The 140,617-nt window shown below is 49.6% G+C and overlaps 4 protein-coding genes and 1 long non-coding RNA gene across 19 annotated transcripts; 1 reads left to right on the top strand and 4 right to left on the bottom strand.

The window, feature by feature from the left end:
• Window positions 1–32,181: 32,181 nt before the first annotated feature.
• LOC141961400 (uncharacterized) lies at window positions 32,182–35,385 on the top strand. Its single transcript, XR_012633764.1, has 2 exons — window positions 32,182–33,403; window positions 35,156–35,385. It is a non-coding gene; the product is annotated as an uncharacterized LOC141961400 (long non-coding RNA).
• Window positions 35,386–46,441: 11,056 nt separating this feature from the next.
• Window positions 46,442–53,212, bottom strand: GLUL (glutamate-ammonia ligase). The gene is made up of 7 exons (XM_074906926.1): window positions 53,082–53,212; window positions 51,753–51,943; window positions 50,371–50,532; window positions 49,941–50,087; window positions 49,345–49,472; window positions 48,994–49,193; window positions 46,442–48,145 (listed from the first exon to the last, which is right to left on the bottom strand). Exons 2-7 carry the CDS (start codon window positions 51,916–51,918, stop codon window positions 47,827–47,829), a joined length of 1,122 nt encoding a protein of 373 aa, XP_074763027.1. The 5' UTR covers window positions 51,919–51,943; window positions 53,082–53,212; the 3' UTR covers window positions 46,442–47,826.
• Window positions 53,213–82,508: 29,296 nt separating this feature from the next.
• RNASEL (ribonuclease L) lies at window positions 82,509–91,127 on the bottom strand. Of its 6 annotated transcripts, XM_074906925.1 has the most exons (9): window positions 91,075–91,127; window positions 89,653–89,777; window positions 88,017–89,356; window positions 87,731–87,911; window positions 87,260–87,348; window positions 86,651–86,841; window positions 86,430–86,547; window positions 85,535–85,650; window positions 82,509–84,663 (listed from the first exon to the last, which is right to left on the bottom strand). In XM_074906925.1, exons 3-9 carry the CDS (start codon window positions 89,178–89,180, stop codon window positions 84,528–84,530), a joined length of 1,995 nt encoding a protein of 664 aa, XP_074763026.1. In that variant the 5' UTR covers window positions 89,181–89,356; window positions 89,653–89,777; window positions 91,075–91,127; the 3' UTR covers window positions 82,509–84,527. The 6 variants fall into 6 exon arrangements, with proteins under 6 accessions (XP_074763026.1, XP_074763020.1, XP_074763025.1 ...); XM_074906919.1 differs by having other exon boundaries at window positions 87,731–89,356; XM_074906924.1 differs by having other exon boundaries at window positions 86,430–86,544; window positions 87,731–89,356.
• An 8,108-nt stretch (window positions 91,128–99,235) lies between these two features.
• RGS16 (regulator of G protein signaling 16) lies at window positions 99,236–110,240 on the bottom strand. 4 transcript variants are annotated; one of them, XM_074906915.1, is made up of 6 exons: window positions 104,376–104,512; window positions 102,982–103,083; window positions 102,459–102,608; window positions 102,228–102,289; window positions 100,739–100,905; window positions 99,236–100,461 (listed from the first exon to the last, which is right to left on the bottom strand). In XM_074906915.1, the coding sequence occupies exons 1-6, from the start codon at window positions 104,453–104,455 to the stop codon at window positions 100,261–100,263; spliced, it is 762 nt and encodes a 253-aa protein (XP_074763016.1). In that variant the 5' UTR covers window positions 104,456–104,512; the 3' UTR covers window positions 99,236–100,260. The 4 variants fall into 4 exon arrangements, with proteins under 4 accessions (XP_074763016.1, XP_074763017.1, XP_074763018.1 ...); XM_074906916.1 differs by lacking the exons at window positions 102,459–102,608; window positions 104,376–104,512 and adding an exon at window positions 109,618–110,240; XM_074906917.1 differs by lacking the exon at window positions 102,459–102,608.
• Window positions 110,241–114,236: 3,996 nt separating this feature from the next.
• RGS8 (regulator of G protein signaling 8) lies at window positions 114,237–140,139 on the bottom strand. 7 transcript variants are annotated; one of them, XM_074906912.1, is made up of 7 exons: window positions 134,107–134,125; window positions 133,312–133,370; window positions 131,295–131,833; window positions 129,266–129,367; window positions 128,265–128,329; window positions 119,609–119,775; window positions 114,237–117,864 (listed from the first exon to the last, which is right to left on the bottom strand). In XM_074906912.1, the coding sequence occupies exons 3-7, from the start codon at window positions 131,318–131,320 to the stop codon at window positions 117,682–117,684; spliced, it is 543 nt and encodes a 180-aa protein (XP_074763013.1). In that variant the 5' UTR covers window positions 131,321–131,833; window positions 133,312–133,370; window positions 134,107–134,125; the 3' UTR covers window positions 114,237–117,681. The 7 variants fall into 7 exon arrangements, with proteins under 7 accessions (XP_074763013.1, XP_074763012.1, XP_074763009.1 ...); XM_074906911.1 differs by lacking the exon at window positions 134,107–134,125 and adding an exon at window positions 133,629–133,763; XM_074906908.1 differs by lacking the exons at window positions 131,295–131,833; window positions 134,107–134,125 and adding an exon at window positions 140,010–140,139.
• Between the last annotated feature and the right edge of the window lie 478 nt (window positions 140,140–140,617).

Here is a 140,617-nt window from a genome sequence, read left to right as displayed (position 1 = left end):
AAAAAAAAGAAGAAAAAAGAGATTTCATAGCTGCTCAAGGAAGCCTTGTTTTTAATCACAGGCAGATCAGCTTTTTTTTTAGGGGTGGGACAAAGGAGGAAGGAGCAGGGCAGAGCAAGGAAAGCAAGGCTTCACCCTCCCTGGGTCCAACCAGATCTTTTCAGGCTTTCCTGCCTGCTCCAAGGGTTGTGGTTTTTTTCCCCTCCTCTTTGCTGTTTTTCCTCATCTCTGACTGTGCTTGCAGCAGCTGCTGTGTTTGCAGAGCAGGAGGCTGGGCTGGTGTGAATCCAGCGGTCCTGGGGCACTGGGGTGTGATTTACAGCGGCTGCTAGTTGGGCACCAGCCTGCTGCCCTCCAAAACTCCACAGGAAGCACCTGGGCTAGGTGCAGGGATGAAAACACCGAATATTCTGGGTTTTGGGAGATTTAACTGCCTTTCAGGGGAGCTGATAATTCCTGTGCCTCCTCTGTGCATCAGGGCTTCTTGAAGGTCTCTTGGGCACAAAATAATAAAAACATTTTGGTCTTTTCTGGCATGTTTGTGGGGCAACACCTCAGGATGAGCTTGCCAAGGTGTGAGCTGTGCTTGGGGACATCAGTGACCATCCCTGATGTAAGGGTTGAGTGTTTGGACCCAGGACCGGCGGGGCAGGTGGAATAACATGTCCCATGTTGCCTGCTTGGATGCACGGTTGTGCTGAGATGCAGCAATGCCCGATGAGAGGCCGAGGCCAGCTCGTGGCTACTCTTCTGCAAAGTCGGAGGAGCTCTGCTGAGTTTAATGGCAGTGATATTCTGCTGATTTGCATCCTGCTGAAGCTTTGGCCCAGGAAGGTGCGTCGTGGCTCAATGCAACCAAATCCTTATGGGATCTCAGTAAGTTGAGGACTTGAAGGTAGTGGCCTTGTTGCAAAGGGTGGAAAGGCAAGCACGCATCTTATATGTCTTGTGGGGAAATTGCTGCTAGCAATACTACCAGACAGATGGGATTGTCCTGACACCCAAACGTTTTGCAGCCACCTCCAGAGTGGAGTGTCATGCTCCACTGGTCATTACGGGTGTCATGACACAACATCGTCTGAAGGGATGATGGGACAAACATCCTCCTGGCTCCAGCAGCCCTAAATGACTGGGAAGAAAACTGACTGCTGCAAGCCAGTGCCCTAAGCTTCAAGTGAAGAGCAGGCAGGCTGGATCCTGCAAGCACTGTGCGCAGTGCTTGGGTAGACTGCAGGAACGGAGCTTGGACTGCAAACATCCCAGGGAATGGCAGGCAAAACTGTGCCAATCTTTGGGGGGTGGCTGGGAGAGGCTGGCGAGGGCAGCATGTCCCTGTGCATGCTGGTGGTGCTCCACCCCAGGGAGAGGCTGAGCCCAGGGCTTCTTGCACAAACTGTTTTTGTAGGGTGAGGAAAGCTGGGGCCTGGGGGCACAGAGCAGCTTGGGACGTCTCATGGCAGCTCTCCTGCACCAGCTGCCAGAGCTGGGCAAGGACCACGCTGAAACTGCCCACAGGAAACACCACAGGAAACTGCCCACAGGAAACACCACAGGAAACTGCCCACAGGAAACACACTGAATTACAGCTCCCGGGAATGAGGGCATTGCAGAGCAAGCAGGACCAGCTAAGCTGTGTGGGATCTGCCCTCCACAGGGATGGGACAGGCAACACCAGCAAGGTCTGTGTCAATAAGTAGGAGATATTTCTTAGAAAGGTCTTTTTCTCCCATGCCCTCCTTTCCTCATCATCTGCCCTTCTCATTGACTCCAGTGAATTATATCAGGACACAGAGCATCTGGCCTGAAAAGCACACATCTTGCATGGATAACCAGCACCACCATTGCTTCCTGGCTCTGCACACCTCCAGCACACAGCCAGAGGAGGAGCACTGAAAGATTCAAAGCCCCAAGCTTTAACCCTTACAGCCCTTCTGAATTACACCTCTGGACACAATCCCCACAAGGTAACAGAAGAGCAGCCAGAGCCCTGCCAGCAAGGACAGGTTTGTAAAGGAGAGCTGGGAGGATGACTGGTGGGTTTGGTTTTTTTTTTTAGAATCGTCTAGGTTGGAAAAGACCTTGAAGATCATCCAGTCCAACCATTTACCTAACATTGACAGTTCCCAACTACACCAGATCCCTCAGTGCTATGTTGACCCTACTCTTAAACATCTCCAGGGATGGGGACTCCACCACCTCCCTGGGCAGCCCATTCCAATGCCTAACAACCCCTTCTGTAAAGAAATACTTCCTGACATCTAGTTTAAACCTTCCCTGGTGCAATTTGAGGCCATTCCCTCTTGTCCTATTGCTTATTACTTGATTAAAGAGGCTCATCCCCAGCTCTCTGCACCCTCCTTTCAGGTGGCTGTAGAGGGCGATGAGGTCTCCCCTCAGCCTCCTCATCTCCAGACTAAACACCCCCAGTTCCCTCAGCTGCTCCTCGTACGACCTGTGCTCCAGACCCTGCACCAGCTTCGTTGCCCTTCTCTGGACAGGCTCAAGTCATTCAATGTCCTTTTTGTCATGAGGGGCCCAAAACTGAACACAGGAATCGAGGTGCAGCCTCACCAGTGCCAAGTACAGGGGTAAGATCCCTTCCCTGTCCCTTCTGGCCACACTATTGCTGACACAAGCCAGGATGCCATTGGCCTTCTTGGCCCCCTGGGCATACTACTGGCTCATGTTCAGCCAGCTGTCAATCAACACATCCAGGTGTCTCTCTGACTGGCAGTTCTCCAGCCGCTCCTCCCCAAGCCTGTAGCGCTGCTGGGGGTTGTTGTGGCTGAAGTGCAGAACCCGGCATTTGGCCTTACTGAAACTCATATATCATATCGTATTGAAACGGATTGTAAACAGGATAGAGGTTCATCCAACAAACTCACTGCTCTGTTCACCCATGGGTGCAGAGCCAGGGAGAGGGCAGGTACTGATTGCCTCTGGGATGGTTATGGTATTCACTGGGCAAACTGGTCCTCCTCAGGCTCAGTGAGAAGTAGGATGCAGGCACAATATATAGGATATCCTGTATGATATCACAGTATAGGGTACACGTTCTACAGCTTGCTGTAGAAAACATCAGCCAAATTAACAGCTCGAGAGCTGTATTTCTTATTGGATGTTGCAAGAGCAGCAGTGGTAGGAAATAGGCTAGTTTTGTCAAAGTCCAGAGAAAAGAGGGGGGGTTTTCATTCCATCCCCAACTCAGTTTCAGGCTAGGGATATGGGCGGGCTTAGCAGTAAGACAGGGGTCCCTCCTTACAGGGCAGACCCGTGTCCATGAGGCAACCAGGGTAGGGGCTGGCTGGGCTCCAGCTCACCCTTTTATGCCAGGAGGATGGGAAAGGGCTGGCAGGAAGTGGGCAAGGGGGAACACTCAGCTTTGCATCAGGGTTATGGGAGGGAAAACATGCTCAGGAGACTGTTAGCTGCAACATGGCCCTCCAGTTATGGTAATTCCGCCCACTGCTGGTGATTTGAGCTGCCTACTGTGGGGCAGTGACCTTGGGGCCAGGCACGCCACACGGGTCTGGAGCATCAAGGGCGACCTTCCCATTGGTTTTCAAATCTCAGAGGAGATTTCCCTGGTGGAGTGACTCAGTTTTCTTTGGAGTAAAGATAATCCTCCCCTCCTCCCCCCCGGCTGAATACTCTGGCATAGCACCAAATAGCGAAGTCAACATGAAATACACCCTCATTTCCTGGGCCTCCTCTTCCCAGCCGTCCTCCAGCAAAGAGTGATATGGCATCTGCTTTTTCTAGCTGCAGACCTATTCCAGGGACAAGTCTTTGTGGCTTTTCAAGGGTGGTGCCAAGAGCTTTGAAATCTGTTCAAGGCATAAAGCAAGGCAGCAGCAAGGAGTGAGCAGCAGGAGCAGCGCTGCCTGTATTGCACTCTGCCTGCTGCCAGCAGCACCCCAGATGCCTGCTTCGAAGGGCCTCCAGTTTGCTCAGGCTTTTAAGGGGCATCAGTGAGCCCACCACTGTGCCATGGTGTTGCACAACCTCCCCATTCTGTGCATGTGAGGAAGGGAGCCTCTTGCATCTCTTTCTAATGCAGGCACAAAGAAAGGTCAGCATAAGGATGTTGGCTCTGTCCCATTGACCTGGAAACTGCTGTCCACAGCTATGACATCAAGTCTAATTTATGAGCTAAGCAGGATCGGGAGAAGTTGATTAGCAGAGGGTGATCCCATCAGGGTCTGCCAGACCATATGCCTCCAGAAACTGGAAGCAAGATGGGATCAAAGGTTCATCTGGTATCCACTGTGCCTTCATTGCACCAGCTTCTCATCTCCATCCCAGTTCCCTTGCAAAGCAACTCAGAAGCCAGACAAGCAGCTCTCCCCATCTCCATCCCCTTGCTTTGCTGCAGTGACCTTCCTGGGACATTGCTCCCTGCTCCTCCTTGGCTAATGGTGTGATGGACCCACCAGGATGACCCTGGGAGCAGCTCCCATACATTTGCTGTGGACTGTGGAGGACACAGAGGGATGGACCCACCTTCCACACAAGAGCGTCTGGTTTGGGGATGATGAAGAAAGTGGAGGATTTATTAAATCCTTTGGAAGAAGGATTTAGAGACTGCAGGACATGCCTAGTCAGAAGGAAATTATTTATCTGTAGGCTGGTATTTTTTCCAGCTTCAGTATTTTGTGCTGCGTATTCCTTTGCACTTCATTAAGCTGCCCTTCCAGCCACCCTCTCGCACTCAGAACCACTGCAGTATGAGGTATAAATTACTGCTATCAGCCCTGTGATTCCTATGCCCTCCTGATTGCCATCTTTTGCCCTGGACACTTGGACAGGAGCCATCCTGGGCAGGACAGGAGGATCAAAAAGAAATAAGATTAACAGGAGGGTGAAGTCTGGGAATGACATGTTGGACAGGATGCAGGTGGGGCCACTGGTAATGGAGCAGAATATATCCCAGAGGTCAGATACGATATCTGGCTGTCAAAGTGGGAAGAGGTGTTAAGGTTGGCATGTGGATGTGCATGCAAACATATTTATTGCCTCTTCAGGGCTGCCTTACGTTCAAAATACATGGTACAGCAAGCATTTCCAGCAACATTTCCAGGATCTGTCACTTGTTTCCAGGACTGCAAAGATGACTCTGGCAAATGGCATGAAGAGTTTCTCCCCAGCCCTTGCGCCATTCTGCCTGGGATGAGGGTTTCCTCTGGTCTGTCCACTCCTCCCTGCTGCTCCCATCCTTCCTGCTTTTTTTCCCACATTCTGCAGAGCCAGCCGGGCAATGCACTCTAATATTTTCTTCCGAATGAAGTTTCGTACAGTAGTAAAAAAGGGAAAATGTGGTTTGTGCTGCAACTGAGAAATGTGTATGCCTTATGACTCCACCCCACACACTCCTCTTTGCTGGAAGTGTGCAGTTACCTATGCAGGTAGGTCTGGCAAAGCCTATGAGTCCCCCTGCTCCCCATTCATTCCTAGTTGTGCCCAGACCCCTTGCCAATGGGCAATGCCTAGGGGGAGGCTGGGGAGCACCCTGCAACATGGAGCCCTGCTGACAACCTCCATTTCAGTCTTCTCCAGCCACTGGAGAAGCAGATGACACCCTCCCCCTGATTCCTCACCAACATCAGCTCCAAAGAGATGGTCCTGTGATCCTCACTGCAATGCATGCATGGGAGCCCAACTCCACTTCAACTCTTCTTTGCTGATCTCCACTCTCAGACCCACCAAAGGAAGACTCAAAGCTCCCAAATAGTCAATGCCATTCAGAGCATGGGCTTTCAAGCACTGGTGCTCAGGCTCACCTGCCTGTGCTTGCACACCAAGGCAGCCTGGATACTCAGTCTTCGTAGGACAGACTCCTTGCAGTTGCTGTTCAGTGCAATTCCTCATCAAGTCTGAGTCTCTGATGGAAAAATCAAAGCAAGGCAGTAGTGGCCATTGCCGGTTCCTGCCTGGTGACACTGACAAGGGTGGGCAATAAGGGGCAGAAAGTTGAGCTATAAAGGGAGGAGGGAGCCATGGGCAGAACAGGCATCTCCTACACTCTAAATCAGTTTGCTCCACGTCAGTTTTATGGGGCTGGGGGGTCTTAGGGTCTGTCATTCCATCTCAGATGAAGACTGACATCTCACAATCTGCCAAAGCCTCAGTACCAACTATTCTAGAGAAAGGGGCAAGTAGGTATTTTAAGAGGGAGATAAAGGACAAAGTGACAATTCTGTCTGGAAAACAGCTGCTGCTAGAGGTACTTCTGCTGCTTCACTCTTCCTGTGACTATGAGACTCCTGTTTCTTGCAGAAAAAGAAGGAGGTTTTGAAACATCTGTTAGCAACCCCTTTGTCCTCTTGGTGTCATCTGATCACTGGTGTAGGAATCTGTGCTTAGGCAGGTTATATAAAAGGAAGAAATGGCTTCTCAGGGTAAAACCCACAGGATAGGTGGATTGTGCCAGGGAGGCACCAGCTGAGCATTTAGTGCAGTTCCCAGGCAGCTCATGAGCCTTTGAATGGTACATGGCAGGGCACAGTGGCTTCAGAGAGAGATCAATCTCCAATGACTGCCACACACAGAGGATGCTTCTAACAGCTATGGAGCAACTTCTGCACCACAACGTGGGAGCTGACTCCATGCCCAAAGGACGCATAGCAAATTCCTCATGAACCTCTCTAGGAACTGGACCGTTGCATGGACATATGCCCCCTTCAGTGATGCAAAACTGTTCATTCTCAGTGTGTTTTCACATCAGTGGAAAGCTGGCTGGCATTCCTCCTCGCCCACTGTATCCAAGTTGGCACCAGCCAGAGACTCCTCCTGGGGTCCCTACAACTCGGTCAGCTAATCTGCTGGATTACAGTCATTATATTTAACTGAATTAGACGACTGTTACTGCAGTTACTGTTACTGTTTTGCACTGGTCATATTTACAGGGCTGCAGAATCAGGTTACAACTTTAAGGTCTGCAGCCCTGGACCCTGTAGGTCAAAGTAGCCCTGGATAAAGCGGCACTGGTCCTGCTGAGCATCACCCATCAATACCAACACTTCCAGGGGTGCTTGGTGGCTCCTTGCTGCAGGGCAGTGCTTGGCATGGCAAATAGAAACCCCACCTCCCCGCACGTCAAATTGTATTAGATACCGGTGTAGTGTACTGAAATCTTCTGATTTGAGGGAATGGTGCTGGGGATAAGATCTTAAACCCTTTTGCCTGAAGAGGGGGCAGTTCACATGGCTGTCAATCCCTGGGGAAAAAAAAAAAAAAAAAAAAAATCTTTAATCCACTTTATAACATCTTGGTTGTCTTTGCGGCTGGAGCCCTGTGGGTTCAGTGACGGGGATGCTGTTTGTTACATCCTGGAATGCTGTCCCTGTTAGATACCTGCACCACCAGGCTTTCCACTCATCCAGCAAAGTGGGCACTCTGCACTTTTGGCAATGCTGGGGCACTTCAGTGCCACCCAGAGCACGTATCACAAGGAAAGCCTCCTTCAAGAGCTGAGACAAGCTTTGCCACATGTCCTGAGTTTGCATAAACAGGTGCAAAAACCCCCTATGCACACCCCAGCCCCACTTCAAGCAGAGCTCCCTGCCCCAGCACCCTGAGGGCATCCTGCTAGCCTCCCCAAAGCCAGATCTTCACCTTCCCCACTTCAGGCTCTGCCCATCGGGGTCCCTGTGCCCCCCAGGAGCCTGTCAGGCAGGAGGGGTGCTGCCTCTGTGGGAAGCTGCCAGCTGTTCAGCTGTTGTTATTATGACAGCAGTAAACACCTTCCTGCAGCTGGCCAAAGTCCAGCACCAGTGTCAGCCCCATGCCTGTGACACAGCCTGTGTCCTAGGGCCACCCCACAGATGCCAGGTACCAGCCTCTCCACCCATGGAGGGAGCGAGGCAACCCCTCTGCTTATCATGATCCAGCTTCACTGTATTTGTGTGGACCCAGAGAATAACCTCCCTGTGATGCTGGTTCAGCCACAGCGAGCAGCACTGAGTATGGACCAACACCCGACTGAATGTCAACCTCCACTTTGCACAGGTCTTGCTTATCAAGACACTATCTTCTTCGAGTCTGTCTTCTTTGGGTCCGGAGGATGGCTCTGAGGTTGCACACAAAAAGCTCCTTGTTAAGATGGAATAATGAATATTGAGAAGTGTTAAGAAATTGAGCTCCTCCACCAGGATCTCCTTAACTGCAGCCGACCTAGGCTGTGCAACCACACTGTAGGTTCAGACAAAATGACCAGCGCTCCCATGAAAAGGCTGTGGTGGAGCTGTGTGTGGAACAATGCAGTTACGAGCTGCTGCTGCTGGTTGTTAGGTGTTAGTGCATGACCTGTGCTTGGCAGCCCTTATCCAAAGGATGAATCTTTTCAAAAGAAACCTGCCTGGAGGCAAAGGTGGGGCAAAATGATATTCCTGCAGGCTGAAGCTGTTCAATGGTCAAGGCAAAGACCCTGGTCCCACAAGCATGTGGAGTTTCTTGCCATTCCCTTGGGCTTTTGGCTACTCACCTCCTTACAACACTGCACTCCTGTGTCCAGCCTGTGTACCATGGCGCCAGTCTGACCTGGTGCTTACTGCTGGAGGGGAGAAAAACCCATGAGTCCATCAGCAGCCATCCTATCTCAACGTCCCAGCTGAAACACCAGAGCTGCAGCTGCCCCCTGAGTGCCAGGGAGGTACATTGTCTGGCAGAGCCTAAAGCTGGATCTGGGGTGATGCTGGGGACTTTTGCTGTGGGCAATGCAAAGGAAAAAAACAGCTCTTTCTCTGGTTGCTTATGGATGGCAGAATGATGACATTCAGAAGAGTAAAGGCACCTCCATTGCTGGGAGATGCTGGATGTCCTCCAGCCCTGCTGCATGGCAGGGTCTAGCCCACCTTGCAAGGCCACAACTGACCCTCCAGCACTGGGACAAGGAGTCCCAAATAAGCTCTTTGGAAGTAATGAGGAACTACAGCACATGCACTAAAAATAAGGAAACAGCAGGCGAAAAATAAATCACTTGCAGGAACTCCCAGCCAGGATGTTGAGTCGGGAGCCTCACTTGCGCCCAGGCTGACTGAGCCCTGATTTGTGGTCTGACCTTGGCTGCACTCATTGAACTTCTCAGGCCCTGGCTTGCCTGGCTGGAAAACCAAGTAGCATAAAAAGCAGGACATCAAGGCTGAGCTTAGCTTTTCCTTCTGCAGATGAATCACCAGGAGATGAAGAAATTGGCTGTGTTTGTTTGCAACAGCTCACTTGCAGCATGCCAAGCCTGCCTGAACACAGCGGCTGTGCTGGGCAGGTTGCATAGCCAAGGTGGGAGAATGAGCAAAGCCCCTGCGCTGTCCTTGGCCTGGTAGGAAGGTGGTGGAGAGTTAGCCCAAAGAGTCAGTCTGCATCAGTGTGGGGGTACCTGGGAAGAGGGAGCGGGGCATAAACCAGCAATGTGCAAAGGTAAGAGTGGAGAGACCTTCCACCTTCTGCCTGTGCATTATTTGCACCATGTTGTTGGTGCCTTGGGGGCACCAACATTCTCCATCACCACACAGTTACTACCTGTCTCCAAGGGAACTACATAAATCACCTAAAAAGAAAAAAATGCAAGGGTTTCTTTTTCCTCAAGAATGTTGGAATATTCCAATTGCTGGTGCAAGAAGTGTTGGGTTTTTTTTCCTTTCCATGCAAGAAATCTTTTACTTTGTGCTCCAGCACATTGTGCCATCCCAATCTATGTTTTGGGGGAATGAGGTTGGTGTCCAACAGCCTTGACAATGCTCCCAGGCTGTCTGGAGTCTAGTGCTCTGTGTAAGGGCAAATATTGCTTGCTTTCCACCCAGCTTCTTCTCCAGCTGATGGGAAGTTGGGAAGGGTGACATATTTTAGCTGGTGAAGTAAACCAGCTGAAGAAGCAGGCTGAGCTCATGGATATTCAGATCACAGCAAATGTCTGCAAGTGTTTTCCACAGCAAAAGAGTTTGTCTAGAGGCACCTTTGCCATTTGGCACCTGTTACACTTGATTTAGGGTATCTCAGTTACTGTTTAACAGAAAAAGCTCAAGGGGACAGAGTAGTAACTGCACCCCACGCATCCCCACTCTTTTGCAGCTCCTGGCAGCCAGAGCAGAGTTTACTGTAGCTTCTGTTCCCATCTATTCTGGAACCAAAGCCATAAAAACAAACGGAGGATGATTACACCACGCACTTGCAAGCCCTGAGGAATGGTGCGGATGTGAGAAGCAGAAGAAAAACTTGCTCATTTAGTGTTTTTCTGACTGCCTGCCAGAGCTGCATCTGCTCTTCAGCCGATGCATTGCAAGACTGCTAGCTGGCTATTAGATAAGAAGAATTAAAATAATTTTTGTCATGTGGAGGAAGAGGGAGCAGAGATGCTGAAATGCTGGGGTTTCAACCCCAAGCCCCAAATTAAGGTTGGCATGTGGGTGATTCCCACAGCCCTTCACAAAGGGGGGGTGAGTTTACCTTTAGGCTTCCCTCCAGGGGCCGGCTTTGCAGGGAGAGCCATTAGGTAAATGAGCCCCAGGTGTCTCATTAAGTATACAAGGGTCAGGTGTCCCACTTAGGGATAAAAGCTGGGACCACCTGCAGGAAGGGCAGTGTCTGTCTGTGAGGTGGATGCACTTTGCAGAGTTTCCTGTTGGGGAAGGTCCTCCTGCCTCCCTGGAACTGGGCTCCAGTCAGGTCTCGCTTCTGTAAACGTGGGCTGTGTAGAGATTCAGTATGTGGTTTCCTTGGTCTGATGTATTTGGTTTGTTGACTTGGTTGTCTCCTGTCCCTTCTATGGGAAACTGCATTTCACCATTTATTTTGCCCATTGTTGGTTGTGTGGTGTTGTTGTTGGGGTCAGTGGGATTGATGTCGATTATGTATAATCTGACTTGTTTGTACCCCCAGCACAAGTACCCATGTACTGATCCTTTTGTATCAAATACAATTTGGTTATTGGTTTATCTTTATGCTGGCTGTGTCCTTTATGCTAGGCCTAATAACTGGCAAAACAAAATTGGCAACAAGGATGGCCCCATCTGAAGTTCCTGGTTGGGAAGATCCTGTGTATAGTTTGCTGGCCCTTGAATGGATTGAATTTGGGGGACTATGTGAACAGTGGGAGAAGCAGTTGGTGGAGGCTGAACTGCAGGATGTATTAGAAAATATTCAAAAATTTTCCAGTAAGGCACAGGATGCTGTAACCTTTGGGAGACAGGGGTGGATCCTGTTAACAGCATATAAGAAACAGCACCAGCAAAAAAGATCACTTACTGGCTGAATGTTCCCATGTGTAAACTCAGATTATGACATTAGAATCTGTAAACAAGCTCCTTACTGATAAACTAGACACTTCTCAAACTGTACCTGAGAAGGATATAGTACAAGTTGCCCAGTGTAAATGTCGGAAGAGATGGGGACAATGTAGTCACAAGAAGGTCCACTCAGAGGTTATACAGGTGGATGTACACTGTAACCCTGATGACTCAGATGATGATATCTGGTACCCTGTGGAGTCTCATGAGGCTGGTGCCTCAGATGACTCTGCAGATGTGAGAACAGTCATCAGGAGGAAGGTGGAATTTTCTGAGGGTGAACCATCAGTAAACAGACCTACAATGGAAGATTTCACACAGCAAGAAAGCAGTGATATTCTTGCACAGTTCAGTCAGACCAGGAGAGCCCCTTCTTGCTTGGGTGGTACGTTTATGTGATCAGGGAGCATCAGGGGTTAGCCTGGATAATTTTGACTGCAGAAAGTTTGTAACTCTGAGTTCAGACCCTCTGGTGCAGGAAGTGTTTTGGGCTAATGATGACAGTACTAATCTTTTGGCTTTAGCTGCTGGGGGGTGCAAGGCAAAATACCCCCTAGAGAATTCCTGGCCAGGTTTGGACCGACCATGGTATACTTTATGGGATGGTATACAGCGATTGAAGGCAGAAGGAATGAAACTGGCCATTCATGTAGGCCGTGTTGATGCAACTTCAGTTGTCTGTACCTATGAGAAATGCAATCATTAGAACTGCTCCACCAGCTTATAAGAATGTTCTTGTGATTCCCTTACTGAGTGAAACAGGAAATCCCATTAGAGATGTACTTGAGAAAATGCATCAGCTAGGTGACCTTGGAGAATGGACTCCCCGGGAGTGTCAGGGCTATCGAGAATTCCGACGTCAACAGGGCCCCTGGGAGTATACACAGAACTGAGACACCCGACGCAGTAAAAATACTGGACGTCAGCTGCCTTAAGGACAATTGTTTAAAGCTTTATTGAAAGATGGTGTACCTCTTGCTAAAATTGATGGTCTTATCACCAGTGAATTATGGAGGTTGTACAAACAGAGAGGGTTACAGAAACCCTGTAGAAAAGTGCAGAATTATCAAGCACGCTGGTCAGAAACTGTTCAGCCTACAGCACCCCCTGTGGATCCTCAACAGGATCCCGCCTTTGCTCACAGTGGGCCCTCCGGGAGCAGTTCGGTTGTTCTGGGGAAGAACCACGAATGGCAGCAGTATTCTGACCTGTACCCCTCAAGAGACGGTAGGTACTGTAATGCATATTGAAATATTGGCCAAGCTCCGGTACATTGGGTGCAGGAGGACTGACAACCCCATGTGGAGAACTGTACTGGGCAGATGACATCAGCTTCAGATCCGCAGTCTCACTGATCTTCCAATGAAAAAGACCACAACAGTGAAGAATATGAAGAAACAGCTGAGATGACTGTGGCAGTGTCTGTAGCCAAATACAAGATAAAGATGTCACACTTAGAGATCGTGTGAGGGCTGTGGTCCACCCATATGTCAAGGGGCCAAGTGAAATGCTGGGGTTTCAACCCCAAGCCCCAAATTAAGGTTGACATATGGGTGATTCCCACAGCCCTTCACAAAGGGGGGGTGAGTTTACCTTTAGGCTTCCCTCCAGGGTGCAGCCGGCCCTGCAGGGAGAGCCGTTGGGTAAATGAGCCCCAGGTGTCTGCGTTAAGTAAACAAGGGTCAGGTGTCCCACTTGGGGATAAAAGCTGGGACCACCTGCAGGAAGGGCAGTGTCTGTCTGTGAGGTGGATGCACTTTGCAGAGTTTCCTGTTGGGGAAGGTCCTCCTGCCTCCCTGGAACTGGGCTCCAGTCAGGTCTCGCTTCCGTAAACATGGGCTGTGTAGAGATTCAGTATGTGGCTTCCTTGGTCTTATGTATTTGGCTTGTTGACTTGGTTGTCTCCTGTCCCTTCTATGGGAAACTGCATTTCACCATTTATTCTGCCCATTGTTGGTTGTGTGGTGTTGTTGGGGTCAGTGGGATTGATGTCGATTATGTATAATCTGACTTGTTTGTACCCCCAGCACAAGTACCCATGTACTGATCCTTTCGTATCAAATACAATTTGGTTATTGGTTCATCTTTATGCTGGCTGTGTCCTTTATGCTGGGCCTAATAATTGGCAAAACAGACCCATCCTGACAGCCTTTCTGAGCTGAAAACTGATGCTCATGTCCATCAACTGCTATGCAAAAGATACCAATGTGTGGATTTTTTTTTAAGAGAAGCACTTTCTAACTTCGATAATTTGGGAAGTTAACCAGCATGACTAAAATGCAAGCAAGCACCAAAGGCAGGCAGGTAGTGTCATGAGGTGAGCTTTTGTCCTTGATCTCATGCTTCTTCAGTAAACCTCTGCAAACATGACCACTTTGCTTTTTTACGGACAAAACACGCATGGACCAAACAGTCTATTGCCAAGTGTTCAGGCAGGCAGGAAAACACAAAGCTGTGTAAAAAAAACCCCTACTATTTAACCCCTACTCTATGCAGGTATATATATGGCTATGCACTTTCCTGATGGCTTCTTCACTGTCAAAAGCTAAGCTCAAAAAGACTGTGGGGCTGTGCACAAGACACTGATAAAAGCCTTTTAGAAGCCTGCAATCCTGTGTTGAGCAGATACTGAAATCCTACTCCTGGTGTCCCACAGCACCATTGCCCAGATAAATCAAATCCCCCCACTTCTCTCTCACACACCCCGAGTCCCATTATTCCCGGCTTATGGATCAAGCAACCTACCAAATGAAATATTCTGAGTACTGGGCCTCATGAAAGTAAAAAATATTCAGTAAAACCAGACCTGGTAAAATCAAATAAAGCAAGAAAACCATAGGAAAAGCTACAGCACAGCTGCCATTGCTGGTGTGAGACTTTGTCCAGTCCCACATCCCTGACCTCAGCAGACTGGTGTTTTTTTGTGGAGATGGGAAGGAGGGAAGAGCATGAGCAGACACAGTCCCTGGAGCATCTTGGAGGAACCTGAATTGATGGTGAAACTGGTCAGGAGGCTCTCAGCACCATCCAGGCACCAGACTGGGAAAGACTTCTGCTGCCCTTTTCCCATCATTTCTTCCAGCCTCTCAGGACTACCTCTTCAGAGAGCTGGGACCAGCTTAAACCCATTTATTGGGGAGAGAGGAAGGAGGAGAAATATGATTACTGGGTCAAAAATTTATCTCCCGCAAGGTGCCCAGCATGCAGCACATCTGCTGAAACAAAAATTACCATTTGTCTAGCCCTGATAATTTCATAAAGAGCTCCAGATCCAGGGATGAAATATGGCCATTCCCAAGGGGGTGCCTACATTTTGACAGGTGCTGCAGATGGCTGTTTTGTCTGGGATGAGCAGGGCTCTGCTCTGCCCAGTGCCGCAGGAGGGATCCCAGCAGCTCATGATGCACCCCAAAATGGGCCCTTTCATTATCCCCATCCCAGGCGATGGCATGGGGGAGGGGGAACGGAAGACACAGAGTGAGCCTGGTGGCAGTTGTCCCTCAGGCTCGCTGCTGAGTCTGTAATCCTACGGGACACACTGAGTGTGTTTGGAGGCTGGGAGGCAGAAAGACATGGGTCAATGTGCTGAGCTGTGTCTTTATGTCATGTGTTTTACATTGCATTTAAAAATGAGATGTGGGGGAAAAAAAAAAAAGGCATTTAATTAGGAGGTTCCCAAGGCCTGCTGTGCTCTGGATTGACCTGGAGTAGGGAAGAGACCTGAGAGTTGAAAGAGAAATATAACAAGCAGTAAAACATAATCCTGGGATTACAGGTAGCAATTAGCACCACGGGTATGATCATGTCACCCCATGCTCCCTGCCTGTGAGCTTTGGGGTGCAATATGGGGACTGGAGTGTGTCTCCTACCCAAGCTCAGCCCATGCCTCAGTCCATGGGTTTGGGTTAAAGCAGGATTAGTCCCATGAGCTTGCACCATACTGTGGTTCCTGCAACATGCTGGCATCACAATTTCTTAGGAAAGTTATCACTGGCAGAGCCTGAAGGACTCCAAGGAGTACTGGCCTGGACCTGCAAGCGGGGGAGAGCTGTTGGCAGCAGCAGAAGGAGGAGAGATGTTCTGGGGCAGCAGTATGGAAAGAGAAGCTGCAGCCAAGGCCACACTGGGCAAGGATGAGCTTCCTGAGTGCCAGCATGTGCCAGGCACCCTGTGCCCACCTGCATGGCTCAGCCCATGCTGAGTGGGAGCAGGCAGGACCAGGCATGTCCCAGACTGCTTTCCAGACCTGTGAATTACAGCTGCAGTGGGTGCCTCCTCCTCAGAGCAAGTCACATCCACCCTGGCTTGCCAAATAACCCCCTCAGCATGACAGAGAGGCTGGGGGCTGCTGGCTGGGCTTGCAAGCAGCCAGGCTTTGCCACAGCCTTGCTCTGCTTTGCACAGGCTGTCCCCTCCAAGATGGAAAGCGCAGCTGGAAGTTTACAACACACCAGACTGTGGCCATTCATTCCTGTTCTGGAAAATGGTGCCCATGAGAAAAGTGGGAAATGCAGGGAGCCACTGGAGTCCCAGAAGGCATGCGGAGGCACCAAGCAGTGTGCCTTTCCCTGTCCCAGCTAATGTTTCCCATTAATGATCCCAGCCCAAACTTTCACAGCCATTTCAGTACACACAGCACATGGATTTAAAGCCAACTTAGGCACATTGTTTGCATTATTTATAGGTTACACCAGCAGCCATCAAAAAATAAATGGCTGAGCCATAGGGTCAAAGCTTGGTGGGACAGCAGCCACTTTCCTGTGGCTCCCTGCACCACCATGCCAGCAGCACTCACTCCTCCATGGGCAGCCAGGGTGGAAAACACCCCCAGTCTGGTCCTGGAGGTCTGTCCCTGGCTCAGTGACACCAGAGGGGTTATGCTGATTCGGTTGGTACTATCCTTTCCCCGTGGCTGTGTCCCACAACCACAGGATCTCATCCCCACTGTGGTTCCCACTGAGCAGCTTGTGGGGCTTCGCTCGCTCTCAGGGCTTCCCTGTGCTTCAGTCCTGGTTTGCAGACAACATTCCTGCATTTCCTTCTTGTTTTTCCAAGGAGTGTGGCTCACATCCTAAATCCACTCCGAGATGCCACCATCCTCCCCAGTCCCTCCAGCCCAGCAGGCCTGTGTGAGCTGCACTGCTCAAACAGCTAATCCTGCATTTCTTGGGGGGGGGACACAGTTCAAAATTCAGGAACTTTCCCAAAGGGGGCTGGCTGCCAGCGAGCCGGTGTCCAGGAGAGGGCAGGGTTAGCCACCACACACTGTGACACAGCACTGACATTTTGGGGCACAGGGGCATGGCTGCTGCCATTATTTCCAGCCCAGAGAGAGCTTTACCTTATTCACAACCATTCCTTTTTTTGCGAGCTTAGACCCTGCTTACAGCTGTGTGGTTTGTGCTTTTTCTGGCCCCTTCTAGTCCCAGGCTGTCCCCACAGAGCCGGGGGCCCGCAGGCACCTTATTCACATGGTGTTCCTGGTGCTGAGCCATCACGGCTGCTCTTTTGAGAGGCACCGTGTACCGCGGCAGGGTGGAGAAAATACCTTACAATAATCAAGGGATCGGTTGCAAGGTGTGTTGCCATTCCAGGAAAAATGGGCAGCTGTGGTCACCCTTCAGCCACCATGAGCCCCAGGGGCTGTGGAGAGCAGGGTTTGCAATGGGCTCTGCCCCATCAAAAGGATACTGGAGTGGTCTAAGGGAGGTAGCAGGGCCAGAGGTAAAGCTGGCATCACCCTGAGAGGCTTAGCACACACCCCCGCAGCATCTCCTTGGCCAAGTCAGCCTTAGGCAGTGAGTGAAATACACTGTCCACGGAGCAATGTGCTGAGCTGCTCAGCAAGCCTCTGCTTAACCAAAACAAGAGATGGAGAAAACAGATGGGGAGCTGAGGAGGATGATAGAGGAAGTTTTTCCATGAGCAGGAATGGAGGAGCAGCCAGATGGGAGAGAGTCACTGAACAGCATGGAGGAGGGCACTTTCTTAGCATTGCTTTCTCCAGAAATAACATCCTTCCTTGAGTCACTCCTGAGACTCATCTGGCCTTGCACTGGCCCGACTTGCTAATGTTTAACCCACCGGACAGGGACAGCATGTCAGAGCAGCACGCAGGAGGTGGTGTCAGCATGTGGGGACGGCAGCGGCACAGGCGACGTCCCCACCCCGCACCCATGGGACCCGCATCACCCGGTGTCGTCAGCAGCGCCTGCCTCCTGCGCTGCTCCCATAAGCCCAGGGACTTAGTCGGGGTGAAGCAGCTTTGCTGGGGTAATGCCAGTTCACTTGGAAAAGGGCCTGCTGGGGCTGTGTGACCCAGGATACCTCAGCACCAAATTCAGGGGACTAGGTGAAAGGCGGGGGCTTCAGCCCCCTCTTGAAACATAAATCCTGGCAGGCAGAGCTGTGGAGTGATGCACAGAATGAACCCACTGTGTTTGCACACGTAAAACTCCTTTTGCTCCAAGGACGTTGTCCTCGGCAGCCCAAGCAGGCCCAGGGCTTCCAGGGGTGGCTGGTGCTGTGTTTTAGGGTGAGCTCTGGTTTGTCTAATGAGCGAAAAAAATACAGTTTCCTTGTAAGCAAACAAAGCTTGACTTTATTGCCTTTAAAGTGCAACTAGCACAAACAGTGGCAAAAGTGCAAACACTGATAATGCCCGGAACATTTTGAGCTGTGCAAACAAGCCAGAGGTGGAGGGGTGTGTTGAAATGAAGGGGTGAGGAGGGCTGGGGGAGGAGAGCTCCCAGCCCCAGCAGCCCTGCAGCTCCCCCAGAGCTGCTGGAGGCAGCAATGTTGAGCCTGGGTTGGCGGGGTGGAGGCAGCCTCTTGGTGAGCAGGGCTGAATGGGAGCCCTGTGGAGCACAAAATTTCCACCGAGGTGGGATGAAGATGTTATTACAACATCTTTAGCCCCAGCCTGAGGGTATGCCCTACCCAAGCAACAGAAGAGCTCCACAGCAGAGCCACCAGGACAAGGCAGAGCCCTTTATCCTTTGCCCAGTCACTGCCCACATGGAGCATCCCACTGGTGTCTCAGATGCCATGTGGCAGACAGCATGCTGCTCCTGCCTTCATTTTGCCCCTTTTTCTCCTACTCTACCTCCTTTTTCTAGGTGCACACGCCCTTCCTGCACCTTGTTTAGCATTTTCTGTCCCATCAAGCCTTCTCCGGGTAATGATCCACAGGTGGCTGTTACATATCCCAGCCCTGCCCCACTGGCTCTTTGTCTGGTGACCACAAAACCTAGTTCTCCACCACCCCACACCCCTCAGAGCACGTTTTGCCCTGGATAGGGGAGGGTAGTGCACAGGGGGTTCAGTCCTTGCAGACATGTGACGGCTTACAGAGAGCCAGAGCACCAGCACTGTAGGTAGGGATTAAGGTCCAGCTCCTCCAGAGACATTTAGGCATCTGCCTCATATTAACTAGGATTACCAAGCAGGTTGGGAAAAGTATGCCACTGCAAACTGGGTCAAAAGAAGAAAGAGAGAGACCTCAGATGGATCACCAGAGAATCAGGCAGGATGCAGGGAGCTCAGCCTTTATCTCAGCTCCATCCCTCCAGATCCTAATGCACCAGAGGGTCTTTCCAGGCTGTCTCTGCTACCAGGCTGGGAGGGGAAAGAGATACCTGGAGTCAGGGCAGCCCCATACTGCATGCACCCCCTGGGCTCTCAGCACAGCCCTCCTCACCCTGGCACGAAGGGATTTTCAAGTTCTGTGTCTGGCTGACAAACTCTTCCCTAATCCAGCCTTGGCGGGGGAAAAGCTTTTCTTATTAAATCCATCGCCTGGCCCCATCCTGCACAGAGCATCCTGGATCACTCCCTTTCACTCCAGGCTGCTACATGCCGACTTGGACACCTCCCCAGCTGCCTGATGCTCCAGCTGACGAGGTCACTGCCATCCAGGATTTTTTGGGAAATGAGGGACCCAACAAGCCTTTTCCCTCTCTGCAAGAGATCAGCCCAGTCTCCAGCACCAGCACCTATTTTCACACAGCCAGAAAGACCTAAATATTGGGGAGGAATTAATGTCTTTGCCAGACCCACCTGAAATCAGCCAGTTCAGCATGTTAGTAAGGGAAGGGACAGGCAAACAGAATGATGACACATTCACTTTTGTAAGGCTTGAGAAAACAGTCTGAAGTCCAGTATATGAAATAACAAAAAATATACATACTGGGCTAAGTACAGTTGCTTTGGGACAAAAAATTATGTATTCTTTTATTTTTTTAAAGCCAAAACTTCATTTACTTTTGCTTCTAATTCTGTCAAGTCTCTTCTGAGTGAGGATTTTGGGGATTTTCCCATCTGGAGTCCATTTTCTGGTAGGAGAGGCCAGGGCAGGAGCCCCCACCAAGCCCAGACTCAGAGCAGAGAGGCAATCCATGTTGGACCTGGGGAAGTTTTGGCCCAGTGTGGCTTGTTGATATAACTGAGGCCAGAGGCAATCAGGCATTAGAGTAAAATGGCATGGGTAAGCAAGCAAGGGGGTTTTCTCAGCAGTGTCTTTGCTGGGTGATGCTCTCACAAGAGCTGCAGTGCTGGAGTGCACCCGGGTGTGCAGATGTGCAGCAACAGAGCCCAGGACAGGCGCCCATCATGGACATGCTGTCCCATGGTGGTACCCACAACGTTCAAGAAAGAAACCAGACAAAATGGGTGCTTGCTGCTGTTGGGATTTTGGAGCAAGCTCTTATTCCTAAATGGGCTCTTTCTTCCTTGCTTCTCACCCCAAACACTCACTTTCCTTCCAAAAATCATGATGACCATCATGTGAGCTTGTGAGCCCCATAAGCCCCATTTTCCCCCAGCCCTGCCCCATGGCAGGCTCCTCCACGATAAGCAGCTGTACCTCGCCCATGGGGTGCTGGAAGCTGTCAGTCCTAAAAATTCACAGCTCCCTGGGGAGCGGGAAAGCTATTTTAGAAGCTTCAAAATTGCAGCAGCCCAATTTATTTCCTGGAACCTGCATTAAGTTATTCAGGCATCTGGCTGTGCAGGTATAAAGCAGCTCCCTCATAAAAATGCTACTCCCTGATATTTTTCTTGCATTTTCCCACAGCCGTGTTTTTTCTCTGTGCTCCAGAGACATGGGGAAATGAATAAGTTTCTTCTAGTGAGTTTGCTCAGGATAGGACAGGAGGATATTTTTGTGTGTGCGCATGCTCACAGTATCTGCATGCCCATCCTTGGCTTGGAGCCTGCCACCATCTTGTCCACAGTGGTGGCTGCATTCCCCTGACTTTGGGCAGAAAAAGTCCTGTAAGAAGTAAAATTTACCCAGGCATGGCTAGCAAGGTAGATGGGGTTTGGGGTGAGCCCTGAAAAGAAAAGCCATCATGTCCCTGGAGCACTGAGCCCATCACAAGCATGCTCGGGTTTCCTCTGCGGGGCCCCAGGGAGGAGAAGCCGGGTCTGTGCTTTTGGCACTGGGCAGCCCGTGTCCCAGCCTTACGCTGGGGTCAGGCGCCTGCATCACGCGCTGAAGCATCGCCACCAACTGGCACTTCACATCTGCTTTGAGGTGCTGCCAGGGACTGCAGGTCGCGACTGCCAACAAATCAGAGCCATTGTGCTCCATAGCCCCCCCCTCTTTCTCCCCATTAATAGCCCCTTTCTGTACCAAGGGAACGTGATTCTGCATCATTCCATCCCTCTGCAAACCCCAGCTCTGCTCCAGGCTGGCTGCCTGTGCCCACCATAGACGATGTCCCAGCAGGGGCTCTCGGTGCTGGCCCTGCAGGAGGTGGGTGCATATCCAGCCCTACAGCTACCCCCTCCCCCAAAAAAAGTGCTTTGATTTTTGTGCTAGGGTGTTTGTATTGGGTTGGTGCATTCAGAAAAATGTCTGCCGCTGCAGTAGCCATAAGCCCTTGCACGGAAAGTGTGTCTTGTTCTCTGATGGTTGCAAAAGCATCTCCCCCCCTTCACCCCATGGCTGGTGCTTGGTACCCAGAGCAGCGCACAACAGTGGGTGCCCCAATGCCAGGGCTGGAGCAGGCAGGTTGTTTGGAGACTCTCCGGGAACACGAGCCACCTAGCCAAGCTGTTGTTCTCATTTGTCATTCAGTGTTAAGGAAATCTGCACCATTCTCCCGTCAGCCTCCCCATCCCGGAGGATAATTGATGCTAACGTCATTTCATTTTGGTCCAGCTGCTGGGCTCAGGAACAGATGTTTCATTGTTCAAACTGAACACACAAAACCAAATAAAAAAACCCAACAAGCAACAAAACACAACTAATTTGTGTTTGTGGTGAGGTTAGCCACAGCTTCCTCTCCCCAGAAATGCAAGGAGACAGAGCAGCAGCCCCAGGGAAGAATCAGGCCTCTGGGAAAGCCAAGATTTATACATCCAGCTAAGTGTCAACCTCCAACGTATGATGCAACATACCCCCCCCCAAAAAAGCCTGCCATGTCCAACAGGCAGACTACTCCCAGCAGAGAGGCATTTCCCTTGACACTGTAACAGCCTTCCCGTCCTCCCAGGAGAAGAGATCCACCTTAGTATTTGCAAAGAGGAGCACAGCACTTACATACAAGCAAGGATACATTGCTCCTCCAAGGAGCAGACAAAAACAGGTGCAAGAACGTGCCAGTGACACGTGCATCTCCTGTGCATGGGCAAATGAGCTCACCCTCTTTTCCAGCTCATTGAAAGCAGCCTGCGCATTTGATGCTTCAGCGCGAGTGCACTGTGGCTTGCAGCCATAGGGAAGTGCTGGGTACCACACAGATACACATTTCTTCAAGAGATGAAGGGAGGAGATCCATCACTTGCTCTGCAGCAGGTTCAGGACAATATCTGGAAGTCATAGGCTGGTCCAGCCCTGGTCCAACCAAGCACTTCACTGCATCCTTAAGTGTTCCCATAAAGCTAGTGTTCCCAGGCAAGCTGTGTAACAAGTGGGAAACACTTCCCTGGCTGCCAAAAAAAAAAAAAATAAATCTGCTCCAATAAAAAAAAATAGCTTGCTAAATAGCTGAAAAAGAACTCCTAAAACCATGCAGGTTAATAGATGTTTAATATTGATTTTCCTTCTAGCACTAATAACCCCATAGATAAGAACAACACTCCTCCCATGCAGAACTGTGAAACACTGGTATCTCTTACACAAATTGGGGAGCAGATACCAGGAGGAGGGGCATAGCTGTTCTTGCTTGGCCTGCAGAGGCACTTTTGCTGTAGGTGAGGCCTGGCCCTAGAAATAAAGGGCTCTGAAACACCCACAACAAATTGCTTGGGTAATTTTCCCTACATGGTCAATGCAGGGCTGCCTGTGAGGCCAATGTGAGCATCTTTTGACACCTCCTGGTGTGTGCCACATGCTTGGCATTATTTCTGGCAGCATATTGTGTTTGTTCCCTCTTCCACAACCGGGGGGGTGGTAGGGAGCCAATCCTAAGGGATCCAATTCTATATGTTGTGGCATGAAATGCCATGGTCCCTCTCTGCAGACTGTGCTGGGCCTGGGAACCAGCACATGGTTTGAAAAGCCCTGGGAGGAGAATGACCACAGCATCTCCTCTTAGCAAACCAACAGTGGGGAAAAGCCACCGACTTTTTGTGGTTGCAAATAAAACAGACTTCAACCACGAAGAGCCTTGGGCTCTGAAGTACCTGCGTTGTAAAGCCAGCTGCTGAGACCTGCCGGCACTAGCACCACATGTGACTGTCCCCTTGAGAAGAGTGATGTCGGGGGGAGGAGTCTGTAAGGGCAGCAAGAGCAGTAGGAGGCTGGAGGTGGGAAGTAGCTGTTGGATCATCCACCCCTTTTCATTCAGCAGCAAGGATACGGAAGCAGTAAGTGTCCCCCTCCTTTGCCTGGTGACAGGTTGCTCCCAGTTCAAAACAACCTCCCTGCATCCCACCTCTGGCCTATGGGTGTTTTGTGCCTGCTCTAAGGCTGCTGCCTCCAGCACCCCAGCTGGCTTGGCAGCAGCCCAGAACCACAAGCGTATGATAGCTGCAAGCAGGCGAGGGGAGTTGTTGGAGAAACCATTACAACAAGCCAGCAGCATTCAGTGTCTACAGGGAGCAGCACTGGCCCACAAGCCACCTCGTTTGCCAGCAGAGTTCCAGAGGGGGGTCCAGAAAGGTCACTGAAACCTTCAGGAGGTAACATTGCATGGGGACATGTAGGGAAGCAAGGAGAGGGCAGAACCCAGCCCCGTTCCCTGCACCAGCGGAGCTCAGGCAGGCTGGCTGCAAACCCGGAGCCGGGTCAGCTATAGGTACAGAGCCCAAAAGATGTCACGGAAAATATTTACTCCATGAGGTCAGTGCACCCTTGGCTTCTCTTTGGAGGGGACTTTGAACACAGGAGGGCAGACGTTTCCCACATGCTTCTGCAGGGGAAAAGCAGGCGCTTCCCTCAGCTGGAAAGAGGAAAAGCACAAGTGGAAAGTTTTGTGCATAAGTCAAAGCAACTGAGCCTTCAGCTGCTGGCGCCTGGGTGTTTGCTATTAGGGGAAACAGCCTGTTTTGGAAGAAGGGGGATCAATCTTTGAGAACAAGGCCTGAGAGAAAAAAAGGGAGGGGATGCCCCAGAGCAGAGTCATAGACTGGCAGTATGGCACCCGGGAAGTGCAGGCAGGCACTGGGTTGTGTATTAGAGGGAAAAAACTCACCCCAAAACTGTACTGCACTGGAGGCGAGGTATGGGCACAGGGTGGAGGGGAGCCCTTGCTCTCAGGCAGAAAGGACTCGACATGCCCATGGGACACCCCCTGCCCACTCTACTGCCCTGCAGAGCCAGCCATCCTCTCCCTATCCCATCATCCTGTGCCACCACACCAGGGAAGGATGGCTCAGAAAAAGAGATTCTAGTCCCCAAGTCTGAGATCAAAGGCGGGGGGGCGGGGGGACAGGCAGGGTACTGAAATGACAGGCCATGCACAAGAGGCTTCCCTGATGCAAACCCACAGAGTGGCCCCCTGCATATGTGATCACCACTGGGTGCTCAGGCCACCTGAAGCAGGTGATGCCAAGCATTTGGGTAGCTCAAGCATGGAAAACCATCTCCTAGGAGATCATGAGAAAAAGCAGAGGAAGATGCTTCACACCTCAGGAGGAGCAGCTCTCAAACAACTCTCACCACTTTCTGGTTGGGTCAGCACCCCAGGGGACAGTTTCTCTCTTTATTTCAGGTTTAGCTCATACGGTGATGATTTTCCTCTGCAACCACCCCATGGGGATTGTGACTCCATCACCCCTTGCAAGTGAAAAGTGGACAGGGGGAGCTCCCATCCCTGAGGCTGCGTCTGGCAGCGCTGCCAGCAGTGATTCACGAGGTGGGACTCCCACCCACCTGAGTCACTCGCTGTTGAGCCCAGGCTCTAGCGAGATGCTTTACTTGCATCACTTGTTACTCGAGATTATGAAGAGACCCGAGGCGTGGTCTCAAGGATGTAATGTGCTATTTTAAGCCCCCCCCACATTCCCATTTGCTAGATTCCCCCCCTCTGCCCCCACCTCAGCTTTTGACTCACCACATTGCCAACTCATCACTCCATTGAGAAAGCATGAGACACCCTGGCCTCCTCCTTGACATATTCAAGCTCCCCATCCCTCCCCAGTTTGTCCAGCTGCATCATGCCCATGGCCCCAGCTCCCTCTGGGCAGGGGTGCCAATCGTCCTACCACACAAATCCCCCACTGAGATCACTTGCACAGAGAGCCCTCAGGCACCCTGTGACACCCCAGGACTGATTCTCCAGCACAGCACAGCCAGACCCTCACTCCCTGGGGGCTTTTCTAGGAGTGATAACAGCAAGAGGACTGTTCTCTGCCCACTACCTTGCTGGTCCCCAGCTTTTCCACCCAGAGCTCTGGCACCCACCCACCTACCAGCTGCCCCTCGCCTCAGCCGAGCACCACTGCAGCCAGGAGGACACTTGAGCCCCAGCTCAGCTGTTGACTCCAGCCTGTCCCAGAGGAGTGGGACAGGGATGGGGAGCCACTCCGGGGTGGAATTTCACTCACTTCACTGACCTTGTGCCTGCAGCATGCTCTAAAAATACAAATAAACTGGCGGGCGGCATGAAACCCATCCCATTTCATGCAGAGGGCTGCTTAGCCAGGCCCTGCCTCTCCTGGTTATGTCCTGCTTTGTGAAAGAAATTAAGCTGAGGGCCAAAAAAAAAAAAAAAGTCAGATCTTGTTCTCCCCCAGTCTCAGCTGAAGAATATATTTAGAAATTGATTTGGGCCAATTTGCTGAAGACCTGGGGTTGGGAGGGGGCAGGCTCTGTGGCCCCCTCATGCTCCCTGATTTGCTAAACCAGACTAGCAAAGCATTTCCTGTCTCCCTTAGGCTCTTCCATCCCTCTGACTGCCCCATCAACCCTCTCATCCAAATCCATCTGCTGCAGGCAGGCCAGGCTGGGCACAGGGTGCATAGCGGTCCTCTGTGCCATGGGAAGCCCCACCCACCGAGAACATCCCTCATGGTGTCCTTGCCCCCAGACATCTTCTCCTCTGCCTCTTCGGACAAGCCCCAAAGCAGCAGCAATCCATCCTCACCTGCATGGCTTTATGCTCTGTATTAACTAATTTCACCCCCATTCCTACCTCCCCAGGTCTCACACTTGGTCTCATCAATACTCAGTCCCTGTGTCGAGGTTGTTAGCAGAAACTATCTGTAAGCCTGAGACCGGTCTAATTAATATAACTTGTTGTGATTGTGAAATCCTCTTCCCACCTCCCTCCTCTTGCATCCGGGGACAGGGTGAAATCAGGAGTCAGGCGCTGTGCCCTGCCTTTGCCCCCGCACAGCAGCGGGTGTCCCTTTGCCTGTCCCCCGCCAGCACACGGCCGCTCCCCGGGGAGCTGAAGGGGACAGCAGGCAGCGGAGGTCATAGTTACCCTGTGCCCAACAATAAACAAGCTCTCCCAAGCAGGAGGGGAGGGGGAGAGGGAGGGGGAGAGGGAGGGAGGGAGGGAGCAAAAAGCCCAAGCAAGATGTATTTTTGCGAGCAGGCAGATTAGGAGGCGCCTGAGGTGAGCTGGCAGCCAATATAGGAGAGCCGGTGTTATCTGTGAATGGGTGCAGGCTCTCACCCGCAGGTCCCGCCGCCAGCAGGACAGGGAGATGGGGAAGGGAAGGTCAGGGTGTATGTTTGCTCCTCAGCCAAGTGTCTATTTCTGACCGGGAACCCGTGGCTGAGGCCAGAGAGGGATTGTGAGCAGCAGCTGGACCCGGGCTGCACCTAAGGAATATCCACACTCCCAGGGCTGGAGAAGCTGCCCTGTCCCCAGACCCTTGGTGCAAGCTTCCCCCACCCTCCTCATCACTCCTGACCCCCCCTCCTGGCAATGCTTCATGCCCTGGGACACATCGTTCCATGCCCTGACACCCCAAGAAGCCATCAGGCAAGTGAGGTCCCCAGGAAGGGAGCAGCTAATGCAGGGAGTCGATGGAGTTACAAGCCAAAAGTTGTATCATGTTTACCAGCTCCCCGCCACATATCCTGTGCTGGGAGGATTCCTGGAACCGGGAGCTGATTTTGCACTCCCTCCCTGCACCACACAAACATGCAAGCTATGCCAAAAGCAGATCTCTGCACGTGACTGCTGCTGATATTACCCAAGCAGCTGGCAGGGAGCAGCCACCCCGTTCCTCACTCTCCTCCTCCTCTGGCTGCATGCCTCCCGTCTCCAGCACAGGGCTGGCCCCCATCTCTTTTTTTTTTTTTTTTATTCGTCTTCCCCCACCTCTTAACTCTGTTTAACTTTTCCTGTTTCTTAATTTAAAGCAGAGGTGGTGGGCTTGCCAGAGATGCTGGTGGTCCCCAAACCTCTGATGGGATGGTTAAATCCTGGGTTTCCTCTGTCCTGTGCCATCTGGCTGCTTGGGTGACATCAGAGCCCCAGCCAGCCACTCTGAGATGAATAAAGTCCTGGAGCCCAGTGATGTATGAATCCTTCACCTGTGCAGGGAAACAGGGTGGGAGTCAGTTGAAACCCTGAGTATCACTTGCAAAGCCAGGCTCTAGGACAGCAGTATCCAGACCCAGGACACTGGGCTGTGTATGACAGAGGACGCTGCAAGACCATATGGCAGACAGAAGTGGAGGAAGAGACAGAGCAGGAAGATTTTCCCCCCGCCCCTGGGCCATACATGGACACGCTGCGTACCTCTGATGCTGCATTCTTCTACCCAGAAACCCAGCCTGAAAATCATTGCCCTGCAGCACCTAAAGGCATCCTCTTGGATAGAGTTCAGGCTGTTTCTGCAGCTCTACCAACACATCTTCTCCCTGCCAGCAGATTTTGGGGTGGCAGTTGCTGGGTCAGTAGGTGCCACCTCTGATTTTCTTTCATATCTGGGCCAGCCGACCCGGTGAGATGGCAGGGTGCCTCGGGCTGCTACATGCCTCTTGGCAATAACACTTTGTTGAGGATCTTCTTTTTGCTGGGGATCTTGTTCTCGCTGGCATCCCAGCTGGGCAGAAGAGCTGAGAGTGGGCAGATACATCACTTCTGGGGAGTCTGGGAAAAGCAGCCACTTGGATTTCCCCCAGACAGCTTCTTGTACACCCCTGTTAACATCCCAGCGACACCCCTGAGAAACGGGAATGGTTGGCCCATCCGCGTTTTAGGATCCACCTGCTTCAGCCACGGTGCTCACAAGCACTCAGAGGACATGGCTCACCACTGCTTGGCTTGCATGGCCCCTTCCCTGAGCTCCTCCCTGCCTCTGATCCCAGCAGCACAGGGCAGAGGGAGGTGACTGCCTGCATATGCCCATTCAAAGTGCTCTGCAGATGTGAGCCCTTCTGGACAGGGACTGCATATCCAGCATCAAGTAATAAGCAGCTCCACAGTCAGGAGGACAGTCTTGGCTTTATGATCCCATATAAAATATCTGTTCTCCCTCCCTTTTTGGAACAGCATCGCCCTCAGCTAGGCTTTACCTGGTGCCCCACCTGAATTACCCTCATTCATGTAACATCTTCCAGCATGAGATTTCAGATGCCCAGCACCTCCATAGAGCTCTTGTTATTACTTGTTCTCTGATTTGCTTTAAATACATCCCTTCTTAAGACAGATTGTTTATGTCTTTCAGAGGGTTTTGTGTGTTTAAATCTTTATATTTTTATTCAAGATTTCTTTTTGAGATAGGCTGGAACCTAGCCTGAGTTGCCACCAGGGCAAAGGTTTCTCTCGGAAATATTTACCCATTCAGGAAGACAAACTACAAGATCTAATCTTGCAAAGACTTATGCACGTGTTTGACTTGAGACACCTGCACTATTTCTTCATGGCAAATGAAACAACTTCAAGCTGCAAGTTAATCTACACCAACTGTGGTTTTTTTTTTTCTGGTGTGCATTTTTCCCTTGTAAACAAGGAGCCAAACAAAGCACCTTTGCTACCCAGTGGAAAATTCAATTTGGGAAGAAAAACTGTGGAAATAAATGGTTGGATTTGTAAAAGGTCAGCATAGCATTCACCCCAATTGGGTGAGCTCTGGGAACACGGGTGGTGAGTACAGCTACATAAAAAGGGAGAAGGGGAGAAGGGGAGAAGGGGAGAAGGGGAGAAGGGGAGAAGGGGAGAAGGGGAGAAGGGGAGAAGGGGAGAAGGGGAGAAGGGGAGAAGGGGAGAAGGGGAGAAGGGGAGAAGGGGAGAAGGGGAGAAGGGGAGAAGGGGAGAAGGGGAGAAGGGGAGAAGGGGAGAAGGGGAGAAGGGGAGAAGGGGAGAAGGGGAGAAGGGGAGAAGGGGAGAAGGGGAGAAGGGGAGAAGGGGAGAAGGGGAGAAGGGGAGAAGGGGAGAAGGGGAGAAGGGGAGAAGGGGAGAAGGGGAGAAGGGGAGAAGGGGAGAAGGGGAGGGAACCTCTGCAGGACTGCAGAGAAATGCCATGAGCACCCCCAAATTTAAGGTGACCTCTCCCAGTGCTCAGCACTGTTGCCACATGAGGATGGATCAGCTCTGACACTGTGCAGGGTCTGGATCCCCATCCCACACACAAGAACACTCTGTCGTCAGCCTCCCTGGTGTACTGATGACATGATAGGGAATCCGTGCTTATGCCATGGATAGGAGTAATTTCAACATTGACTTTTAGTGTAAGCATCCCTTCCTGCGACCTCCTCGGAGAGCCCCAGCTCTTCTGCAAGCTTGGTTTCTCCCATCACATCTGTGTGATTTTGTCTCCTTCCTCCACCAAACCCTGCTTCCACTTTCCTTTAATTACATATATAATGTAAACCCAGGCAAAAACCCAATGAGCAGCCAGAGTCCTGTCAGCACCTATTATCTCTCTGCGTTAGCTGCGTCCTTAGTGAACTGCTTAAAAATAACGGCAGAAGGATTTTGCCCATGGGCAGGAATTTTCCACCCAGTAGATATGGCCAAAGCAGGTCACACGATGTGGTGCCCTGGCTTGCATCACCCACTGGCACTGTGAGAGGCAGCTGTGCCCATGGGCAGCCCCTTCCTGCACTGCCTGAATCCCTCTGCCTTGGGTATTGCCCAAAAAAGGCACCTTTCATGGGCTAGTTGAACCCAAAACACCCCTGACCTCATCCTATGGGGCCAGGTTCCAAACTCCAAATTCATTCTGCAGTGCCAGTGGCTCACTTGGGACTGACCTTGGCACAAGGTTTCATGCATGAGGTGGTTTCCTGTCGACCTCTGTCCTTAAGATGTGAGGACTGAGCAGAGGGATGGGCTTCTCAGTGATGGGTCTCTCTGTCCCATCAAGTTGCCTGCAGTAGGTTTAATAGAGTCCAGCCCCAGTGGTGGTCAGGAGGAGAAGATGGGGACCAAGAGCTCTTTAAGGATGAAGACACATCTGGGAAGGAAGGCATCCTCACCTTTGCTGGAGGGGCACCTCTTTGCTGCAGCACACAAGTGGCCTGCTCAAGCTCTTGAAAACCAGCTGAATAGCTGGCAGGGCAGCCCAAACCGCTTCCCCAGGCCATGAGCAGCGAGATCCAGGGGGTTTTCAGGGGAAAACTCCACTGCCTGCTCCCCAGCCCACTTCCTGGCCAGAAATGGGCTGCCTCTGGCTCTCTGCCACTCCACATCTGGAAGGAAAGCATCATGAAGAGACATGCTGGGCACTTCCCTCCTGCACATCTGGGAATTGAGAGCACTGCTTCATTGTGCTGGGGCAGGGAGGGTTTCACTGGTGTTATTATTCCAAGCTGGCCCGGAGTCCTAGGAAAACAAAAGCCTCTTCCTTGCCAAAGGAAGGGCTGGCTAGAGGCAGCCACTGGAGACCAGGGCTGGGCTATTCTCTGGCCTTCTAAACATTACATTTTGGTGCTTAAATTTAGCCCTAGATTGAAATTTTGCAGACAAGAGCCCTTCTGGTGAGCCAGCAGCCTGGCCAGCATCAACACTAGCTTTTGCCCTGCAGTGCACCATGCAAGCACCCTTCCTTCTCCGCAAGCTCAGCCCCCGAGCCTGCAGCCCTAGCAGCGATGTGCTTTGTGGGGCAGACCCCTGGCTGCCCGTCCACAGAGAAACCACCCAGACACACTTTGGAGAGCAGCGATGGCTGGACAAGGCAGTCTGGTTGGAATAACAAGGGGGTTTGGCCATCTGGTCAGCACTCAGAAGGAAAGATGTTTGCAAATTTTTCTATCCTCTTTAGGCTGATGACCAGCTTGACCAAAGAGGACTTTCCAGAAGCAATGGAGATGCCAGGTGTGGAGAGCTTTAGCCATACCCTGTGTCACCTGCTTTTTTCCTGGGGCACAGAAAGTCACTACACCTTTTGGCTGCTTGTAACTCCAGCCCTTAAGTTTTAGGATGCCAGCTCTTGCCTGGGAAGGGAGCCAAGATCCACACTTCTATTTTACCACTGTTATTGCTATCCATTTTCCCTACCTTACTCCAGAACATGGTAAGTGGCTTCAAGGAAAAAAAGCCTTGTTCACAGCAGGTCTCTCCTCTACATTTAGACCCCCAGATGCAACAGGCACTCTTCCCCCCTCCCCCCCCAAATACATATTTTAAAGACTCCAGCCAGAAGTTGTTTCCATAGTGTTTGATCATACCACCTGGGAAGCTGGGCACAGTCCAATACTTGCCAAAGGCTGTCACCCCCTACTGCTGAGCTCTGTGGCCTCTGCTTGATTTGGCCATTGGAATTAAAGCAGACAAAAAAGGAATCAGGAGGAATGCTGTTTATTTGCTGGAGTTCTGCAAACAATTAATACGGCCTTGTCCTTTGGATGAACCTGGTTTGATAAGGATCCTATTCATAATCCAATGATGCTTTAAGAGCAGAAAGTTGAACACAAATGAGCAATGTCTGCTCTATGTCTGCAAGGGAAACACACCTGCAGGCTTATACCTGGGGAAAAGAGAGATGCCCCAAGCCTTCAAGGTTTTTCTGCACTAATCCAGTGGCACATGAGAAGTACCTTGTAAATGAGCTGGAAGGGATAGGGAAGGGTGGGGAAATCACTCCTACATAACACAATACAAGGTCATTTCATACAGCGGCTCTCCTGCAACTGCTTTCCCAAAAAAGCTGTACAGCCCCAAATCCAGACCTCTGAATTTGTTCAGAGCTGTGGGATGTGACCACTGACTGACTGATAAGCACTGGGGTAGGATGTGGCTGAAGAGACAACCTTACTTTCAAAGGACACCTTAGAAATATCACAATATATCTTCTTTAAGATGAATGGACTAAAAATTTCATTTTTTTTTATATACCAATTAGAGTACTAGAATAATGCTAATACTCGATTTTGTGGCTTATTAAAATCCAGGGGAATTTGATCCTCTCTTCACACAGCTCCCTAGGGATGAACAGTGTTTCATTGCTCTGTGGCAGGGTTCAAATGCTACAGGGATGCACAGAAAGCTTTCGAGCACAGTAAGTCTCCAGAAAACACGAAGGTAGCTGCCTTCTTTTTTCTTAAATATTGACTTGAAGATAGATACCTAACACACATGGAAATAAGTGCTCCTCTCTAGGAAAGGAACTGTAAACTCACACTGCCATGCACAAACTGGGAAGAGCAGAAACACAGCCAGCTTCACGTTGAAAAAATTTTCTCCGTGACAAAGAGAACCTGGTGCCAGCATAAGGAGAATTAAGTGGATTCAGTGAGTTGCTTAAGCATATGTTTTGCTAAACTTGTGGCTCATCAAGGAAGAAGGATCGAAGGAAGATGATGCCTGTTGCATGAGAGAACCATAACATAGATGTAATCAAACTTAGCTGCTCTGCTGAAGCTTTAAGTCATCCTGAAGATCTGGGAATACAGATAAGCTCTATTTAAATCAAGACCCCCATCTTTTCCCAAGCATGTACTTTTAACCACTTTTAGTACTTTGTGTCCCTGATCACTCATTGCCTTGACAGATTCAGCACTGTCAGAAATGCTCACATCTTCAGATTAAAATGCAATTCTACTCCAAAAAGTGGCTACAGAAGTGTGGTGGGTGATTTGATCTCAGTGATCTGCGGAAACTGAGCGCACAGCTGCATCAGGTCTACAGTGCCACCAAAGCAAGAGGTTGTTGCTCAGAAAACCCAAGGGGAGCACATCCAAATTTAGTCGGGTCTTTTCCCCAAAGAGATTGCATGATGTTTCTCCAGGATGGGCTGTGCTTGGAGATGAACTTGATGGCTGAACCACACTAATAAATCCAAATGGAGATTTAGCAAGCTACAGGCATAACAAGAACATTTTGCGGTTTTTATTGCCCAGAGTCATGTCTTTGCTTTTGGTTTGTAGGAATCCCTGATATTTTTGCAAAGGCTTATTTGACCTTGGTCAAAGGAAAGTATTGCTGGACTGAAGCTCCTTTGGGCTAAACTCTGTTCTGCAGCTGCGAAGTGCCACTCCCTCTTACTTCTACATGGTTATACAAATATATACAACAATTCTGTGGGTTTTTACCACCCTATTAATTTCTAGGCAGGTCTTCATGAGAACAGCCTTTCCTGGATGCCATCTGATTTCACAAGTGCCAAGAAGTTTTTAAACAACTGATAGGAACCAGGCAAAACACACTTGAAATGAGAAAAGGCAATCAGCTGCAGAAAAAACACTACCACATGCCTCAAGCTCATCCCGTGGATGAGGTGAAGGGGAGGCAGAAAGCCAACACCGGCCTCAATGCTGACACGTCCCATCGGTGAGTATGCCGGTTGGGAGGGAAGCCCAAGCACAGTCTGCCGCCTCCAATCACGCCGCTGGCAGCTCCTGTTGCTATGGCCTTCAGGTCTGAACCTTCAGAAATTAGGTAAAAGGTCTGAACATGAAACTTTTTTTCTCCTCCCCCTACGCAGTGGTGCCCCTGGCCTAGCACAATCCCTCTTCCTGCTGAGCTCTAGGAGGAAAGCAGCTGGGATGAAGAATTAACTCTAACAGTCCCAGGGGCTTTCCAAAACAGGAGCAGCAATGTGTGACATGAACAACATTGTAGGGGATGGGGAATGTATGAGCAGATCTTGCTTCCCACCTGCCCTGTGATGATGAACCAGAGAAAAGACACTTGTATGAGGATGGATGCATCCTCTCCTATCCTGAAAAAGGGGATGGATTTTAAATGTCTTTCATGCTGGTGGAACAAACTGCTTGGAGGTCCCAAGGGATGGGATTTTTCCATTCCCTGGGTAGAATTTGGCATTTCTAATGGTGCATCCTAGACCTGGAGGGACTCATCTCCTCCCCTTTCAGATGAAAGGATACATTCCTGACACCTGTGCATGTGGGTCCCCGAACACTCCCTTCATCTTAGTGAGAGGGTGGCTCTGCTCAGCAGAGGTTGGTTTGACACAGGCTGGACCAAGGGCATCTCTGGCCAAGGTCTGAGCACTGGCAATTAGAGGCAGCGCCGAGCTGCCCACATGCCCACCCACCGCAGACCCATGCATTGATGCTCACCCCGTTCCTGGAGGCAGCCTGCCTGCTCCCACTCGCTCTGCACTAGACACCTGTCTACCTTGCACAGATGTACCTTGAGAGGACACCCATCCTTCTGTAAACCTCTCTGCCACATCGAGGGAAGGTGCCTAGCCCCATCAGCAGTTTCAGGGGTTACCCCATCTGACCCCCATTACGTTGCTGCCAGGAGGGAGGCTTTATCTCCAGGTGAGAGCACAGCTACCCTAAATCTCAGCACTACGAAGCTCTTAGCTGCTCAGCCAGCCTCCCCCAAACCTCTCGCCTTGGTAGTGAGCCAGGCATCTCACTGGCACAGAGCCAGGCAGCTCTACATGGCAGGGGAGCTGTGACAAAGGCATCTTTGTTTCCCCTCCCGGCTTGCTGCTTCACCCCAGCCCTGGTGTGACACCTACGAGGTGGAGTCATCTTGCCACAGAAAACCTTCAGCAGCATTTCCCAGATGCTGTGTGACCGCAGGAGTATCAGGTTCATCATCCCCTTTTCTCCAGACATCACCCCAGGAGCAGAGCTGGGGAGCCAGGAGCAATTGAGGCAGGATTCAGCCTCTTATGTGCTCAAGCAGGTGTTTGTGTTAATCCTTCCTGGAGCAGACGCCCATCCCCATCTTGCCTGTCTCCTCAAGAGCCAGGCTCACCTCCCACCTGGTATGCGCTTCCCCAGCACCATGGGGTGGGAAGCTATGAGGAGTACCATATGCATTTTATCTTCTGTCTTTCAGCCTCGTTTACATAGAAAAATTAAGACAGATAAACTACAGGTGTCAAGTCCTTAAAGTTTGTAGGGAAAGGAATTATCTTCTAGTGAGACAGCTAGGAAAACCCCAGAGAGATGCTGGCCCAAATCCACTTTAGGTCTGAGATGGAGCAAGAAGTCTTCAAACCAAGGACAGCCCAGGAGCAGAGCTAGCTCATGTACCTAGTTTGAAGCTGGCCACATCTCTGCTTACACATTTCTTGTTTTCTTCCCCTTGTGCCAGCAGGTCATCTGTTTTTCTTCCAGCCATCCAGTGAATCTAACAGAAGTATTACCTCTCCTGACAAATGCTGTCTTGCCCATCGCCTGAAACCAGCCCAGCAGCCACAACTAAACTACTACTGCTCAGAAGGCATGGTCCATCTTCCTGTGGATGATCTCATTGAGAAATAAATCTTCATTTGGCACAACAGCTAGATTTAGCTACAGGAAAATATAACTACTTTTAGAATATCATCATGTTCTTTGTTCTTTGCAAATCTCTGCTTAGAAAAAGCCCACCTGAAAAAAAAAAAAAATACCCTTGGGTATTAAACATCTGAAGCTCCTATAAAACATCCACTGGGGGCATTGAAAAGGTAGGTAGATGCCCATCATTGGGGGGGTTTTCTGCCCGAGTCTTGCTTGGCTGCTCTCAGCACTGTTAGGCAGTTTGTGAGCTGGGCTAGGATGGAAGCTCATGCCTCTCCCACCAGAATGAGCTCCAGAGGCAGCCCGGGTCCTGGCCGTCCCCATCGCTGTCCTGTGCTGAGGACAGCAGTGGAAGCCAAGCTGGGACCCAGCAGGGTCATGCACCGTGTGGCTGTTCAGATCCCAGCTTGCACTGGCACCCTGTGAGATAGCAATAGCCATCATTTTCCTTGAAAACTGCTTTTGATCTCAATATATTTGGGATGCTAAAAACATGCATACTATGCCTTGCTTTTGCTTTTAAATACAGAGCTGCTTTGCAGAGCAGTGTTCTGTTACACCACCTGCAAAATAGCACCGAGCACAAAAAAACCCAAAAGAACAAAACCAAAGTAAAATCCCAAAGGGCATGGCTTTGCTAGGGCACAGTTTACCCTGTGAAGGCTGATTTCTGGAACTGCAACTGGTGGCAGGAGTGGTGCCTGGGGCTCAGCCCATCTTACACACAGCTGGGTGCAAGGAGGTGAGGGTTGGTACTGCCTTGGAGATGTGTGGTTAGGAGGAGCTGAAGCAAGGGTTGAATGCTGTGTGCCGGCATGGGTTAAACTACAGCATACAGCCAGTTGCTCACAAGCGCTCGCTCCAGCAGCGAGCGAGAGACTTTTTCCAGACAGCGTGTCTCTGACCTCTCCATCAAGTTAATAATTTCATTGCTCCCACTGACGACAGACTGCACAAGAGAGCGCACTCTTCCCCTGGCCTTGTTACTCAGAGGTTTCTGGTTCTCCTCGTCTGGGAACCTCCCTCCACCCAGTCACCCCTGCAAGGACCCCCAGCCTGCATGAGCATCCCGCACACTACAGAGACCAAGGCAAGCAGGAGCTCAAAATGGGAGCCTTCCCAGGAGGCTGGTTAGATCAGTCTGGTGGCCCTGCCCTAGCAAAGGCAGAACCAGGAGCCAGGGCTCACTGTGACCAACATCAGGGACTCAGCTGCTCAGGGCAGTAATCCAGGCAGCACAGAGGAATGCAGCTTGTCTGAATCCTTCTCCGCTTCTATCAGAGCAGCAGCCTTAACACAAGTGAGGATGCAGTTCAGGAAGCACTGTCCTGCCTGAAGTGCAATTCAGTGACAGCCAAGCACAGCATCCTTTAGCCCCTGAATCCAACAGCCATGCTACATAGTGGTAGGCAATTAAATAGCATCTCATTTCCCCCTCAAGCAAGAAAAACAATATTCCTCCCTGTCTATGAAAGAAGAAAGAGATGGGAAGGATGCAGGGTGGAGTAAAAATTAATGAGGTGTTTTCCCCTCCTTCCATTCTCTCTTACCACACAGGGTTTAATGGTTGGAAAGCAATCTGAGATCAGCAGATGTCAACAGCACTGCAAAAAGCTCACCCATGCAAATGAGTCATGAGCCCAGCACACGCAACCAAACCTAGGGACAGAGCAGAAATGTGCAGCTCCTAGTAAAGAGAAGCCAAGTCAGGCAGAAAAAGCCATCCATGGGCGTGATTTATTCCGTGCCTTCCTCTCACACCCCCTGCTCCCATCACTGATGTTTCCACTTGCTGCTGTGTTGACGGCACATTCACGTTTCTCTGGAGGAGCCACCTTGGTCCCTGTGGACATGGCAAGCTGGAACCAGCCAGCACAGGTACTGGAAATAGCACGGCTATGAGAGAGGCATGTGTTTATTCAATGAGGAGCAGAGGGAGGTGCAAAGCAGAGGAAAATCTCTGATAGTAATAGGATGATGGACACAGCACCTCTGAGAGCAAAGGTCCCCTCAGTTCCTCAGGACTAAGAACCAAATCTGGGGGTGTGGGGCAGTATATCTAGGTTTTCTTAAAGTTAGGTTGCATGTTTCCTCACGACTAGAATATAATAAATGGCCCAAAGGGAGGGGAAAAAAAAAAAAAAAAAGGAAAACAAAAAACCTCTCATCTGAGCACGTTCCTTCCTATCCAGCTCCTCCCAGTCTTCTCCAGTCTGACACATCCTCCTCATCCCACTCCTGTGCTGAGCTACCCATTATTGGACAGACAGAGCAGAATGATGGGAGGGTTGAGCTGAGCATCAAAAGGAGACAATATTTTAGTTAATCCAGCACACAGAGGAGCTTTGCTGCCCAAGACCTTCTGTGCAAAGGACAGGGGTCTAGCTGAGAGCATGGTGGGTGTCCAGCAGCACAGGGGCAGGTGACTGCACAGGCAGCAGTGCCAGAGGGATGGGCCAGCGGTGCCCACAGGCACATCTGCTCCTGCTTTCTCTGCTTTCCATGCTACTGACATTCAAAACAAGCTGTTCCCAAACCCAGAGGAAGGGCTGGCGCCTGCCCCGTGGTACTTGAAATAGGGAGGCACAGCGTATCCTGCAGGACAAGCACACAGCGCTGCAGACGTTTCCCAGAAGGGCTGGATATTTTGGCAGAGCTGGTGCTCTGGTCTTGCAGCATGCACAGGCAGAGTGTGGCAATAAACACACACACAGTTCCAGGTGCCCTGGACACAGAAGAGTCTCATACTCTTTTTGCATGCTTGAGAAGAAGACTATCCAACAGCAAGTGCTCGGAGCCCTCTCTGCACAACCAAAATCCTGTCCAGCAGCATCTGCTGCCTGACTGCACAGATGAGCTCCTCACCCTCCTGCTCCAACAGACACCATTAACAGCATGCATGACTATTTCACCTCTACAAAGAGCCCTTCTCCTCCACCTCAAAAATCCCCCAAACCCCCAGTCTGGGAGCCTAGTTGAAAGTTGGTATAAAGCAGCTCAGCACTGAGGTCAACCAGAATTACACCAATTTCCACCAGCCATAGATCTGGCCCGACTTTGCTAAGAACACTTGATCTCCTCCCAAAGCGCTGCCAGCTGGTTGAAATACAGCTGCTGCTTCAATAGCGCATGCAGAAAAAAAGCTTGACATTATTCACAACAAAAAGACAAGTATTGCAGCCTTCGCTTTGGATTTCATGTGAGCAGTTTCCACGGATTGGATGGGGGGGAAGGCGAGCAGGGGGGAAGGCGCTAGGCATCAGAGAGCTCTTTGGGCTAAGCTGTCACTATCTCCCACCCAAGACGCTGGGGTCACACACTGTTTTCACAGGCACCTTGGGAGTGATACAGCTCAGCTATGGCCTGTTAGAAGACCATTCACCCTGGTCTTGCAGGTGCTCTGCAGAGCCCACACTCATCACTGCCTTCCCTCCACCCCAACCTTTGCATAGAGATTTCTTTTACTGAGACCAGACCAGAAGAAGCTCCCATCTTACAAGCTGCATGAGATTCTCCAGTACAAGGTCCCCAGCAAGCCCAAGCTGCCTCTTTGCAAGACACGACATGGAGAAGGTCTGTCTTTTGTTTCAAGAGGAACCATGTAGACTTGTGCCTACCCACGTGCAGGCTCAAATGCATGGGCAACTCCTTCCCAGGGGCTTTGGAGCTGCCGTGGGTGGCTCATAGGAGTGACTCAGAGCTCTTCTGCTCCTGCCATGCCAAAGCCTGGCTTCCTGTACACAGGGGTGTTGCAGTACCATCATTTGGGCTGTACTCAACCCCTACTGCTCTCTGTCTGTATAAGCCAAGCAGACACCTTCTGTAGGGTCCTTCATACGGTCCTTTGTCCTGTAATGTTTCTAAGCTAGTTTACCCTGCACAGAGAGGTGTGGGTAGAATTTGCCATGCATGAGCTCTAAAACTCAAGCTTTGAGAGCAAGATAGCACTGTTGCCAACTCCCTCTTCCCTCCCCATGAAAACAGAGACCCAAGGACCCAGATGAAACACCTCACTCTGACCAGGACATTCCCATGACACAGACCGCTAGCGTGCCACAAATCTTTATGATGCTGTTTGGTGCCAAACCACCATCCATGGTCTGTCCTTGGCTCCTGGTATCCAGAGCACACACCCAGCTCTGTGCACAGCTCCAGAAATGGTGCAGAGGACAGCCCTGCCAGAGAGCACCTCCTTCCCCAGCCAGCTTCATGGGCAACTTTATTCATACTAAAGAGATTACAGACATAAAACTTCTATGACAAAGCAATCTCTTCTCTTAATGAAATGCTTCCTCATAGGTCCACAGCCCACAGTGACAGTGTCACCTGCTAATCATTGGCACAGTTATTTGCCAGAAGGGAAGGCATCCATGTTACAGTAAAAGCATTTTTTGAGAGCGGATGGAGATCTTGCCAGGAGAGCCAGCCACAAGGAGACGTGGAAAAAATCGGAGCCAGTTAGTCACCCTGCATGTGTTATCTGTCTGTGTGGAAAATAGTCTGAAAATATCTTGTATTTCAGAGCAAGCACATAGTTTTTGGTGATTCAGACGTCCGAAGCCCTGGCCTCCAAGTTTCAGAGACAGGCTAAGCCCATATCTAAGCCCAGCAGTTCCCGGGCAGCATTCTAAGTGGAAGTGGCATCCAGACAAAATAGCCCTGGGCAGGGTTATTCTCACTTCAAACTTGGTGGCTTGCTCAGGATCCCCTAAACACAGAGAGGCATTGAGCAGATATTGCCTTCTGTGGTTGAAGCAAATGTTGACCCTAACATTTTACCAAATACTTGCTGCCCAGTGTCCTTTCCAGAATCCTACAGCTTCAGCTCAGTAGGGGGGGGGAGATCCTATTCACTTGCTTTCCCAGTATTTTAGGCATTTTGGCCAAGCTCTGGCTCAAGACAGAAGCAGCTGGGCAATTTAGTCAGCTGCTCAGCATCTCCATGAGCCATACGGATGGGCCTGAGCCACCCAACTTTGGGATGAGAAAAACCAGCCCAAACCTGGATCTGATTAATAATTCTCATTTTAACAACATGCTTGGCACTGGGGAAAGCTGCCAGCAAAAACTGTGGAGTCTAGTGCCTCATCCACCCACAGGATGTGAAAACACACAGCAAGGCATTGCTGCTGTCAGCTTAATCTAAAACCTAAGTGGAGGAAGAGGACCTTTCCTTCTGAACCTGCATGGCCTGTACCCAGCCAAACGGGGTCTTGAAGATCATCAGTCCCAAGCTCAGCGGCTTGAGGCAGTGGGCTCAGAATGCTGGGGAGCCAACAAACACTCTGCCAGGTGCCCACTGCTGTCCTCCACCCTACACCCAGCCAGGCTGGTGCCACAGAATCCCTGAGTGCAGGATCCCCAGGGCTCCCCCAGATCCTTGGTGGGACAAAAGTAACGTCCTACAGATGTGGGACCCTGGGAGAGCAGTCAGTAGTGGGACAGATGGAGAAGCTGTTGGCACCTATGTGGTCTTCCCCAGGCTGTGCAGTCTGCCTGCTTTCCATGCCAGCCTGGCAACCCACCTTTGCTGCTGGTTTTGGGGCTAGAATTGTATAAGTCTCCACTTCCATTTTTCTCCCCATCAGCCTTTCTGAGCAAGCGCAATCTAAGCCACGGATCATGAAGAGTTCAACAAACAAGGGGAGGAGAGGACGGTCCTGAGGTGTGGTGTGCACGCCTGGGCCAACCCTCCTAGCAGCCAAGGAAGGGGCTTGCTAAGAAGAGTCACCGGCACAACCTGTTGACAAAAGAAAGCAGGGCTTCCACTGAAACAAGCTGGTTCCACCTGGGGCAATGGATTAGAAACCTCGGCACAGCCCTCCAATTCCTCCCAGCAAACCAACTGTGGCTGGAGGCAGGGATTAAACCCAGCAGAGGAATGCAGCTCCTTCCCGCTGCAGCGTCCAAGTTGGCACCACATCCCCACTCAAGACATGGCTTACATAATGCAACTTATGAAAGCAAAATAGCCCAGCCGTGCCAGCCTGTGGGCAGGCCAGGGTGGAGAGGAAAAAAAGGAAAAAAAAAAAATAATTTTTTTTTGGCTGAAGTAAAGCCTAGCTGCCCCCCTGCACCACTAATCTTGCACTATCTCACCAGGTAAGGGAGGAAAGGAGCAGTAAGAGATAAGGTTTAGGAGAGGCAAAGGCCCAAGTCCTCCTACAAGACTGTGAAGAGCTGAAGCCCTGGTGCCCATTCTGGAGTCACAGAATATGAATTTCCCCCCTATTTTCCCCCTCTGATGCTGCATTTCTCCTGAGGCAGGCAGGTTCCCATTGAGGTCAACCCACACATGCTCTGTGTGCGAGGCCACTCCAGATTTTGGGGGCTAACCTGGAAGAAGAGCCCAGCCCCAGATCTCATTCCTTCCAAACACAGGTCAGACATGTCCAGGAGCAGCTGGGAGAGGCTCTGATCCACAGCATCTCCCACTGGGGGTGGAGACCCTAGAGATACTTCAGCGTGAAGAACAGCAGGGTTGGGTCTGCCCAGAGCCCTTCTCTGCATGTTCTCATCAAAGGTTACTGCACAGGAGAGGGGGACAGTTCCAAAACACCCAGCACTGGCTCAGAGCAGTTACAAGGAGCAAACTGAGGTCACCATTTCTTCATGAATCAGGCATTAACAACATCACCTTTAGGCATCCAGATGGGTCATTACTCAGTGACCGATATCCCCCATAATCTACATCAGGAAAAGCTATTTGTCTCTCCATACCGCATATCCTACAGATGGACTGCACCCTTTACAAGCAAGCAAAGAGAGCCAGGACTCAATTTAAAATCTATAAGATCCAGCACGGTGAAACTAAGCACTGCACATATGTGGTCAGTGCCAGCTGAAGAGCTAGGAGAACCACTCATGGGTGGAGGACCCACTCATGAACCACCCCAGATCTGGCTCTGCATCCAGCTGGCCAGGAAGCCAGGCAGACCTAAGGAGATCTTCCCTTTCAAGAGCTCCTACTTGTTGCCTAAGCAGCTATTCTCAGTTTAATCAGTAACTGAACAAGTGGGATGAAATCCCGGCTCAGCTGAAGCTGAATTACTGACGTGCGTGATGGCAGGATTGGCCTGCTGCCTCCACCACCTTTCTCATCTAGGTCACACAAGAAACTACCAACTGGCCACACTTGACCTGTTCCCAAAGCATGCCCTGGCCTCCTTCAAGAGGCCAAAGGACCTCCAGTTACTCTTCTATAGCTCTCCATCAGCTCACAATATAGCCAAGGAACAGCAAGCAGAGATCACAGCCAGGACTTCTCTGAACACCACATCAGAGGATGCTGGACCTCCAGGAGACATTTCAAGAGAGCAAAGCAGGGCTACTCTGATAATATGAAGTTTAAGCACAAACACGCTCTTGCAGAGCTCTGAAAATCATCCCCTCAGTAGTCTGTATCTGGCTCCCTTCCTGGGACCATCTCTTCCCATCCTCCACAGGCAGAAAGAGATGCAGGGCAGTCACATGGACCAACATCAACATCCCAGAAAAAGGGAAAACTGCAGACTCAGAGAAATAAAACCTATTTAGCCTAGCAACAAGAAATGCCTCTCTCCCACCCCAGGTAACAGCATCCAAAAGACAGCTCAACAAAACATTACCTACCTAAGAGTGGCTGATTTCTTCTCCAGAAGCTGTGTGCACGGAGAGGTGGTCACAGCCAGAAGCTGTGTAAGGATGCAAAGGCTGATCTACCAAAAAGAAGACTAAAAAACACACACACACAAAAGCGGAAGTGGTATGTGGATACTAGAGCAGTAGTACTCTGGAAGTGTGAAAGGGTAGAAGAAACCCAACCAGACACACCTGATTCATCAGGCTCTTCAGAAAGAGAAGAGCTCTCATGTCCTCGCAGTAATTGGCCTGGCACAGCCCAGTCTTAAAAGATGCTGCAAGTGTGATTTTGATTAGCTCATCTGCTGCAGGCTGTATTTGAAGGGAGCTGTGGCTAATCTTATTTTGATTGCCTTAAAATTCAGTTATGGCCTGGTGTGTGAGCAGATATATTAATCAGCCTTGTCTCCTAAGCTGGTGTTTGATTAAAAGGGAGCATAACCAACAGGCATGTCAAAAAGCTGGTGCTATTTTTGACTGCTTCATTTGGAGCAGTTCCTGATGCTCCAATGTGCCTAGCAAACCTTTTGGGGCCAGCACTTGAATTTTCTTGTATTCAGTGAATATTTCTATACTGTTGTTCACATTTTAAGGATGCGTGAGTAAACGGACTGTACTGGGTTTTGGTGTGTGGTGGGGTTTTTGGTAGCAGGGGAGGGACTACAGCAGTGGCCACCTGTGAGAATCTTCTCAAAGTTCCCCCGGGTCCAAGTAGGACCCACCTCTGGCCAAGGCCGAGCCAATTAGTGATGTGGCCACACCTCTGTGATAGCGTATTTAAGAAGGGGAACCTGAGAGGGGGGTTGGGACACTTATGCAAACACTGAGGGCAGTGGAAGGGAGGGAGGGAGGGAGGGAGGGAGGGAGGGAGCGAGCGAGCGAGCGAGCGAGCGAGCGTGCGTGCGTGCGTGCGTGCGTGCGTGCTAGAGCAGAGATCCTCCCGGTACCCCATGGTGAGATGGCAGGGCTGCCACCCATGGAGATCACTGGAGGAACAGAGGTTTGCCTGTGGTCTGTGGAAGACCCCACACTGGAGCACATGACTGTGCTAGGCTGGGACTCTATGGAAAGAAGCAGCCCTCACTCTTGCAGTTCAGCACTGGGAGGACTGCAACATGTGGGGGTGATCCACGCCAGAGCACCTTGAAAAGAATGCATCTGTGAGGAGAACTTATGGCTGAGAAAGTTTGTGGAGGGCTGTGCCCTGTGAGAGGGATGCTGTGTGGAGCAGGGGGAAGAAGAGTGCTTCCTCCTCCCATCCCTTGCAGGAAGAAGCAGTGGACTGACTGCACTCCCTATCCCCTGCCCCTGCATTGCTGGGGGGAAGGAGGTAAAGATACCAGGAACAAAACTGAGCCTGGGAAGAAGGGAGGGATGTGGGGGTGTTTTTAAGATATGGTAATTCTTCACTATCTCATTCTGTCTGCTAAGTGTGGGTTTTGGTAGTGTTTAAATTAAAGTGATGTTCTTTTTTTTTCTTCCCCTAACAAGCCTGTCTTTTGCCTGTGACTGTAATGGATGAGCTACCCCTCCCTATCCTTATCTCAATTTCTGAGCTTTTTGATTCATTCTTCTCTTTCCCAGCACTGGGGGGAAGGGGTGAGTGAACAGTTGCATGGCACTCAGTTGCCCTCCAGCCTCAAACTACAACACAGAGAAAAGGCATTTGCTTCCTCCTGAGAAGCTAGAAGTAAAAATGTTTTATATAAATACATAAGCAGTAAAATCAGCTTTTGAAGGTTTCAGGCTCAATTTGCAAGAGCTCCACAGCCTTAAGAGGGGGCCTCTCTGCTCTACATAGTTGGGAAATGGTGTGCAGGTAACTGCAAAGTAGGCTTAGCAAGGAAGCTTTAGGAAAAAGTCCGTAAACGCTGTCTAGAGGAAAGGGGGGATTTTCTGCTTTCTAATTTATTATAATCTTTTTTTTCACATATATTTTTAATAATCATTTGAAAAGCCATTTTGCAGCACAGTGTTGTTTTGACCTTATTTTCAGTTGGGTAATTGTGAAGTGAGTGGATAAATGCTTTCTCAGCTGAGAACAAGAGGAGCCGTTAAGCATCAAGCTCCTGTCCTAAATTTATGTTCAAGGCAGCTGAAGAAGCAAAGGACTGACACCTGCTCCCCTTATCACCCTGATGGTCAGCCTGAAGAGGGCATCCTCTGTAGGGACATACAAATGGTAGGTACTCCACATCTCTGCACTGATGAGGCTCTGAGGCCCAGGGAGATGCTATTTAGCCCCAGGACAACACCTGGCTGCCCATCAGCTGCTGCCTTGGCTGCTGGTGGTGCTTGGTGGCCAAAACTAAGCCATGCTCCCTCTTCTCAATTCCTTCATTCCCCAGAAAGGATGGATCTCTGGAGGACAGGGCTCCAGTCTTGAGGATGCAGAGTGGTTGGAGGTACACGAATCTCAAAAAATGCATTACCATGTCTTGTCCTTCCTTCTCTGTCCTTATAGAAGCTTCCTTAATTCAGGTGTCATCCATTTTTTCCTCTAACATTTTCTTGGAAGGCAGAGAGAACAGTAGCTGCCCCCTCTGCACCCAAATCAGCTAAAAACCCCCAACGCTTCAGGGCTCATGAGTTACTCCAGAGCAGCATGGGTTTCTTCTGGCTGCAGAGCCCCTGCTCCAGCTCAGAGGCCAAAGTCCTTGTGGTCATGTCACAATCAGAGGAAAGGACATGGTATCTGCTTTGCTTCTGCTCTGGTGACACTCCACCCCACAGGGACACAGAAAGATAGGTTGAGGACTGTGGTGAGGAAGGTGCTGCCTTTAATGTTCTGCAGAAGGGAGATGCAAAAGACCACTTGGTCCATAAAAATGCAATGGCAGGATCAGCCTCAACAGCCCAGCAGGATGTTCATGTGTGGTAAATCCAGATTTAAAGATGGGAATGATTAAAGCATCCACCCCTGAAGAAGGGACCTCTGGGGCAAGCTGGGAAATAGCACCACAAAACTGTGGGAGCAGTGTTGACACTTTTCCACTACCCTGCTTACTTTTCTAAGTACCTGGTTTTATACCAAAGGTGAGTGAGCATTTTCTCCATAGGGAGAGTGGGAAAAGGTCCTCTTTCACAAAGCCCTTTTCATTGTTTACTGGAATCTTATTTTTTGTGGGATTTCTGCATCCTGTAGAACATGTGTGGAGGCAGCTGGGGAGAGGCACAAGCACCTGTACTTACCCCATAACCCTCCCCATGGACACTCACAAGCCTAGTCCCTTTCCCCGTACCAAGAGAACCCCCCTCCAAGCCCAGCTGGACCATCACTCACCAGAGAATCAATGGCCACCTACAAAACCCCATTTTCTGGGGAGCACACATCGATTGCAAAACCCCTGCCCCCCAAAAACCCACCCTACAAATGGAAAGCCAAAGCCCATCCCTACCAGTGTCAAATTCCCTTCAAACAGTGAAGGCAACACACATGCAAAAGAAGCTGCCAGGATGAAACACAGAAAGGAGGCAGAAGTTGGAATTAAAGTCTTGTTCTTTTTTTCTTTTTTTATTATAAAAAAACCAACTATTCAGAAGAAGTTCAAATGCAATGGAATATAACCGGCACCATCTAAGATACCAGGTGTAAAATCCCAGAACGTTTGAACCCACCAGCAGAGCAGGAGGTGCCAGGGCTGGCTGGGAGGGACAGGTAGCCTCTCCCTTCTCCTAGCCCCCGTCACAGATGGATGGCAGGCAGCCCAAGAGCCACGACACAACACGGGCATCAATGGTCTCTGTAAAACCATACAGTTTCAGAAACTAAGAATATTATGGAAAAAAATAAATCTAAAACTTTTTTTCCTTTACCAAAAGCCCTGCTTTAGTGACATGCTAGGCCCACTGGAAAGGTTAAACACCCACAGCTCTGTCCAGAACATGGTTAAGTTGACCAGTCAACTAATAGTTCAGGACACCCTCTCCCTGTTGATCAATACGCTCGCGAGCACATCGTGGCTGCTTGAGTTACAGCAATAAATGCTTCTGCAGGCTTCCCAGGTCTGGGAACCACCTCCTGCAAACTCCACACTGAAACAAATCTCATCTGAGTCTCCTCTACCAAGCCCTTCAAGCTCACTCTGTCCCACCTAGAGGCCCTCCAACAGCATCCTCAGGAGCTCTGCCTGCTTTAGCTGGGTGAGTCATTGGAACATCATCTCTTTTTAAAAAAAAACAAAAAAACCACTTTCATATATAATTTTTTTTTTGTTTTTATATTTAAATAGAAAAATACTACTTCACTCTGTGTTATGAGCCAGAGACCAGTTGGCTTCCAGTGACAGAACCAGGAGTTCTCCTCAATGCTCCTACACTGAAGCTCACTGCCAAAAGACTCCTAGAAACCTCAAGGGGCCAGAGGGTGAAGATCTCCCCATCACACCATACAGGCAGGAGCGCACAGGGTCTATCACAGCTCCCATCTTCTCTTCTTCACAGAAGGGTACCAACCTTAGAGAACCATTAGTCTGCAGAGAGCCGGTGGTGGGGCTAACACCCCAAATTTGACTCTTGGGGAAATCAGCTAGAGTTTTAAGCTTTCCACTCGCCTACTGGCCTTCTGTGTGTGCAGTCTGTCCCTGGAAGCCACCACAGGATCCCATCAGATGTACACATGAATTAGACAAAAAAATAAAACAGTGGTTAAAAGTTCTCTAACTCCCTCTCCTCGTCTTGTCTTCTGAAGAGTCAATGACAAAAAGACACCGATAAAACTAAACCTGCCCTCCTCCCCACCTCAAGACAACAAGAGTTACTGAGACACAAAACATGTTATCTTGTACCCTCAGGATTACATCTAGAAGGGAAGTTTAGGGGTGTGGGAAGTGCAGGGGGAAGGCAGTATCTGTGGGCGCAGTCTGCTTAGTTTTTGTACTCAAAAGGCTCGTCTCCAGTTTCATTGAGGAGACATGTGCGGACGAGGGCCTCTGTCACAGCGTAAGGATCACAGTTGGCGGAGGGCCGGCGGTCCTCGAAGTAGCCCTTCTTCTCATGGCCCACATTCCTGGGGATGCGGATGCTGGCACCGCGGTTGGCCACGCCAGCAGAGAACTCGTGGATGTTGGACGTCTCATGGAAACCTGTCAGGCGCCTGGCATTGTCCAACCCCCCTTTGGGGTCGTAGGCACGGATGTGGTACTGGTGACGCTTGCTCAGCTTCTCAATGGCCTCTTCAATGTGCCTGCGAAGGAAGCGAGGAGGAGGGGAAGACAGAGTGAGCATCTGATGGATGGTACGAGCTGAGCTGCTCTTGACCACTGAGTCAAAGAAAACCCAGATTCACTGCTGTCTCCAAGCTGCTTCATGAGGAAGCCTTATGCCCTACAACCCACTTCTCTGGTCATCTTAACACAGAATTTCTCTGCACTCCTACTGCTGACCCCAGCTGCTGCTTGGAAAAAGATCCCTGTGGCCAAATCCAACAGACACATTGCCACCAGGGAACCTGCTCTCAGAGGGGATGTTTCTCAACACAGAAGTCTCAGGTCAGCTCATTATCCCAGGACATCACTAAGATTAAGACAAGAAAACACAGCTGCCAGGAAGAATGCCAGCATAGAGCTCCACTGTAGCCCAATGCTGTCAGGTCCCCCTCTACCTGCACTCAGCACATCAGTCCCGTAAGGCAACTAGTGTTTGACACTTCCAGGATCTTGTCATTTAAGAAAACATGGCATTCACTTCCACAGCCCGGTCTAGACAGAAGTAAATGGTCTTTCTCTTTCATGGTTGTACAACAAAAGGCCTATGCTGAGTTTGTTTGTTTTCAGCACTGGCAAATCAAGAGCTGGACAGCCTGTTATGAATAGCTACATCTTGGCTACCCATGCATCCATCAACACTGATGGAGCTGTACTGCTGGCTGAATTTCCCACCTAACACCAAGATGGGATATCACTGTATAAAATTTTAAAAAAAGCCAAGCAGCAGAGTGATGTCTCCCATGTAGGCAAAAGGTCTGCAAATGCTCGCTGCTACCAAGTCCAGCCTAGCAAACAGATCCTACTCACTCATCACAAAAAAACTTACTTGAGACCCCCGTCTTCCCTCATGTTCTTGGTGCTGAAGTTGGTGTGACAGCCAGCACCGTTCCAGTTCCCAGGGATGGGCTTGGGATCGAAGGACACAATGACACCAAAGTCTTCACACACCCGATGGAGGATGAAGCGTGCAATCCAGAGGTGATCCCCCATCTCAATCCCTTCGCATGGTCCCACCTGGAACTCCCACTGCAAGAGGAGGAGTCACTGGCTGTAAGGCACTTCCCACCCCCTTATGCTCTGAACTAAACTACACGACTCAGAGCATGCAGCAAAAGCTCCCGCTGCCTGGGATTTTTCTGTACTCTCTCATTCCACAAGGATGCCTAAAACGATTTACCTGGGCTGGCATCACTTCTGCATTGGTTCCTCCGATTTTCACGCCAGCATAAAGGCACGCTCGGTAGTGGGCCTCCACAATGTCTCTGCCATAGGCTTTGTCTGCCCCTACACCGCAGTAGTACGGACCTGCAACAGCACAGGTGAACAGCAGGAGGAACATGAATTTCCAGGAAAAAAAAGGCTTAAATTCAGTAAAGACCAAGCACACACAGGGGAGAACTCTCCAGAGGCTTGGGATGCGTGGAAAAGCCCCCAAATCCATTTTTCATGGAAGCACTGATGGAGAACAAATCCCTCTAACAGTCTGGGCTTGTAATCTGTCACACTGGGCAAGAGTTTAAGTCACCTCCAGACTAACAAACCAAGCAACAAATTAGGATGTGGCCAATCACCATTTTAGCCTTTCTGTAACAATCTCAATCTTATGGATTAGTTTTCACCAATATCCTGCTTGTTATTGTCCTCCTTCAGTTCTAGAAACACCTCAAATCTTTCAGCTTGCCTGAAGCACTTAAACTGCATCACACAGATTATGGTTCAAACACGGTGTTAAGAAATCCTGACTTGGTCCAGCGTAGACTCCCGAGAGGTTACCTTGGGGTCCAGGGAAGCCATTGGAAGGCCAGCCAAACGGATGTCCATCTGTCCCCAGGAGAGTGTACTCTTGCTCCATCCCAAACCAGGGGTGCTGGTTGGACACCATATCCATAATTCGCCTGCAGGTGTATCGGAGATTTGTCTCTAGAATGGAAAAGCAACACAAGGCTCATTAGCATCTCCATCTTCCCCTCCACTCCCACTCCCCATTTCCACTTTATTTACAGTTTGAGTCCCAGCAGCTTGGTGAAGAATCCCAGGACCAGCTCTTCCTCCACCACCAGCACTTTGTTTGCCTTTTATTTTCAGGGCAGGCATTACTTGCATCATGCATGATGCTAAGGGCATGAACAGCATTTGGATAGCTCTCCCTTTCCCCTCCCCAAAAACACCACTTCCACCAGGAGACGGGAGAAAGTCCATTCACCTGCAGACTGGCGGTTGTATTTGAAGACCTCACAGAGAACTAGTTTATTGGGATCCTTGCGAAAAGGGTCCCGAAACATAGCAGCAGGTCGCAGGTACATGTCACTGTTGGATCCTTCAGACTGGAAAGTGCTGGAGCCATCAAAATTCCACTCAGGGAGATCTGGAGGAGAGAGAGAAATGACTCACCGTGACCCAGGGTCCCTGGTCACCTGGAGGATGGGCTCCTTGCCATCCTCCAGCATTACAGAGGTGAAAATGCTTATAGAGAACAGGCCTACAACAGGTCTAATCCCAGCTCAGCTGATTTTGTTCCAAATGGGCAAAGGAAAAAAAAAAAAAGAAACAAGCAAAAAACAAGGGAGTGCAGCTCCCCAGACACCCTAGGAAACACAAGGAGCTGGGCTGCTGGCCAAGCCCAAGTGAACGGAGCAGCACTGAGGATGTTTCCCATGTCACAATGTCACAGCCACCACGAGGATGAACAGAGCACCCAGTCTCCCTGCAGAGGTGGCTGGGAAAACTAGGAGAGGGCAGAGCACAGGACATCTTCAAGCTGTAGGAATGAGGGGAGCCATGAAATACCCTTACCCATGTTGCATGGCCTGGAGAACGTGGGAAAGCAAAATCACACATAGGTAGTCTCATATAGAGGAGGAGGAGTATGGCCACCTTGGCCCCCTCACCCACCCCTCCTGGCTGCACACTACCCTCCAGGTAAAAGCACAGTGGGAGCAGCAGTGAACTCCACCCAGGGAATGTTATCTCCTTTGTATCCTGGGGGAAAAGTGGGAGGATGGGAAGCACAAAGATTTCAAAGGAGTTGTGCCAACCACTCCCTTAGAGGGAAAAGAGGAAAGGGGGGGGGGGGGGGGGAAGAAAAAAAAAAAAGATAATTCTGCTCAGTCACACAGAGTATTTTCATTTCATAACTGTCTCCAGCCAGCACCATGGCAACCTGGGGAAAATCCTAATGCTATTATTGTGTAAGCTGGGACTGTTTGTTCTGAGGGACACAAGCTCTTAATTACACCGGATAGCTCCATTCTTTCCCCTGCACTTTCTTCTGCCAAACTACTTCCGGCCAAAATGAGTACTCGAGAGTCAATGGGCTGCCAAGCTCCTGCCAACAGCCCCTAGCCACTGCCAACAGCCCCCTCCGCAGTGGGGACAGCACCAGAGCCATGCTCCCAACCCCAGACATCTCACTGAAACTCCACATCTGGAGAGCTGGGAACATTCCCCTGGGGTATCTGGGGAAAGAGGTAAGTGGAAGGGGGTGAGGAGCAATGTCTTCCCCAGATACCATCCTTCTGCCATGAAAGAGAGAGAAATGGCATCCTTTCTGACGAGGGGTTGTGAATTCTGTACCCGCCCTCTCACCTTCAAGGCTCTTGGGTTCATGGTCCAGCGTGCGGGTTTTGCAGCGGAGGTGCTCCCCCGTCCCATCGATCCAGATATACATGGCTTGGACCTTCTCCCCCTGCGGCAGCTTCATGTACATGTGCTTGATGGCTTTGCTCAGGTGGGAGCTCGCTGAAGTGGCCATGGCTGCAGACCGGACAAGGGGGTTCCTGCAGGGACAACAAAAAAATCAACCCCAACCATGAGCCGTCCCCTGCGGTCCCGCGTTTTTCACTCCTCTAGCCAGGGAGGAGCAGGAGACAGCTCGGCCACGGGACTGGCTGCCATCTCCAGCGGTCCCATGCAGTTTTGCAGATGGAAAGCACAGCAGCTCGGGCCGACACAGGCAGCTCGGAATGCCCTGCTCCAGAAGTGATGCCTTCAAAGTGTCCTGTTAATACCTTGACCACGTCCTACCGATAAACTAGATTTTATCCACCAAGCAACAGCCTTCCAAAGTGCTCCTCAGCCCCTCCACGCTCACCACCGCTCCAGGGCAAGGCTAATAATGTATAAGGAAAACTTAGCTGGCGCTTTCTTAATATATTTGCTTCAGCGAGGAGGGCTTGCCAGCCCCAGCTGCCTTCTGCGATTAGCTGGTCTGAAGTTATACAAGCCTCGTCCAGGGCAGGGGGGAGTCCAAAGGGGAGCAAAAGGCAGCACAAGCAACCCTTGAGCAACCCCGGCAGCGATGGGGAGGCCGAAGAGGCTCTGGTCCCAGCCAGTGGGACCTGCAGCATCCCCAGCGCAGCCCGGAGCTGGGCTCCCAGGGACAGCCAGCCCACGTGTGTCAGCAGCACGGCGAACGGGGCCCACGCGTGTTTGCAAGGAGCTCGGAAATGCAAAATTATTTCAAGATCTGAAGTGATTCAGAAAGTCACTACAAAATTTTAAACCTCTGCAGAAAGGCTCGGCCTGCCCAGCCCAGCTCTCCCCAGCCCACCCTGCCCCCGGCGGGGCTCCTCTGCCCACCCCGGGGCTCCCCACCAGCTTCTCCCACGCGTACATCTGGCAGGGAGGAAGGCACCCGTATTGAAGCAAGCAGCTAAAGAGACTCGTGAAGGAAAAACTGCAAAAAGCATCTGCTTTCAAGAGAAAACTCGATCTGCCTCTTCCTTCCCCAACCGGAAAAAAAAAAAAAAAAAAAAAGCAGCGCAGTAATTTTCCCCTAGAAGGTCTTTCCGCCAGCTGACGAACAGCCCCCGGGGAGCCCCGATCCTGGCAGAGCTGCCCCCACTCCCCACCCCCCCGCCTTCCCCAGGGGGTGCGGCGGGGCGCGGGCACCCCCTACCCTCCCGGGGCCGTTACCTGGGGACGGCGGTGGCGGGCGCGGGGCTCCCACGCTCGGCTCCCGGGGCCGCGCCCGCCGCCGCTTTATGGCGCCGCAGCGCCGGCCCCGCCGCACTGATTGGGCAGCGACGGCCGGGCCGGGGGCAGGACGGGGCCGGGGGGGGCAAGGGGCCTCCCTCCTCCTCCTCCTCCTCCTCCAGCGGAGGCAGCGGCGACGGCATCGCGGCCGGCCTGCCCCCCCCCCCCCCGGGAATGGGAGGGAAGTCCCCCGCTTCGCCCCGCACCGAGACAGCTCGGGGGGGGGGGGGGGGGGATCAGGAAGCCGAGGGAAAGGGGGTACGGAGGAGGGTGGGTGAGTCTTTTTTGCAACCCTCCCGGCCCAAAAAAATAACCCTTCATCTCGCCTAGTTCTGGGAAAGCGGCAGCGGGAGCAGATCCAGGGCTTTCCGCGGCGTTTACATTAGCGGCTGCCTTTGCATAACTCCCAGGGATGGAAATCAGCCACCCTGGTAAACAGGGCAGTGGGGAAGGGAGGGAGGAACGAGAGCCCCCCCCAATCAGTTCTGGGCCTAGGCACTGGCTCGCTACACATCCCCACTCTGGGGGTGGGAGAACAAGCCACTGGTGCTCAGTGTCCCGCTTTGCCCCTTGGTGCAGATAATGGGATCCAGCACCTGGATTTGCAGCCAAGCCCCTCAGTCCAGGGCACAGGCCTGGTCACTGTCACATAAGGGAGAAGAAATCCTGCCAGCCCCGCTGTGGATGCAGGAGCACCCACTTCAGAGACACCCAGGTGGCAAGGGGCACCCAGCAAACTGCAAGCACTGCTCGGTATTTTTCCACCCCAGCAGCTCACTGGCTGTCCCAGCCCCATTCCTGCTCAGCCCTCTTGCTCCTCCCAGCCTGGACCCAAGGGGCAGGAGGGCAATGCCAGCACTAGCAGAAGGATCCGCAGCCCCTGCACACACCCCTACACACACATGTGGGTGCCAGGCCAAGCACACCATGCCCATGCCTGCCTTGGGGTGATGGGATCCTGGGCTGCCCCACGCCAGCCTCAGGGGAAAGGTGGGTGACACCAAAATTGCGCTCTCTCCAGGAGCTGGACCTTCCTGACCATCACAGCCACCCTGCTGAAGATACAGCCTCTGCACGGCCAGAGCCTGGGGCAACAGTGGCCAGGGAGAACTGGATCCTCAGCCAGGAGGAGGTGGAAGTGCTGGCTGAGGCTTTGCCTTGATTTATTGCCCATTTCCAGAGCCGGGTCCCCACCCTCCCTCCGGGGACAACCCTGCTCATTTTTTACCACCACTTTGCAGCAGCCTTAAGTGTGCGTTAATCCCCCGAGGCTGTCCAGAATGGAAGTGAAATTCAGGTGCTTGAGCAAGGCAGAGCCACCAAGCATTACAACAGGAATGGCCTTCCCTCCGTACCCCAGTTCCTGTACCCTATGCACAGAGCAAAACTTTCAGCACAGAAACAGATGCTGTGTTTTACCCATGAAATTAGCTCAGGATCTCATATTCAGACCAAGTTCAACTGTGGTCACCTGAATCTAATGGCTCAGCTGAAGCAAAAGGAGGCAGGAGCTGCTGCTGAGACCCAGTCAGGCTGGAAGAGACCCAAAACAGCTCCCATAAAGAGGAGCTGTCAAGCCACAGGCAACGTAAAGCCGTGCCCAGCCCTTTTCCCTAAGTTTGCAGAGGAGGTTTGCTTAATCAGGACACTCATCTCCGATAGCTCCAAATTCTTGGAACTGTGCTTGCTAACCGCAAATTTCCCAGAAACTTTGGCCACCAGAGCTTGGCTGCAAACAAACCCGGGGCATTTATGGGTGGAAGTCCCTGTGGCGTGGGGTGACCCTCCTCGCCCCCTGTGAGCAGCTCCCCTTTTCACCCACAGAACTCCAAACACCGCCAAAGGGAAGCGGGGAGCAAAGGCAGCTTGCAATGTAAACACCTCCTCTCCGTCTGATAAAGCCCTGCCTGGGAGAGACCCCCAGCGTGGGCAAGGCTTCCACGGCTGGGCTGGGACGTGTCGCTCACTGCCCCGGGCAGGTTTGGTGGCAGGCCCGTGCCCGTGCCCATGCCCCTTACCCTCGCCCTGCACAACATGTTTACGAGCCAGCGGAGAAGAGGTGAGCGCTGCCGCTGCGGGGCCAGCGCCCTCTCCCGGGAAGCCGGCGGGGAAAGAAGCGGCCCCTTACCAGCTCGCAGGGCTCAGGGCAGCTTGTTTACCGCCTGCCTTCCCCTCCTCCCCTTCCAGGCTGCCGGGGTTTTTTTGGGAAACACGGCTCAGCCTGTGCCTTCGCCCAGCTGCGTGCTCCAGTGACCCTTATTGTCACCAGCATTCAACGAGACAAAAACCTCATCGGGGAGCTGGGGAAGGCACGATGCCAACAGGTGACACCTCCCAGGAGTGGATTTAAGTCAGCCTTCAAAGGGCCCCGCTCTAAATGCACAGCGAGCTGGCCAGAGACAATGCACCGCTCCAGGGGCGAGTCCCAACTGGCATATGTTTTTCTTTCTTCCTCCTATTAATTCGTGGGAACACCTTTATTCGCCTGCCTCGGCACTTCCCTCCGGCACGGTTTATATCCTGAGAGAATTGCCAGGGTTGGAAAGCGCCTGGTGAGCTGGGAGGGCTGGACTTTGCAGCCGTCTGCCTCAAAGGCAGCAACGCAAAGCCAGCAGGGACAGCACACACCGAGGTCTCTGGTCTGTTCGCGAGAGGTCTGGGGATCAGGATGGTTGAGTCGCACACTTGGCATGAGACCTGCCCACTCTGATACCACCCTGGCATCTTTTTCAGGAGCCAAGAAGCCAAGGGTCATGGCTTACCTCTCTTCCCCAGCCTTTCTGGGGCTGCTGTGACCCATCCCTGTCCACGTGTCCCTGCCCATCCCTGTCCTCATATCCCCCCTAGCTGCCCTGCAACTGCACACCCCTGCCTGGCTGCTGAGACCCCCTGAAAGTGCAGCCTCCTGAATTTGGGAATGCCTTAAAATGTGGAAATGTCACACGACAGGGAGAAAAAAAAAAAAAGAGGGGGAGGGAGTAGAATTCGAGGGTTAAAAAGGCAGGATATGAAACTTCCCTGTGGCTCAGGCCCTGGGGCAGGTGGCCACTGGCTTTGCTCCTCCAGTGCTATGACTTCCTCAGCTCCCTGGGGCCATCTCAAAGGGTGGCCCCTAACTGCAGACCCTGCAGCTGGAGAGCTGGCCACCCCTGGAATCTCAACCCCAACAGAGTGCAAACCTGCTCTGTTAAGCCCAGCTACCCATTTGCCTTTCACCAGCACTAAAAATTTTAAGCAGAAATTCATTATTTTTTGAAAAACAGAGATACCACACAGGAAGGATGAACTGTCCATTTTGTTGTGACTGGTTAGGTCCTAGGAGGAAGCCTGATGCACACAAAATGCCCCAGACTCTAGCAATGGCACAGCTGGGAGGGAGTAGGGACAAGCATAGAGTTGTATAATAGTTTGGGTTGGAAGGGACCTTTTAAAGGTCATCTAGTCCAACACCCTCTGAAATAAGCAGGGACATGTTCAGCATCTCTCCTCTCCCTGTGCCCAACAGCTAAGACATTCCCAAATTCAGATACACCATTTTCAGACCCATCTGGGAAAGAGTGCTGGGCTACAACGTACCACATTGGGAACTGAAACGCACCCGAGTGAGACCAGACATGGGCTGGATGACCTGATTCTGCATTGCCTCCATCTCTGCCCACTGCTGGGCATAGCTGCCTTTGCTTGGACCCACCACAGTGTGCCCACTGCCACTGGGACCAGGGCTTCAGAGGGCTGCAGGAACTGGAGTTGTAGCCCCTTTTACCTATGATTAGCAAGGGCTGGAAAAATGAACCTAAATCCTCAGAGAGACGAGCAAGCACTTAATTAACAAGTTGCCCTCAATAAGACTCAAACAGCAGTCACCGACTGAGGACAGGCAACTCCCCACAGAGCGGGGGAAGCATCTGTGCTGGGGGGGGACTGACCTTGTGCAAGCAGCGGTGGCTGACCGGTCTCCCCCGGAGTGTGGCAGGAGGCTGACGAAACCCCCCAAGGCAGGAAGGCAGTAGCTGCTTGCCCGATAAGTGAGCAAACATTGCACGCTCCGCAGCAGGCCCATGCTCCCTTTGAAGATGCTGCCAGGGTCAAGGGTAGCCAAGGGCTGGCGACCAGAGGACTTTCAGAGGCAGAGTAGATTACCTGGGCTGCACAGAAGGGCAATTTAGGAAAGCAAATTGATAAATAAAAACGTGCAGAGGCACATGCAAAGAAAAAGAAAGCTCCCTCCCTGTGCATCTCAGCTGCAACATGCACCTGTGATGCATTTAGGGGAAGAGGGGCCTGAGGAACACAGCAGCCAGGAAAGCCTTGTGCAAACCTCCCTGGTTGCTTGCACCTCCCTCTCCACCCCTTTCACAACCACTTTGGTGCCAGTCGCTGTGCCCAATGCCCACCTTGCCACCCCTCGCAGGAAACCATGGCATTGCTTCGTCCCCCAGCAGCCTCCTTCCCCAGCTCCCCCCAGGGAGGGCTCTTTGTGGCAGGGGCATCACCGCTGTCAGCTCTGGGCCAGTCTGGCAGCAACCCTGGCAGGCAGCACCTACCTCCCACCAGCTCTGCCCTGCATGCATGCAAGACCTTGCGGAGAGGCCGAGTGTCTTCAGTGAGCAGGGGACGCCGCTGAGAAGCACATGCTCGCCTTCAAAAGCAACCAGGGGAAGCTGGAAGATGAGAACATCAGGGCAGGCGGGATTTGAGACCTAGAAATTGCTTGGCTCGATTCGCTCTGTACAAGGGTGGAGAATATCCCAGGGAGTGCTCAGCACATGCCTTTCCCTGCAGTTGGAAATTGGTCACAGTGTGCATTGGCAGGGTTGTTTTTGTTGGGTTTTTTTTTGTCTTTTTTTATTAGCGCTGTTCATGCTGCTAAATACACTCCCAGCTAGGTCAGGGCCATGTTAGCTGTGGCTGGCAGATTAATTTCAGCCTAATACACTTCACAGCACCGTAAATGAGAGTGCAGAAATCTTCAATGAGCTGCCCAAGTGGATTCAATGCTACCTTTTATAATTTACAATGTTGGGCCAAGATTGTAACTGCAAAGTGCTGTTGCCCATGTCCCTCCCTTACAGCTGAATTATGTCCCTGTCCTGCCACAACACATGCTTAACCTGGGCTGGTGAAGTCAACAGACCCAGGCACTCATATAAGGTTACACAAGCGATTTTGCTTCAGCTGGAGAAGAGACAAGCAAATACAGAGCTTGCCTCAGGGGCTGTCAGGTGTAATGGGTCAGAGCCCAGCCTTCACGGTCATTCCCAAGCAAGGAAGCTACAGACAGATGGCAAGAGGCTCAAAAATACTTCTAATTAATGTAAGGAAATACCAGAGATGTCCTCACTGAGCAAACAAGTCTTACACACCCAGGAGACCAACCATGAAAATCACATACAAAAAAATAAGCCTTCTATGTTTCAGAAAGGAATTAATATTTAAAGCTGAACTGCCATACCTCAGACCATTCCAGTTTTAAGGTGCTATGGGCCCAAAAGGATTATGCCCATTGCTGACAGTTTTTGAAAGTGTCCTAAACTATTTATATGAGAACAGGCTGGGCTGTATGGGGGGAAAAAAACCCCATAATCTTACCCCAAAATCTCACTCTGGGCATATAACATTTATGTTAGAGGGTGAGCAGATTTGTGCAGCAAGGTGCTTGCACTGCTTCCTCGTGCTGGAGTTTCACAGCTTACAGGGGTGGTAGACCATTACCTCAGACCAAAAGCAATACTGAGGTGTTTGGGATTGCCGTGGGACAGTGGGTACCGACTGCAGCAGGGCAGGGGGAAACAACATCCACCCTCCCCAGGGCACCAAAAGGGGCCAGTTGGGCTGCCTGTGGAGGCTGCGAGCAGCCAGCGAGCGCAGGTGGTGAGGCTGACCCTGCAGTCGGGCAGCCTTGGACTTCACCACCATGGTGAGCCATGCCAGTTTATGTTGGGCAAGGATAAGAAACCTAGACCCGTCCCCTCTGCCATCCCAGGAGCACGAGGCTCTGCTGCTGGCAGAGGTGGCCTCAGGTGTGCTGAGGATGGGCTGCTCCCCATGGAGATGGAGGACGTGGGTAATTTGGGCTCACAGAGAGGGGGAGCAAAGCCCTTCTGACGTGTTCGGTGTTGCAACCCTGCCCTTATTGTACAAAGAGTCCATCCATGCTGCACTCCTCTCTGAACCCCCTTCTAAATCTGGGCTGTGCTCATGTGTCCACCTATTTTTTAAGCTTTTTTTTCTTAATAGCCACACAGCTGACGTGAGCTCCTTTTACAATGAGCCATTGTGGCAAGACGAACAAGACCGATGTGCCCATGCACAGACTAAGAAAAACCCTGGCAAGCTGCAGCTGGGCTGAACAGAGCTCCATCCTGCCAGATCTCTTAGGGTGAGACTCCATGGAAATGGCCCTGTGCACTCCCACATAACTGTGTCAGCCTGTTTCTGATCACAACCTTGGTCCTTTCCCGGCAGACACCAGCACAGTCCTGCTGAGGTCAGTCCAGAGCTGGATGGGCACTCAGCAGAGCTACACCAGCCTCTGAGGTTCTCACTGGACAACTGCTCAGTTGCCAACTGAAAAATCTGGCTTTTTGACAGTTGCAACCTTTCCCTGAGGACTTTTGCGACTTTTACATGTGAGACAGCCACCATGCCAGTTCATCCCTAACCCCTCATCTCTTGGGCTTAGCAGCACAAATCTTTATGATTGTGATCAGAGCTACTCCTCCACAGGGGGTCCCATAACTTCTTCCCACAGCTCTGCCTGGCACCACGAGGACAAGCAGATGTTTTGCGGCTCATGGCTGTCCCTTCCCCATCTCAGTTTGGGTTTTGGCATAGTAACCAGCTGATGTGCCTGGGCTGTGGCCAAAGGTCACAAGCCAGTCCTCACCCCCACCCCCAAAAGCAAAGTATCACCCAAAGGACAACATCCCTCCATTGTCACCACGAGGATGTGCACAGCATCCACTGCTGTTAAATCCAGCAGGTTCAACCATCTGAACTAATGCAGCGTGGCAGGAGGCGACCCCCCCAGGGCACACGTGTGTGCACAGACAGTTCAGGTGTCATCTCTAACACGCTTTCAGAAGTCTCTGTCATGTCCCTCCTGGCCTGGTGTAGCACCAGTTACCAGGGCAGCACAGCAATGCACAAAGAAAAGAGCTCACGAACTCAGGGTGACAGAGTGAGTCGGTGCAGGACTGTCACCCTGGGGTCCCCAGCACCAGCCCCACAATTAATTAGGTGTCGTCCCCATCCTAATTGCGGCCGTGGAGTCCCAAGCCCATTGCTGAGTCGCAGAGCCCCGTTGCCGCTGGGGACAGCTTCAGATTCCTGATTTGACAGCGCCACCTCGTGAGGTGGCCCTGCTCTTGGGGACCCTGTGGGGTGCAGGCAGCACCCACGCTTGCACAGAAGTGGCTGCACACCGTTAGGTGTGTTTTAACCTGCCTGTTCCCACGCAGGTGACAGTAGCCACAGCGACAGAAGGGGACACGACGCTCAACATAACACAACTGCGTTTTGTAAATGGCCAGAACGAGAAAGCTCAGGGCTTCTTAGAAGCGCAAGGTTGGCAGAGTCTATCCTACAGCCCCCACTTAAGCAAGTACAGAAGAGTGTTCAGTGCAGCAGAGGTCACAAAACCTCTGCTCCACACTCTCCATAAGCACCTTCCCACTCCCACTGACAGCAGAGAGCCACAGACAAGCAGACCCAGTTCTCTGCTACAAGGCATATCAGAGACCCCAGGCACAATGGTGCCCAAAACCTGGAGGGCACTACCAGCCCTGCCAGGTCTGACACCATAGCATTACAGACAAGGGGATCAAATACCCACCTGGGGAGCAGATTCCTCCTCCTGCCAGGGAAACAGGTCACTGCTGCTGCAAGAGAGATGTGGTTTCTTCCTTCTTTCTCCTCATCCCACGGCAGGCTCTCCAAGGTTGAGTCTCAGCCCCAGACCTGATGAGGCAGGACAGCTTCAACCCCAAATTTTCCCAATCTGTCTGGGCAGACATACCAGAGACTCCTGCGAAATTTCCATCACCACCTAAGCAGATGTGCTGATAGCAACCACACCCAGTGCCAAGGTGCTACCAAGAACCTGGTTTGAAGGCAAGAAGTTTGCCCAAGAGGGGAGAAGGGAAAGGTTTAATTTCAGGACTCCCCAAGTGCATTTACAGGCTGGTGATGTGAAAAGTGACATTTCCCTGAAGGACAGAAAAGAGGAAGGTACTGAGAGCCCTGCGGTCCTTGAGAGCCCCACAGCCTCCCGGAGACAAGTGTGTCAAGCAGCGTGGCACTGCAGAACACATCCCTGGGATACGGCAGCATGGTGACCACTGGTGAGTTACCTTTCTCCTGGAGGCTCCAGCCCCTCTAAGCACACCCCAAAAGGGACAGCGGGAAAAGGCAGCGTAAGGCCTCTGAAACGTGTCCTCCCTGTGACACAGCTGTGCCTTTCCGCAAGTAGGCTGATGCCAATCCACCCCCTCACGTGGGGGTGGCACTGCTGACACACTGCCTTGGTGTCGTGGGTGGATGGGGTGGGGGTCTAAACTGACTGTCACTTGACTCAGAGCCACAACTTGCTCCCAGCCTGAAGGTGCCTACTAATTTGGGGGAATTTTCTACCAACCTGAGCAAGAGGACCCAAAGGGCACCAAGGCAGTGGGGCTGGAGCAGCAGCACCAGAGCACAGCACACGGTTCCTCTCCATGATGGCAGGGTTACACCTGGTGTCTGGGTGAGGGGGAAGAGCACAGCTTGTCCCTTCCAGCCACCTCCTCCCTTCTTCTGCCCTACACATACCACTGCATTTGCGTCCAGCCTCTGCAAACCACGTACCTTTACTATTTAAGGTGCCGCCATTTGAACTTTCCAGCATGCAGCTGAACCTGATGCTTTCCAAACACCCTGTGCCACCCGCCCAAACCACATGGGTGCACTAGGACCCCAATTCCATGGGCTGTCCCAGGTTCAAATCCTCCTGTGTGTGCACAGGACAAGCCCATACTGTACATCCCCTAGAGCTGTCCCTCTCAAAATTTCATCCTTTGGTTCACATTCACATCACACCTGGCAACACAAAGCCCACATAACTTTCTCTTCCCCCCTCTCGTAGCAACCGTAGCCTCCACAGACATGGGACTTTTGCTGAGAGATGACGTTTTTGTCGACTTTTTCAACACATTTCTGAATCTTCCTGTAACTCCACTCGGCACCATAAAGCCAGGGACCTTCCTGAACTCTTCTCAGGTGAACTTTCAGCTTCTGTGGCGTTAGAGGGCCCAGGAAAACTGGGAATACACTACACTCAGGCTGGAAAATGAGGGAAACCTGAGGAACTCAGCTTGGAGATAAAGGTCTGAAAGGGAACACAATGCCCTTCTATGTAGTGAGGACTAAATAGAACAGCTGGGCTTTGGGCTCCCCTGCCACCCTCCACCTCTTTCAGCTCTCCCCTTTCCTTTCAATACAAATTTTTGGCCAGACACCCATTTACAGCACAGGCTGGTGGGACCTCTGACCAGAGCTGCTGAGCTGCCTGGTGAGAAAAATGCCCTTTGCAAGGAGAGAGAAGAGTTAGGAGGAGGGAGGAAGGGCACAGAGCAAGGGGGGAAAGGACCTGGTTTATCATTATTTATCTCTGGCTCTCCTGTTCATGCAGCCAGGGGATTATTTCAAACCCAGGCATCATTTCACTTTTAAGCCCTGGGAGGAACACATGCCATTTAAAGTCCCCCCCCTTATGGGGTTCATCCAGACCTCCGTAAACATCGATAGCTCAATTTAAGGACAGCATGTATGGTGGCAGGGAGGGAGGACACAAAGATCAGCCCCTTATGTCATGTATTCCTTCTGAATTCACCAGGAGTGAAGTCCTGTTGATCCTCAAACTGGCTCAGCCCTCCCCACAGACATCCCTCTTCCCCACAGCCACAAGCACCGTTTACAGCACTCGGATCCCGTAACAAAAGGGAACCTGCTCTTCTCAGTGCTGCCAGAAAGCTGCTGTGTACTCCTACCTGGGCTCCGGGAAAGCAAGCAGGCTGCAAGGAGAGACAGCCTTGCAGGCAGCTACACAGCACCAGGTCTCCCAGGTTTGCAGGCAGAGTTTATGGGGATGCAGGCAAGGGCTATAGCTCGAGTAATCCCCTTCTTTCTCAGCATGAGGATGGCTTGCATCACTGTCTAGCAACAGGGTGCCTTCCCCTGCCTCTTTTCCCTGTAGCAGGGGTCCATTACTCACCCTAATCCCCAGGAAAGAGATGGCTCCTTGCTCACAGCCTAATCCTCTCCTTGGGCGTGGGGGTTGCAATGCAGTATCTGCTGCTGGCTTAGCTGGAAAAGCACCACCTGCCTCACTTCTGCAAATCCAGCTTGTGCCTCCACCTTGTCCTCTGCCAGAAGCTCCTGGGTTTCATTCGGTTGGGGGAAGCAGGTGAGTCATCACGGCACAGAGGAAATTGGAGCGGCTTTGCCACCGCAGCAGGGCTTCCTCTCGCCAGGGCTGTCACCGCCCAGTGCCTGCCCAGTGGGTCATGCCTCTGGTCCAGGTTTAAAAGGCATTGTACATCCCATTTTAGGGACGCAGCAAATCTCAGGGTTTCTATGGGATGAGCAGGGCTTTACACCACAGCTCTCAATACAGGCAGGCTTGCTGCCTCCATGGAGTTGAGCTGAAATAGCTGCCTAGCAAGCAGGGTGTACCACACAGTTCATGAGTCAAGCCAGGCTGGAGAGCACCCTTGGGTATGGGAAACTGGGGTCCTGGCATTTCAGATTTGCTGCTCTGTGGAGTGTCCATAGCTCTCACACTGTATTGTGATATGCTCCTCATCTGATGCATCCCATGCTGGGAAAACAGGCCTATACTGTGGTCTGTCCTACCAGCAGCAAGACTGAAATGAGCCATCTCAGCCCCACCAACTGCTTTGTCAGCCTGCGTGTCAACACAAGGGAAGGCCACTGGAAAGAAAGCTATGGCAGCAGGGATGCAGATTTTCAGTTTGGAATACTAAGCAATCCATTGAGGCTTGCTCCAGTACTATTTCTGGAGGCATTGCTGCTTCTTCTCTAGTTGAGTTGAACCTCAAGCTGAAGGAGATTGGGGGAAAGCCCCAAATTCAAGCAAAAAAGATGGACGTATGCAAAGGGAAGAGGCTTGATAGCTAAGCTGACAAGTGGATTGTACTGCATCCTTGCAAACACCACATGTGCATCCCACAGTCCTGTCCAAAACTCCCATCTGGGTGTTATTTGCTTGTCTCCTGACTCACAGGACTCCTGCCCTCTGGCAGCCTTTGTCAGGGAGGCTAGGGGATGCTGGTGGGGTCTGGAGGGCTTTCTTGGGACTGCTCCTGCATGCAACCTCCGATGCCATGCTCTGCATTCTTTCTCTGACAGCAAAACTGCTGAACTGGCAAAGCACTGACCAGTGGCTGCTGGAGAAGTGCATCAGTGGGAGCCAGGGCATGTGGCACTTTCGGGCCTTTGTCCAAGGGAAGGCAGGTGGGCATAGGACACTCTGCAGCCTCTTCTCAGCCAGCCATGGTACAGCTGCCCGGCGGGACACCAATATGGACCTGAGGGCACAGATAAGCACTGGTGGGAGAGGAGATGCTGCGATTCCAGACATGGGTTTGGAAGATGAGCCAGCAGTAGAGCCCCAGTGTGGGTACTGCACCCTGGGGAAATGCATAGTCCTGGCTCTTCCTTCCTTCTTTCTTAAAAAACACGGGCTGCTTTGCTCATCAGTGGGGCTTGCAGGGACTCCCTCCAACTCCCATCCCTTGTCTAATCCATAAAGAACTGACCAACTTCTTGCTCACCACCAAAAGGCTCCTGGGGCTTGACGAGTCAGATGCAAGGCAGAGGGACCTCTACCTGTCCTTGCTCCACAAGCTGAAAGCCACTCACCTGCTTGAAAGCTCCAGCATCGTCACTTTCTGCAGGACCATCCTTAGTAAGAAATGTGGGAGCCAGGGATGAGCAGTGCCTTGCCAGCAAAGTGGACTTTCCTGTATGCTCCCAGGGAGATGGGATACCATTACCAGCTTTGCTTGGCTGGGGAAATCCCCTGAAACAAAAGGTCTGGAGAGAGCCAGCCCCCCACCCCCCCCGCCCCCCACCCCCTCCCCGCTGTAATCCCCTGCATCCATTTCAGGATCACTGCTGAAAGCCAAGCACTTTAAACCCATCAGCACCAGGAGGGAGATCCTAAGCAAGATGCAGGAACTAGCCCTTTATATGATTCAGAGCTACTGGCTCCCTAAATTCTTCATCCACTGCAAGATGGGCATGGAGGAGGAGAAATTGTGCCAGCCTCTGCTGCAGGAATACCAGGAGTGATTATTACAGGCCAACTCATGGGAGCCCTCAGGCTTTTTGGAGAATCTTTTCAAAATGCATATTAAAAGGAGCCAGGGTTTGTCAGCACCCTACTGCAGCAAGAAGGCCGAAGTGGAGATCTAGACTCTGGTCAAGGAGGGAAGAATTGAAGATGTCCCATTTTCAGGTACAACCAGAAAGAGAGTCAGGGCCAGCCAGGAGCCCAAAGGAGTCACATCTGGATAAGAATGCTTTGGGATCGATTCCTCAGCAGTCAGAGCATCCTGCAAACACTGCTTTTGGAGGCAAAGGAGGAGCAACCTCTCCCAAAAGACCTAGACCCAGCACAGAGCAGGTCCTTCATCTGGAAGACATCTGTGAAGAGAAAGTCCTCTTTCACTTGCATTCCTCTGCACCCCTTGTCCAGCTGCCATCCTTGAAAAAGCCATTCAAGACCTTGAGTTTCCTTCCCTGGGCCCTTAACACTGAGACCTGTGCAGGACGGCCCTTCAAAGACTTCTTGAAGTGCCAGGACCAGTCTGTGGAGACTCATCTTCTGGACCTGTGGCATGACCTAGAGGAATTCCTGCCCATGGTGCTGGACCGCAGCAGAGAAAACAGTTTATTCCTGCATCATTTGATTGGGGAGCAGATATACGAGACCTTTCTGGATGAAGGCACCGTTCAGCAGCTTCCATTAGAGACCAGGACTCTCAGGAGCTTGTGGAACCATCTGATGTCTGGAGAATTCTCTCCCTGGATATTCAGAGCCCAGAAGGAGATTTGCAAGGTACAGAGCTGTGCTGGAAGTGGTCAGGCTGTGAGGTACAGCTGGCACCAGCACCCCCGGGCTAGTGAGGGCTGTAGTCATGTTTAAGAAGAGTTATTTGGAAAATGAAGATGAAAAGGGATTAGGAAGGGAAAAAAAAAAAAACAAAACAACTTACAATGGCAAGCCACATTGCACTGGAACCAGTGACCAAGATGCGCCAGCCCAGTGAAGAGGAGCATCCTCACTGGTTTGCTGGGCAGTGGAGTAGAGGTGAGGAGTCATTTAGCAATTGGTGACCTTGGTTGTTAGATGCACATGCCAAGGGCTAGAGGATGGCAGGACAGCAGACATCCTTTCACATCTGAGTCACTGGTTCCAGTACAGCATGAGCAAGACACATTTACAACCCAAGTTATTCTGGGCAGTCTCTGAGCAGCCCAATGGTCTGACCTGGGTGTACAGCTTCTGGCAGAGCTGTCCTGAGTGCCTCAATGAGGTGTGACACTTGCCCGTGACATCACCACTGGGACCTCAGGGTATGGCAGGGCTGCAGGGTGGCAGTTTCTGCTGGAGCACTGACTGAGGACAACCATCTTTGCTCCTGTTCAGGTGCTCTGCTGTCCCTATGAGGAATTTCTGGCTGATGATGACAGGACATTCCTCCAGTTTATGGTAAAGAGGACATGAGCATCCTCATGGGGCACACAGTCAACGGTGGGGATGTGAATAGCTGTATAGAGGGAGGGAGGGGGGGGGAAGCCCAGCATTAGCCACAGTGGTCCAGTATCCCACTATCTCCTGGCCAGTGCTTCCACAGTGTGGTATGACACAGCCTGCCCTGCTCCAGCTGCCTGGAGCAACACTCCTCAGCTCCTCCACTACAGCATGCTATAAGCCAGCAGTGCTGCAGACATGCCCTGTCAGAGCTCCCCCACGACAGGCCACAGCCTGGCCCAAAACCAGGGAGAGATTTAAAAGCAGTCTGCCAGGGTAGGCAGGGGTGAGACCAGCAGCAAGCAGTGCACTGGATAACTGCCTCATGGGAAAAACCACTTCTGGGAATTAACTCCCCCTTTTTTTCCTTGCCCACAGCAAATACTGCTATTAACATGACTCATGTGCAGACACACATGCATATGTCTCAGTCCCAGCATAAGCACCTGGCCAACACACTGGGGAAAGAGGACATGCAGCCTTTTAGCCTATGATTCAACCACACTCAAGTTTTCCACATATTTTTTTCCACTGTGTAAAAGGATGATTTAAAAAAGCAGTCACACAAGCACTCATCTTCCCAAACTGTTATCCTTCCCGGCAGCAGAAATCCCACTAATGTTTATTATCACCTTAAATGCTAGACTTACACCTGGAAACCTCCTCACAGACAGGAACCCCCAAGCATCCCACCTGCTCAGGTCACTGCACAACCTGTGCAGGCAGTTTTGCTCACTGCAGATGGTGTTCTTCAAGCCAACCAGTAGGCCTTTCCCCAAACTGTGATGTAAAAATCAGCAGCTGATCCTTGAAATAGTAAGGAGAGGCTGTCAGGGGTAGTACTCCCAAAGACCTGGCTCACAGATATGCCAGCATCTCAGTCAGCAAAAGCTGAGCATACTGGAAGTCAGCTGGCAGTTCCTGACCCTGCTTCATTAAATGCTCTTGGATGTAAGTTAATTAAGATCTCTTGTCAAGGAAATTACCCCTCAGAGCAGAGACCTGGTCTGGGAGTGCAATTAGCACTTCAGCAGGTGTCAAGGAGGCCACACTCTCCACAGGCACTGTCCCCTAAGCCAAACTCCTCCTGGGTTTTGCTGTGCTGATGTCAGGGGACCTGCTCAGGGGCTTAAGCAGGGTTATTTTTGGGGCTTGCTCTCAGCAGTGTGTATCTTGGTCAGAAACCAGCCACGGTGACCCTGCTGGTTGGCAAGTTGTGCAAACTGCTTGCCAGCGAGGAGGGCCAAAACCTGCAGAAGTGTCTCAGTGGGGGGCAAGGAGGCACTCCCAGGGCACCCGCCAGACCCAGTCCCAGGGATAGCAGCCAACTAAAAAGACACATGAGGTTACCTGTCTGCCAGGGACACCTTCAGGGTTGTTTTCAGGCCTCCTGGGTGGATGCTGACATCTTCAGAAAAGCTGCTGGCAGGCCATTGTTTGCACTACCTGGGGGACCTGCTGTACATCCCCAATATATCCCAGCTGCAGGCAGATGTGAGCCAGCTTTAAGCAGCTGCACGAGTAGGCTTAAGGTCTATGCTGAGCTTCATGCTCACACAGATTTATTCCAGATGGTTTAAAACTAAAGCAGAGATCTGACTTGGGTAGGTTTGTACTCTAAGGCACAGTAAAACATGCAGCTAGCCTATCGGGCTCAGTGCAGGAGCAGCTCCCGAGATGGGGTATGTGTTCTGTGCAATCACACTCTGCTATTCTCACCATAGTCTCTACAGAGTGATGTCCCGATGCCCAAGATGCAAGGCCATGCTGTTGGGGAAGAGGAATGCTTCCTCCTGTCCCAGCAGATAAACAAGTCCTTAAAGGTGCCTTTGCATCCTTGCCTTGCATGGCTCAAGGAACCTGGAAGGTCTCTCCTCTCAGAGATTTTTGCCACTCGGGACCTCTGGAAAGGGGGGGTCCATCCAGGCAGGGGTGGAGCCTCTCCCATGCAGCACTGGTAAGCAGAAGCTTTGAATTTCTGCTGTGGCTCATGTTGGCTCAGGCAGGTAAAGCATATTTTGTACACCCATGGTGACTAATGCCCCTAGCACACAGACACATTCCTGTATTATTGACAGGGCAAGAACATCATGGAGTGGGTTGGGACAAAGTATCTGAAAGTCATCAGCTGTAATCTAAGCTTTGGCAGTGACCTATGGGCCAAACTCCCTCCTGCCAGTGCCAGAGGCACCAAATGCTACATCCCTGCCCTGGCCTGGGTCACTAGTTCAAGTGAAGGCTGCAGCAAAGTGACCGAAACGCAAAACCAGCAACAGCCACTGTCACTCCACTTGCACATCTTGACCTTCTCCTGTGGATGATGGGTCTGGCCATGCTGATGTAACACTTGAGCTTTGTCCTCCCACATCATTTTTGAAAATGACATCAAGTTTCTGGGCACCTGCCAGTGCACTGAGAGTGGCAACAGTCACTTGTAGCAACTCTTAGCTTGTGGGGCCTCAATCATACTTGAGAAATGCAGCATCACAGGTAGATCATGGGAACAGGACAGAGAAGGGGAATGGAAAGGTGAGTAACAATCACAATACAGCACCTGAAGCAAGTACTAAGGGCTGCCATAGCCAGGGGGAATGAATATTGGATCTGTCCTGGCTTCTCTATCTGATGCAGACTCCCAGAATATGTCGTCAAATACGCTGGCTGTTCAGAAACCCTCACTGGCTGTGGATAGCCCAAGCAAGAAAAACGAGCTTCTGTGTCTCAAAAGTCCATCACTTGAGTCCAGTCTGAGCAGACTAGAAGCAGGGTGGGCCCCCAACCTCTATGCCCTTGAAGGTACTCCAGCATATCCCTAGAGGACTGGACAAGCAGGGGTCTTCCCTGCTTGTATCCCATCAACTCTTAGAACATCTCCAGAAGGAGAGAGACACCTAGCCACCTTTGAAAGGCATGTGTTTTGGGGTGTTAATCTAGCCCCAGAGGTTGGGAGGGCTTCCCTGAAGCAGATGCTGAGGAGGTCAAACCATGCAGAAGTGAAGAATTCCATCAGCACCCAGTGCCTCCTGAGCCAGGATCACCACACAGACATCAGCATGGTGGCTCTGGTGTCCTTTGCCCTGCAGACAGCTGTGAGCAGGATTTGGATGTCACCTGAGGAAGGTGTCAACTGTGTTTTGTCCCCACAGCCACTGAACCTGAGAACAGAAATAAGACTGTTCCTGTGAAAAAAAACAAAACCAAACAATGAAGTCCACCACTGGTGCAGTAGAGAAGCCATCTAGAAGACCCAGGTCTGGCATCCTGCAGCACAGGACCTTGCTGTTTATTGCTACTTCCCCTCTTCCAGGAAGCAGATTTTTCCCAGTACTTTCCTGTAGTGCCACTGCTTCCTGCATCATCACTGGGCCTTCTTAGGTGTAGGCATGAGTGGCCTGTAGATCTGAACTGTAGAGTTACCAGGGAAAGGAGAAAAATGTTTTAACACACCCCCAGTCCCATAGTTCAGGTTTACTCCTCACATCTTGTGCATGTGTCATCAACTTCATCCACTCCCTAGCATGCCACCTGTACTACAGCTGAGCAGCTCTCAGATTTCCAGAAAAATCCCTGATGATCTTGGAGGTCTTTTCCAGCCTAAATGATTCTATGGGCAAGGCAGACAAGGGAGGCTGTGCTCCACCAGTACCTTTACCAGCCCATCTGCTTCACAGATCCCACACACCACTCACCCACATGTTTCTAGATCTTCAGGTGTGTCTCTTGCTGGATAAGCAAAGATAGAGGTCCTGGCTATTTTTCAGGTCACTGGTGGCACAGAGATTGCATCTCCTGGTGTCTTCTCTACAGGCACTTCATAAGTGTACTGCACAACCTTGCCCACCTGCAGTTCCTCAAGGAGCACAATGCAGCTGAACCACTGTGTTTCTGGATAGCTGTGGAGAAGCTAGTCACATAGACCAACCCCAGGATGAAGAAATTTCTCATTAACAGCATTGTCAGAAATTATTTCCATACCCAAATCCCAGCTGGTAGGTGCCCTCCCACCCTACAGTCTTCATTCATGCTGAAAGCTTCTTTTGCCTGAGCTGGATGCTGGTTGCAGATTTTATATCCTCTTGCAGGGACCTGCCAGTTATCCTTTCTCAGACAGTGGAGCATGTATTTACTGCCACTTACATTTCTAGGAGGTGGCCTACTTCTTTGGCAGGATCTACTTGACCGAGACTTGCAACATGCAATTCCTGCAGCAGCAGAAATAGCTCCTCCCTATCTTGTCTCCTTCAGATGCTCTTAGAGTCACATCTTCATTCCCAAAGTATTCAATCAGCACAGTATAGAAAAGGGAAGAGACAACCAAATTCAGCAGACAGGGCAGAGATGGAACAGGGTGCCACTTGCAGATCTGGGGTAGGAAGAGAAGTCATGGTGGCTCAGGGGTGGGCTGGCAGGGCAGGTAATGACCTCATTTCTCTTCCAGAGGAGCAGCTGAACTGCCATACTTCAGTCAAAGAAATAAATGAGGCCAAAGTAGTCAGCCCCTTCATGTTGATGACAACACAAGGCTGTCCAGAATGCAATGGAAAAACAATGGTGAGGACCTGGGTTGAGCTGGTTCCTAAACCCAGTGGTTACACAGATCCTTCTCATGGGAACCCCAAGGTGACAGACAGCAAGCTGCAAACATATTTCCTTATGAACTATCAGCCAGCAGCCAGACTCTCACCCCAGCAAAACTGCTGTTGCAGCTGCTGATGCATTTGTGTGTGCAAGGCTGTCAGGGCTTTCCCCATAGGTACCAAATCACTCCTGGGATTGCAGGGGACTGGCCTGGAGGAGCACATACACTAGATAAGCACAACAGACACCCCTGAGCCTGCTATGTGCAAGAACAGAGCCCAAGGGAGGGGATCCAACCTCTCCAACCTCCTCCAGGAACAGAAGTCCATTGGGACCCTAACCCCAGGGCTATCCCTGTCAGCTGCTCCCCTCACTTTGCCACCTTCCCACCAAACCATTGTCCTCCTCATGCATCTGGCTGCCCTTGATGCTCTCTTTCCAGTCTCCCATCTGGCAGGTTTAAAGAGTACCAGGATCTGTTTTCTCCAGGTGACACACATAAGTCTAACCTTCGTTTGTGGCATGGGATGGGAAACTTTGCAACAGACAATCTGTTAAGGAAAGACCCTCTCTACCAGCAAGCTGAGGATGTTGTCAAGGCAGGAAAGAGGTGATGCTGCAGGTCAAGTGGTGCTTGCATACATGGAGCAAGGGGTGTGTGTGTGTGTGTGTGTGTCAGACTCAGAGAGTTGCAGAATGGCAGCTGATAGGTAAAGGCTCACTCCTACAGGCTCTGGAGTCATGCAGACTTCACTAAATCTGGTCAGGACCAGCCAAGTGATTGACACTATCACCCATGGCCACCAGTGAAACAAAGAAGTACCAGAAAGCAAAGATAATGGCTGGGTCACAAATCTCACTACCAAGGCTGGGCTCTGGTGTTCCAGTTCACAGTGGTGAGCCTGAACAGAAGGGCTCTGTCTGGGAGCAACCCCAGAGCTGCTGCCAGGGGCTGACTCCCTGGGGCTGCACCACTGGCTGACAGGAGCTGTGCCATGTCTCTGCAGCAGTGGGCCTGGTATGCCATTCAAGACATCATCAAGAGCCTCTGCATGTTCCGGAGGGAGATGAACAATGACAAGTGCCATGTGGAGTCTGAGGACTTCCTCCATCAGGAACTAGGAAATGAGGAGGAAAGTATGGCTAGACTCCTGCCATCCCCTCTCTTCCCTCCCCAAGACAGTTCTGGATTTAGGCAGAGAAGTAAATGGAGGAAACCTGTGGCTCATCTCCCATCCCCATATGCTAGCTTAGTTTTCTCTGCTGGAGGCATATAAAGAGCCAGAAAAGCAGGTGTCTCAGGATGCCTGTATTGCTGTACAGAGATCTGTACCCTCGGGCGCTGGAGTTGAGAGATGAGGTCCAGAATTTTGCACAGGCAGCACGCACATATACCCATTCATGCAATATCTGGTTTTCTGATAACAGGCACCCCATGATGCTGTTGTATCTCTCAAGCAATAACATACATACAAATTTGCATCCCTTCCACAAAAAGCAGGAGACACTAAATGAAGCTAAGGCAACACAGGCCAAAAAATAAACAAAAGAAAATTGTTTTCTATGCAACAGGGAGCTGACCTACAAAGTGCTTTGCCAAAAGCTGTAGATCCTGAAAGTTTACACACAGGTTCAAGAGGATGCTGGAAAAGCAGTTAGAAAAGAAATCCACTGAAACTGCTAAACACACAGAAACCCCATCTAGATCAAGAGGTCCCTGAAAATAAAAATTATGAAAGCTGGAAAATATTGTATATGGGGGAGGTAATACAGATTTTTACCTTTCCTTCCCCCTAGTTATCTGCTTGTGGCCTCTGTCAGAGGCAGGATAACAGCTAGACAGACCAGCAGACTTTTGATCTAATACTGCAGCCATCCCCTGTGAAAACAAAGAACATAAGCACTCCATGGGTGCAAAGAGGAAGATGGATGGAAGAGGTTATGAAGCTAGGGGGAAGGCTGCACACTGGATGGGCCTGAATTCCCTGCAGACCCTGGCTGCAGGAAGGCTGTTATTACACATAGGTAGAAAGACTCTCAGCAAATTACTTGCATGAAGGTAAAGCAGGCATAGGCAAGATGAAGGAGTCGGGTATAGCTCAGCATCAGATGCTCAGCTGGCCTCAAACCCAGTGCTGGGAGAAGCAGAACACAACAGCTCTTCCTCTCTCTCAGATTTGCACACCAGTTCGATGGAGAGCAGCAACACCAGGTGCACTTCCAGCTCCCACACCACCTCTGCCAGCACCCCACCAGACAAGGAGTTGGGAATAGCAAAATGTTGCCTGTTTAATAGCCAGCTCATTACTGTCAACTTCCTCGTTGATGACCTCCGCTTTTATCTGGAGATCAACAAGTATGTTCCCTTTCCACTGCATGCTCAGGTACTACCAGTCTCCCTTGGGTCTGACCCAAACCCATCCTGCAAGTAGTGCACATCTCAGCAGCAGATAAAGCCTGGTCCATGGATTCATTAGCACACACTAAGGTCTGTGCTGCCACCCCTAAACTCCTACCAGCACCTTTATGCAAGGCTGGTATCTGGACATCATACAACACAACCGAAGTCTCACCCCATAGCTGTCTACATCTAATCTGCTTATGGTTACCTGCCCTTGGGGCCCCAAAAGCCTCCATTTCAGCCATAAGTCCTCCAGCTCAGGGTTCCAGTTTGGGTATCCTAGAAGTACTTTTGTTTTTGACAGTCCCAAGCAATCTAACATTTTGCCTACACCTTTGTTGACATGCCAGTTGTGCCACTTATCCATTGACTTTGTCAAGTTCCCTGGCAAGCCTGTAAGAGCAAGTCATGGCAAATGCACAACCACCCTGCAAGTCAACACACCCCAACATGTGCAAGACCAGGTTTCAATTCCCCTCTTTTCCTGAAGAAGGGCAAACGTCACACTGCCCAGGTGAATGCCATGACCACAACGGTTGTAGAAGAGGGAAGTGGGTTTTCATCCCTCCTTTTTCACTGTTCCACACCTTGTGGATTGCTTTTTCTGGTTCAGTAAATACAAAGCTAAGCAGGAACACAACTGTCTAGCCTAGCAATCAAGGGCACTTGTCTCTGGGCAAGACCTTGCATGCCTTTGCAGGTTTTCCAGACTGGCTGACTCTGTTGAAGCTCTGGCAGCCAACAACATGCAGTCAGAAAAGGAAGTTGATTTTCTCAAAAGGAAAGCTGCCATCATCAGCAAACTCTTCCTGAACTCTGACATTCCCCCCAGAATTGCGGGTAAGATCCTGGGACCCACCCAGGAAGGGCTGTCTGCTCATTGCTCAAGACCGTTGCGTCGCAGCTGCAAGCAGTGGGGAAAAGGGAACTGGGCAGAGATCTGGATCTGCTCCAGCAAAGCATTCTGTGAAGCTTCAGAGCATAATCTGGAGCTTGGGACCTCCACTTGGGCTCCATGGGTTGGGAAGTGATCCATCCCTAGACTCAGGCTAGCACTTGGCCTTGACAGACTGAGAACAAGTGCATGGACAAGGAAATGGTGGAGAACCTGCTGGATAAGTGTCAGGATGGGTGCTGCATGCTACCAATTCAGTCCTTTCATTCTCCAGAGAGGTCAATCTCACCATCATGCCCTCCCCACTGCACCCACCTCTTTTCCTTGCAGTAGCTATGGCTCTACCTATCTTCCCTTTGGAAAGCACAGCACAGTGCTTTCCACAGAAATATGAAGGGGATCCTGCCCTTGTATCTGGGACAGTCAGCCAGGGTGTAACTAGTATCTCTTCTTAGAGATTGCTGAAATGCAAGGTGGGGTCAGGAAGGGAAACATGCCTCTAGGGATCATCAGGAGTACCACAAACTGCATTGGTTAAGCAAGGTCTCTTCTGTGGCCAGGTAAACATCTCTGAAGAAGAGATTTAACATGGAGTTTATCTTCCAAGGGGCTACTGATCTGTATCCTCTACCACAGAACCAAGGTCATCACATTCCCTATCCTGATGCATTTTTGGAGAAGGTACCCATCCCTTCTCTCCCAAGGTGGGGGAGGCTCTGTGGATGCCAGCCTTTTTCCCTAGCCACCTGTTCCTCTGACATGATGAAAATGCAGATGAGACAATCCCCAGGAGCTCAGCTGTAGATGTCTGCTTGAAGGTTTGCTGTCTTAAGTTTATTTCTCACAGGTTCTGCACCCGAAAAGTGATGAGGAGCTTCCAGGTCTCCACAAAGGACATAGTGCGAATCTCTTTGCCCAGGACAAAAACCTCTTCTGAATCACCTGATGTCTACAGTCCAAGTAAGCTGAATGCCTGTCTCCCTGCTTCACATTTGTCATCACCTCATGCTTGTTCTTCCAATGCAGAGATATCCTGGGGTTTTGGTGTCCCACAGGGTTCCCCTTAAAAGGGCCAAACTCCTTCCTTCACACAGCTTTGATGATGTATGTGGTACAGGCCTGTTGGAAAATGAAGTATCTCTGAAATCATTCCTTTCTGTCAAATTCAGTCAAAATTGCCCAGTGGGTTTTTAGAAATATCTTTGAGGAATAGGGAAGTGGGTGCAAAGATTTCATGTGCAAAGAGCTGTTGCATAACTCCTGTTTACTTCAATAACCAAGTTAAAAATACTCTTGCACACACCCTAAAACAGGAATAAAGCAAGTAATCTTTTGGGTTGCAAGTCAGATGGAGCAGGAAAAAGAAGAATCATGCAGCCAAACATCAGGTTCAGTGGCATTACATGTAGGGTGTTTTGAACATCTGAAAAGGAGAATAAGCTTCATCAGTATTTGAGGTGACACTCACTGGGACATCTCTGGGGAAAGAGAAAGATATTTTTCCTTCCTCATCCACTTGTTTAGTTTTAATATACTGAATAACTCTAAACAGAAAAACAAGAAGAAAGTGGTGCCAAGTGCTGTCAGCCTGCCTGACAACCCAGCTCCTTGACTGAACATGCACTTGGAAATTGTCTAATTGATTTTTGATTAGAGGGGAAACCAAAATAGGCACATCCTAAACTTGCTTTGATGGTTGAGTGGGTGTCAGTAAGCCAGTGTTCTGCTCCCTGTCATTTATCACTGTCAAGTTCTGGTTAAAAAGCAGAGTTACAGGATTTTGATACCTACAGTCAGTTGCTTGAGCTACTGCTCCGCAGATGATCTGGGGTAACAGCCCCCCCATGCTGGTGTGCTCCACAACTACCAAGCCATGTCTTGTATGCTCCACAACTGTCAAAGCACCCCACACCTTGGGTATTCCCCTGGATAACATGCAACATTCAGCTTGAGTCTCCTTGTCACAGAACCTCACTGCACTTCTAGGGCCTTCTCAAACATAGTGGTTTTCATGCACAAGCCTATTGCCACCAGACAAAACAGACAAAATCTAACCCAATACACATGTATTCTCAGCTAGCAACAAGCCAGGAGCATTGTGTTACACAGGAGCTACCTGCTGTATTACCTGGGACAAAGACACATGTTTGCCAAGGTCTTAAGGAAACCGGTGGGAAGGGAGAGATATTTAATCAGTGCAGACTGCTGCAGGGGTTAGGACAGTCCCACCACTGCCCAAGCAGCACAGCCCCTATTTAACTACACAGACTCTCAGAGAGCTAGTGCACTAAGATACTGCTCTGGAGAGAAGACTGGGGACATGTAGAAAAGACTGATGTTTTTCATGTGGACATTAATCCCTGGGACAACTGTCCCCAAGCCACAGCAACATGTAGCGCCTCACAGGGACAAATAACTACAGCTGGGCAGATAGAATCCCTCAGCTCAGGTGTGATGTGTCTTGGGACGAGATGTGTGATCTCTCAGACCTGTCTCATTTCTCCTGCCCTAGCCTGTGTGGCTGGCATATCCAGCCTGGTTGAGTAGGAAGGGCAGAGCTATACCCACGGGGTGCAGCACAGGCTGGCTCCTGCTCAACATCGCCTGCCAGCCTGCAGGCAGCCCTGACTGTCAGAGAGGAGCAAACCAAACAGCGTGCAGCCCCAAGATAGCTGCTGTTTCTGACTGCACTAATGGCTGTGCCACCTTTTGCTCAGGTCACTTTTCTGTACCTTATCACACTTCCACCAATGGTCTTTATTTAAGGATCTTCTAAGGAGCTTTTCTGACCTTCAGATAAAAAAAGCAACTTACTTTTCAGCTGGGAAAAATTAATAATGTTGTCTTTAAAGGGCACTAAAATTGCTAGTGAAAATACCTGTAACTCCAGAGAAAACCTATTGCCCACGTCTTGCTTTTGTATTCTTTGAGGGTTGCTGCTTTGCGCAGACGCGGTGCGCGCATGGCCGGGAAGATGGGAGGCATGAATCCACCTCCCATCACCAGGCGTCACTGTGGCACTGTCTGTGCCTTTACACCGAGCAGAGGGGCCGGTCCTGCTGAGGCTGGACACATTGCCTGCATCCCACTTCATGCGCACAAACACCGTGCTGCTCCCGGGAGAAGCCACATCTATGCGTGGGGGCAGCTGTACACACGTCCCCATCTCTCCAAATGCCATTTTCTCGCAAGCCTCCTGTCTACTATCCAGGACAGCACATTTCACCCCTGCCCTGCAGCCCCCAAACAGCTCTGCAGCCAAGAAGATCTGGGTAACTCAGGTCCTTGCTCAACCACTCTTCCTTGACCTCCGAACAAGCCCATTGGGATTCAAAGGGGACAACACGTCCTGCTGTCCTCCCTCATTTGCCATCAGAGTGCTTGCCACACCATACCACTTCATCTCTTCTCCCTCACCAGGCAATCACACCATCATTGTCTCTATGCTCCTGAAAGGCATCCAGATCCTGCTGCCAAAGCCCCAGAAGAAAACAAAGCCAGTGGAGGAGCAAAAAGGTGAGCCAGTGCTGAAAGAGTATTCCTGCTCTCAAGGGGAACTCCAGCTGCTGGGGTGGGAGCTGGGCTGTAGGGCTCCCTGCATCAGTCCATGATAGGAAGCTTGTACATGTTGTTTTTCTCAGATTCAGACAAAAGTTGTGAGAGAAGGCTCTCAATCGGCAAGTCTGCCTCCTGTCCTGCAGGGCAGGTAGGTGGTCACAGAAGCAGTCTACCTCCCCCAAACCACATCAACACAAGCACCTAGAGCAGTAGAGCTATGACTCCCCTTAAAACCCAAAGGCCAAGTGAGTGGGTCTGTGCAGGGTGCTGGTAACCCCCACCATCTCCAGTAACATTCACAGAAAATCCCCAGTTGCTGCACCTCTCCATGCCCTGAACACCACCGCAGGAGCACACAGCTACAGTGTTTGTCCCCAGTCTCCTGCACTCTGCCTCCATCAGCAGCAGTCACTGAGGCAACATCTCTCCCTTCCCTGCAGAGGCACCAAGGGAAGGACAGACCTCCAAGGAAGACCAGACCACCCAACGCACCATCCACACTGAGCAGGACAGGGGTGTACTCCAAGAAAGCTGAGCAGCTCAGACACACTGCATAGTTTACACTTAATCAGCAGTAAGAACTAAAAATAAAGCACTTCACAGCATCCCCCAGCTTGCCTGGTAACATAGCACAGCAGCTGCACTGCTGCAGCTATTTCAGAGACATGCCACAACACATGTTTCCACACAAGGAGGCATCCCTGAACACAACAAGCTCCTTCCTCACACATATCTGTAAAAAACTGCATTGCCCATAGCTGGGACTCAGCCACAGTGTAAATAAATCACACTTGGTGCACAGCACAACATCACCTTTGAGGTCTTTCCCAAGAAATTTGAAAAGTGCTTAAAGCCAGAAAGCAGTCACAGTAAATACTTTGTCTGAGGAGGGGTCTCCTCAAAGACCACCCAACCCTAGAAGCTCCAGCCCACCACACAGTGAGCCATGCTTTCTCACCAAGAACTGAGATTTCCTTCCTCTGCTCAGCATGGCTCACAGCCTCATCTCAGCTCCTCCACCACCCTGTCCACACAAATTAAATACCTTCTGTGGATGGCCAGGCTAAGAGGGCCCACCTGGTTTACTACTCAGCTGTCCCTAGGTGGTGAGATGGTGCCTGTCTTTCCAGAGCCTCTCTGATTTTCCAGTCAAAAGCAGCTCATGCCTGACTTGGGGGCCTTGGCATTTTTTTTTAAAAGCCAGTATGTTTGCAAAGCACTAACCAAATCATATCATCAAAGACCTTAATTTTCCCCAGGTGAAACTGTCAGACTGGCTTTGCCAACTCACCAGAAAGCTGCAGAAATCCAAAATGTTCTTTGGACCTCATGAAGAAAAGACCATGGCCTTTGTCACACCTTGCCTCTGACAGCTCCCTCACAATCTCTCAGCTTTGTAATTTTGAGCTGGTTTTAGCTACTTTTTAACCCTCAGATCCTGGAAGACTGCATCCTGGGAATAACCCTGGTGCATTTAAGGTGGAAGACAATATGTTTCATATTTATCAGTTATGATTATCATCACTTTGCTTCTGGAGGATCAAAAAACCAAACAAAGCCAAGGTCCAAGAACATTTCTATAAATGAAGAATTTCGGAAGCTGATGCCACTCTTACAACCTGAACTATGACCAGCTCCTCAAAATTGCCCTTGGGCAGTAACTTGATTTTGCCCCAAAAGCTTTCAGTCCCAAAAGCTAGCTGCGTTTTTCTGTGCTTTGCACTAACACTTCAGGCTCTGCAGTCTAAGCCCAGCTGAGCCCAGTCCCTGAAAGACTTCATGGATGTTCCTTAACCTCAACACAGCAAAACTGCAGCTAAGGGCAATCTTCACTACTGCAGATGACTTTTTTTTCCCCAGTGCAGCAGACATGTTGAGCTGGTGCCATCCCTGTGCACAACAGCATGTCCTCAGCATGCAAGTGATAGAATGGGGAGCACCTGATCCCAGCACAGTGGGTTGAGCCAGTTGCCACTGAGGTCACCCAGCAGGAGCAGGGGAAAAAAGCAGAGACACAGCAAATGCACAATGTACAGGCATGACAACAGGGGAATGAAGCATGTAGGGCCAAATCAGCATGCCCTTGCACACCATGCATGGTCTGCACTGATGCTGGGAGCCATCAGCGCATCAAGCAGTACTACCTCTGGCAGCTGGCTCTGCCCCTGGCTCCCCAGGACACCTTTATTCCCAGGCTGTGACATCAGGCACTGCCATACTACCCAGTTGCAATACTGTCCAGCTGTCTTTGCCACTGGTTTTCCATCCTGCCTGGCCTCTCGCTGAGTGCTCACCCATCCTCCCCAACTGTGTGAGGAGGAGGGGAAGCCTAGCCTTTTCCCCTGTGTTGGTCCTAGTCCTGCATCCCCTCCTCTTCCCGTGGCCTGAAGCTCTGTGAATAATAACCTTTGCAGATGCCGTGCATGGATCAAGTTTCTCCTCTAACACCAGCCTTCTGGCACCTCTGGCTTCTCGGAAAGCAGGACATGGCCCTGCAAACCACACAAGCCTTCCATAGAAATTCTTCCCAGAGCCTGGCTGCCCCAGAGAGACAAATCACAGCCTCCGCAGGTTTAATCATTGCTCTGGTTTGGACATCCTTGAGTGCACTCTGCTTCCAGAAAGGCCTTTCTCTCAGGTCACAGCCCTTTAGCAAAACAGCAGAGTGATGCAAGGGGAAACAAACGTCAAAGCAAGCTGGAAACATGGTGTTTTACAAGGAGCCCAGCCCATGGCCTCACCTCTCCTTGTGCAAGAGCAGAAAAGTGCTGCTGTGGCATGGAGCCACCATGATCCCAATAGCACCCCTGCTCCCTACACTGCTGAGACCTGGACATGCATCTATGGGTGTCATCCTGCTTTCTGGGCACGAGGAAGACACCTTGAGCAAGAAAAAAATGAGCAGGGAGGAAAAGAAAAAATAAAAATATTGACACAAGAGTTGTCAGCATTCTCCTGGTTGCATTTTCTCTAATGGCACCTCACCAAGAGTTGCATAGTCAGGCTTTCTTGTTACATTTATGCATTTCTGAACGTTCCCAAGGCCATCAGACGGACCTTTGCTCTGATGCAGGACCACTGATGCAGGCTGGCAGACTGACATCACGAGCCATGAGCCACATGCATGGCAGTCTGCAATCAAACGCATGCACAGCAATGGCTGTTGGTTTGCAGGTACATACCTCTATAAGCACACACAGCTAACCAGATGTGCAATGATGCATTCTGCCAGCCACCTATTGTAGGAGGCATCGGCCTGTCGGCCCTACACAGCCTCTGAGAAACTGCTAGGCTTTGATGGAAAACAGGCCTTGGAAGATAGACAAGAAGCTGTTAAGTTGTGCCAAGGTGTCAGGGGAAAACAATGGACAGCTGCAACACTGAACTGTGGAAAAGTACTAAACTGTGAGAAGTTACCACTGCGTGAACAGCACGTGAACAAGAAGGTGATTGGTCTGCACAGCCCATGTTAGAGTGTTCTTATGCTGATAGGAGAAAGGATTGATCGCTGTCTAATTGCTGATTTGCTAATTATGAAGTAAGAACTTTGGCAAGAGCATAAGTATGTACTATTGTAATAATAAAGTGTCTTTCCTTTTGCACTTCAGTGAAGAGTCTGTGCCTCAGTTGCCACAACCTATTTCATAAAATCATAGTATACCAGGTTGGAAGGGACCTCAAGGATCATTTGTCCAACCTTTCATTTGTAGAGGAGATGGGTCAAACACGTCCACTCCCAGAGTTTACCTGTATGCAAAAGCACATGTGCAAGTATTGATGCTCATCTTTGCATGGGAACTCATCCACAAAATCCTCACCCTCACTCCACAAAAACAATGCAAAAAATCCCACCACCCAGCCCATTATTTCACAAGAGACAGCTTGCTTCCAAGGACAGGAAGCCTTCAGTACTTCCCAACACCTTTTCCCATCAGATATCCATATGGGCCAAATCAATTCATCTGGATAGTGACAAAACCATCCACCACCTTACCTAAACAACCAAGAGGCACCTCCACAAGGAGGCAAAAAGTCCCGGCCTTTTGAGCATTTTATAGTGCTGCACACTCTTTCTGTGCAGAGGGGATGGGGGAACCTCATTCATAAATTAGTCTAGAGTCAGTTTTCCAGGCAAGTTTATTCCAAGTTTGGTTTTCCATAGGCTAATTGAAAGAATAACAATCTCAGTTTGAAAAAAAAAAAAAAAATCCTTTCAAAAGCTGCAAAATATTTCCATAAGCAACATATAATCATGGTGAAAATCAGAGCATTAGCTGAGAAACAAGCAATCCCTTGGACAATCAGACACACATTGCATGCTGCAGGATTTCAGAAATGGGTTTGTGACACCCAGCCTTCAGTATTGAAGCTTTGAGCTGGCTGCATGCTACAACTGTATGGGCACCATCTCTGTGCAAGGGAGCCGAGTCTGGCAGGAGGACGGTGATGCACCAACAGTGTCACTGTTTTGGAGACAGGAGTGCTTGTGCATAGTCCTGCCTTGCAGATGCAGCCTGCCACAGCAGAGCTTGTCCTTCCTGGCAGAAACTGTTCCCTACAGTCCCTTTGACGTCAGTGACTTTTTTCAGGTGAGTTAGGACTATTCACAGTAGCAGAGTTCTGTGGGATCGTGCTCCTTATATCCATTCCTTGTGGAAACATCTGTGTTACCCAAAAGAAGTCCTTCAGGTCTCAACAGGCTGGCCTGAGTGTGCCTCTACCAGATCAGAGGGATAATGTGCCAAGGGCAACTCTGCAGACAGACCATTGCCTAGGCGTCTTATCTTCTGGCTGCTGCGTTTCAAAAAGATTGAAGAGAGAATCCATGTCTTTCTAGAAGTAGAGCTCATCAGTGCAAGCTGTAGGAAATACTGGTCCTAGCAAGGAGCTCAAACTCCTTTTACTTCATCAGGGAGTCCCATGTTATTTGTCAATGCCTGAGCTTCTCTCCTAGCTCCCAGGTGTGTTTGGTATATGGGGGCTGTCCCACATCTCCCTGCTTTCTATAAGGATCAGGACCTTGACCTCCACCTGTCACGTCCTGCTCAGACGAGGGGGACAAGTGACTCAGATTCGCAAATCCCCAATTGGAGCGGACAACAAGTCTCCAAGTTCATTTATTAACTACCTACAATGTACTAATTGAACACACGATAATTGGCTAAGAACATAGCAAGTTGTGGCGAGCAATATAATATGCCTTGCATTTCCTAATGGAAAAAGGAAAACAGGGAGATAGAGGGAATGGGGGAATACAGATCACCGGTCTGGGTTCCTGTGCTGATCCCCCCGGCGAGGGTTCCAGGAGCTGTCTGTCTTTTTTGCTGGCATCCATCTTCTTCACTTCAGCGCTCTCTCCAGCAGGCCAGGGTGGGGGTGGCAGAGGGGGGGCCGCGAGAGGGGTAGAGAGAGAGAGAGAGCCCTTTCTTCCCCCCTTTGATTTATACCCACTTTCCTTGGGTCCGTCCCCTAGGTCGACCCACATAGCTACATATCCCATGTACAGGGAGGGGTAAGGTGTTTCATGGGATGATGTAATTAGCATGATCGTGTCAGCCCTCATTAGCATATTGAGGGTGTTAACTTTAATATGCATTTCGTGGATAATGAAGCAAAGTTCATTCACCGGACACATGGCCCTTGAAATTTGCCCAGGTGTCCCAGAGGAGAGCTGTCCTGTCTCCACAGGGCTCTCTCCCCCAGCTGCACCGGGCATCGTTATCAGCTTCGGCCTCCACAGAACGCACCCAGTGACTCAGAGTTTTGTCTTGCGAGTGTTTGAGGCATTTCTTCAATCAGCCTCAACTTTTGCTTTCCCAGGTTGTTTGTCTTAGTTTCTCACAGGCCTGGTTTCTCGTCTCTCACACCACCTCACAGAGGCAGGTAAAGCCAGAGGGACAGAGGTAGTCAAAGAGGGACCTGGGCTGGCACTCAACTTGGTTCCTCTCCAAAGCCCATGGTTGCTACACCAAACACTTCTGAAGCATCTTTCATTTTAGTCTAAGTCCTCCGTGCTCTGTCCCTGCATGTGCTGTCTCCCTCCTCCTTACCCACTTTCTTCAATTCTTTTGCAGATGAAGAAATAGCGAATAAAAGGAGGCGGTGATGGTGGAATCGGACATGGGACAGGAGGCAATCCTACAGAGAAGGGACCTGAATGTCTGCAAGGTGACTGTATTTGGGATTCTGGTGTAAACTGTTATAGACATAAATGGTAAGTGCTGGAAAAAGCTTCAAGAAATACTCAGCATGGTCTCCTATTCTGTTGCTGATCCTGAAAGAGAACAAAACCAAAATCTCTTTTTAAAGCTTGCCTGAGAAGTCAAGTGTTCAGGAAGCCCTGGTTCCTCTCTTGCAGAGAAAAGCCATTCCACAGGCTTTCTGATAACACAGGAAGGTTTCCTAGAAATCCTTGAGCTGCAACTTTTCTATACTTTCCCTAAGATCCTCAATTCATTTTTTTGCTATTCATCCAGCACCTTCATCTGCCTAATCCCACCTGCATCTTCACTGAAGAGCAGTGCTGGCCACCAGTGTCAGCAAAACCATCCCTAGGAGTTAACAACCATCTCTAACCTCACATGTAGCCCATGACTGTAGAGAGGGTTGGAGACTCTGGCAGCTCCTTAGGAGTCAAGACCTCCCAACAGGATCTTCTAACAGGTCCAGTGCTTCCTGATCCCCATCTCAAACACAAGCCTGCAGCAAAAATAACACCCCAGAGAAACATGTTCATTCAAGGTGTCCTCTGCTGTAGAGCCATGACTTGCTGTAGCTGTTGCAGACACTTCTCCGCCCCACAGGCTGGCTCTGGAGCTGATTTGAGAGTCAGATTTTACTTCAAAATCTGAGGTCTAATCCTGTGAACTAACTTCCTTTTTCTACCCTCAGGAAGGTGATTTTGAGGTCTAACTCCAAACTGCTTGCTGCCATGACACACAATCTTTCACACAGTATTGTGCTGCCAGAGGAGATAGCCCCTCTAATGAGATGAGCTTTAACAGACTTTCTTCTACACCCTGGTTGTGTTTGCCCTTCTGGAAAACCATCTGAATAAGATTTTGCTCCCAAATTCACTAACACTTGCAGATACCCAGATGCTCCCTGGAATGCAACTGTGGCAGGGCAAGGATGTGAACATGTACCTGATATTTGGGTGTTCATCCAGGTTTCTGATGAGCCTCAGTAGGTCAGTGACATCATTGGTATATGGCTTTGCTTTCCTAGGTTTCTCCATAATATTCAGAACCATTCTGTCAATCTGAAAAAACCCACGTAGATTATTCTCTGCTTTTCACACACTATGAACATAGCATATCTACCTCCACTCACAATAGCCACTGCCTTTCTGTGGGGACAATCATCTTGCACGGGTAAGTCTTGTGACCCTTAAAAGTGTATTTCCAAACATGAGCAGAAAGTTCACTCTGCAGGGCATGCATCATATGGACCCTCTGATTCTGCTAAGTGTTTCTTCTCCTGCCTTGCCACGACATGGCATTCCTATTAAGACTGTGAGCATGGCATAGGAGATTTTCATGCATGCCTGGAGGTCAGGAGGGACTCGGGGAATCTTGATCCATCTGTGCCATTGCTGAGAGGACCACATGCGCTGCCATACTGAACCAAGATTGTCAGATCAAGATTTTGAACCAAGATTTTGCCACCCGCAAAAGCAAGCCTGGTCTCACTGATTTTGAGTCAACCTAACGAAACACTTGCCAGAAATTTGCTGGTAGCAAGGGCCAGAGGTCTTTGTCTTAAGGGGTCACCCACAAACCCTTGAAGGTTTGCCAGCTAATTCTATAACGACCATCCCCTACTACCACCCCAGTCAACAGAGCTCCATTTAGCATCAATGTCTTTAGTGTGGCGTATTTTGACTGCGTGGCTTAGATTTATTTCCCCCAGTCATCTGTATTTGCATGAGGCTACATTTTCCAGTAATGATTTTAAACAGGACCTGTGAAACACTCAGGAAAAGCTTCTGCCTAAACATCTAGCTCAAACCTCCTATCAGTCCAAAGAGAAGAGGATTACCTCCTTGGTCCACCATGGATAAGGAAAACTTTCAGCAACATTAGGACCTTGAAAGACATCTTTTTCATTGTGGAGAACTTTGATTTTATTCCATATGCTCTTCAGGAACCGGAACCTGCTGTGGAACGAGGACTTTGTTAGTTGCAACAGGACATCACTGTTCCCAGCACTACAGGCAAATCCTGTACTGAAAGCTTTTCCTTTGTACTCCCAGGACTTACGTCTGTTTGCTCCAGAAAAAGGGGTGTTTGCTCAAACCTTCCAAGCCTCGTTCATCATGAGAGACTAGGCTATTTACAAGGTCCAGAGCCTCATTGTAATCTGGAGAGTCAGCAGCCAAATCCTCAACACTGACCTGCTGAAGGGGTTTCTTACCCCGTGTTAAAACATATAGCATGAGCCTGCCGAGGGCCTGCAAAGAAACACACCACTGCTCATGTGCCAGATGCGTGAAACTGTTTACCAAGTGGAAGAGGACTAGTATTCCTAAATGAGTAAACTGTGTATGTGGACACACACATGGACCTATAGGTATGCAGAAGTATACAAAACCACACAAACACAAACTTTGAAGCTGTGTGCACAAGGACAGAGGAGACCGGCACCATAATCATGCTCGAGGTCTCTGTGGCTATCCCAGTACCAGCCACAGCCTTGCATCCCAATCACTATTAATCTTATGCAGCTTCTATTGTTATATGGGCTTTCTCAAAAATCAGGGTGTTTTCTAGCTGAGGATGCAGAAACGCTTCCCCTAGGATTCACAGCAACAGAAAATACCAGAAAGTCCCTGAAATTTTAAACCATACATTGATTTGCAGGTAAGTTACCTCTAAATCTGAGTTTACAAGTTCTTTTTTGCCTTCAATCAATGTCCTTCTATTATCAAAGTCCGCCAAGTAAATTTTGCCACCTAAATCTGAGGAAATAAGAGAAATTGTTAATAAATAATGGTGGAAAACCATTATTCAGTCTCTCACTGACTTCTGGATGGCCCCTTCTTTAGACAACAAATCTCTGAAGGAATCTGCTGCGGGTTGATCTGTCTGAAAAGCCCTGGAAAGGAGGGCAGATCTAATGACACACGTAAAGTTGTTCTGTTTACTTCTCTTGGCTGTCTGTGAACATATCTATACTTATTCAGTGGAAAGCTAATGTCACAGACACCTCATTCTGCATAAAGACATCTGCACTGCTGTTTCATATATGGGTTTTTTTACAGACATATATGAAGCATCTTCTTCTCTAAGCTACAGACAACAGGAAGACAAAATTAAAACACTGAAAAAGCGAAAGATGACCTATGAAAAAGTTCCTGGGATGCAGATCCTGGTGAGCAAATCCAAGGGAGTGCAGCTCTCTCAACGCCTGGAAGATCATCCTCAAACCATCTTTGTAATCCATTTGGTCTTCTGGTTCCTGCAGATGTTCTTCAAGGTTTTTCTCCCAGAGGGGGAAGCACAAGTACATGTAGCCTCTTGCCTTTTCAAATGAAAAGAGCTTCATTAAATGTTCACAGTTACAACATTGTTCAAAGAACCTTTTCTCTTTATCACCCTCTGTACTGAGGCTTATTCTTACTGCTACCTCCGTCCCACTGTGGAGACCCAGGTAGATGCCACCCTGGGAAGTGTTATGAATTCTCTGCTCGATGCACTGAAATATCTTCAGATTGCCAATCATAAGGCGATATATTTTATAAAGGTTTTTCAGCTGGTCCCTCCAGCGTTTGCTCTTTGGCTCCCAGTCTTCAGGGTTTTCTGGAACAAACTTGGCGTTATAATGGCGAAGAAGACATGCCATGTTATGAGCACGTTTCCTATTTGCAACAGCAATAAGGTTCCCATCATCAGTCCTTGCTCCTTTTTCACACAACAACTTTGCTATGTTGCAGTCGTTTTTCTCTACAGCCACCATCAGTGCTGTGTTGCCCTCCTCATCTGCATCATCAATATCTATTTCACCCTTCTCCAGTAAAGCTTCCACCAAATCTGGGCTCTGCATTTCAACAGCTAGGATGAGGGCAGTTTTTCCACATTCATCTTTACGGTTCACATCAACACCACAGTCCAGCAGGAAATGGCCTATGGAGACAGCTGACTTGTAGCTTTCCTTGGCACAGCCCTTCTTGAGGGCATGGATCAAGGCATTCCTACCTCGGTTGTCACAAATGTTCACATCAGCCCCCATCTCTTGGACAAGAGTTTTTACAGCTGAGAAGTGGCCCTCCCTACAAGCATCCATCAGTGCTGTCGCACCTCCTTTATGCAGTTTTGCTCTCTCCTCACTAACTGCCCTCCTTAAATTCACATTTGCTCCTTTGCTATACAGAAATTTCAAGGCTTCCTCCCTCCCATACCATGCAGCCTCCATGAAAGCTGTGAAGCCATTGTTGTCATGGTCATTAATATTTAACCCATGATCAAGGAGGAGCTCCAGTATATTCACATTTCCCACTATCGCTGCCTCAGTAAACGCAGTGCCACCATTGTCCTTCCTGGCATATGGACAAGCACCCTTGTCCAGCAGAAGCCAGACCAGGTCCTCATTATTAGCTTGCACGGCGCTCTGCAATGGTGTCCAGCCACCTCCTGCTTTGGAGTTCACATCTGCACCTCTCTCCAGCAGGTCCAGCACGCCTTTTATACTGTTGTCCCTCACAGCAGCATTTAACTCAAAGGCAAGGTCTTCTGCTGTCTCCGTGCTGGAAGCAGTAGATTCATTCTGCTGGCTGTGAGCTGTGGGCTCCATGATGGCCAGAGGGAGGGCTCCGTACCTCCAACGTTCCTCACGCAGCCCAGGGATCCCACCAGAGGATGGGAGAGGTGCAATACTCAGTGCCTTTGTTGTGGGGGATGCTCTGGGTTTGACTGAGGAAACATACTAGGTATGATAGGCTGCTATTTTAAGGACTTCATGGTCTTCACCTAGTTAATAAACAAAAAAATCTTGTTTTATTTGACTGTGAAACCTTGCCGTTTACATTTGATCTCCTGCAGGCCTATGTAAGGACAGCAGTGCTAGTGCCAGCTGAGAGAGCTAAGGCCTGGCCAGCACAGCTTCAGCATGTACCCCGACATATGTACATCTCATGTTTGCTTGCCTGGGCATAGCACTAACTGCAGCCCAGGCAGCTATCCCCCTGGGGTGTCTGAGTGAGGGGACGAGGGAGAACCCAGGGTGTTCCTGCTCTAAATCTTATCTCAGACTTATTACAAGTTACCTAATAAGCCAGGCCCCAGTTATGTTTTCAGATGGAGAACACAGCAGGCAGGCAGAGATGGGCATTCCCCTTCAGTTTTGGATGGCAGCCACACACAGAGTCCTTAAAAGTCTCCGATCAGATACCTGGAATGAGACAGAAAGCCAGCGGTTCTCAACCTGTGGTCCACCAACTGGGGGTGGGGGGGGCGTGATGTAGTCAGAGGGGCTCTGCAAAGGCTTAAAGCAGGGGTGGGGAATGTCCAGCCCAGAAACATTTGGTCTGGCCCACAGGCACTGCGCCTCCCTTTCCTACATCCCCCTACGCTCAACACTCCCCTCATACTCAAGCCCCCACCCCTGCCTGCCCTGACACGCCAGTATATTCAGTGCTGGTATGGTTAGTGGGACCCACTTTAACTAGGTGGTTTTTTTATTAAAGACATTTTTTTCACCCAACAGCCCTCTTTAGGGCCACAACAGACCTTAAGTCTGTTTCTCCAAGTGATGGCCCTGGACCCGTAAACAACAATATATGGTGACTGGACACAGAGAAACAAGGAGGGAGGTGAGAAGAACTGTAAAAACTTTTCATCAAATTATGATGTAAAAATTGGCATAAAATTCAGAATTAGCACATTAAAATAGCTTAAAATGGGCCATTTGAGCAAGAAGAGTGTTGATACTATTATTTTAAATTCATATGGAATCATTGCAGTAAAGATATTATGAGTGTGTGCATCAACAGATTAACTTACCTTCTCTCCAAATCTGAAGACCCTTCATAAAAAAATTGAAATAAATATTTGATACAGTCTAATGCTTTAAATCTTGAATTAAGTCTTGGTGGTCTGTGGACACAAAAGGTCTTTGAAGGGGGTCTGTGGTGAAAAAAAAGGTTGGGAACCCCTGCCATAGGCAATTAGGAGACCCTACCTGACCAGCAGCCTTTCCTAAGCTTTACACAACATTAAGAGGTTAATGAGGTAGGACCTAAACCATCTATATCTATCTAGTATACAGAAAAGCTGGAACTCCAATACCCATTTTCCTGACTGCAAAGGCTGGTTCAAGCGACCAGTGCTTTCAGGACTCACCATCTGACAAGCTGAATTGGAAATAAATTATCTAAATAAATCAGAAAAAGGATAGAGAAGTCTTAAGGTATAAGCCAAATTATAAATTCACATGAATTTACCTTAAGGAAAGCCAAGGACCATGTTCTCCCCCTGCCCAGCAAGAAATTAATACCTTATTTCATTGATTTAGATGCCTTTAATTTTCTCACAGTAACTTACATGCCTTTTGCCACATACGAAAAAAAGAAAATGTTACTTTCCTGTCTGGAAAAGCAGCACAGCATCCCCGAGGCATGGTGGGCTCAATTCCTCACCCTCGTTGGGAAGGCAGAAGCCCAGGGAGGGGGAAGGCAGGGGCTGCGTACCTTCCTCCTCCTTTTCCGCTGAGTAGCAGAGCCGCAAGCTCCCTACCCTAGGAAATGTTTATACGTTTCTGTCCCATCCCACTGACTTTTGGCCAGGAACTGCTTCGCGTCTGCGCACCACGGGCGCCAGCCAATGTGCAAAGTCATGCAGGCCTGCCCGTCACCCACTGCCACTGCCACCTGCCACGGGAAGGCGAGGCAGGGGTCCCCCCACCCCGCCAGACACCCAGCCACTGCTGGAAATGCCTTCAAAGCCAGGGAGCAGCTGTTCTCAGCAGCTGCTTTTCACTGCTGCTTCCCAGCAAGTATCCCCAGAGAGTAAGTATTTGCTTCCCAGAAAAGTCTGCGAGAATATGCTGTCCCCTCCCAGGAAGGAGCAGCCCCGGCAGCATTTTATCCACTTGCAGGAAGTTGCTGGGGGTTTTGGTGACTTTTTTTTTCCAGCACACAGCAGAGAGGTCACAAGCAAAGTGCTCTCATCGAGTTTCACATATATAGACCACATTTACACACACAGACGACTGTATTTACATGTGCTCAGAAGTGGTTCAGGAGCTGAAGGCACAGAGTCATTAAATGCACCAGTGCTGGGTTTAGGGTGAGGGGGAGACAGGACAAGGATTTGTGGGGTTTCTTTTTAAGATTTTCCTCACCTTTTGGTAAATCCGGGAAACTAGCCATGCTGCTAAATTTCAACCAGGGAACCACGGAGCTCCAGGTCTGTTTATGCCACAGCTGTCGTGTTTCTAACCACACTCATGCTGGCAAGCAGGCAGCTCTGCGTAACCATGCTGCTGCGCAGGGGAGCCCTGTCCTCCAGCCTTTCCCATCTGTCAGCAAAGCGTGTACAGGAAATACGTGAAGAAACTCGGGCTGTGATGTGCCACCCAGTTTCCCCCACTTCCTGCAATGAAAAGATGAGCTCACCAGCGTGCAAAGCCTATGCACCCTCCCCAGCCACCTCCAAGATCCAGATCCCACTTGAAACAAGGTTGAAATTGCATCAGTGAATTCACACCTGGCTTTCCACAGTACACTGCTACAGGCACAAACTGGGCATCTGCATATGTACATGGAGACATGGCTGGATACAAACACAAGGGCACAAATGCAGAAAAGCACACCCTAAAAGGGTGCATGGAGGCAGTCCAGCATGTTTTATGTGCATATCCAAATCCTTGTGCACACCTGCATTGCTTGCTCACATCTGCACGCCAGCTTTCACAAAAGCTCTGCCTATGCAGGAGTCACATCTTTGTACCCAGCAGGTATTATTGACCTAACAGGTCATGTTGAGCATCCTGCTTTCCACAGCATGCAGTGAGATGAGGAGCTAGGAAATTAAAGTAGGATATAGTAATTAGGCACTCAAAAAATGAAGGTATAACTTAGTTTAGAGATAACGATGGAAGACTTAGAGATCAGGCTAGGGGCTAGAGGCCCATTAGTTAAAAGATAACTAAGATTAAATAGGATAATATATCATAGTTGATGGGCCAGAGAGCAGAACAATATAGAAACCTTGATTAATAGAAGCTGTGAGGTTACATTTCCTGATGGAATAGGAAGACAGCCCTAAAAACTGGTCAAAACCAACCCTATGGTCCGGCCTGAGTCCAGAAGACTGCTCAAGAAACCAAGGTAAAAAGTTCAACAGTGAGGAAGAGGAGCTACTTCATCTCTGCGACCCCAGCCCACGACCACTGGGACACACTGCACAGACGCAACTAGGAGGAGACTGGGGCGGAACATATGTAAAAGACTTTCAAGCTCATTATAATACGAAGTGGGGATAGGTCATGCATATGTATGACCTATAAGTGTATTATGAATATGTAATGCTTTGTAGCATAAAGCCAAGACAAGGTGCCACGAGAGGTGCGCACGTTTGTGGTGGAACAATCCTCTGTGCGCCTCAGTGCTGAATAAACATACCTACTTTATAACCTTAGAGGTTGTGGAGTCATGTTTCCGCAAGTCAGCAGCAAATCCGCAAAGGTCTGGGAACATCCCGTGATCTCTGGATGCCGTTTCATAGAGTTTGTGTTGCCACAGAAGACCTTGACACAGCCCCACAGGGACAAAGACTGTAAAAACTCAGGAACAATCTCAAATCACTCTAAAGGCTCTCAAGATCCCATTTTAATTGACAGAAATCTGCTGAGCTTGGTAGCAAGCATGTCTCCCGGTTTGACCAGAGCTGGGGCACTAGCTGCCAGCATTTAACTACCCATTCACAGGCTGGAAAAGAGACAAAAAAGCAGAGCAGGGTCATATCGCAGGATCAGAGCCAGCAATAAAGATGTCCAAAAAAAGTCAGCATTACAATACATGACAATATCACACCACCCAAGTACAAACGCTTTCTTCAGCACGCTGATTTAATTAAAGTAGTTCGTTATCTTGTGGTGGGAAGATGAAAAACCAGAGGATGCTAGAAATGAGGTGTTTGCAACCAGCAGGGCTGTGGCACAGGTATCCTGGGACTCTACCGCAGAAAGAATGGTTTTGCTGCTGACAATTTCCCTCTCTCTCCTCCCTGATCCAAATTGCTTTCCATAGAGTCAAAAGCTTAAACTCTTAGTCTCAGTGACAGGCAATTTATGGGGAACAGAAGGGCCTCAAAGGTCTTCTAAAGCATGGAAGTCCCAGAGCTCCTCTCCACAGCCATTCCTGTAGCCTACATTCTATGTAGTTCCTGCCGTATTTGCACTTCTGCAGAGTCCTTATTTGCCCCCTTACGCTCAGGGACTCAGATGAGCTGCAGAGACACAGTCATCAGGGAAATCAAGGGCTCAATTAAGCAAATCTTCCTTTTCCCCCATGCTGATGGACCTACACTGGTTTTGCAACCCATCCCCTGAGATAACATCTCCGGGCATCCACACTCTGGCCACCAGCCACAAATAAACATGAGGTAAAATGCAGCAACAAAAACTGCCTGCCAAAGTCAAAATAATTTTTAAAGTAGCTATGAATAGTAGGATGTCTTTTTTTCTTCATGTTCCCTGCACTTACTTCTTTATTATATTTCCAAATGGGAATGTCCCAGGGTTTATATGCTTGACCATGCTGATGTGATTTTCAGTGCTGCAACACAGCCAGGAAAAATAGTCCACGGAAGGATGCAATTTAAACACTGACAGGTGATGCTATTCATGCAGCACCATCAATCACATTTCACTTTACCATGGAGTATTTTTACATTTTTAATCTGCATTTGCTAGCTTTTTATACTGCTGATCAATCCTCATCACCACAGACAAAAGACCAGCATATCTGCCAGCAGGATGGGGCTGGGAAGTAGAGGTGAGGGCAAAAGCAAGGCAGGCAGGGACCTCACCAAGCAGGGGACCATGTCCCAGTCCCCAGGCAAGGAGAGTAGAGCAGGTCCATCAAAAGCAACCCAGATCAACTAGAATAGGTCAAATGAGGAGCCGTGATGAGGACCTGAGCTTAAACGCATTTCCCAAGCAGCAGAAGCAATTCCCCAGCAGCATTTCTCCCAGTTGTTTCTCATCCCTGGGTTCTTCTGGCAGGCTGAGCCCAGGTTGCAGGGGCGCTGGGTCAGAGCTGCCCTCTGCTGAGCCAGAGCTGCCCCGGGGAGACAGGAGGGCTGCAGAGCCCAGCACTGCCCTCAGCGCTCCACCAGTGTCAGAAAACATCAATATTCTCATTAATTTTTTATTTTTTCCCAAGGCACCCTGGAGGTAAGAATCCCTGCACACAGCTGGACCGAGTTGGCAACTTTGGCATTTAGCTGGACATGTAGTGAGGGGGACATGAGCCATATGCAAACTCGTTATGTGTGATTTCTGGTGCTTTATTCGGGCCACGAAGGTGAAAGCCGCAATGCGATATAGCTGCTCCCTCTCTGTCAGCTGGCACGGGGGCTGGCAGAATGCTGCAAAACCCTGGGTAAGGTGTATTTGAAGTGGCTCAGTGCATCCCCTTTGCTGGTGAGCTTCCTTCAAAAACATATTTAAACAACGCTTTATAGCATTCATTTGCAGACTGTCTTAAAAAAAAAAATAATCTTGGATGTGTATGTGTAAATATACATGAATTTGCCTGTGTATGTCTGCTGTTATGCATGTGTATCCACTGCGGTGCGTGCACACAGAAAGCTCAGCATCCATACACCTATACACGCACATCCACCTGCCCAAATACCTGCCTTTGTGGGGCCACCTATGTAGGTGCTCTAAGGCCACTCCAAAGGCTGCTTGGTCCTGCTGGAGTGGGGACCTCCAGCCTCAGGAGGAGACAACATGGCCAAGGGACAATGCCACCCCACGGAGCTGCTGATGGGAACACGCTGGGTCCCAGGGCAGAAGGAAACGGGTGGTTTTTTCCACCAAATAAATCCATCCCCCCATCCTGGCTCATGGAAACCTGGCCCTGGAGCAAGTATGTGTCACGCCTTGGGGGGGGCCAGAGCCAGCCCCCACATTTACTCCCCGGAGCTCAAATGTTCTCTGCTACTTCCAAATTCGCAGCCTCCACCCTGGGAAATTTTGGTCGTGGTTTATTGGAAGAAACCGCAGCTGGCTGTGCCCAAAGGCAATTGCAGGAAGCTTCGGCTCCTCTTTCTCACTGCAGTTTTGTGGGTTGGGGTTTTTTATCCCTCCAAGGCTTTAAAGGTTTTGTATATTACCACTGGGTTTTGCCAGCAATTGTGGACATGCTGGATACAAGCATGGTTTTTTTGACCAAGTTTTCTCTTTAGGAAGCATCTCAGACTTGTAGAGATAAAACTATGCTGCAAATGGGATACTCTGGTATCAGCTGTGAGGGCTGAGCACTACTGCTGAGGCTGAGACTCAACCTGGACCATCCATTTCTGTGCATGGTGCATCAAGAATGGATGTAACTCCAAATTTCCTTCTAAAGAAAGATGAAAAAGATTTTAATTCTGAATCTTTCTTACTTTTTCTCTTGGTCAATTTAAGTATTTTATTAATTGAGAATCAGTTTTAAATTAACTTCAAGGTGTGCAAGACAAAATATTCATTTTTTTCAGGTAGAAGCTACAGTTAAAAAAAATAATAATTTTGTTTCTAGCTGGTTTTATACTGGTTTGCTGCTGTAAGTCTCTCTTGTCAGATAATTTAACTGTTTCCTGGACACCTTTTAGCTAATGTCTTCCTTCTCCCCTGCACTAAGATCGTGTATACAAGCAAACTGCTGCCATTCTGAACTGTCTTAAGTAAGACAAGGCCACAATTAATGAAATAGTGAATAAAAGATAAGAGGAAGTTTAAACTGCCTGTTTCCAGTTAGGTGGATGGCAACTGTAGAGGAGTCAATGTATTTTGCAATGAATGATGATCTTTGGTGTGCTGGGTTTGGGTGTGTGGTGGGGTTTTTGGTAGCAGGGGAGGGGGCTACAGTGGAGGCCCCTGCGAGGATCTTCTGGAAGCTCCCCCAACTCCAAGTGGGACCCACCTGTGGCCAAGGCCAAGCCAATGAGTGACAGTGGCTGCGCCTCTGCAATAACGTATTTAAGGGGAATCTGAGAGGAGAAGTTGCAAGGAGGACACCTCTGCAAACTCTGAGGCCAGAGGAAGAAAGGGGGGGGGGGAAGGTGCCTGGTGCACCCCCCTGCAGCCGGTGGTGGGAGGGCAGGCTGTGCCCCTGTGCCCATGGAGGTCACTGGGGGAGCACGCCGGAGCAGGGGGATGAACACAAAGAGGGCTGGGACTCTGAGGGAGGAAGCCCCTGCTGTTGTAGATTGCAACACGTGGAAGGAACCTACCCTGGAGCAGCTCGGGAAACGCTGCAGCCCATGGGAAGGACTCACATCAGAGAAGTTCGTGAAGGACTGTCTCTTGTGAGAGGGCCCCCACGCTGGAGCAGGGGAAGAACGCGAGGAATCCTCCCCCTGAGGAGGAAGGGGCAGCGGGGCTGGCCGCAACCCCAGTTCCCTGCCCCCTGCGCTGCTGGAGGGGAGGAGATAGAGAGTGGGAGAAGAAGGTGAGGTGGGAGGGGGAAAGGTGTTTTTAAGATGTGGTAATGCTTCTCACTATACTATACTATACTACACTGCCTGTTAAGTGGAGGTGTTGTTAGTGTTTAAATTAAATTGATGTTCTTTTATTTACCTTCCCCTAATGACTCTGTCTTTTGCCTGTGAGGATAATGGGTGAGTCACCTCTCACTGTCCTTATCTCCATTCCAGAGCCTTTTATTTTATTTCCTTCCCACTGTTGAGCAGGAAGGGGTGAGTGAGTGGCTTTGTGGTGCTCAGTTGCCCTCTGGGCTCAAACCATGACACTGGATGGCTGTATGAGAAGAAACATAAGGCTTTGTTATAGATGAAGTTGCTTGTAAAAGGCTTTTTAGTGGCAGAGGCTGGCTCATGCTAATAGTAATACCTCAAAACTTAAATGCTCTTAAGTTACAGTCACCTGTGATGCTAACTTCTCCTTGGCAGTTCATTCAGCCTTCTCTGCTGACACAGGCCAGTTAATTTTGGCTTCCAAAACATACAATCTGGAAAGACAACTTAAAAACATGGTTTGTTTGGTTTTTATTTGGAGCATTAGCATCTCTGAGCTACACTTGGATGCTCCTCTCCCCGCATGACTCATGCTGCACAGAGCCCCCCAGTGCTCCTGTGGACCCTGGAGGTGCACACACCATGCACCCCACCTCTGCCCTCCCAAAACATCCCGTAGTGACACAGGGGACTGCTCACACCTCAGAGACTGACAGCACATTCTGTGACAGAGGTAGGATGTTTTCTGTTAACACCTTTAACACTAGATACATCCCCCCTTGTAAGTGAATTCAATCATCAGCTGAGTTGTTGATAAAAATGAAATATTTATGGCAGCAACCCAAAAGCAGTTTTTGCGAACAGGCAGCCCTTACCTGAATCCTCTCATGCTTTAAGACAGGGATGTCTTACTGATACTAAACAGGTATTGGGAACAGCAGTCCTGTAAAGTGATCAGAAAATGGTGAGCAATACAAACAGTACTGAACACCCCATCAATTAATATATTCAAAACTTCTGCGTTCATTCTTGCTGTGAACTGTTTAGTTCTCTTCAATAAGCTAAATGCCATGAAGCTTTACTCTTCACAAGTCCTCCCCTTCCTTTTCTGTTCCTGACATTGCAACTTTTAAAGTGACTGTAAATGCTGCTTGAGCCATCCAACATAAGCAGCTTGATTTAGTATGCTTTGCAAGTCATCCAAAATTAGAGTGTAAAAATTAATTAGAAGCCCACAACCAAAAAAACCCATCCAGTCACAGTATTTTCCTCTTTACATTTATTTTGTAATGATAATACTATGTTAGCAATGAAACTGAACATTATACATCATTCACTTCAGTAACATAACAAAGGTGGTTCCAGTTGTAAAAATAAATAATAAATATGAAAGCAGATAAAATCTCCCTGTAAACGCAGCTGGGATCCACAGAGGCTCAGAGGTAGAACCAGAATGGGGAAGGTGGAAGAGGACTCAGAATAAAATCCCCAAATTCATGCTCGGTCCCTTGCTCTGCTCAAACAGCCACAAAAAGCCCAAGTGATCCTGTGCTTCAGCTAATGCTTGGGAGGGCAAAAGATAGTTCTCTTGGGAAGGAATGAGTACCAGTGGGATAAAGACCTCAAGGTTTGCTTTTTAGGGATAAACAGAGGCACATGTGGCAGCCTCAGGCTGTCTCAGTAGGAAACAATGCTGGTGGCACTTTCCCCTTCCCCGTGACCCAACACAGGATGCCCATGGGTTGCCCATCACCCACCCATGTGGCTGCTGGCACCATTTCTGCCAAACGGGACCCAGAAATCCCTGCTCAGAGGGGCTTTCTGAAGAGCTTGCCCCACAGGTCTGAGCAGATGAAATGTCCTGTCGCTCCCCTGAGACACTGAATTCATGGCACACGTCACTGTTTCATCGGCTCCCCAGGTTTCTGGTAAAGTGCTATGGCTGCTGACTGGTTTCACCAGCCAAGGGAACATCAAGCCCAATTTTAAACCAGGGGAAAGCCCCAAGTTTTCTCCCATATGTAAAAAGATAAGTTTTCAACAGGATCACTCACTCAAGTGCCTGTTTTACATCACTATTATCTGTCTAGGACAAGCTGCTAGTCTGTGTGCTAAGATGCCATCCACATCTTTTAAGTGGAGAAAGGAAACACCACAAACTTCAAAGCATCCTTTTACTGCCATCAATGGTCCTCCGAGCTCACGGGAAACCTACCACCTTAGACCCCTCTCGCAGCCCTTGCCAGACTGCAGCTCTTCCTGCTGCTATTCCATACCTTGCTCCATGGTCATGTTACAGATCTGTCTGGTCATCTCTCAAGTTATTATACAGAAAAGGTTGGGAGGCATGCTAAGTGCTACAATATCTGAAATAATTTAATTTACAAGCTCCTCGGAGCAAGGGACATGTGTATGCTTTCAGCAGTGCTCTTGTAATAAATATATCTATAATAATGATAAAATAAATAAAAATAATAGTAATAAAAAGTTATGTGTGTGACCTAAGATTATGTGCAATCTAAAGGTCATGTAGCTTAAGCAAAGGATAAAAACATCACTGCTAGGGATGCATTGTACTGGAAGAAGGCGTAAAGCTTTGCTGCAGAGCATGCATAGGAAATGACAGAAGGGATCTCAGGATCAGAAGGCAGGCAGGCACAGAGTCCCTCCAGCTGAAATTGCCACGTAGTCTTTGGGCTTTTATTCTGGCCATTCCCTCACAGGAAAAGCCCTGTGGGAAGGCCTGGGGTAGTTGCCCCAGGCACGGCGGGAACTGCAGGCTCCTGTGCTGGCTCTGCAGCCAGTGCCTGATGCTGCAGGTCAGAGGCAGGGTCCTGAAAGCAGGTGGGAGCCCTCCAGTTACAGATGCTCAGGGGAATCCAGTCTCTTTCTCCTGGGCTTGCAACTCAAATCCAATTTCTTTCTGTCCCTGTGGTGGTGCAGGTCTGCAGCCCTGCTGCAAGGGGAGGCATCGGGTTCCCACCCTCTCCGCTCCTCCAGGGAGGGAGGACTTCTCTTCCCAGCAGCTCGGTGGGAAGTGGGAAGCACTTGGGGTCCTGGGGATCCTGCTAAAATGCCAGGACTTCAGCCAAAACCCCAATGCATGGACCTCAGCCCTTGCAAACTGTCTCTCAACCTCTGCCTGGTCCCCCAGCTTGTCCCCCTGCAGCGAATTCGGGCTCGGGTCAGGTATGTGACCTCTTGCTGATGCCGCGGCTGGTGGCCTGTTTGGTCATGTCTTGGTAGGAGGCAGACTTCAGGAAGCGGGGATAGGAGTCCTTCTCCATCAAAGTGCGGGTCTTGGCCTGGGCTTCATTGAAGCAAGAGGAGGTGGCACCTGAGAGGTTCTTGCGGGTGATCTCCCTGGTTTCGTGGTCAATATTCACCTACAAGAAAACAGTATCCGCAAACATTAACTCAGCATTAACTGCCCTCACGTGGTGGCACGAAAACGGTTTTCTTCTTCAGATGAGGGTGAAGATGCTCACAAGCATTTATATCCCTTCATGTTGGTAGGCCATATGATGACAGAAATGAAAGCTGTCATGAACAGGAGCACAACTTCTTACTGTGCTGAGACCACTTTTATAAAACCCACCAGGATATCTTATCCCTTTCCCACCCTGTTTGATGCCACAGTACAGAGGCAGAAAATGCTCTCACCTCCCTGGGTGCCTCACTTTGGACAAACTCCTCAAAGATCCTGTTGGCCTTGGAAGCCAGCTTGGTTTTTGACCGGGTCTTTTTGAAGTCCTCACACGCCAGCCAGAAGTCAAGGTTCTCCTCACTGAACTCTGTCTTCAGGAAGGTGTGGAAGGCCGTCACCCCACCTGGGGAGGGAAGAGAAGAGCCATTAATGGGGCAGAAACAGGAGGAAGAGGACCACTGCCAGATGTGGCGCTGCCCAGCAAGCATCACCCTGGGAGCTCAGACCATGACATCTGCAGATTTCTTTTCCCTCAGGGCAAATTCCACCCTCTGAGACGCTGCTAATTGGCCTCTAGACTCCAATAAAATTCTTTCCCACAGACAAGTAATCCTCTGGTTTTATTTATCTGACCTTTCTGTAATGAGGCTTCAGAGTATTTTCTTTACAGCTTCGGAAAAGAGCTAATTCTACCTAAGGAGAAATTCACTGACGTATCAGTATGCCTGCAGGAACCAAGCAGCGATGGCTTTATTTTTATTTCTCAGCTGAGATCTAAGGGGAATGAGATGCTGAGGAGTATGGGAGAGCAATTGCAGCAAAGATTTCAGAGTCAGGCTGGGGGGATGTATTAACTTACAAAGCCAGAGATGCTTGTTAGCTACCACAGCACGTGAAGAAGGCTGGAAAAAAAATACACCTAGCTGCAGACTAGCACTGTGGAAGAACTTTCTCTTGCTGTGGAATAGCTTTTAAGGTAGACAAGTACTTTTGTATTAAAGTTTGGCACTTTTACCATTGTGCACCTGCTGTAAAGCTCAGTGTAAGTAAGAGATTATCTGTGGGACTCAAAAAGAGGTCCCCTCTTCAGGTCCGGAGGTACCATCTGCATGGGGGAGAGGGAGACAGTACCTTCCAGGAACCCTGTGCATCACCATATGTATAGCAAATATTGGAGGGGGAAATGGCTACGTGTAACTCAGTAAAGCAGCTGAATTCCTTCTCCCTGTGCAAGAGCCATCCCCACAGGCATAGGACAGACAGAGGGCAGCAACACAGTTTTCTGAGCAACAAAAGCCTGTGGGGAGGTAGCTGTGTTGCTGTGCAAAGGATGACACTGCGAGCAAACACTCTGCCTTCTCCTGAAAGGGACTGTCTGGGCATGGCGTGATGTTGTTCCTGACGGACTGCTGCACACAGGATGCCCACGTTGATGCTCCTGTCCTGAGGCTGCAGCAAGGCACTGCAAGAGCATGCTTGTGCCCCATAAAAAACACCCAGCCAGAAAAAAAAGGGTACAGCTTCACAAGCCAGGCAATGAGCCCCATGCATCAGCTCTGTCAGGGCATAAAAGGGTCCTCTTTCTAAATCCTAAACCGTTTTGTTTGAGGAGGAAACATGATTTCCTCATACACTGGCTGCAGGCATACAGTCACCCCCTTGCTCACTGGAAGCATGCTTGTCCAATGCACCTTCACCAAGAGAAGAAAACAAGATCCTACTTACTTTTACTCTTCAGGAGCTGGTCAAAGGACTCCCTCCATTCGAGTACCTCATGTGAGGAGTCTCTAGAAAAGACAAAAGGGTGTAAGGCTCGCTGTTCCACCGATAACACTTCTACCCTGCTGCAAAGGATGGGAGCACTTCAGTCAAGCGGCCCCATTAATGGGAGACACTGCAAGAAGGGAGGCAGTGGCACTCAGCAGAAAACCAAAGCAAGACCCCAGTATCCATTACCTGTGGATTCGCTTTCCTTTCTCCCTTTCTTTTATCTTCCCCGATGGCTCACCAGACCTCAGCTCCATAGTGCAGCTTTGGCCAGGTAGCTTCACCAGAGGAGACGGAGAAAAGCCTTTTTCTGCTGGTACAAGCCCAGCAGAGTCTCCTCTGCAAGAGGACACCCTTTCTTCAGCAGCAATACTTAATATTTTAGTTTTTAATGCTGCCTGCATTCCCCCGGGGTCCCAGGTATTGGTCTGAGACACCAGCAACTATAGAAGCCCTCTGGGTTTCTTGCCTATTGCTAAGGTCGTGCTCTCTCGTGCCTAATGCCAGAGCATCAGTTCCCCCATCTGATTTTATAACTGGTGGAGCTGGGAAGTGATCCGCCTTCCCTCCCTGATGGGGTGGGACCGTGGGGAGGGTGAGCTGCGCTTTGTTCTCTCTGCTGTGTAGACAGGCAGGAGCATCCCCCAGGAGAGCCTGGTCCACAGGGGACCTATCTTAAGCGGAAACTGAGACATGGCACTGCTTGGCTTACCTCCGTCTGGAGCCCAGCTGCAGCGTGCTGGAGGTCTTGATCCTGTGTCCCAGCTCCGGTTTATGAAGCAGGATCCCTAAGCGGGTCTTCAGATCCTTGGCTCTGGAAGAGAGGAAGGGGAGAGGTGGGATTGCTGGGCCACCAGATTGCTGCCACCAGCCCCCTGCCTCACAGGGGCTGCACCCCAGACCCAATACAGCTTGGAGGTGCAAACCCTCACTCCTCAGCTTCAGCTGCTTCTTTGCCTTCTGATGTACAAAATAAATGCTCCCCCAATTGCTTTTTCTGCTCCCTGGCAACCACGCTCAGGAGTGCATTAAGCCCAGGGGACTGCTTCCTCCTGCTTGCTTTCCAGGTAGCACCACGTGCATTTATAAAGCTTGGCCAGCTTTTTCCTCTGGAGCAGGTAGCAGAGCAGCTGCTGAGTGCTTAGCTGGAGCCCCCGCAGCCCGCCCCCAGCTCTCCAGAGCTAACCTGACTCCTTTTTCCATCCCCCTATCCCAGCAGTGCTACACTGCTCTCAAAATACTGGAAAAACAAAGTGAGTGCTGGAGCTCTCCCTGCTGCGAGGCTGCTGCAGCAATGCTGATGCTCCCCTGCTTTTCACTTTTTTGGGGTGCCCCTGAGTCACCAGGAGCCTGTCACCATGCCACAGAGATGGCTGTGCTCCCCAGTGGCACCTACCCCATGCCTTCGAGAGCCAGAGAGCCCAGTGGCAGCACGATGCTCCTGTGCCAGAGCCCGCTGTGCGAGTGCCCAAGACGCAGCTGCCTGTCACCGTGGCTCTGCAGCAGTAGCACGGAGGCACCTCCCTGCCGGGAGGTCTCTGCGACACTACGGCAAAAGCCGCTGCTAAATTGGCTCCTCTCCCCGGAGTCCCCCCAAGGCAGCCCACAGTCCCACTGTTATTTGTGTGCTGCAGCTCATTCAGGCATCCCAAGGCGCTCGTACAAAAATAAGTGTTTAAATGTCAAGCCAGCAGCGTGGGGCTTTGTAGCCATGTTTGGCAGGAGGAGCAACATGTCACTTAACATTTCAAGTGTGTTGACAAAAATAGTCCTGCTGCTGTCAACTCGAAGCAAGTGCTGCAGAAATAGAGCCAGAGAAACAACCCTTGTGCTTGTATGCCCAGACACATGCAGGGCAGCCCTATCCAGCCTCCTCTCCCTCTGCATGTTTTACCTCTGTGTTCCCCTCCTGGGGAGCAGGACGGATACAGCTAAAACAAATTACTTGGCCCATCCCTTGCTGTGTGTTTCCTTGTGGTCTGCACCCCAATTTCTACAAAAACATCATGGCCACAGCAGCAGAGGCTGACCCAGCCGCTCCGAAGTTAGGTGCATCTTTTCCAGCTACCCCTCTGCCATCCCAGAACTGCAGCACGGATCCCTTACCTTTCCAGGCAAGCGATGGGGAGCGCGGCTAACCCCCGGCACATGCTGAGAGCTGGGCACCCAGGCACCCAGCAACTCATCAGGTCCTTGGGGCAGTGGCGTGCAACAGGCAGCTGCAGCACCACCTGCACCCGCAGTCGTGTGTTGTCAGCTGGAAAAGCAGCGAGGAGCCGTGCTTTATATCGGGTGGGAGGCGGGAGAGCTGGGAGGGGTACCCAGCATCGCTCCAGCCTCCAGCCAACCAAAAACTGCTCTGGCAGCACCCAGTGAAGATAACAGCTTAGGTAGATTTCTTTTGTGCTGTTAAGGGAAGGGGGAGTGGGAGGCCGAGGCTTGTCCTTGAGCATCACAGTCATAACTGCTTACTCGATAACAGGAAAAAACAGGCTCATTTCCACCGACGTGAGGAGCTTGCTGAGTAACTGCCGGCGGGCACGCAGATGGGGAGAGCGAGAGGGACAGGACAGACGCCGTAACGCACAGCAATTCGTCAGCTCTGTCCTGCTGCCCGAGGACTTCCAATCCTCCCGGCATTGAAAGGGCTGGTGTATCAGCATCGCAATGGCACACTTTTCCCCAGGTGGTTTAAGCAGGAGATGCCAGTCCCTAGCAGAGTCAGGCTCTTTTGCAGCATTCCAGGGGCAGATGCAAAGTCTGGGAGAAGGGTTTGCACTCCCCAGGACAATGCAGTACTCCCTGTCTTGCACTGCAGATAGAGCAGAAGGGTGTAATGTTTCCACATCCACCACAAATTACACTGCCAGTCCACAGCTAGAATAAATAAGGAGACCGATGTCTGACCCTACATGCTGGCAGCAGTTTCACTTTTTCATCCCAAATTCTTTGCTGAGTCTATGTTGGGACAAGAAAAGGAGAAAGGATGCACATCACAATGTCTGAGCAAAGCATTTGGTAAAGGTGGATCCTGATGAGAACTGAAGATGGAAAGAAGAGACTAAACACAGGGAAGAGGTTGGAAACTGGAAGGGAAGGACTGAACCAGCAAGAGAAGGATGAAGGAGTTAAACCAGTGTCAGACTCTGTGCACCAGCACCCCCAAGAGCTGGTGCAACAAACAGAGGTCCATGACAGCCAACAGGTTCCCCACACCAAGGTCAGGCTCACACAGGGCCCAGGGAGCTGCCCTCTCTGCAATTCCTGTCAGTGGAGCTGGTAGGGAGCTCACCACAGTGGAGGAGCAACTCTAAACTCCCCTGCCCACAGCCATCCCAGGGCAAATTGCTGCCACTTCCACCCCTCATTTTCTTTTTTCCTCCCCTCTTAATCCATGCTATTACCAGCCCTGCAGGCAGCACAGACATTTTTCCAGAGCTCAGGTTGTCTCCTACCCTTGCTGCCTGCATTAAGCATACATGGGACACTACCAGAGTGTCTTGTCAGTGGGAGATGAGCCATCCCAGGGGAGGTGGCAGCACACAGCCATCTCGGTCCCAGGCTGGAGAGAAAGGCTCCTCCTGAGCTGCCTTTGGGGAGCAGAAGCATGAGGATATCAGGACAAGAGACTTTCAGAGGAGACTAAGTACCTCAGCTCCCTCGAACTGTAATGGGGACTTCTGCCTTTTTCCTACTGCTTAGAAAAAGCCACTGAATTGCCTTGCCCATGGCTAGCCACAAAAGATGCATCAGGACCAATGACCATATACACATTTTTAGCTCCTGTCTCAGCTTTAATGACAAGAACAGCCTCTTTCCCAAAGACTCTGGATTTTTTTTTCATTTGAATAAACACATTTAAGGCTTCTTGGTTAGCAGATAGGCAGCTACAGATAAACACTTGGAGCTACAGAAAGTTCTTGTTCATGTCTTCCATGTGCCTTAAAGCCATGATTGGAGCTGTGATTCTTTCTGTGGGTTTAAGGAAAAAAGGCTAAGAGTAAGGGTGAGAGGGCTGTAAGATTGCCTTTGCCTGTACAGATGCTAGGAAGGTCTCTGCATGCCCACAGCATGGTCATCACTTGATTTAACACAGGTTTTGGAAGTGCTTGGCCACATCAGCCTGGTGCTCCACCCCAGCTCACTGCCATGCTGGGAGCACTGGCGTCACAGTGGCAGTGCCATGCTGACATGGGTACGGGCTCCTGGTACCTGCAGGAGAGTGTCACACCAGGGTACTTTAGCACTGGCCATGCACCCATACCCTCTGCACTCATCTTCCAGCTGTAGTGGTTGGCCAACAACAGCCACAGGCCTGGGACGGCAATGGCCCTTCTCCTACATCTCCATCTCCTCCCCAGTTTTCTGCGCAGATGCAGTGTTCAGTGGTGCCTGGATGTTGTTTTGTCTCACTGTTTCGGGGCATGCCTGGAGTTAAGCAGGACTTCATCTGTATCTTTTTTTTCCCTTTAAAACCATGCTCATGTGCTGTGGCTCTTTCTTCCACCTACAGATTTGCAAAGTCACAGGATGCTCTGGTGACTCTCCCCCAGTATTCAAGGCACCCAAGTGGGTTATGCCGAGAGGAAAACCTCCAGGAGGACAGGCATTTGTTACAGACATACAGGACAGATGACTTCTGACAGCAAGTACATGGTCCCCAAGACAGCTGCTGTGCTGGGTACCACGTTCTGTTTGAAGCAGCTGAGGAAATGTAGCTGTATGGCAAAAACACAGCCAGGACAGCAGCAACAGCCATGGCCCATGGTAGAGGAACATGGATGATGCAAGCCAGAGTGGAGAAACTCTGCACATCTCTGCCCTGGTGTGACAGCCTGCACTTTGCTTCAGCCTCTGTCTCCCCACTGCATTTTCCCATAAAAATAAGGTGCCTTGGGCAGCTGCGTGTATAGTTTTATCTTGTTTTATCTTGAACCAGTGCGCGGCTCTGGGACATGGTATGGTGCCAGTACCACGCATGTGGGTCTGAGCCCAGGCACAGGAATGGGATCAGGCTGTTCATGTGACGTCCTTCCTGCCAAGGCCAGGACAGACCCTCTGCCGGCTCTGTCACGGCCTCCAGCCCTCTGCACAAACCACTGGATGGCAGCTCTACTCCCTTGGGGCAGCTCTTTTAACTCTCCCCTTCAATAGGGTAGGAGATGCTGTTCAAGAATAGGCAGCTCACCAGTGTGGGATGCAGTAGATGCAATATTTTATAACACAGAGCTCTTTGGCAGGGTTATGCAATAGCCTCCAAGCCCAACGACGTATGTGTACTCAGATGTCTTCATGCCGCTCTATATCTAATTTAATTACGTGCTTCCTGTCTTATTTAGCTTAGCAGCCTCCCGCAGTTCCAGCTCAGTTGCCTGTATTATCATTCCTTGTTTTGGAACACAAAAACCCCTCATTTATGTTGCAATGCCAGGGGCCGATCTCCCTTCCTGTAATGGTGCCGCAGCCTTGCTAGCATGAAACCCACCTCCCAGACATGGGGAACAGGCCTCTCAGGGTTTAATTTCTACCAGGGGGGTCCTGGCAACCCAGACAGGGTGCACTGGGGGGACCCTGCGTGCTTGGGCTGGGAGATGGCTGAACCACAGAGGCACTCATGGTGGAAGAGCTGCATCCACAAGCCACCCTTTGCCAGCACAGCACCAGCATTTGCACAGGCACAGCTACCAGCTCCCTCATCAGAAGACAGACACAAAACCTCTCAGCCCCAGGTATTGCTGCTGTTGTTTTTGGATTAGCATTTGCGGAAGCGTCAGCAACCTTGAAAAATAGGAAAATATAGTTTTCAGCCCCAAAACTACACAAATGAGGTGATTAACTAGGAAACAAGGAAGGAACAGTGACAGGGTGAAAAGTGTCCTTGCACATGTGCCTCAAAGAACAGACAAGCTCCAAGTAGGGTTTCTAGTTGCAGGTATTTTTATATGTTTGGGTGGAATAAGAAGGGGAGAATACAGAAATGGATGGGAAGGGAAGGCAGGGATGAAGAGGAGGAGAGGAAGATCCAGAGTGAGGCGCACTGCCAGGGTCTCGTTGCATTGCAGAAGATGTAGGCCAGGCAGGCTCACTGTGAAGCCTGACACCTGATTTCTCCCAAATCGATGGGGAACCTCGGAGGTGGCAATCAGGAATGGTAAAACCTGAAAACAGCACCACATGCTCCCTGCATTGCTTCAGCAGAGACTGCCAGAAGCCCAACAAGTCCCCTGGAGCAGTCCGCATGAAATCAGGGAGATGCTGAATGCAAATGACTAGAAGGGAAAGACTTAAAGGCACTGCTCACGTTGCACAGCCCCTTCCTCCACCAACAAGCTGTTGTTAAGCTGTGGTTGTGTTTAAGGAGAGATATCAACAAAGAAGATGATGAAAGGGGTGCTGGTAGGGGATCACCCATGATGGGAGGTTGCTGCTGTGCAGGTAGGAGCATAGCATCACTCAGAAGCTGGTGATGGTGGCCAGGAGGAGCAGGAAAGCCACCGAGGCTGTGACAGCAGCGGGGTGTTTGCAAGGAGCCCTGTTACAGGTGGGTATTGGCCACAGGAAGAGCTTATGAGGCAGGGATGGTGAAAGGCTGCTGTGGGATGCCATGTCCACATGGTTGCATGTGAGCCTTGCTCCATCCGTGCCTCCCCACCCAGGGTAACCCCCACCCCACCGCAGGACAGGCAGCTGCCCACGCAGGCAGCAGTGCTTGTCCCTTGGCGGCCTCTGTGTGACAACAGGCCCTCAGCCTAACCCACAGGGCGCTTAATTGATTCCCAACAAAAGCTCACTCTGCGTTCACATGAAGCATGAGAGGAAATAGCTGCTCTGGAAATTTGTAGCAGTGCGGAAAGAAATTATTGAAATAAAAAAAAATTAGAATTACAAATGAGCTTTTCAAGGGGCAGCTGTTATCCACTCTGCTCATGTGCTTTCTTTGCACAGTGCCGAAGCACATCTGCGTAGGGAGAGGTATCTGACAGCAGGTATTTTTAATCTTCTCTTTCTGTTCCTGGCACCTGCTCTTTAAAGCCACTGAACAGCAAAAAAGCCCAACAAAGACAATGGCTAAATATATCTTAACTAAGAGGAGAGACAGAGCAGCACTAATGGCAGATCCTTCCTTGGATGCATGCAAATTGTTTTGGCTCAGAGACAGGCTTAGAAGGAAGAAGCAGCAGATGAAAAGGAAAAACAAGAAGAAAAGGGAATTAGGGCAAAAAAAGGGGGATAGAAAGGAGACAGAGGAACTGTTAAATTCCACTGCACCAATTTTCAAAGAAAAACAAGCTCAATTAATTTTTGTTTTTAAATATAACCCTGTGCAGATCATCCAGCAAACACTCACCTTTTGGCAGGGAGGGTGGGCTGTGCACCAGGCGAGGAGTGCCCTTGGTGTCCCCTGGGCTTGACAGGATCCAGTTCACTGCTCTCCTTTGCTTGCCAGACCTGCTCAGGAGATGCTCTGCTTGGCCTCAGCACTTTCTCCAAGCAGGCAGCAGCCTCCATTGTGTTGCTGCAGCCCCACTCTGCAGCAGATATCCCACCATGCACTTTTCTACTAACACTCAAACAACCTCCCTCAGCTGCCCTCACTCTGGTCTTTACCCCTGCTAACACCTCCCCTTCCCTCTTTAGTACCTGGGATTGCCCTCAGCTGCTTGCCTGACCCTTCCTCAGCAAGCCCAGGCTCCTCCAGACTCCCTAAATTGGCCCTTGGGACTCACCGAGTCACTCTGAGTTCTCCAGCTCTTGCTGCCTATCTCTAGCTCATGCATTCCCTGGTCCTCAGATGTGTTCTCCCTCCCTGCTGAACTGGCCCTTGCCTTTCCTGTTCCTTAATGTTCACCCCCATGCTACTGCCAGCCCTTGCCCTGGGGTTTGCCAGAGACTCACCAGCCTGTTCCTGCTCATCTCTTCCCAGTTTTTTCCCCAAGGATGGATCAAGCTGAAACCTTGATGCAAGCTGCCTGCTGGAGCCTGAGGCTGCTTTTTATAGCCTGGAGAAAGGATTTATTTGCTCCTCATGGCCTGATCATGCTTGATCCATCCACTCTGCTCTTTCTTCTGGGAGACCTTGCTTGTCCAGAGCCATCACCACTTCTCCCTGCAGGACAGCAAGATGCATATGGAGGTGGTTGGGCTGGAGGGAGCCAACTGCTGCCTTGGCAGTCCTGTGTCCCCCTGCCATGGTCCCGGCAGGGAAAGTGCTTGCTTTTCCATTTTCCCAAACAAGCAGTTACCTGGTGCTGCTGCTCGGGCTGCAGCAGAATGAGCCATCCCCTTCAGGAAGGTCCTATAGATTTACGTGTGTTTCCACGAGGTACTCAGTTCAGGGGAGTGGGTAATTTATCTGCAGTGGAGGGCTGCTCATGCCACCCATCTGCACCAGCCATCACTGCTCTCCGTGCTGCCTGCGTCCCCAGGCCAAAGCCAGCGTTCCTGCTCCCACTCATCTCTGACCGCAGCTACTCCTGAGGCAGATGCCAGCAGCCCCTCACTGCAGGGAAGCTTTGCTGCAGCCTCCTCCAAGAACAGCTGCTCCTGACACTGCTTGCACTCAGATTCTCAGTTTTGGGGTCTGGGGTGGGCAATCCGTCACAGGCAGCAGTGGGGTGTACCCAGAGAAGGACAGCAATGCACTGGTGGAAGGCTCTTCAGATTTACCTTCATTGTAGTCTCCTAGATCGCACTGGCAATATTTCTGACTCGTCTCCCCAAACTGTACCTCCAGAGAGACTGGTTCTATGTTGCTTTGATGGAAGAGACTGCTTAGAGTTAACACGTCCCTTCTTTGCTGCCCCATCCAGCATGTCTGCACCAGTGAAACCAGCACACAGAGGATGAGGGCAGGGTCTGAGAAGGCACAGGCTTCTCCCATCCTTCTCCCTGCTCAACAACTTTTCTAGGAGACACCCTTTTAACTCTGGGCTCGCAGTTCCTGAGTTCCTCTCCATGCAGGAAAATGTGCTTGACCTGCACCTTTTCAGACACTCAGGCAGAGAAAAAGTAGTTTCAGGCTGTTTATTATGTCCTCACGGTCTCTATACAGGTGAGTAACACTTTACAATGAGGTGACATGGCTCAGGGGGGATATCATTGCTGGTTGGACATCTGGTACAGCTGAGGAACTTCTCCAGCCTATTAGGGAAAGGTGAGCCTAGCAAACAAGCAGCTAATGCTGAGGGAAGGTCAAACGAACCTGAGCCCATGCCTTCCTCTGAACGGGAAGGAATCAGACTGAACAGCCCACGTGTCCTGCCCAAACAGCTCCTGCTGTTATCTACCAACACCAGCATCATCCAGACACTGTGGAGGAAGTTACAGCATCAGGACTTAATTAAAATAAAAATGTGGCATAGAGAAGGTCTTAAAAGAGCTGGTCTTTCTACCCAGGTAGCTGGTGTCTCACTTCTGAGTTCATGCTATAGAGTAATGCCCTCCTAAATCTCCTCTGAGCCATCCCAAAGTATGTTTCCCAAGGAACAAGACATCTTTATTATTTAAGAGAGCCTTATTCAGTGCTTGAGTCTGGAGTTGGGTCCTCAAGGCCCCTCCTGCTGGTGAGACACTGCCATCCCACCAACGATGAAGATGCCAGAGAGCTTAAAGAAAAATCTGAACTCTGCATGTCTGACTTGGGTTGCTTGTAGAGGAGGGGGAAGAGAGGTTATAGGAGGATGAGATACTTTGATCATTGTTTTTAAGAAAAAGGTATCTACTCCAGGAAGTACTTGTACCCTGCTCTCTTCATTACCAGTAGTCCTGCAGAGGACTGCATAAGTCAACACAACGCAAGGTGCCTCCTTCCCCTGATTGCTTTTTTAGCTGGCGATGGTAGGCACTGATAAAGTGACACGAAGACATTTTTTGTAGGATAACGCTGTTATCTATGTTGTAAATGCAAAGTCGAGCAGCTCTTCATCCGTCATGTTTTAGATCCAGCCTGGGGCACACAGCACATGATGCAAACTGGGAGGTGTGGGGCTACTGGAGACAAGTGATTCACACCGTGGCTGGTCCCCAAACCTTCCTGGTACTCCACGTCCCTCCAGAAGCAGTCACTGCCTTTTCTTTTGTGCCTCTTTGCCAGAAATGTTGGGGTTTTTTCAGTAAGAAGCTCATCCCCTTTTGCTACCTCCCTCCCATGCCCTCAGTTCCCCGAACTCCAGTTGAGTTTACTGCAGTCTCAAATTAGAGATACATCCCTCCAGTAAAACCAAGAGGAGGCACAGAGCAGGACAACTGACTTCACTAAGCAAATACAACACACACACCTTTATTTACACTCTTTTTTTTTTTTTTTATATCAGAAAGCCAAGAGGAAGCACAGCTGTGACCTTGCCAAAGCAGCCGCTGCCTCTGCGCAGCACGGCTGCCCTCTCCACTAGCCAGCCCCTGCCACAAGCACAGCACGTGGAGCGTGGATGGAAGAAGACAACACAATACTAGGGACAAGACGAGCCTCTGCAAAGCCCAAGGGGTGTGTGGTAGAGAAAAGCATTCTGGTCTAGCAGCAAAATGTACTTTAATTCCAGTTCTGTGATATCATGCTTCAATGCCACAGAAAACACAGTACCAAGAAAGAAGACAACTGCAGCAGCCCCGGGAATGAAAGATAATGCTGAAATTATGTGAAGTGTTTTCTTCTTACATAATGAGCAAGGAATAGCTACTAGGAGCTTTATAGTGACAGTACGAGGACATATGTAGGAGAGAGATGGCAAGACCAGAGACAAGTGTCTGGGGAAGTAAAAGGTAAAGAGAGGAGGGAAAGATGGGGGTGGAGGGTATGCAAACAGGAGGGCATGAGAGGAGGTTATGTGAGACCCAGGCTCAGATATATGGGGACAAACAGTGCTGGTGGAGAGGAAGGTTGGCATGGACAGGAGTGCTTCAGGGAGAAAACTCTAAGGAGGAGGAGGAGGGAAGACCACAAGGACTGGACTGAGGAGAGAGGGGTTTGGAGGGAAAAGCAAGAGGCCCCCAGGGAGGGGAGAGCTTGCACTGATGGGTGAGAGGCACTCCAGGACTGGCATGAGGTATGCTTTGCTATTGCTCTGAATGCTGTAAACATTTTGGTTTTGTGTCTATCAGTGAACATTCAGTTCAGTTTGATACATGTGCTCCTATGGGTAACTGGAAGCCTAGCAGAGTTTTACATCTCTTATTATTAGTCAAACTTACACACGAGGCAAACACAACACTGGCTAAAATCTCATTTTATATCATTTATGCCTAATTCTCCTATTTTAACATGCACATCTATGTCTCAGAAAAGCTCCTCTAGTAGGAGACACTAAATAGCATATCCATGAACTCACATGCACTCTCATCCACCCACACGAGCAGACACACACAGAGATTTCCCTCCCCTGCTTAGACTAGCAGGACTTTGCCCTTCACACCTTCCCCATGTGGAGGGCAGGGACCCATTGGTACATTAACAAGTCCAGTAAAAGTGCTTGAAATCATCCCAAACCTGGCTGACAGGCCAAAGCAGGAGAAAGAAGCTCAAAGCAGAGTAGGATTCTGCATCTGCTTCTGGAGTTAACAACACCTAAAGCTTACAGAAAAAGGAAAGGTGATTTGTAAACTCTTCTTCCCTTTTGCTGTCAAAGGACTCGGGAGCTGACTGGATACGTCCCAGCAAACACACAGAATATAAAGAGCTGAGTGAAATGATTTTTTTTTTCCTCTCTTTGTGTGATGGTACACTCTGACATTGCTTGAAACAGGAGGAAAATTTTGGAGGTGTGTGCTTGTGGAGAGGGGAAATGGGGTTTATGTTATTATCAATACCCCTATCACATCAGTAAGGGATGAATCAAAGATAGGATAGTTGTCCTTGATGGGGATTAGTCATCACTCAGTGCTTTCCAAAGCTTTGGCTCAGTCATTATTTCCTTAATCAGACCCTGGTTTAAGGGGAAGAGCTATAAGCTGTCTGTTTTAATTCACTTCAGATTGACATTTGGCATAAAAGCAGCAGCTGGTGCCAATTTCTTGTGTTTTTTTTTTTTTTAAATAATTTACTTTAAATAACTAGTCTGCTTTCCTTCAAGAGAGACATACTATAAGAGCAGCAACAAAAATAACCATGATAGACTCATGTGCCTCAGACAATACTTTTGCTCCACTCTATGCTCTAGGATGTTTCCCATGGAGGATATTACCTGGCACCAATTTAAATGGGCAAAACACTTCTCCTGCATCAGCCAGAATGAATACAGTTGCTGTCACCATTGCAGCAATGGCATCTCTAAATGCACCCGCTCAAAGCAATTCCCCAGGTGGATGGAGGAGAGAGGGGAGCTTAGTTTTTACAGAGTGTTGGCTACTTCAAAGTTTTTCCATGAATTCTGACACGAACTGAAAGGATGACAGCACCGACACTGGAGGATTGTGCTGAGATATGTTACCTCCTGATCTTTCTGGAGTCACACTCTCAACAGGACCAGCCATTGTAGCCATCAGGGAAGCCTGGGAATTGTCTTCGCTTCTGAGTATCTGTTCCTCATTCCTCGACACAAACACCTTGTCTCTGTTGTTTCCTCATCGCCTGGCTGTCTGGGCGCTTTGCTGAAAAGCCTCGGCTGGGATGCATCAGCTGGCACTAGAGGTCAGCATCAGCCAAGCCCACTCAGAAGGTGTAGCCATGGCTTTTAAGAGAAATACAAGGCAGTTAACATAGCGTTCTGCCTTCTCTTTAAAAGCAAGGACCACATAAGCCTGCTGCTCCTATCTCTCAGATCCACGGCAGCAGTGGGATGCTTTTTGCATGTGCAGCCAAGAGGAAGGCAGGGCCAGACAAGGTGGCCTCCTTCCATCCCTCGCAACACACCTTGTTTGATGCCACAGCATTGGGAAGCTGAGCTGCCACGTTGCAGCGGTTGGATCACCAGTCGCTGGGCCATTTTGTCGTTGCAGTGGTGCTGGATACAACTGGCACCACAGGCCATCTCAAGGAGAACTATTTCAGCCAAAGCAACCCGTGTCCCCAGGAGATCCCGGTCCATCCTGTGTTAGATGCAGGTGTGGTAGACACAGTGGTTCTTGGAAAGGAGAGTTCTTCCAGCCCCTCCTCACAGTCAGTGGCTTTGCAACAGCCCTTACAGGTCAAGCATTGTGAGTGCTTCACCACAATGTGGGGTAATTTGCCCTCCTCCTTCCCTTTCATCTATAGCAATATAGATGATATCACTCTGTTCTACTTCCTATAGCCCAGATACCATGAGGGACAGCCACTGGGCGCAGGACTCCTTATCCTTTGCTTCCATCTTTGACTCCTTCCAGAGCATTGCACAAGTTTCCCCAGACACCTGTCCCATTAGACCTTCTTTGCCAGCTACCTTGTTTGCTGTAAAGCGATGGGCCTATGAACAGCTAAACTCATGCCTGGTTGAGCCACTGCATGATGTGGACCACTTGGATGAATCTGGGGCACTTCCCAGGTCTCACATTTCACTGATCTTTTTCTACAAAACATCTGGAGAATTCTAGAGATTACCAAGCAGGGACTGAAAGGCGGGTTTTCCGAATGAACATAAATTTTGCATGTGCACCGTATTTAGACTTTAGTGTCTTAGAGACCACAGGAATACACCTCCAAAATAAAAAAGATGCTTAGCATCCCTATCTTGATCCTAAACCTATTTGTCCTAATGTCTTGCACAGCTTCCTTGCAAAAAGCCTCAAAACCTGCTTCCTACTTAATGCATGGATAGTAACATTTAATATCCATGCAGGCTTTTTGTATCTTGTTCCAAACATGTTATACTTAGCTTTAGAATTCAGTCTACCTAGTTTACACCACACTCCACCAAACCTTTATCACCAGCTTTCTGATGTATCAAACCTACCCACTGCTCTCAACCATAGCAGAGGTTTACAGCCTCTGCCCTGTGGGTGACTTAAAGAAGGAAAAGATCCATGGGGTCACTTTCCAGGCCTTCATAAAACTAAGAAAATAGACCTCTGGTCTGTAGGCTCAAATCCACAGACAGGCTGTCTGCTTCTCCACTAGAAAATATTGCAAGAATCTGACAGCCGTAAGCTGGGCCAGCAATGCTGTAGAAATGGAGCCTTCAGATGGTAAGTATTATTGCACAGCACAGAGGACGTGCTACACAACTAACATCCACACAGAGCCTTCTCCTGCAGCTGGCTATCCAAGCTATGGGAATAGGGCCAAAGTATACTTCACTCAGCACTTCACACCCGGACGCTCATCCTGCTCACTGCTTGCTTCCCTGTGTCCTGTTTTAAGCAAGCACCATGCAGCTGGGTCTGTGTCTTTAGTAGTTCTTTACATGGCATTGAACCCACAGTGGACAATCGGTAGGTAACAACAGTCAATAATCAGTAAATAACAAAAATATAATTGTGGTTTTTCATGTTACTTCTGCCTGCCACGTGCTGGTCAGGTACTACATGAAAAATGCTATCTGCCATAGCAGACAGGTCTTGTGCTTTTCTTACATCTCAGCATGGGGCAGATGGGACATTCCTTCTTTTGACTCTTTCCCAACAGCTGGCAGGTCATTCCCAAGAAGCCACCAAGCCTGTTAACATCTCTGGTGGCTGGGAGCCTCTTTGTGTTAGGTTTTGGTACGGTGCCTAGCATAATGAAGCCTGAATGACAACTGGAGTCCTGAGACTGAACTACAGTACAAATAAGTAATATTAATGAAAAACAATCAGTCGCATTAGAAGACTTGGCTGACAGGGTCTAGTGAGAGCTTTTGGGATTGCCTTCCTCATGAGAAAAACTCAGCTCCTTGACAGTCATATGGAAAGGAACGCTTAGTCTCCATCCCTGGAAGATAAGGGGCTGTGACAGGGTAGCAGCTGGTGTCATAACGGAAAGGTGAGCTGAGTTCCCTGATGGTTTCCCATGAATCATGTGCCTTTGCCTTCTCTCTCTCTCCCCTCTCTCCCTCCTGACAGTCTCTGTATCCAGATCCCATCAGCCAGTGTGGGAGACAATGCTTTGGACTGGACTTAGCTTCACAAGTTTCAGAACTGCCCTTAGGGCCCTTCCAAACACAGGGGAGAGGTGATAGCCAGGAAGATGTCTGGAAGGATGGAAAGATGCACTGGTGTTATTTACACACAAACCAATGTAGAAATTTTAAAGGAAACCTGCCTTCCCAACAGATGACCCCATGACTAGAGACAGTTATGCATTTGTGCTAGAGAGAAACAACTGCAAGATGCTACTGCTAACCAAAAAAGCACAGAAACTCAGAGAGTCCTAACACCACGTCTGGATCACACTCTGGAAGCCTCCTCTTCCATTTCTCCCTCTTTTCTCATTCCCACTGCTTTTAACACAAAGAAAGCTTCACATTTAGACATGGGTTTTGGCTGTTGTGGGAAGCACATGGTTTCTGAGGGCCCCATCGCTGCTCTAGCTGAGCCTCCTCTGGGTTTGAGACAGCAGGTCTGTGTAAATTTTGGATCTCAGAAACCTGGGGTAAGAGTCTTTCTCCATCAGGCTGTGCACCTTCCCCTGAGCTTGGTCAAAGCAAGAGAGGGAGGGTTCTTGCATATTTCTTCTTGTCAGCTCCCGTGTCTGGAAGTCTATGTTCACCTGAGAAAAGTAGCAGAAGAGAGTTCGGTACTGAGTGACCAGTTTTCCTGCTTCAGATGGCACATTTCACCTCAGCTATGGCTGTAAAAGCTGCCGCAGAACCAAGGTCCTACAATCGTCCATGCCTGAACCGCCCCTCCAATCTCTGCGGGGTTTAGCCATCCAGCATTACAAATCCTTCCCAAAATTTGGAAAAGTTGAACTAGATTTTTAGCGATCTGAGCACTTCTAAAATCAAATAACTTTTATTCTGGCTCTTAAGCACGAGTTTATGTAGCACATGTAAAAATGCTGACTCAGTCTAATCTCTCTCCTGTCAACCAAGATTTATTTAGTCTCTATTATTCACTACATGTCTAATATAAGGGTGAATGAACTTTTAGCTATGTTCAAACCATTAGTACATTCTCATTAAATGTTTTTAAACTCTGTTGTAATAAAATAAACTGTTTGATTTTTTCCCATAACAGCTTCATGTTACAGTATCTCGAGCAGGGACTTGAAAAAACAAATCACCCTCAAGTTATGACTGCCGTTTTTTTGCAAAACCAACAATGTGAGTTCTCCTGTTTTCTTTCCCTAGCAAAGCAGACAGCATTTGTTAGGGTTATTGTTTAAAACCTGGCTGAAAAGATGTTATTTGTTGTTATTAACCCAGTGTCTAAACTTAAAGGAGTCTAGAAAGCAAAACTGTCTGCCTTAACTCAGATGACCGCAATATAGTTTAGCTCTCTCTGTCACTTAAAGGTCATTTCTAGCATGGCAAAATTATGGTAACAGGACCAAATTTTAGGAAAGACCCCATCCAAGCTGTGCTCACATTTCAAATCCAGATTCAGCCCTGCAGCCCTGAAAATCTTACCCCACTTCATGAATAACAGCAGGAAGATGCTCACTGAGGGTGATGAGGGTTTGAAGCATGCCCCGAGACACCCACATCCCTTGGTGTAAATCTGGGTGCTTCTCAGCGGCCTCACAATAACCTTCCTAGTTCAAAGCTGGAGTAAGGAGAGCCTTTTCAGGGGGATCCCCTCGCAGGCACCTGTATTGTGACAAGCACACGTGCAATCTAGCAGGAGGACTGCTGTCAAAGAGTGGGTGCAGTAAGCACCCTCCTGGTTGCATTATGAATAAAATAACACAACCCAACATCACGACACAGGATCTGACAGTCACATCAGCCTGTCAGTACTTGAAAGAGAATTTAACAATTCCAGGCTTCAGGTTGTGACTGCACTTTTTGTTCATCTCTGAGTTATTGCTCGCATATATTATGAGGTCTAATTGAGTTGGGAGTTAGTCAGCAAATAAACACTCCTCCCTGGAGAGTCAACAAGTTAGTCACTCGTAGGATGGTTCTATGCAAAATGTCCTGTGAGAAATGAGCCAAATAGCCTGCTCAGGGATTGATAATAAATGAGAGGAACAAGGTGAAATATTCCTAGGAAGCTCGTAGAGGTTAGGAAATGTAGGTTGCAGTTACCAGTGAACTCACTGGCTGTGACTAATTTAGTATCATCAAAGTAGTTGCCCTCACCAGGGAATGAGTCACCATGAGCAGAGGCAGCTGTAGCAGGCAGGACGGCAGCCCCATCCTCCTTATATCCACCCCTTACCATCACCTCTGGGAGGGGAGGGAGGGTTCCCCAATGCCCCGGCACCCTGCAGGTCCCTGCTGGGGGAGACAGACCTGCCCTCTGCGCCACAGGGATGCTCTGCCTGCCTGGGGTGCTGGCATACCCACCTCTCGAGGAGCCTGCACATCGATGAACTCCTCAAAGATCCGCTGAGCTTTGGAGGCCAGCTTGGCTGCTGAACGGGTCTTCTTGAAGTCCTCACAGGCGAGCCAGAACTCCAGGTTTTCCTCGCTGAACTCTGTCTTCAGGAAAGCACGGAAAGCAGCCAGCCCATCTGCAAGAGAGATGCGGGGAGCTAAAATGGGAGAAGAAAGAGGGCAGGGAGCAGTCTCTTTTAATAGACATCCCCCCATCCACCCTTGCCTACCAGAGACCACTTGATTTTCCTCACAAGGTCCATGATCCCAGGATATGTCCATAACTTACACCATTGCATCATCTGGACTCTTGTGAGCTGCCATGAAGCTAAATGCCATTTCCTGTTGCTCTGAAAAACTTTTTTGCCAGCTAACATAGCAAAAAGCCTTATTCAAGATTGGGGCACCTAACCTTTGAAAAGTTCCACTTGAAAACATCAGCCTTCAAGATGACACAGTCTCTTTGTCACAGCATCTTGTGCATGTTAATGCAACACTTTGTAATGTCCTATCTGTCATTAAGAAAAACCTTTAATAAAACATGGCGTCTGTGGACTTGTCTCCTATGTTTTCTGTCACTTTGCTTTATTGCCTTGTGACATACTTTTAGTTCTTATTTAATCAGAGGAAGGATCTTGGAGACTCTAGCTGTTATAGCTACAATAAAGGGGATTGGAAAAGGACACGGCATAATTACTACTTGTCTAGTCAGTGGTAAAAGTGTTCTTATCACTTGTTAATGCTTAGCCATTGTGACATTTCAGTAATGTAATCTGAGTCAACTGGGGCAGATTAGAAATACAGAAAGATTTATTAGGCAATCTGTGTCCTCTTAAAGCCCTGCCTGGGTGTATTTATGGACACAGCTATTGTTTTTTATTTCCTTTCCCTGAATGGTACCAGCAGTGAAGTAGCTGAAGGTTTCACACATGCCCTTTCTCTTTCCTTTAGCCTTGGGATAAATTTGGCTTCTAATTTTTTTTTCTTCTTTTTTTTCCCAGTAACATGTTTCTAACTTTTCCTGGTCTTTTTCTATAGGGTCTGAGTATTTGTAGTTCATGACTGGAAACCTCCTGAGTCAGCACTGGCTGCTTCCAAGCAAGTGTCTAAAAATATTGATGGAATCAGGAATGCACTCAGCAAGGTTAGACTCCCTGAAAGGATGAGAGGAACAAGTGCATGTGTGCCTGGCAGGGACAGACAAAGACCAGTGAGGGTTTGTAGGACCTGAACTCCGGCAGTGCTGAGGGTTGGGGGCTCCACGTGCCCCCCTTCTGCTGTGGGAGATCTCGGCAGTGCTGCCTTCTCTCCTTCTTCCCATGGCAGGGGGCGTGGGAGCTAGGATGGAGCCTGAGGGGTGATGCCTCATGCTTGGTGTGGGTCATTTCCACACGTCCACAGCAAGACCAGGCTCACCAGGTACAGGGTTTGGCCATGTCACAGGATCCATCACAAACTCCCCTACAGCTTTGTCCTTGTTTTCTTGACTGCACTGAGTATGCAAGGAGAAGCAGCAATGTAACACTGCCCTTTTTCTCCCTTGTGTGTCCTAATCTTATTCCTACTTCTCTTGTTTGTGGTAATAACTTAGGACATGAAGATATTTTTCAGTTCTAGGTCCTGACCCTCAAGCCCTAAGAAAAGGCCCTAGGTGTTGAACAGCAACTAACAATCCTATTTCTGGCTGTGCGTAAGTCAGGGGAGATGTCTGACTGCCCAGATCCTCAAAGGGAAAGGCAGAAAATATATTAGTCCAGACAGGACCAAACTACAGGCTAAACTTCTCCACTCTGTTTCTCAAGGCTCCTTCATTAATGGGCTCTGCACTGCTAACTGCTCCATCAGTGGTCTGCGTTGCAAAAAGCACAGCAATCGGCCGCTGAAACCGGTACCCCCTCTCTCAGCTACGCTTACTTCTTCTGTCAGCCCCAGGAGGGTGAGAAATAGCTGTATCATACCAGCTCATTGTGCCCCTTCTTAATTAATGCACTTTTAGGAGAAGACTAGCATTTTGGACTGCTACTGTGGACGAAACCAGGGCTCTTGTCCCTGAGCACTGCAGAGCAATTAACAGCACAGATTGTGGTTCAAACCTGGGGCAATAACGTGACCTTAGCCTCAGAGAAGCCTGCAGAGCATAGAGTGCCACAGGCATCTCCAAGAGCAGGGTACCTGTTAGGATCATGCTGCCCATGGCTTTTTTGAGCCTCTCCATGGGTAGGTAAATATGGTGAATGAGAGAGATGTTTTAGGGCTGCTCCCCCTCCTGAAATCTAGGAGACAGAAAAATTTTTCAAAACCTGTGTCCCCCTTAATGCTTATGAAATTCACAGGGCCTGTGTGGGACCAAGTGGAGGACTTGAGAATAGAGCAGGGAGTCTTTGCAGGAGGAAAAGGAGAGGACATTAACAGCAGGCTGACAGATTTCAGAAAGAAGAAAGTACAAAAGGGAGAGAGCAGCTCTTCTCTGAGATGTATGTCATTTTATATATAATCACCTCCTAGGACATTTGACATTAAATATTCCAGCACATTGCTATGACTGTACAGTCTCTGCCATGTGTCCCTGCAGAGGTCTTCACCCCCCATGCCTCTGCCCCCTTTCCTCTACAACAGCCCCAGAGCCCCAGCACTGACAGGATCACTTGCAGAAATAGCAGATTTGAGTGGCAAATATCTGCAAAACAAAGTATCTGCTAAAAGAAGGAGACGTGATAATTGATGAGGTGAGAAAGGTGTTTGCTTCAGCCCTGCCCCAGACAGCAGCCACAGCAGGTCCCTCCTGAGACCAGGTTTCCCTATGCCCTGCCTCCTGCTCTCATGTCAATCAGCTCCTTTTTATCCTGAAGTAAGTTTAGACAGCAAATAGAAAAATAATAGTGTCTGGCTGTCCTCCACTTCTTTATATATTCCTGTCATGCCCTCCTCACAGCCTTTGAAGAGCTGGAAATGATGAAACTGGACCTGGGAGAACCTTGCAGAGGAGCTCTTGGACACGGGAGAGGTCATCCTTGACTCAAGGCTGCCTGGCTTTCCACAGATTTAATCTCTAGCCTTTGACTACCTGCCAGCATTTACAGCAGTACCTGGCAGTTGGAGTTTAGAGATGGGAGCCCAGATGACTGTGCAGTAGTAAATCACAGCCCACAAGTTTATCACGGAACAATGACAAACCTGATTGAAAGGGCAAGAGGGCAATTAAGTATGGGGACTGCCACCACCTGAGCTGGAATTTGACCTGGTTGTTGACTTTAATCTCCTCCTGCACATGACAGCTATCAGGGAAGCATCGCTTGTGAAGGTCAGCATTTCAAAGCTCAACCCACCCAACTGGACAGCTTTTTTGCTCGGGCAACCAGCACTGGGTTGCAGTGTGATATGAGCAGAGAAGCATCACCTACTGAGTCAGCCTCCTGGAAGACGGTGGGAGCACTGAGAAGTGTGATTCCAAGGGGATGCTTTACAAAAAAGCACAGAAATTAAAAGCGGGATTAGAAGTCTTCAGATGCAGCAGTACAAGATATTAATGTGTAGCCTAAAGGCATGGCCATTCAAGAAGACAGAGACTTATAATAGATGCACAGTCCTTTAAGACAACTATTGGACACTTATTCAGGAATTTGACTCAAGAGCAGTGAGCCCTGCTTTAAGTCAAAGGAGTAAATCAGTACTGACAGAGCAGGTAGGATGAAGGCAAAGAAATGGAGCTCTTCTACTGAGTGTCAAGAGTCTGAAAGAGGAGCAGAAGATGTTTGCTTTTTACTTTTGCAGTGTAAATTTAAGCTTCAAAATGCCCTGCTCTCCATTCAGATAGACCAAGGGAATGCACAAGAGGACTGTCAGGAAGGATTACGCAAGTATTTGCACATTACCCCATCCCAAGAGCTTGCAGTGCACTGTACAGCTACAGCCCTGCAGGTCACCTGTGAATTAGACAATTACAAGATTTGTGTTTTATAGATGAGGACTGCCAGGCAGATCAGTGACTATGTGAGGGTTAGGACCCAGATGCTCCTGACATCCCATTCAAATGTTGTTCATCAGGCCATGGAGACTGGATCCTCTCCAGCAAGGAGGGCTGTGGAGGAAGGGACTGAACTGGCTGGCACAAAACACAACACAGGTCTTAACTAAGGCAAGCTTCAGCAAAGCGAGGAAGAGCTGAGATTAGTGGCTCAAATCATTCAGGCAGACAGCTTAATAACCAAGCATTAGCCACTGTCAGAGTAAGAAAGCAATCAACAACCATTTATTTAATGCATGCATTTCACGCCATCGGGACAATCAGCACTTCATGTAGGGAATAAAGGTAGAGTCCTTATGGCTGGTAGATGAATGGATTAGCTCTGTGAAGCATGTTGGGTCCAGGGCTGAAGAGACAAGGCCACAGTGCTCTGTATAACATACGCACATGTTCTCACTGCTGCTTAGCATTGCTTCGTTGAATGTTAGCTGCCTGTCAACAGCACAATGCTTAATGCTAATGCTGTTCTGGCTTAGAAAGAACTAGGAGTAGGTTGGGATATTCCTGTGCTGTGTAGGAAGAAAAGCAATGTGTAGAAAACAGAAAGAGGAGGACAACAATAAAGTTTGGGCAGTAGAACACAGAGATCACAAAAAAAAAAGGGGGGGGGGGGGGACACAAACGACCACCCTTGAGATAAAAATGGAAATTCAGTGCAAAGGTTTTCTGCATTGGACGCTTCATTGAAAAGTGACTAAGGGTTGAGGACAGACTGTCCTGCTGGATTCTGGACAAATGACAAGCCATGTGTCCAGCCCCGTGAGGGATGCAGAATGAGACATGCCATTGCTTGTATTTCCCTCCAGCAGCCTGTCAAAAGAAATCTCCATCTGTCTGACCAGCCTGTACCTCCTAGGCATGGGTACAGAGTGGGGATTACTCCTCAGTTACTCACATGCATGCACACACACTCTGCAGACCACACTGAGCTCCACTTCCACAAGAGCCATTGCTAATCCGCACTGGCACAAAATGGGAAAAGACGCCAAAATCTAGCATGTTAAAACCACTGCTTTTGCTTACTGAGCACCCAAGAAAGAATGATACAGTATGATCTATCGCTTACTCTCTCAATTCCCTGCTGAATGTAGGATCAAACTCCTCTCTCCTGTTGCTTGCTGCGCTCAGAAGTCCTGACCCAAGGAACACTGCTACCCTGTGCTTGTGTCTCTTGCAGCGAGCTCGAACAAGGCTCCTGCTGTAAAATGGGGATCAACTGGCTGACCCTATGGGTTCAAGCTGATTTGCTTCACCTGTTAGCAGAAACAAGAAGGATGTCATTGTGTTGACATATTCACCTGGGGCTGTCAATGAAACGGAGCTGAGCTGCATCCTACCATTCAGCACTGGTTATTCTAGAAGGGCTAGGCTGAGGGATGCTGAAGGCCCAATGCCAGTGAAAAAGGAAGGTGTGGGTGCGGCTGAGAGTGCTTTTCTGCCTTTCCTATTCACAATCTCTGGCTAATGTCAACACAAATTATTCTTGAAACAACCAGGGAATTAATCCAAATCAGACCACTCCATACAGAGGGGCATTACCCAGCCTGAGAATGTCTGGAGACAGGCAACTGTTTCAAAACCCAAAGGTTTTCAATCCTCCACTCAAGATGCTGCCAGGCAGCAGCATGTCAGAATCAAACATTACCTACAAAGCCCATTCATTAAAACAATCAGGGGAGAGAGAAGGCGGAGCAAGGGGGCTCCACAAGGCCAGCACACTTCAAGGGATATTTGACAAAAATGAGCATAATGACACTCTCCATAGAGTCTGTATAATGCACGATACCTCTTCAGGTCACTTCCATTTAGAAACCTTTTGCAGACTCATGAAAATGGGAAGTAGAAGAGTGCAAGTTGTTTGCCTTTCCCATAAAGAGTACTGCAGCCCTGTGAGCCTCCTCTGTGCACAGGGGCAGCCTGCTCATCTTGGCACTTCAGAGACTCTCTTAGGGAGCTCTGATCCACTTTTTTGCTCCTTGGAGCTCTTTTTTTCATCTGTCCCATGCTGTGCTATATTACCCACAAAGACTGTCCCATTTTCAGCTGCTACATCTAGCTCCTGAGTCTTACCTTAGCATTGCCCCCCCCCCCCAAAAAAAAAAAAAAAAAGTTGTCTGGAAAGGACCCAAAACAACCATAGCATCTGACTGCCCCAGATAGTGCCACTCAACCCCCTGAAATCAGCATCACATCTCCCTTCCAAAATAGGTGAACTGTCCACGTACAAAGAGTTTATGACAGATGTGTCAAGCAGAAGTGGTCTACCTGCTGATGCCATGAGCCCCAGGGGACATTCTCCCTGAGCTCAGCTGGGGCTTAGCCCATGCCCCAAACATGAATTCAAAATTTCCCTGGCTAATATTGTTCACCTGGGCATTCACAGAGAAAGTGGACTGAAACAGTTCTGTCCTTCTCTTGTCACTAAAAGTAGAATATTAGCTGGCAGCTTCACTACAGACAGATGCAGGCAGGCCAGGTACTGCTTTTCTTACTCAAATTTTGGCCAGATAAGGCACAAGACTCTCTCACCTGTCTAACATCAGCACATCTCTAACAGTAAAAATGCAACTCTCTTGTTCTGCTTTCATAGCGGATCTTAGGCAATTCTTCTGTGTTTTGGATACAAGTATATATAAGTAAAACCACAATTATTTTACAATATAATTCCTTTTATGGATATATGTTCTTCTCTCCTTTAAGCCAATGTAACTAAAATAACACTTCTGTTTCAACACAGCTTTTTTGTATTTGCATCCTTATAACCCTTGACCACCAGGCTAGCAAATCCAGAAACTTCAGGTGAAGACCAGTTGTAATATATTCCTTTAGAAAGTAGTTTATTAAACAACACTTTTTTTGACACTGATTACCAGGCAATGTCACCATGACTGCTGATAAAAAAAGATTAATTTAAATTTTAAAGATCACCTTCTGTTGCTATTAGGAACTGAATATTTTTCATTAGGTGCCAGAGAGTTATCAGAATTACTTCCCATTTTAGAGACAGGAAAAATTCTGATAATTCATTTATCACTCTATGGGGCTAATTTATTAATAAAACCAGACACTCTTCTGGAGGCTGTTGGATGAAATAATTGAACTAAGGTTTGTTTTAGCATTTGCAGCAGTCAACCGAAGAGGGAACAGTCTGTATAATGTCAGCATGTAGATGCATAAATCCACTTTGTAACCAAAGCACTTTTGCTGCAGTCTGTATCTAATAATGAAAATTTTAACTTTTACACTGGTGAAGAAGGAACAGGGGCCAGAGTACAGAATTTTAACACTGATGTGAATACCCTATCCTCGCCTCTCCTCATCCCCCAGGCACCCTATAGTCTCTTTGGTGCATTTTTCCCTTTTTGTGTTGAATTTCCACAAAAGAAATGTTCCCTCTTAGCTATACCCAGCTACACCAATATATTTTTTTTCTATTGGCTGCAAGAGCAATGATCTCAACAAGATACTGCTGCTAAAATTATATATTGCTTTTTCTGCCTTGGACAGCCAGCCTGTTTAAAGTTGTCACTTAATTCCCTGCCAAAACTGTTGCCATCTCAATAGAAATCCAGCAGAATTACACTTCATTTAAAATAATAATATAATTCTACAGTTAAATTTTAAAATATAAGTGTGGAAAAACCCAAATCTCTAAGAAAGCCAGACAGTTCCTTATTGCAATAAAATAGTTCACCACCCACATTGACTTTTCACCAGCCTTGACTCGGTCTTGTTTTATTCTCCAATAGAAACACATTAATGAGCCTACACTGTGAACTTCACTGTCTTGTTTTTAATTTCTCAGCATGAAAATGTTGGTGAGGCACAATAATGTTTTCTGAGAACTGATACGATTGATCTACTTAATGGAGCAAAGTGCACTGATTATATGTTATAAGGTTGCCAGATGTGAAATTTTCAGGTTTGCATTAGTAACTGTAAATGAGATCCTGCTAAGGGCTACCATGCATGATTTCTCTGCTACAGAGCAAGTTGTTCAAGGTTACTGAACCACGTACGCTGTTGTGTGAAGGCATGCCCAGCAAAGGCTGTGTTTTGACACAACATAGCTGCGCAGCAGCTCAGAAGAGCAGCTGGAGGGAGAGGGAAACAAGACGGTGTCACAGATCTCAGGGGGCTTTAGCAAGCTGAGAACCTGCCGTTTGCTTGTGTGGAAAGACTGGACCTGGGGGCATGTGCCAAAGGACGGTATGCATGGCTACAGCCTCGGAGTCCTGCCTCCAGTGCACTCCCAGGAGCTGAAGAAGGTTAGACATTGGGCTGATGATGACTTGTCATGGTTTGAACCTGGTTGACAGCCAAAATAAGTCTATCCCAGCTGAAACCAGGACATGACCGTATCAGCTGTGATCACCCAGACAGGAGCAAATCCAGGAAGGGAACCCACAGAAACTCCCTTGCCTTTTAATCAGACAACAAGTCCTGTCTATAAATGCTGGTGACCATTGCTAGCGGGTAGTAAGTGGCCACCCGAGGGACTGTTCCTGTGCTATGCAATGCACACTTTGTTTGCCCTAGCTACAACCAATATTAAGGGTACAGGGGAAAAAGAAAAAAATGTAGAATTTGATGTCTACTCACATTTATGGGACAAGAGGACATCAAAAGAGTCTGCCCATCTTGTTGCTTCTTCTGTTGACAATCTTCTGTAAAGAAAGGAAGAGGCAAGTTACAGACAACCTATGGCCACTGATCCCCTCTGGGGCTGTTTGACAAGGGCACCAAGAAAGGCTGGAATTCTTCTCACCTAACTTTGGAGGTCTACAGTGTAGAGATCTCCAGGTGAGCAAGTGACCCTGGGATCCCTTTAGAATCAATGAGGAGATAACAAGGGACTTGCAGGGACCTGACTCTCTTCATCTCACATCCCCAGGCAGGCAGGTAAAATAAGCCAGATGAATCGCACCCAAAAAGGGACCAATTTTTCCACATTGACTCTAAGGAGAGGCCCAGGGAACAAGTTCAGATGTAGACATTTATACTGTAAAAGCCAAAAGTCAAGTGAAATGAAACCCACCCCTGCAGAAGTGTTTATTTCTCTTTCCTGACTTTCAGGGGAAGGTTAGAGTCTTAGTTCAGATGCAAGCAGTGACTTGTGACCAGATGAATCCCGTCTCATTCAGCTCAGATCAGGACTTTGGATTGTCTGAATCATCTACCTTAAGCATTGTGCAAACTAACACAGGACTTTTTGGTAGTGTTTAATAGCAAGGCTTAGCTAAAGAGAGCTGTGACCTGAAATTGCTGGCCACCTCTTATCCAAGTCAACTGCTCAGACTTTGATTTGTGATGACAGAGGGGTAAATTACATCCTCAAATACATGCAGACATTTCCCATGTAAAGCAATGGGGACCATGTGCGTATCCTGTCTCACAGGAGAACTCGTATCAATGATCCACGTATGTTCTGAGCTGTTCCTGCTGTATCAGAGCTGTCTTGTTTTCCTCCTTCCTTGTGGCTAGAAGAACTAGTCAAAGCTCATACAAAGTACAACAAAAGGAAGACAGTACTAGAGGGGGTGTTGGGCGGGGAGGGGAAGGACAGAAATGGGGTTGGGGTGGGATGCTGCAGCTATACTCACTTCAAAGCCCTGTTGGGCTTGTCCGGAAGAATAGCTGTGAAATCATTATATGAGTCTGATTTGTGAGACAGGCAGCCCAGGCGAGTCCTCATCCCTCTGTTCCTGTGGTCGATGTGGGGGAGCAGGGGTGTGAGGAGGGGAAAACCAAAGAAGATTACAATTATAAGTCTAGCCAGAGTGGAAAAAAAAAAAACAAAACCAAAACCCCAACCAAACAAAAAACCCCCAAAACCACCTCAGTGGCTCTGTGCCTCATCAGACCTGTGTCCTTGGTTCCCTCATCTGTAGGAGGGACCCTGAAACATCTCCAGTAAGATGCCAAGCAGACACTAAGGACAGACACAGCACCAGAGCAGCCAAAGGCTCACCCACACTGGTCATTCAGCTGCTCTGACTGGCAAAAAGCTTTTAAAAGCTGCACTTTGGGATGGTTTCTTGGAAGGACCTGCTCTGGTCAGGTGAGAGAGAAGAGCAAAGTGCAGCAATGCCAGAAATCAGACACCACGGTCCAACAGCACCTGAAACAGTACAAATACCAGGGCTTAAGGGCAATGGGAGGGTGGAGAAAGAAGAGAGGGAGTAAGGCACCTGCAAGTTGAGCCTGTGCTGCAGAGCCATGAGACCCCGGCCAGGATCCCAAGCAGCTTCTTTAGACTCAGAGTTACATAAGCAGGCTAAAACTGCCTCTTTCCTGACAGGCTTACCCAGACAGAAAATGGTTTTATTGCTTTTTTCCTCTAAATTTCAAACCAGCCTCAGAGCCTTTGCTCCTCCGCCAGTTTCTTGCATCCTTGCCAGCCCCTTCCCGGGACAGCTGGCACATCCGCAGCATCCTTCATTACATAACCTCAGGACCAGGAGGGATACAGAGGGAGAGGGAAACGCAACACACACACATGCATTATATGGGACTGGCATTGTCTCCTCTCAAAAATATATAGGGGCTGGTTAGTGGTTTTACACAGACTCTAGCAAGGCAGAGCCTGTGATTTGTCTCTCCAGCCCAAGGGCGTCTCTTCTACTAGCTTTCCCAGACACTGAACAAGACCGTCCTCTCATCCGGACCATGGGAAGAGGATTTAGTGACCTAGTCTCCACTTCTCAGCTGCTGGACCCACTTCTGAGCTGGAAAAAGCCCTTTTGAGCCCTGCTGCCAAACAGATATCAAATACTTTCTGTGACTGCAGAGGGAAATACAGTATTTTTCCCTTCCATATGTAATTCTTGCAGAACACTTCAGCACCAGCAACAGAGCCAATCTGGAGCACGCCTGTTTCCCCCTTCTCCTCCCGCTCTTCAGAGAGTTTCTATTATGGCACATTTTAATGTAATCTTAAAGCAAATTAAATGTTAATTAAATGCAATGAGTGTCTCCCTGGTGCAGCTCAGGCAGCTCGCAGCGTTTAAGAAGCACAAAAACCTGGAGATCTTCAGTCGCAGGAATTGTTGCGCAGCCTCCAACTATGGACCCGTGGCTGGTGGTCTCAGGATGCTGTGCCACATAAACCTCAAACATCAGCGCAGAAATACCACATTCAAAGTGTCATGTTCCTGGCTGAGCATGCTGGACCTGCTGTGCTTGAACGAGCACCGAGTCCACTGTAGGATCTTTCTGGTACCTTTCCTGATACCTCCTACCCCCAACCTTTATCTTCCCTGCATTGTTTGTTCTAGCAAGCTCACGAATTTCTCAGCAAGAGGTGTGACACGCATTACTGCAATGCTGCTCAGATTTCTTTCTGATGCCTGAGATCAAGGGACTGCAGCAGGGAATCAGAGTGTATGGGGGACAGAGATGTTGTGCCACGAGCAAGGAGCTTGTCTCTCATGGAACACCAGTCTCTAGGTGAGGACTTCCATGACAGGACACAGAAAGAGAGGGAAAGCAGCCGGGTATGCAGGAGGTGAAGAGGCAAGGGAAGGGCAGAAGGGAAGAGGGGACACTGCAGCAAGCTGAAAGGCTTGCTGGACGAGGTAGACAGTGACAGTATGGGCAGGGGTGAGGGATGCATCATGTCTTTTCAGTTACCTCCATGGGATCAGTAAGGCAGCCATTCACGCATCCAGTTATAGTTAACCCTTTAACTGGCTGGCTTGGACGGCAGTCAAGGCTGTTTGCAGGAGGCAGGAGTGCGGGAAGGAGGGATTTACTGTTTCATGTCCTGGCACTTAAAATTATATCAAAGAATCCTCTGCAAAAAAACAAAAGGAGGGCCAGTTGTTCTCAACCCATTTGATTCTTGCCTCCTAGAGCGGAAGGTCAGTTTTTCAGTGGAAGACGTTCAGAGCTGAGGGATGATCACAGGGGAGAGACAGCATTTCCTTCTAAAACCAGGACCGCAGGTTAAGTCCAGCTTCAGGTCTATAGTGATTTGAGTTTGGCGTCACAGCTCAGCACAGAGCGGCAGGAGTTGACATTAGCGCACTCATCATTCAACACCTCTGAAGGTCTCTCCTCAACAGGCAGAGCTCCGGGCTGACCTCGCTAAGAAGACCAAACTAGCTCTTGTCCCTGTCCCTCCAGGTCATGGCTGATGTTACTGGCCAGGCATCATGGAAAAGCTGGCACTGCAAATAAAATAACAGGAGGACTTCACGCGTCTGCAGATGCTGGTTCTTTCACCATCACAGGTTCAAGCACTCACACAAAAATAACTCAAAGAAAGCATCTCCTCTTTGGGGCAGTGGGAACCTGTAGGAGCCAACAAGGAGATGCACAGTCTGCAAAGGGGATGGAAAGAGGGAGGGGATGGCAGGGTCCCTGTGAGCCTTGGCACACAGGCAGCTGGTTGAACAAATCTCACACCAGAGAGTGAAGGTGAGATCCACCAGCCCTGAAACTGATGGGACAGAGAACAGGACACTATAGTGAGCAAAGGGCAAAGGTTTCTTATTTGCCAGGACAGGGCCAAGCTCCAGGTAACCTCCATGTCTTCCTACCCAGAGGGAACAACTGAGGGGGTGACAAAGGAACTGATGAGAGCAGAGACTGTGTGCAAAGGAGTCAGAACCCTTCTCTGCTGGGGCCTCGGGAGATCCCAGAGCTTGGGCTGCCCAATGCAACATCCCTTTTAAAACCTGATTACATTAAAAACGCACAAAGCCTCTTCCCAACTAAATTAATGGAACTGGGATTGCACTACATGCCAGTGAGTGCATTTCCTTAATCCCTACCCTGACCGGCTGCTTCGATACACTTTAACTGAAATCAATCCTTGTAATTCCTTAAGCCCCTTTAAATTTCCTCATTAACAGCCTCACCCACATGTGGGGCCACAGCACATGATTTTCTAGAGGCCAGCAGCCCCTACTCCTCCTTACTGCTGCTGTTCCGAGGTGACAGCTGGAAGCGGACCTGGGTGCCCTCTCCCTTCCTCTAGCAGCCTGGTTTTGGGGTACTGTTATGAAACAGCCTTCTGCTCACCCCCGCTCCCACCTGCTCACCAGCCCCTGCAACAACCACCTGCACAGCTGAGCAGCACCGAACTTCCCTGTGATCCCAAAGTCTGTCTGACTTCATGGACACCGAGACCTGTATTTCCTGTGAAGGCAGTCCCACTGCTAGGCTGACATACCCATGGATATTTCTCTCTGATTGCAAATAAAGACAGTCAGTTATGACTTTAGAAATACGATCTGTGGCGCCTGGTAAAGGCATCCCAGTAGGGGTCCATGGTGAGGTTTTTTGCCTCCCACTCCATCATTCATTCTACCTCCCCCCTCCTATGAAAGGACCCTGGTCAAGGAGAATTGCCAGTCTCATCGTGGATGTGTTTTGGGGGTTTCTCTTGGGAGACAGAAAGGGAAGGGTGTGATTATAACACTGTGGTTATCAAACCACCCTGGGAAATCACCTGAGCAAAGGTAAAGAAGCCATCCCAATAGAAAAAAATTAGCAGCACAAAGGTTAAAAAAAAAAAAAAAAAACAAACATGAAATCTCAGGGGCTTCAAAAGATTAAGACCATCCATTCACATGCAGGGAAAGCCAGAAAAAAACTGAACACAGAGGCACTGCAGACAGACACAGAGAAAAAATATACTCACTGCCTTTGACCTGTCCTCTCTGCCGGTGGGTCTGTGCTGACAGCGTGGTCAGAGAGGCTCTGGGGAGAGAGCAGAGCGGTCTTCTTCAGAGACAACCCGCTGCACGGGGTGAAAGTCACACTTTGACAGCCCTCCCCTCCCCACCTCTCTTCGGGCGCAGCTCTGAGCAGTTCTCTCGCATCCAGCAAAACCCCTCCAAGCAGCCCCAACCCGGCAGGCTGGGGCTTGGCTGCGCAGCCGGCTCCCACTGCTCACCGGCGGCACCACCGAGGAGCCCACCAGACCAGCACGTTTTGCCGCAACCCCTCCTCACCCACCTGGCAACAAAACCCCAGCTTCTCCCCCGTTGGAGATGGGGGACCGCTCCGCATGGGCGGCGGATGCCAAAGGCTGGCAGAGAGCATCTGGGGGCGGGGAGGGGGGGATGCCTGCGAAAGCGCTCGCTGTTGTCACCCTCGGTATGTTGGAATAAAGGATCCGCCTGCATCGTTTTAATCGGCTCCCCTGAGGTTTAAGGAAGGTTGCTGCCCTCAGATCATCAGGAGTTGCCACAGACAAGGGCACGGGAGAGTTTAATTAAAGAGCCCAGGTGCCAGCAGGGCCAAATAAATTCCTTAACAGGCAAGGGACCACCTTATTGCAGGGCATGGGATGAAAGAAGAAAAAATCCACCCAGCAAGTCAGTGATGTGACCGACTCTTTGCACCCGTCTCCCCTTCTCTGACCCGATGTGTGCAGTCCTGCTCGCTCCCTGCCCCGCAGCAGGGTCCCTGCAACCTCCTTCGCAGCGCTCACCTCGCAGTACAGGCTCCGATTGCCTTTTCTCTCCCTCACCCACACCTCCATCCTCCAGAGGATGTATATAGGGGTCCAGTGCACCCCAGTGACTCTAACAACAACCTAACCCCCAGCCCCACAGTTCTGGGCTTAGCTCAGCCACCAGTAACACCACCTGAGTGTCGTGCAGGCTGCACAGGCACTGATGTGGGTCGCTGATGCATTGAGAGCTCAAACTGTGGGATCTCCATTGCTTTTTTGATCCCAAAAAAGTTGATTGACTTTAAAAAAAAAAAAAAAAAAGAAAAGTCCTCTGCAGTTGTACAAGCCATTGCCTTTTTCCTGGAAACTTGTAGTCATCTGCCTCTCCTCTGCTAAAACACTGCTGGGCCTGACATCCTGGTGCTACTGGCAGGAAACATGTCTCGAGATAGCACATTATCACCAGGCAACATCCATGGGGAAAGACAGAATCCTGCAAAACTTATTACAAAAACACAGGGCTTAGTAGCACTGCAGCAGTGATCCCAGATCTTCATCATCTTGGATCCCCTCCTTCATAGCTCAACGTGGCAAGGAAATAGTTGCCTTGTTCTCATCCTCCCATCGCAAAGTCCAGGTCATCCTAACTCAGATTAATCATGTCTCCAGTTACCAGAAGGCAAGCACTGAAAAAAAATGCCATGGCTTATTCAATTTCCTCTCAGCCAAGGTCAAAGGTTGAGTTTCATCTTACGCCTCTGGTAAGACAGTCTGGTTTGTTCAAGCTAAATAACAGTCAACTTCAGCCCTTGCCCCCAGGCCAAACCGAATACAACATCACCAGGGGTTTAACTTCTAACATGTCGTTTTTGTTTTAAAGCATTTCCACACTTCCAGGTTCTCTCTGAACAACCGCAGGATGACACAAGTAGCAACATTTTCATAATACTTCCAGGACAACCCTCAGATCTCATTTACACACACAGACATTGTGGGGTGGAGGAGGTCAACAAAATGTTCAGCCAACGAAGCTCTAGATAATTCTGGTCCGTTTTTCAGATACTTGGACTTTGCTGCAGTCTCAAACAGAACAAAAACTCTGATCCACTAACTCTGGATGGGATAGATCAGAGGACCATGTGAGTGTTCCCACTTGTCCTTCTGCTTTTACACCAGTTTGTACACTGCCATTTCATAACCATCATCAGTTTGGACAGAGATCCCAGCTCCTATTTCTCCAGTATGTCAGCACACCCCGTTTGTGACCTCAGCAAGATCCTGGAACAACCCATAAATTACTTTGAACATCAATGTTTTTTTCTTCTAGTTTCCTGGGCCAGGTGTGAGTTAATAGAGAACAAAAATAAGTGAACTGTGTTGACACAGGCACTATGGGAAATGTAATTAAATTGCAGATAAAGGGAATTATATTTTTACAGGGTAATATTTTAGAAAGCTTCTGTGCAGTAGAAGAGGTTTATAGCAAATTCCGTCTAAAATAGCCCTCCTCGTTCTGACTACTCTAGCTTCTATCTAAAAGCTTTTAATAAAATAACTCATTTTGATATTAGGCTTGAATCCCATCCAAAATTTTAAATCTCTCCAAGAAATATTTTAAAGCAATTTCCTCATGACCTGCTAACAGCAAATACACAAGCAGTGAACACATGCAGTGTTGGGAGTGTTGGCTGTCACTGGACAGGGTGGAAAGGAATTTGACAGACTGTTCCTGGGACATTAATCTTCTCTCCACCATCTCCAGGGTCCTTTTCACCCTCCCTATTATTTTAACTGCCTCCATGCCTATTCCATGTTTTGTTCATTGGTAATCATTCACAGGATTTTACCCAAAAACTTCTTCTGAACCAAACGCCTCTACCAGTTTCTGTCACTCTGGTAGATAAAATTGCGTGGCCTGAAGACATCCATTCCTTCCACTACAGCTGACCTCACATATCCATCTGGACCAGGAAGGCAGCTCTGGCTGGTAGTTGTGTGGCTTTTTCTCGTCCAGATACAAGGATGCTCCTCCTGGGGGTGGCAGCTGACCACTCTTCTCAGTCTGGAGCTAGAAGATCAGAGGATGCTTAAACTGACTAACTCATTTGCTTGGCTGACATCTCCAGTGGGTTTGCATTAAATAAACTCCTTCACCTTGACATTTAAGCAGGCTTCTCCCTATCTTCTGACTCTTGCTGTTTCCTTGGGGGTCTGCTGCCACTCTGGGATTCCATTATTTTGTTGTTAACGAGCCATCACACCAAGCTTTCCACTGTCACTTCCACTTCTTATTTCTGACTTCATGGTCTTGTCATACTTACAGTGATTCATGCCACAAAGGCTATGAACTTCTTTTGGGTTGCATTCACTATTACTTTGTGACTTCTCCTGGGTCTGTGCCAGCATCTCTCTTTTCTAGTACCATGCTGCAAGGAGCTTGTTTAAGGGTGTGCTTCATGACTTGCTAGTCCAAGAGGTTTTTCTCTAGCGCCAAGAAAGTGCTTCTTCAGCCTGCTGTGATGTTTGGCAGCTACATCCCCATAGGCGAAGTCATTCTTCGGTATGTTTTCATGAGATCCTGTTGCCTCTGTGATCTCTCCAGAAGATGCTCAGTGATGGAGGTTCTGTGACTGCAAAATGCCAATTACATGAGGCTGGCTGCCTCCCACAGTGGTCGCTGTTTTGGGAATTCAGCTGACCTGCATGCTGCAAAGCCTGCCTTTGGCTCAACTGCAAGCCTGCAGCCACAGTCCACTGCTGCTGTGATACAAGAGGGCTTTGGTTTTTTTGCTGGAGGACTGGAAGGAACAGCCACTCTTGACCTGGAATGACAATCCTAGCAAATCTCTCATGATGTGAAAGTGTCATTTGATCTTCTCTGACACATGGTCATTCAAAATTTATCCAGAATCCAGACTGATACCTATATAGTCCCAACCCCAAGGTAATTCAAATTAGTAATTAATTTATCTCCACAGCTTGCTGTTCTTCACCACTGTTTGCAATTAAAGCTGGAAGAAAATTGTTAATAACTGACATTTGACATGCAATGCTCTGCTGATGGTGCCAGGCTGCTTGCCTGCTTGTTTTAGGGTCCAAGAATTAGGACTGACACAGCTAGCTTCCTAAACTGCAAGACAAATAATAGACTTGTCTTACTTGTGAATAGAGCCATGAGAACTGCTCCCTCTTCTAAAAAGGAGCTCCGTAACATCAGGAAACATCCACAGGTGTAGCTCAGAATGCTCTTAAGGGGTTAATTTTTCTATTCACATTAAACCTCAAATGATTTTCCACATCAGGCCAGGCAAGCAGGAAATCCTGTAAAGTGAAACAAGGAGAGCTTGAGTTTCAGTTCTTCAGTAGGTGAGGAAACCAAGCAGCTGACGTACTGGATGAGGGGTTGATAAAAGAAGCCACCTCACATGTGTTAACAAGGCAGGACAGGAGATAGGAAACACCCGCTGAGTTGAACTCCTTTTGAAAATAAAAGACTGTGTTTAAAAATAAAAATGAGTTACATAAAGTGTGATCCACAGTTCTGTCTCTGGCTTAGCTGGAGAGCATGGCAGCTATTTAAATTCTCCCCTGTGTCAATGACAAAAGTGTCTCCCGGACATGTTTGTGGCTCTGGGGTGTTGTGGTTGCTGCAGCAGAACAGATGCCTCTGCTTCGAGATGGCTCCTGGCCCCAGCCTGCGCACTCCCAACTCCCTCTCCAACTCCTCCAGGCAGGTAGGATGCAAAACCAACAGCTAAGCACAGCGTGGGAGGCTCTAGGCTGAGAGGGGCAGCACAGGAGACAGGAATCAAAGGGAAGAATTTCCCCTTTAAAGCACTTTACAATTTCATAATTGTTCTCTGAGGAAACATGCTCCCATGCCCAGGAGCAGTTACACGTAAAGCAGCACATCGGTGCCTCGGCATGTGCGTTGGAGAGGATGCTGTTAGTGTGGAGCAGGGAGGCAGAAAGGATTGGAGTTGACACAGAGCTGCTCTGTGCAGCCTTGGAGTCCTCCCAGCTTTCAGCATCGCTGCTGCTCTCAATATGGCAGCGTCTGTAACGCAGTTGGTGTGTATGGCTGGGAAGCCGAGACAGATCCACCCTGACAGACAGAGCTCTGCAAAAATCCACTACCGCAGATGCTCCATCCCTTGTACGTTTTGATTGAGAACTGATGGTCGACTCGGTCCAGGGAGTGAGGCCTGCTGACAGATGGGGTTAATTTTCTGCTGAGAGACCATTCCAGGTGCTAGCAAGCAGCCTGCATTTTGTGAGCTGAACACTGCAAACATTTACTGAGTGTTAGAAATCAGCCCCAAGATCTCGGGGTTGCAGTCACAAATCCATTTATGATGGACAAGGTCTATGCTTCTTTGCTCTTATCACTGCTATTTCAAAGACTTGGGCATACAGGGCATCCAGGTCCCACAGCAAGGATTTACTGAGGCTATTAACCACTATACAGATACACAATGTGGCACTGAGAGGTCATTCCCACTGCAGCAAAACACCTGGGCACGTGCTTAACTTTAGACACATGAACAGTTGAATGAATATTTGTACAATGGAATACAAACAGAGTTAACCGCATGGGTGAGCTGGGATTTCTCTGTCATCTCTGGAAGCTGCTGCTCTAGCCTTAATTTAAACATAAATGAAGTGAGTTAGATAGGCTCATCCTCTTTCTCCAGCAGATGGTGGTTCTTTTATAACAATGTCTGCTGCATCCAGCACCAATCTCTCCTCGGGAGACTGGCCTGCAATCATCGCCTGTGTCCTGCCAGTCTGGATAGAGATGCACACCGAGATCTGCCAACGCCTGCACCAGTCAAGCGCTAAGAACTGGGCGACGTCTCCAGAGCTGCATGGAAGGGCTGCAGGGCAAGAGGCCAGGCTTGTCCTGCCAGCGCAGACAGTGCTGCTTCGGAGGAGCCTGGGGCTGCAGGAACAAGCAAGTCTCAGAGAAGGGCAGCACAATAGGACAGTGAAAGCACAGCCCTTTGTGCAACGTATATGCTCCCCAGATGCAATTGCATTCCTCTGGGACTGGGTGCAGTGATAATCAGCCACAGAGAGAAGATGCCAGAACAACGGGTCTCTTGTATTTCTGAGCTGTGCCAAACTACCAGCTCATTCCCCCAACCAATCAAATGGCAAAAAGACAGCCCTTGCCCCTGCAGGGACCCCCAGGAGGTACAGCAGCCCTGCAGTTGGGGCTGCAGGAAAATGAGCCCCTCGGGTTAGCCCTCAGTTCTTCCCTCAAAGAGTGCACACACTCCTGCCATCTGCAAGTTTTCACTACAGTCTCTGCTGTATGCAGTTCTCTCCAACACATTCTCCTTTTGCACCAATTAGTCTTATTTTTAACTAGCTCAGCCCCAGCATTCAGCCCGGTTGTTAGTCACAATGTCACAAATAGCCAAATATTCAAAGGAAATACAATCCACCATTTTAAAATAACAACAATAGCGAAGGGAGGGAAAAACTGAAAAGATAGCGAAGATCCTGAGCTGCAAGCACCAGCACAGACGGATGTTTTGTCCCAGCATCAAAGGCCCACCGCTAATCCTATTGAAACGGAGATCACTCCAGAACCAGTCCTGCTCCTGTATCAGCCCAGCCAGGGCTGGGCCAGGCTTAATGTAAGAAATAATGCAGCTCTCTTGCCCCGCCTGCTAATTAGAAGCAATGTCTGTGTGTCTTTGACCATTCATAAGACACCACAGGAAGATCAATGCACCGGGAGAAGCGCTGCCGGGCCATTAACAGGGGTGACATCTGAGCAGCATCCTTCCCCTCCTGCTTTGCCTGTGGAGCCATCCTTTTCCCCAGAAAACTGGGTCAGGAGCAAGTAAAAATCCCTCCCCCAGGGACTTGTAACCAAGCGAAGGACCACAGGGCCTTTCATCACCCACCAAGGCCCTCCTAGCTCTTACCTGTCTTGCAGCTGGCAGCAGGCTGGTAGCTACATGGCTTTTGGTGCTTGATGGACATGGCTGGCTGGGACCCTGAGGAACAGTATCTGCAGACTCCCGGTGCATCGGGGAGGGTGAAGGACCCAGCCCGGGCACAGTTATCTCTGGAGGAGCAGCAGCACTGTGCCAATTTTCCTGGCTCCCTAGCCCTGCATCTCGCGGAATGAACAAGAGCTGGTGGAAGGAGGGGGGTTACAAAAGAGGGAAGGGGGAGAAGGGAGAGCGAGAGCGCGTGCTCTCGCAGATGCACACACGCAGAGCAGACAGAGGCTTGTATAGGATGCCACTGCCTGACTTGCTCTCATTATTGCCGCAGGCTGGCTGCTGCCTGTGGAGAACTTGCCAGCATCCGCTGCTGGTTGGGGGCACGGTAAGGAAAAGGGACAGGGAAGAGATTAGGACCTCATGGACCATTGGAGCAAGGAAAACTACTGCCTGGGCACTAGGGGCTCTATTATCTTTGTTTGCCTTTACCTAGAGGGCAGGAAAGGATTGTGGTGATAGAGTTCATCTCTTCCTTGATGACTCCTTTCTTCCTCCAAACATAACCGCAACCCCAGTCCTCCTCA

Source organism: Athene noctua, chromosome 5 (genome assembly GCF_965140245.1).
Source record: "Athene noctua chromosome 5, bAthNoc1.hap1.1, whole genome shotgun sequence".
Classification (NCBI taxonomy): domain Eukaryota; kingdom Metazoa; phylum Chordata; class Aves; order Strigiformes; family Strigidae; genus Athene; species Athene noctua.
The sequence above is the reverse complement of the archived record's forward strand: the minus strand, read 5'-3'. Positions and strand labels throughout refer to the sequence as shown.

What these genes read in the sequence shown, in the direction of transcription:
- GLUL (XM_074906926.1), bottom strand. Translation starts at nt 51,918, where the DNA reads ATGGCCACTTCAGCGAGCTCCCACCTGAGCAAAGCCATCAAGCACATG. An exon ending in TGAACCCAAGAGCCTTGAAG is followed by an intron (nt 50,533 to 51,752) that starts GTGAGAGGGCGG and finishes TCTCTCCTCCAG; the next exon opens with ATCTCCCTGAGTGGAATTTT. An exon ending in ATACAACCGCCAGTCTGCAG is followed by an intron (nt 50,088 to 50,370) that starts GTGAATGGACTT and finishes TTTCCATTCTAG; the next exon opens with AGACAAATCTCCGATACACC.
- RGS16 (XM_074906915.1), bottom strand. Translation starts at nt 104,455, where the DNA reads ATGAGTTGCTGGGTGCCTGGGTGCCCAGCTCTCAGCATGTGCCGGGGG. An exon ending in CCCATCGCTTGCCTGGAAAG is followed by an intron (nt 103,084 to 104,375) that starts GTAAGGGATCCG and finishes CCTCTCTTCCAG; the next exon opens with AGCCAAGGATCTGAAGACCC. An exon ending in AAAGTGAGGCACCCAGGGAG is followed by an intron (nt 100,462 to 100,738) that starts GTGAGAGCATTT and finishes GTTTTCTTGTAG; the next exon opens with GTGAATATTGACCACGAAAC.
- RNASEL (XM_074906919.1), bottom strand. Translation starts at nt 89,180, where the DNA reads ATGGAGCCCACAGCTCACAGCCAGCAGAATGAATCTACTGCTTCCAGC. An exon ending in TCCCAGGAACTTTTTCATAG is followed by an intron (nt 87,349 to 87,730) that starts GTCATCTTTCGC and finishes TTATTTCCTCAG; the next exon opens with ATTTAGGTGGCAAAATTTAC. An exon ending in ATCCATGGTGGACCAAGGAG is followed by an intron (nt 85,651 to 86,429) that starts GTAATCCTCTTC and finishes GGGTTTTTTCAG; the next exon opens with ATTGACAGAATGGTTCTGAA.
- RGS8 (XM_074906908.1), bottom strand. Translation starts at nt 140,114, where the DNA reads ATGCACCGGGAGTCTGCAGATACTGTTCCTCAGGGTCCCAGCCAGCCA. An exon ending in AAGCCCAACAGGGCTTTGAA is followed by an intron (nt 128,330 to 129,265) that starts GTGAGTATAGCT and finishes CTTTCTTTACAG; the next exon opens with AAGATTGTCAACAGAAGAAG. An exon ending in ATGTGCAGGCTCCTCGAGAG is followed by an intron (nt 117,865 to 119,608) that starts GTGGGTATGCCA and finishes TACTTTTCTCAG; the next exon opens with GTGAACATAGACTTCCAGAC.